The sequence below is a fragment of the Sabethes cyaneus genome, chromosome 3, assembly GCF_943734655.1.
Source record: "Sabethes cyaneus chromosome 3, idSabCyanKW18_F2, whole genome shotgun sequence".
NCBI lineage: Eukaryota > Metazoa > Arthropoda > Insecta > Diptera > Culicidae > Sabethes > Sabethes cyaneus.
The window spans coordinates 137,635,584-137,779,762 of record NC_071355.1 but is presented as its reverse complement, the minus strand read 5'-3'; the positions used below and the strand labels follow the sequence as shown (position 1 = coordinate 137,779,762).

The 144,179-nt window shown below is 37.6% G+C and overlaps 4 protein-coding genes across 10 annotated transcripts; 1 reads left to right on the top strand and 3 right to left on the bottom strand.

Annotated features, from left to right (window-relative positions):
• Nucleotides 1–7,135: 7,135 nt before the first annotated feature.
• On the bottom strand, nucleotides 7,136–8,752 carry LOC128743173 (YY1-associated factor 2). 2 transcript variants are annotated; one of them, XM_053839698.1, is made up of 2 exons: nucleotides 8,523–8,752; nucleotides 7,136–8,281 (listed from the first exon to the last, which is right to left on the bottom strand). In XM_053839698.1, exons 1-2 carry the CDS (start codon nucleotides 8,659–8,661, stop codon nucleotides 7,956–7,958), a joined length of 465 nt encoding a protein of 154 aa, XP_053695673.1. In that variant the 5' UTR covers nucleotides 8,662–8,752; the 3' UTR covers nucleotides 7,136–7,955. The 2 variants fall into 2 exon arrangements, with proteins under 2 accessions (XP_053695673.1, XP_053695674.1); XM_053839699.1 differs by having other exon boundaries at nucleotides 7,136–8,266.
• Nucleotides 8,753–22,312: 13,560 nt separating this feature from the next.
• On the top strand, nucleotides 22,313–23,728 carry LOC128740187 (uncharacterized). Its single transcript, XM_053835716.1, has one exon. The coding sequence runs from the start codon at nucleotides 22,313–22,315 to the stop codon at nucleotides 23,726–23,728; it is 1,416 nt and encodes a 471-aa protein (XP_053691691.1).
• Nucleotides 23,729–41,759: 18,031 nt separating this feature from the next.
• LOC128739206 (trichohyalin) lies at nucleotides 41,760–83,203 on the bottom strand. The gene is made up of 21 exons (XM_053834641.1): nucleotides 83,003–83,203; nucleotides 82,147–82,309; nucleotides 72,891–73,043; nucleotides 72,581–72,819; nucleotides 72,365–72,514; nucleotides 71,968–72,064; nucleotides 71,727–71,782; nucleotides 65,245–65,334; nucleotides 65,012–65,089; nucleotides 57,997–58,164; nucleotides 52,069–52,557; nucleotides 51,863–51,979; nucleotides 48,759–48,779; nucleotides 47,981–48,163; nucleotides 46,575–46,742; nucleotides 44,468–46,507; nucleotides 44,176–44,409; nucleotides 42,459–42,821; nucleotides 42,103–42,173; nucleotides 41,909–42,043; nucleotides 41,760–41,850 (listed from the first exon to the last, which is right to left on the bottom strand). The coding sequence occupies exons 1-21, from the start codon at nucleotides 83,201–83,203 to the stop codon at nucleotides 41,760–41,762; spliced, it is 5,307 nt and encodes a 1,768-aa protein (XP_053690616.1).
• A 10,987-nt stretch (nucleotides 83,204–94,190) lies between these two features.
• Nucleotides 94,191–135,468, bottom strand: LOC128741544 (protein Wnt-2). Of its 6 annotated transcripts, none has more exons than XM_053837439.1 (9): nucleotides 135,349–135,468; nucleotides 134,602–134,808; nucleotides 123,401–123,786; nucleotides 111,023–111,177; nucleotides 110,883–110,945; nucleotides 106,156–106,295; nucleotides 105,908–106,042; nucleotides 94,693–94,895; nucleotides 94,191–94,617 (listed from the first exon to the last, which is right to left on the bottom strand). In XM_053837439.1, the coding sequence occupies exons 3-9, from the start codon at nucleotides 123,451–123,453 to the stop codon at nucleotides 94,314–94,316; spliced, it is 1,053 nt and encodes a 350-aa protein (XP_053693414.1). In that variant the 5' UTR covers nucleotides 123,454–123,786; nucleotides 134,602–134,808; nucleotides 135,349–135,468; the 3' UTR covers nucleotides 94,191–94,313. The 6 variants fall into 6 exon arrangements, with proteins under 6 accessions (XP_053693414.1, XP_053693417.1, XP_053693418.1 ...); XM_053837442.1 differs by having other exon boundaries at nucleotides 123,401–123,565; XM_053837443.1 differs by having other exon boundaries at nucleotides 134,602–134,652.
• Nucleotides 135,469–144,179: the final 8,711 nt, after the last annotated feature.

Below are 144,179 nucleotides of genomic sequence, written 5' to 3'. Positions count from 1 at the left end.
GTAATTAAGTTGCCATTCCTGCATATTGAACTTTCAATATAACTTCACTTTTTCACTTTCGATATAACATATTTTAAGGTAACGTAAGTAACGCAATGTGTGACATTCACCGTTATTCTGCAAGGTGAGTGACGTGACTAATTTGTCACCGCGAATGAGGTGACAATTGTCACCTACACGCTTAAAAAATTTAACCCGCGAATGAATAAGATTAACTCAGAAATGAGTGACTTTCAACACAAAAATGAGTAAAAACCAACTCACTACGACAAAAAGTGGAACAGCCCAAAAATTTGAGTAATGGCAATTTCTAAATTCTGAGTAGTTTAGGTCGACCTCATAACTGAGTTAAATTTACTCGTAATTTGTGTAAGTACTACTCAGTTTTGGGTGAAATTGCACTCATTTTTGAGTAAATATTGCTCATTAATGAGCTTGTACGGTGGAACTCATAAAAGGAGTAAGAGTTACTCAAAATAGTGTGTAAAATATACGCATGTTTTGAGCTGTTCCACTTTTCGTGAAAGTGGGTCAAATTTTTTAAGCGTGTAGGTGACTCGCTTTGTCACCTAGGTGACAGGGGATTGTTACCTAGGTGACACGGTTGTCACCTAGGTGACAGCAGTCAATTCGACTCTCCGTGGCAATTGTCGTATTGAGTCACGTGACTCGCAGAATAAGGGTGAATGTTCTCTCAAATTGACGCAATTGACCGACATCATTGGTATCACTTCATCAGATTGGGCATCACTAGTGCATCTTTCATTTGTGAAAAGATACAGACCAGCCCTGGGACCTGGTTGCAATCAAGCAATCTTCAAGTTTATACCATGTTCAGGAAAAGCTAGCCAACAGCTTGATTTCATTTTTAAAATAGTGAATGAATTCTGAGATCCGTTCCGGTTGTGCTCAAATCGCTATACCGTGGACCCCCGTTCGTTTGACCGTTTTTAATCTGAACACTTTAATTTGAACCCCGTTGGTTTGCACGACGTGCAAATTAAAAATGGTTCAAACGTCATTCTCAATATGACAACATTTGCTTATGCAGACAATGCACATAAACACGATTTGTTTGTGCTGATCTACCGTGTTTAAACTGTTTCACATTGCGTTTTCCCAACGATTATGGTAGAAATCCGATCGGAGAATGAAATATTCGCTGCTTGCAACTGCCAACTGAATCAAACCACCAAAGCAATAACAAAGAGCAGGGCAGCCAGTTCACACAAGTTCCAGCATATTTAGGGTTACCAGTTGTTTGCATGAGGAATCGTTCAAACGAACGGGGGTCCACTGTACTATTCTTTAGTGCGACACCACAAAACCAATTCCCTAGCTTGGTGAACCTGGATTATTAGAAGGGGCCATCCAGATACCACGTGGACAGAAAAATACCAATTTTCAACCCCCCCCCCCCGTCCCTCTCCGTGGACAAGCGTGGACATTGGCTCAACCCCCACCCCCCTCCATTGTTTGTCCACGTGGACATTTTTTTTTCTTACGTCAAATTTAACAAAACAGAAATGCATTGTGATAAATTTTGTTTTCAACTCGATTTATACAGTATTTATTGGAAAAACTTGGAGGAAGCTCCAGTCTAAAAACCCCGACACAATGCTTGCGGATTTTTAGTCGTTGCGGAAATTTGCAGCGTATTAAAATCCGTATGCAAAGTTTTAGAACCTTAATTCTTGTGATCTTGTCGACTGCAAATTATTATCGACTGCAAGTCCGTTTCAGCTTGACTTTCGCTTGACGATTCATCTCTGTCCAGAGTATCTTTGTCTAACCAAAGCACCTCAGCTTGGCCGTCTACTTCAACACAACACAAGACCTTTCCGATGCGATGTGATTCATAAAATTTTCTGAAGGCGAATCCTTTTGAAAACACGTTGCCCATGGATGCCCTTGCATTTGATTTTGAGCAAAATACAGTCCACATTTGGTGCAACCGCGACCTAAATGATAAATGAGTCACGTGACTGGTGAATATTCGTGGATTCTCCCGTTATCTTTATCATTTTCAAAAGGGTGCAAGGATTGTAAAACAATTATAATATCTTTATTACTGCATTACATCAAATGTCAGGCTTGGCAATCAACAGCTATGTGCACTAACGCAGGTTTAATCTTTTCGATAAGATTTATGCCAGATATGTGCCTTCGTAATGCTCGGTTCATGTGTTTAGGTCAACATATGCCTCAGAAGATAAAACTTTAATCGATCTCAAAAACTATCACTGATCAATGGTTAATGCTAATACATATGTAGAATCAATTCAACATTGCTGTTACCAATTTCTATTTTTTGTCGGAAAAAAACTTGTTCACGTGGACATTTTCCATACCCCCTCCCCCCATTCCGTGGACAAGCGTGGACATTTTCATACCCCCCCACCTCCCTCTAAGCTGTCCACGTGGTATGTGGATGGCCCCGAATAGAATCTGTGCAATGATTTGTGCGTTTTGCTCTGAGATTCTTTCATTGGCGCGATCCCTCGCAGCTACTAAATTCTACTAATGACCGTGGACACAAAGACGATCACTTAAACATGATTTTTCCTATTTCATTCCATAATACAAAACGACCCGACTTGCTTCATATCATCCAGCTTCAACTTTTTTGCGGATCCTATCGAGTCTAATCTGAAGAGTGACTTCGGCGTAGATAGCTTTTTTAATGTAGGTACAACTACAATTAGTTTTTATTCATTAAGGCCAACAGGTTAGATGGGGTTTTTAAATAATAAACAATACCACGTACTGTTCAGGATAAACCAGAATAATAAACGAACACAAAGTAAAGTGAAATCCATCTTATGAATTTTAGGGTAAATTGACCTATAGTGGACCCTTTAGTATCTTATAAAAAGAAAATTCACTGGATTATAATGATTTTGTGAATATTTTGAAACGTTTATCATTTCATAATGAAGTTTAGGGTATACCTTACAGAATACAACAAAGATTTAATTAGTTTAGTATAAAAACTTGTCAAAAATGAGAAATTTATAAATGCTTATCATTAACCTTTAATCGACCACTATTTCATATTGCAGACCGTGGTCCATTAAATGTTTAATGAACATGGTCCACTAAGGGAATTATTGTTCTAAAACATAACAGAATACCTAAGTGAAGTTACACATTTACTCTATTTTTATTTGAATCAACCAGAGCCCAAATAACTGAAATAAATAATTTACAAAAACAGTCGCAAATTAAATCAAGAGTGGTTATGATTACGCGATATGTGATCGAGGTCGCGTCGCGACGTAGACGCTTAGATTCTTTCAGGTAACACGAAAGTTTCGTCAGGTATTTCTCGCTATAAGGTGCAATTGTATCTAATAGCTTCATGTATATTTTATGTTTCAATGTTCTGATTATCTAAGTATATTTGGGTTTTTAGAAAGTTATTCAAGTGACTGGTTCTTTTGGGAAGGTGAAAAATCAGTTCAAATTTATTTAACCGTGCGGCACTAGTGTGGATGTGAACTTTCTATATATCAAGTGATCAATACTATGAAGTTGGTGTATTTAGAAAAGTTGATAGATTTACTGTAAACACATCAGGAGGTTGTTGCGTGTGGTTTCTGTCTTCCCATCAAACCGTGCAGCTCGAGACCGCTCTTATTGAAAACGTTCTTCGAAATCGTCTCTTTCGAAGGAAAGCTGTATTTCTGCTCACCTTTTTCGTGAGAAAACTGTAATTGAAAATCACTATGTTGTCAGAAACCTGCTAAACAATATTCGTTAGATGTCATTATCTTGAAAATAGAAAGGCAATGAAAAAAGTATGATAATTATTTTATATTTATCACTGATACACAAGTTTTTACAGTTTAAGAATAACATGTGAAACTCATAAGCACTGCCCTTGACAAAAATTGTTGCGAATGCAACATACTACCTTAATAACTAGCTGTATCCTTCAAACCGTCATTTAAACGTTGTAACTTTTCAGTCGTTTTTTTGATCATCGCGAGTTGCCTTTCATGTGCCAATTTGATTCTTTGCTTGCGCTTGTTTTCTGCTTTTTGCAGTTTTTCCAATCGTATATTTTCCTTCTCTTGTTCTCTCTGCTGATGTAGCTCCATCCGTTTCTTTGAAGTGAGAACTGGTGGACTCTTCTGTGTTTTAAATTTCTTATTCTTTTTCTTAGGTGTGTTGGGTTCCGTCAAAAAGCTCAAAATATGATTTTGCTTCGCTTTGGTGTCAGATATTGTTGAATATGCAGGATGTTGATTCTCTAAATCTGAATATTTCGTGGCAGTTTCAGGTTTTTCCTGGATTACTGAATCCATATCACCAGCAACCTGATCGGTAAAATCTTGGTTTTCAATATCCACTGTGATGAGCATTTCTCCAAAATTATAATTGATGGGTTTCGACTGATTTATTTCTTCGTAAACGACTTCAGCAGTTATCGGTGGCATTTCCGCAGAAAGATTCTGGTCTGAATTATTCAGCAATACACTGCAAAACAGCAAAAAAACAAAAACAAAATATATGAGTGGAATCTAATAAATTTACCACCATCTTACGTGTCAGTAATGATTTCCTCAATCAGCTGATTAGATTGATTTTCGTAGGTGACTGGAGATTCCATCGGAATTGATGAATCAGTAAGTTGTATTTCGCTAGGTGAAATGCTAGATCAACGTTTAAATCAATTAATTAATAGCCAATATTCATACATACGAACTTACGTCGGTGCAACATTACAAACATCCCAAATATTTAGACTATTATCGATTAACTGTGTTGTCGAATCGTCAGAAACAGCTTCCACAGCGTTTACACAAGATCTACAAAAAAGGAAATAAAATATGCGTGTACCACTCGACGGCAACTAGTAATAAAGCAATTAGATTAAAAGACCAATACTTACTCTTCCGCGACTGCTGTAAAGATATCCGATATAGTATCCACATTTTTCTTACTGTTCGTTAACCCGTTTAGGCAACTATTCATATTGGACGATTCTAGTATGTAATCCTCCAAATCGAACATCCGACTGTCGTGTGCTTCAAATAGTGTTTTGTACATGTGACATAAAACTTTATCCGATTCTTGGGAAAATGATTCTGGTTGAAGCTCACGATATAGTATTGTTTTTTCTGGACTAATCAACTGAATTGATTCAATCAGAAGCTGCCGTGGAATGATTACGTTTGCATCATGACCAATAGTTGCACGGGACACCGAAGTATTTGAACCAGCAATGCGTTTGAGTAATCAACAGCATTCTCGTTGAAGGGAAACAGTCCACATACTCTAAAACCATTTACCACTGTTTTAACCTTGAAAGATGCGGTAATGGCTTTTTGTAGTATGCCACCAAATTCATTTACGCGGATCACTCGGCCTAAAATAAAGAAAATATGAATCAAATAACAGTTCTTAAAGTAATGTATGCGAACAAAAATTTACCTGGGTTATCCATTTGCCAGATTCGCACTTGAGCACCCCACGCAGCTTTGAGGGAACGAAATATAGCGACGTCCGCTGGCTGTATTATGTGTGTGCTGTTTGCGTATAACGAAATTAAAATTATTCCCAGCTTAACACATTCTTCTGCAGTCTCAAACGGGGTATGGCTTCGGTGTCCGTCAACAAAATAGATAATAGGAAGAGGAATCTTGTTCTTTATCAAGTATGGATGAAAAACGTTCCTGATATATGCCAAAAAAGTATCCTTTGTCATCCATCCAGATTCTGATTTGCCCAAGCCCCATTCGGGATGAAAGCTTCGGGCAATATCATTAGGAATACGTTGATATGGCAAGATGACGCATGGAGGCACTGTTGCACCTGAGGCACCGTAGGTATTTAAAACGGTAATATTTTTTTTTCGAACCAGTGTCAACCAAGTAAGCGTTTTTAACGCTCTTAGGAATAATAACAGCTTTCGTATCTGGATCAAGACAGAAACCAATTTCATCTCCGTTGAAGACTCGACGACTGTCTGTCAATATTCCTGCGTTTCCTTCCTCTTCAAGTAGTTCTAGAACGGATCGAAACCATTTCCTGATGTTTGACTCCGTAACAGTAGCAGCAGCTGACGTTACTTTCTCAGGTTTGCGTACCGATATTTCCGGATGCCGTTTTAAAAATCCGAGATACCACTTGTAGCCTGAAAATCGAAACTGGCGATTGTAACTCATCTATGTTTCTTGGAATTAAAAACTAACCTGCTTTCATGTTGCAGCTCTCACTGCGGGGATTGTTTTGTAGAAAGTTGGTTACTGCGAGAACTAAACGGTCCTTGGTAATGGGAAATCCTTTCCTTGCCATTCGTATAATCCATGCGACGATGTCGTTTTCTTCCGCTGGAGTCAATGCAGTTGGCTTGCCTTTCCGCGTTTTACCGGACCATTTTCCGCTGCAGCGAAACTTTACGGTGGAGCGCGGAATATTGAAACGTCTGCAAGCAGCTCTAAACAGCACACCACTTTTAATTACACTTAGACATTTGTTAATGTCGGCTTCACTGTAATTAACTCGTATTTTACCCATATTGCTGGTATTTTAGACAAGAATCACGATGCGTTCGACCTGCGCGCACGAAAATTTTTCTTTGTTTTTGTTTACTTGTAACGTCGTTGACGTTTTAAAACTAGGGATGTCCAAAAATGGAAAACCGTGTTTAATGATACCATTTATTGGACCACGAATATTTTCGATAATTTTGTGCTTTTAAAGGAAATTTAAGGTATTTATAACATTGTTGGTGTCTTTAGCGAAGGAAAGAACATCATGACTGGGATGATGTAACAAAATGAAACCACATATAACGCTATCAAACCACAGCTGTTCTTGTAAATTTCTTAGCGATTCTCATCGGAAACCAAGTCCGTTTCAACAGACGTTACGTTCACATATTAATGATATAAATATCATTATGATTATGTTACCAGTAGTTTTAGTTAAAATTGTAGAAATATTTTTTGAAACAATCTTCTTGGGTCATATTGAAAAATATCTCGAAATAAATAAAAACCTGTCAGGTGGTCCATAAAAGGAAAAGGGTCCACAATAGGCTAACTTACCCTACATCAGTTGCCGGTAAAGATAAGATTTAAAAGTCATATTCTTTACATATTTATTTATTTATTTTGATTCCATGGCTAGACTTTGCTTTAAAATCATGTAACTCATAAGTATTCTAGATCCACATAGACATGCGTTGACGGATAAATCAGACTTTGTAGTGAAAATCTGGCTCTCACAATACGAATGCGTTGTTTCTATATTCGATCAATGAGCTTGTGCTCTTCGATTATGTTGTTTATGATAAATGCAAAGATTGCATTCGACAGTTTGGAATATAAAAATAATCGTAGAACATTCGGATGTGGAAGTCTGTGTATCTATTATGCTTTGTAGCTTCCATATTGTTTTTATATAAATTACTGGTTTCGTGGTTTTGAATTATGTGGCAGTATTAATCTTTCTTACACATGCAATTGATTCATTGCAATCTTAAGCTAATAAGTCATCATAATATAGTTTAAAAATAAAATTCAACCTGATTTAACATTATTATTAAAAACTAACGTCAAGAAAGTATTCAAGAATCAAGAATCCGCAATCTAAAAAACATTTAAGTTTACATTCAAGTCAGTTCCATTATTTACCTAACTTACAATGTGATATATGTAATAAATGAAGAAAATAATATCATTTCATGAAATAAAGAAACAAAACAGATACAGTACATTTTTTAGCTTAATACTTAACGTAACATGCTAGAGATAAGAAAGCAAAAACAAAAGTACATGTACGAAATAAATTAAACGCAAATGCATTGAGCCGATAAGAGCTATTATTCACATTTTCTTTTGAAGTAGATATATCGGATTTCTTAGTTTTTATAGATGGTCCGATTGAAATACTTGAAATAAATTATGTTGGATGAAATATAAATCTACACTTTTTTAATTAATCTAACTTCTGGAGTCGTTACTTTCACTATAGCTCTCACTTGAATCATGTCTACTGACAGTTGATTTGGGTTTATATTCGGTGATCACTACCGTAACCGAATTGACTGTAACTTCTCGAGTTTGTCCGCTGGATCGATCTATATTTTTTAATCTTGCGGGATACTTAGAACGTTTGTTTTTGTTGCGTGATGTTTTGTTGCCCGGTGATTTCGAGTTTTGTGGTGGAGCACCAGAGGCACCGGGAAAGGCCTGAGTCGCCGCTTGTTGTGCCACAAGTGCCGAGTTCAGGCGAGGTTTGCGGGTGGATGTGCCTGGAACCGAGTATACTGAAATTAATTGTAGTGCATTTTCTTCCATTTAGCAGTCTCGATAAATTTATTTAAGGTTGTAATATTTTTGAAATCTGAATGTTATATCAATTTCTTTGTTTAGTCTTTAGAGAATATTTTCGCATGATTTAACAAGTATGCTGAAACAGATTTTGTTTAAAACTCGGATCAATCGCTTGATAACTAAACAAATAATTGATATTCAATCATTCAGTTCTAAAAAAATGAACTCATTTACCTTTTCTTACGTCGCACATTAAGCACTTAAACGCTTCGGCTGTATTTCGATAGGTGCAAACACTGCAGTCCCAAAAATTTTCCTCAACAACTTTAGATTGACGTTTTGCGCGGCGAATAGGCGATTTATTTTTATCCATTGCTTACATGCAACGATGATTAATATAAATGCTTATTTTTCTGATAATTTTAACATAAATTGTGATACATTTTTAAGGAAAACTGTATCCTTTTCGTCACCAAATTTTTTTCTGCTGCTATTCGAATTCGCGATGACAGCGTTGCTGATATTGTTTAGGGTTCTGCATGTGCATGAGAAAAACGGAGTAGAAATAATTTGGCACGCACACGATGACAGCTCGGAATGAGCTTTTCTTTAAGTGCGAGAAGCCTACGAAATCTCTTTTACTGCTGTCAATTATGCAGCAAACGTCACTTTTTGCATATGAACTAGAAATATTGCTGATTGCAAGGAAAATTGTACCATCCAAAGTGCGAAATCGCTCATAAAACTGCGATCCAGCATTAAATCGTTTCGGTGTCTTCGGCGCACTTTTTCGTTTCATTCCAAGCAATAAGTGCGCCGAAGAGACTGAAACGATTTAAGCCAAAATAGCACTTTTATGAACGATTGCGCACTTTGGATGATAAAATTTTCCTTGCAATTAGCAATACTCACATCAGTAAGAGATACGCGGAAACTAAAGCCAACGATTTAGCATCAGTGTACAAAAACTGCCAGCACTTGCTACGGAGCAAGATGCTGTAGCAGTGTGACTTGATTGTTTTCAACATAATCCGTTTCAGTTTTATTTACATCAATTTTACACAATAGAGCGATATATCTTTCAACTTAATCAGTGTAAAATGGATTGCAAAGCTTTATACATTGTGTCCAAGTATAATATTCAAAGTACGTGACAATAGCTTAAGTAGATTTCATAATTATTTCAATACTTGTTAATCAAACATTCAAGCAAACAGTATGCGTGTTTGATTGGCTCCCTTTTGACAACTTTCGCTACTCGATTCGCTATATGACGGCGTTGCTGATATCGTTCAGGGTTTTGCGTGAGAAAAAAAGAAAGGGAAGTATTTTTGCTTTTGTCATCACGCACACGTTTACAGTTCGGCATGAGATTTTCTGTAAGTACGAGTAGCCTACGAAATCTTTTTCAATGCCGTCATCGCGAATTGGCTTCCAAGATAGCTGCTCCCGCGTATCTCTCACCTCTGAGTATTTCGTATACAGTAATAATGAACAGGGTTGCCGATAGCTCAAGGGGCTTCTAACAGTAATGATTACTACGCATCGTTGAAAAAATTGCATTGTGCGACTCAAGGGATTGCCAACAGCAATTATTACTACGCAGCTTTCATAAAAGTGAAAATGAGGCAAATGAGGCAAACAACAACAGTAAACAAAAGAGATGCATTTCTTTGTCGCCAAGGTACAGAATGAATTTCGTCTTCCGCTGGCATAAATACCAGCAAATTTTCAAAATATGTGCTTGAATTTAGAACAGGATGAAAAATTTGAGCGAAATATGTGCTCTGCAGTGTGGCAGACGGAGAAACACAGCTAGCAATCGCTATTTTTCGGTTTGTTCCTCCAGCATCAGCTGTTCCCCAAAATGAGGTAAACATCATGTATATACACGCGTATTTCGTGTTCGCTAGTGTGGGTGCTTGAGCTGTCAGAAAGCTCTATAGGCAGCTTATTAGTGTGGATAGAGTGACTATATACAGAGTGGCGACATGTCATCCCAAATGTATGCAATGCGGTTTTTCCAAGGTTTTTCTTTCTCTTTCCTGCATACGCGTTGGATAGGTCGTCTGCTCGATTGGAATGACACTGACAGATAATTATCATTACAATTTTGACATTGTCGCCACTCTGCATATAGTCACTCTAATAGCGAAATCATAAATTAACCTGGCTCAGGTCGATTAGCACTCAGTTTTAATCGAAGTGCTGTCAAAGCGTTCATAAATTAACCAAGATTGCATTTCGGTTAAACTGACAGCATTCAGTTTGAAGCGCAGGTTAAAACTGTCTAGCATTACGGTTTACGAGTCGATCTGTCAAACTGCCCGTATCGTTCATAAATTTCGGGTTCGAGTTAGCACGAACCCAGGTTAATTTATGAATTCGCTATAAGTGTGGAAATAGCGAACAGCAGGATATCACAGTTGTTGCAACCAGGGCTTCGACCGATCCTTTTTTTCTACCGCAGTCACACCAACGCGCATTCAAGTTCACACCGTCCGTTTAGAGGTGGAATACGAACGCTATGCATAAAACAACTGGCAGTTTGCTCAGTCAAACGCCGAATGCACGCAACAGAATGAACGCTTTTTGACATTTTCGTTTCGATCAAGTCAAGAGCAACATTTCAATAGGGCCCAAGTGCAAAATGTATACAAACTGGTTTTTTGGTTATATTTAAAGCTTTTTTAAGTATCTATAATAATACTAAACGTCATAGTGATTTGAAAACTTTATGAGTCTTAAAAAGCAAATTTGAAAAAGCCTTATGTGAAAACTGGCAACAAAGTTTTCAATTTGTGCTTTGGCCCTTCTGTATGAAAAAGCCTATACGCAGATTGTGTTTTGTTTAGCATTCGGCCCTATTTTTGTTGTAAAATTTCTACGCATAGTGGCGAATAACTGGCCATACTTCCCAGCACTCTAGAATGTTTTCGGCTGCTCTCTCCGATCCAATCGTTTTCTTCGAAGGCAACTTTAGGCCAGGCAATCCTGGTACGGTAGAATCCTCACCAGTTGCTAGCGTAGTGTTTTCTAATTTTTCACGTTCCTCTTCTTGAACATCTTGAACCACTAAAGGCTCGTCTGTTCGTTCGAACAACCGTAGCGTTCGGTCGGTGCCACAGCTAACGACAAACTTTCCATTTGGATTGACGGCAAGGTCATGCGCTTCTCCAACGTGGCCAGGCAGAGTTATAATCTTGTCGAAACTATCAGCATCCCATTGCTTTATTTTACCATCCTTCCCACACGAGAAAAACGTGTGAGTTTTCGGGATAAACTGCTGAGCCATACGGAATTATCATGCCCGATCAGCGACCTGTGATAGTCGCCGAAGTCTATTCCCAAAATCTTGATGCTCCTGTCGGCAGATCCAGTTACGAACAGGTTTGAGTTGTATGAAATGTCCATGCAGACAACTGGCAGCGTCCGTACAGTGAAAGGTAGTACTTCAGCGTGTCCATGAAGAAAATTGTAACCGTTGTATCCAACAGTGCTACGGCGATGTACTTGCTGTTGCGGGAGACACGCATGCACAGAACCGTCTCTTCCAGCTTCAGTGTGTTCTTGTGAAGCAACGACAGAATCTGAAAGTAGTAAATTAGAAAAGCGACGAAACAATATTCTTAGTACTAAGAAGAACGTAACCGCTTTGAAGTTAAGTTTATTTACCTTCACTTCGCTATTGTCCTTCCGATTTGGATCCTCAACCAGTTCAACGTTCAACGGAGCTGGCAAATTTGCCGATGAAATTAAACCCTCACTTTTCTAGTAGAAATAATAAAGCTGATCGGTGTCCCAGTTAAGAATTTTAATTTTTAACGTTTTCTAGTCATTGCGCTTCAAAACAACACGATAAAGAAGGGCCAAACGCGAAACGCTGCCTGAAAACCGGCCCAACACCAAAATCATATCACCACTGACAGAAAATAAAAGCCTCATGTGAAAGGCCCCAACAACAACTGATAATCAAATCAGCCTTATGAAAAAGTCGTATTACCGAAAGATATTCGAAAACGGCCGAACGCATATTTTTGCAAATTACAAAGTTAATCAATGTTTTTTCTGCTAGTTGTTGCATTATACATTAAACTATTATGTTTTTGCATCAAAATGCTACATTCAATTCTAAGCAACACTGTTTATATCAAATGAGGAGTTAAAAAATGATGCTCAAGTTTCATCATCGATTTTCTCGAAACTGTCAGTTTTGACATCGGCCTATTTGAAATGTTGCCCTTGAAGTTACCTTTACCGTTTGGAGCAGCGAATGACTGCAAAACAGTCAAATGACTGGCAATCACCACGCTAACGAAAAGCAACCGCACAATCGTATGATTCAATACTACAAAAAAACAACCACTACATGTGCATGGAAGAAGTCGGTCGGACTCCGTCCAATACAAACGAATATTTTGCTTGCGTCGGACCGACGTCCGGGTGACAAACTATTACTGTGAGCAGCCGATTTGGAGACAAAAAGAGAAACGAAAAAACACGTCACCGTATGCTTCCAGTCAGTTTGCAGTTTATATTCTCAAAGCGCAAAGCAAAACGGGAGATTGACTGTTTGCTTTTGCTGAGATGCCGCATGAATTGTAAGACGGCAGCAGCGCAAGCAGCAGAATGACTGGATAAGAAAAACAGTCAAATGATCGTTCAAAAAGCGGAGTTTGAATGCGGAAAGTTCGCATTCACGGCAGTCACATTCAACTTGCGATCCCTTTTCAAGCCCTGGTTGCAACCACAACGAACATTGAATGGATTATTGAAGATAGCTAATTTTAGAGTAAAAACTACTTGCTTTTGGCGCTAGTGGACAATTTTATGTATATTACCGCCAGAGGCAAGGTATAGCCACTGCGAAACTGGCTTCTGCTCAGGATTGCTAATAAATTTATCAGAAAATTTAACAAATCAGGCAAAAAGTACAAATTAGGTTTCATATGTCGGTAAACCGGCCTTTTTGCTGGATTGACCGGCCGCCGGCTTTGCAAGTGAAAAACCGGTCGGGCCAGCCAAAAACCGGCCACTTGGTATTCCTAGCAGAACTGCTGTCAGAAATGAGAAATAAATCCATACAAGGAGAAACAGACTAAACATAAAGAGAAAAACTGATGCGCAAAAAAACGCGCGTTTTTTAAATGAGAGCTGTCGGTTTCGCTCTCGGTAGCTACAGAGCAGTAAGCGTGAAAATGAAACAACCGATGCGGCGCAGAGACTATAGACTCAGAGGCGTCAAGGCAATCAAAACTCGTTAAATCTTAGTCGTTGAATCCTAGCGGAGAATTGGGTTGTTTAGTGCATGAGAAATGTCTCATTTAGAAACATTTATCCACGAAGAATACTCCCAGGAACATATAACAAAATGTATTTTTGCATTTAAATTGTCTACAGCTTCGGTATTATAAAAAATACTATTTTAAATTTTTATTAAAAGACACTTGCCTTTATAGAATGACGTTCGCGAGTTACGTTAAAAAACACGCTTAAGACACGTAAGATGATTTCAATAGGGACATTATTTCATCACTGTGACAGCAAAAATGTCAAAAGCTTTCGCAAACGCGGCGGACTATAGTTGATGTTGAATGTAAGGTTGTCACAAACAATCACGCAATCAAGCAGTGAATGTCGCGAATGGTTTTTCGATAGCATGTAGTCTTAAATTTATTTAATTATTTTATTTACTATTTGATGGGGCTTTCAACCGTTGGTTGGTTCGCCCCAAAGTAGTCTTAAATATTTACCTGACATATTAAACATTAAATATTTTTTGACGTTTATACAATCCAGCTTTTTACGAGCCATAATGGCGGACGGCGTTCGTCATATTTGAGCAGCATTTTTGACATTTCTCTAGTACATCGCACGTTTTCTTTCCGTACATTCTTTTAGTTTTACCGTGAACGCGCGGAAAGCAAACGTGCGATGTATTAGGGAAATGTCAAAAATGCTGTTCAAATATTACGAACACGTCCGCCATTATGGCTCGTAAAAAGCTGGATAACATAAACCAAATGGTTTATGTTTTCTTATTTTTTATTCCAATATGCATCATATGCCATTAAAACCCATATACCGTTAAACAACCCAATTATTACCTTTGTTTATAATGGGACTTTCCTGTAGGTGCGCGTCAAGAAGCAAGTGCATAAGAATTCCAATGTTGCCATATCGAAATAACATTATTCGCACTGTTGCCGCTGTGACATGCCTAATCATATAGATGCAGTTCAGTCCACAAGCAGCCAAACTCAACTGAATACAGTGGACCCTCGTTCGTTTGAACGATTTCTCATGCAAACTAACGGGGTTCGTTTTTAATTTGAACAACTAGCAACCCTAAATATGCTGAAACTTGACTGAACTGACCGCCCTGCTCTTTGTTATTGTTTTGGTGGTTTGATTTAGTCTCGTTTAGTTGGTAGCTGCAAACAGCGAATATGTTATTCTCCGATCGGATTTCTATCCTAATCGTTGGGAAACGAAATGTGAAACTGATTTAACTAGGATTAAACACGCTAGATCAGTACAAACAAATCGTGTTTATGTGCATTGTCTGCGAAGACAAATGATGCCGTATTGAGAATGACATTTGAACCATTTTTAATTTGCACATCGTGCAAACCAGCGGGGTTCAAATTAAAAAATCAGAGGGGTTGTGTACAAGACACGACCGCATATATAGGTGACGCAGGACTACGTAAGTCTCTTTGTAGTGATAGTAGTATGTATTCATGCTGTGTGCTTGTAATCATTCGATTCTTCATGTATACATGCTATATGCAACATATATACATGCTACATGCGTTGTATGTTTTTTTTTTTTTTTTTAACGAGTAGGGAAATCTGCTATCAGACACCTAAGAAGACAACTCAGGGGTTTGGTATCCCGACCCCCCTACTGGGGCGTGAGGATCCAGACCCACTAAAACCCTACTCGAGTCTCCAGCCTCAATCCCCCCTGGAACCACCTTATCGGTATTACTTCAGGGAGGGGCTATTGTGCTTGGCGCCTGTTGACCCACCCGGATAGTTCCGGGATAAGTCTATGTGTCCACCGGCCTTTTGTGGAATCAGACCATGCCCGCTGCCATGTGATCATCGAGGCCGATCTTGTGGTACTCCGTATGCCTCCAGTTCCACGTTGGTTGAAGCACTCTACGTCCTCGCCGATGATGATACCAATAGGCATCATACCCGCTAAGACGCAGATTGCGTCATGTGAAACTGTGCGGTACGCACTCGCCACTCTTAAGCACATGAGACGATAGGTGCTTTCCAGCTTGGCTAGATAGCTTTTGGTACCTAACGCCGATGACCACACCGGCCCGCCATACCTGAGTATGGACTGGACCACGTTGGCTAAAAGCCTTCGCTTGCTGTCATATACCGCAGAGCTATTAGACATCATACGAGACAATGCCGAAATAGCTGTGGAAGCCTTCTTGCAGGCATAGTCGACGTGGCTCCCGAACTTGAGCTTGTCGTCGACCATGACTCCAAGGAGTTTTAAGGACCGCATTGACGAAATAGTGCAGTCCCCGACGCTGATATTTGCTTTTTGCACCGACTTGCGGTTGTTCACCACGATAACCTCCGTTTTATGATGCGCTAGGTCCAGTTTCCTGGATCACATCCAATCTTCAACAATGCTTATAGAGTGGGCAGCCGTCAACTCAACCTCTCTGATAGATTCACCGTAGACTTCCAAGGTGATATCGTCCGCAAAGCCGACAATCACCACCCCTACCGGGAACTTTAGCTTCAACACCTCATCATACATGACGTTCCACAACACCGGGCCCAGTATGGAACCTTGCGGAACCCCTGAGGTGATTGGAACGCATTTCTGACCCGTGTTGTAGCATAGCACACGATTCTGGAAATAATTTTCCAGAATTCTGTACAGCGACACCGGCACTTGGACGTTCCGAAGTGAGCTGGCTATGGAGTCCCAGCTAGCGCTATTAAACGCATTTCTCACGTCGAGCGTGACAACTGCGCAATAACGAATACCTGTCCTCTTGGGCTGGATTGCCACCTCGGCTGTCCTAGTGGCAGACAAGATGGCATCCACCGTAGATTTGCCTTTTCGGAAGCCGAATTGGTTCCTTGACAGACCGTTTGTACCCTCCGTGTACTGTACGAGTCTGTTAAGGATAACCCTCTCCAGCACCTTGCCGGCAGTATCGAGTAGACAGATCGGCCTATATGACGAGGGGACACCCGGAGGTTTTCCCGGCTTCGGCAATAGGACCAGGTTCTGTCGCTTCCATCTGTCCGGGAAGTTGCCAGCTTCCAGGCATCTATTCATTACTGTCCCGAATAACTCGGGAGCCTCTAAAATAGCCGCTTTAATGGCCATATTCGGGATACCGTCTGTCCCCGGTGCCTTGCTCACCTTTAGGGATTTAGCGATATCAATGAGTTCCTCGTTCGTAACCGTCACTTCCTCCCCGACCTCCAAACCGCCGTCGCCCACGTTACTTTGGATGTTCGGCTGGGAAGCCGACCATCCTACGCTATGGTCTGAGATACTGGAACGTCGGCCGTGGGACGACTCAGTGGCCTGGGGCCAGGGCCTTGGCTCGTGGCGCGGAAAGAGGCCCTCGATGATCCGCTCCAGCTTCTCTGGCGATTGCTCAGCGGGCGCCATCACACCGTTGGTCTTTGCCATTACGACTCTGTAGGCATCACCCCACGGGTTCGCATTGGCACTAGCACATAACCTTTCAAAGCAGTCTCGTTTACTAGCTTTTATCCCGCTCTTAAGCGCTGCGCGTGCAGCAACAAGTGCTACTCGACATTCAGCCCTGCCTTCATCCGAACGAGCTCTTTGCATAATTCTCCTCGCACGAAAGCACGCTCCGCGGAGTTCCGCAATTTCATCTGTCCACCAGTAAGCCGGTGATCTGCCATACCTAGGTCGACTTTTCCTAGGCATGGTAGCGTCACACGATCGCGACAGTACCTCAACCAAATGATCAGCGTTCGGATCGGGCATACCACGATCACCGCACTCTCTCTGGATCGCTTCCACAAATACTTCGGGATCGAAGTATGATGTCTTCCATCCACGGGTGGTTGGAGTGTTGGCCCTACTCGCCGCCTGCCGCCTCGTTATCTGACCGACACCATAGCGGACCGCCTGATGGTCACTGTGAGTGTAGCCATTGTCTACCCTCCAGTTTCCTATCAGACCAGGACTGCCGAATGTCACGTCGATGATAGACTCCGCACCGTTCCTACTGAAGGTACTTGTGTCGCCGACGTTGGCCAGATCTACGTTAAGCTTTGCCAGAGCTTCAAGCAGAATCCGACCCCTATGGTTCGTGCGACGACTTCCCCACTCTACCGCCCAAGCGTTAAAGTCGCCCGCCACAACCACCGGCCTTAAACCAGTCAGCACAACTGATACTCGGTCTACCATCCGCGTAAACTGGTCGATAGACCAACTCGGCGGAGCATAACAACTGCAGTAGAACACTCCACCCACTTTGGCAACCGCAAATCCCTCGTCTGCAGTTGACACAACCTCCTGAACCGGGAACCTGCTTGTCGTCCATATAGCCGCCGTCGCAGACCTATCCGAGACCTAGTTGCCGTTTCCGGCAGGGACGCGATATGGATCCGAGACTATGGCAATGTCCATTGCTGACTCAGAAACTGCTTGGTGTAACAGCTGCTGAGCCGTGCTGCAGTGGTTTAGGTTGAGTTGTGTCACTTGCACTATGAACGTGGCTTAGTCGCCGGCACACCGGCCAGGCACCTTGGACCTCCCGTTACGTGCTTTGCGTCCCGTTTACCGGTACAGATCAGGCACTTGGGAGGCTCCGCGCAGTCCTTTGCTTTATGGCCAGCACTGCCACATCTCCTGCACAATTGGCTCCTATCTGGCCCCTTGCAGTTCCAGGCTTTATGTCCGTGCTCAAAACACCGGAAGCAAGCTTCCGACTGCTTGGACACGCTCAGTGGGCATACCGACCACCCCACTTTTAGCCTAGCAGCTTTCAGGGCTTTGTTTCCGTCAGTCAGCGGAAGTCGTATGGTGGCTACCTGTGTCCCGGCCGGACCCTTGCGTAGGCGAACCGCCTTGGTTGCCACCACCACTCCACTTTGCTCTTTGAGAGCTTGTACGATCTCACGCACTTCGGTGATCTCGTCCAGGTTCTTAAGCTGGAGAGTCACTTCTGGTGTGAGAGCACGTACCTGCACTCCGTCCCCGAGCACTCCTTCCGCTATGGACTTATATGCGGAACTCTTCTTTGTGGCGTCCTTCTTTAACTCGAGGATCATATCGCCCGTGCGTGAGCGGCGGATGCTCCGTACGTCCGCGCCCAGGTCCTCCTCATGGCCTTCAGAACCTCCGAGTATTTCGACCCGTCGGTTTTCAGGATAAGAGCGTCGCCCTTCTTCGCTCGCTTTCTCGCCGGTTTAGGTGGAGCAGTTTTTTTACTGGAGCCTCCTCCGCCTTTTCTCTTGGCCCTAACCTCGGTCCACGGGCCACCTGTCTTGGAGCTTCCCGCTGGTTCATCGGTTAGCTCTGCCAACCCGCTAGCCTGAGGGCTTTTACCGATCAGGCGTTTTTTCGGTCCGCCAGGGGTGCTATCCCCCGGGGACTGTCTCGGGCGATTGGCGGATGCCTTACCGCTGCTGGTAGCGCTTTCCGTAGCCTCCTGGGCCGCGTTACGACACTCCGTCAACGGGCAAGCGTCCGTTTGTGCTGCCTTCGACGCCTTCACGGTCACCTTCTTAGCCTCTCCTGCACGCGCCGTTGTATGTAACATTTATCAAAGTAGTAGCATTGCATACGTCCAATTTGAAAAGATTGTGCTTCTGAAAAACATTCAACAAAATCAAGAACACAAACTATTGCTTTCCTGCTACCTTACTGAACTAAAGATTGTTTTTATTATCCATGGTTTCCCACGTTGAAGGGATTTTACCAATTCAATCCTATTTTATCAACATCTTTTTACTACACTTCTAATGAAACGGCAAGCATGCGTATTCATACAGAGTCGTATTATAACCGAACACTACAGCTGTAGCACATTTTTCCAACACAGATATCAAATTCGCCGAGGTTTTATCGTCTCGCAGTAAAGAATTTGCGATCTGTTGGGACAACGAACTTGTGTCATTTTTTCTGGCACACATCCCTAACACAGACATCAAATTGGACTAGGTTCAATCGCGTTCGTAAGAAATCTGTTGGCACGAGGGGGCTTTGTCACTCTCTCTGGCGTACTTCCCAAGCAAGGACATCAAAATATTCTAGGTTGAACCGCAATGTTAAGAAATCTTGTTGAAATGGGGAAGCTTTGTCACTTGTTTTGGCTTACTTCCCAAGCACAGATATCAAATTGGTATAGGTTTAGATCATCGTAAAGAAACTTCCAACCAATCACGAAGCGAGAATTCTGGTAAAACATAGTTTCATTATTTTCAATTTTTCAATAGTTTAACATCAAGAATTCACACTTTTCTTTATTTGGGTCAATTCTTAGAAGATTTTCCAATCGATTGGTGTAAGAATATTGAAAATCGATCGGAAGACCGCTGAGCTATTAGCGCTCAAAACCTTTCATTTTTCGTGACGCACGCATTTTTCGATTTTTTGGAATGACACCCTATCTCAAAACTTGCCGTAAGACGTAGTCCTACGTCAAAAGTGTTCAGATTAAAAACGGTCAAACGAACGGGGGTCCACGGTATACTAAATGTAAGAATCATGATTCAACTGCATTAAAGGATTAATATTTTTCTGATGGATTTGACCGCATTTTACAATCGTCGTTTTTTCTCAACGCTCTACCCATGTTAAAACCATCCGTAGTTGTCATACGTCAGCGCATCACATCAACGTATTGAAAGCGTATTAATATTCTGGTGCTCCTGTGGAGAAGAATAAATCGCGTTGAAGACTGAGCACAGTTTGAATTTTTCTCTTCTCTTTTTTTCTTCTGAGGAGATATCATCTCTGCATGCAACTTAATACTCCTGAATATATGATTAAGATATAACTTAATATTACAATCATCTATTCTGCCGCTACTCGCATAACAGTCCCATTTATATAGGAAACTCTATATAAAATGGGACTGTTATGCGAGTAGCAGGCAGTATACTGCTTTATAATTCACAGACATGAGTTGTGTATGAGGACACGCACGACTGCAAAACAGCTTAATGTCCAGTTTGTTTTGATATACTATTGATATACAATTCCAATGTAGAATTGACATGCATACGATTTCATGTGACCTTTCTATTACGATGTTGTGTTATCTGTGAAGATAAAGTTGGTCGCTCACTTTTTATTACTGTTCACTTTCAGGACATCAAATTGGACTAAGTTTATCGCGGTCTTAAGAAATCTGTCTGGGATGAGAAGATTTATCACTTTTTCTGGCGCACTTCCCTAACGAGAATTTTATTAACTTTTCTGGCGAACTTCCCAAGCAAAGCAAAACAAGCAAAGCCTAGGTGCTACATTTCGTTATCGAAACTTGACCTTCTGTTTTTATACGACAGACTTCGCAGCCAGCTGTTAGAGTACAGGACAAATGCAGGGCCAGTTGCTACGATCCTATTGACTCTAATAGCCTCTCCCAGCCGAGACTCGAACATACGATGACTGACCTATTGGGCCAGCATCTTACCTCGAGACCAACTGGGAGGTGAACTTCCCAAGTACACATATCAAATTAGTATAAGTCTGAATGTCGTTATGAATCTTCGACCTGTTAGGAAGAGGGTACTTTGTCACTTTTTTCAATAAAAATAAAGGAAAAATGTAACGACAACCATTAAATGCATGTGTAAAAATTAGAATGAGTGTAAATTTATGTGGTATGGAAACATCATTTTCGCTACGGTAAATCAGCACTGCTTATTCCGATCAATCACAGAGCGTGAATTTTTAGTTAGACAATGCCTAACATTTTTTAATGATTTAAAAGTTTGTTAGGGAAACATAATGAATTCTTATAAAATATTTCCAATCGATTGAGGGATGACTGAGTTATAAGCGTGCAAAATATAACCACTTTTCGTTACATGTTTCCTTGTCGTTTTTCTAAAGTGCACCTCAATATAGAAACCAAAGACGTAGTCCTACGTCAAAATGGATACATCATTTACCAGAGTTGCGGTAATAAGCACGACCTGGGTTTTTATCGTAATGGGCGACATACAAAAGCGCATGATTAGGTGGTGATCAATCGACTGTGGTTGCCTATTGTTTAAGGGGACATGAACGACTAAAAATTTTGAAAAAATCATTTTTTTTATTTCAGATTTTGATTCTGCAGTCTTTTTCGCTTATTTTGATACTAAATTTGTAATGATCCGACCACGGAAAGTGGCTGAAAAACGATCATACACATAAGCATTCCAGTGCAGCGTGGAACAACTTCGGCGGAATAAAACACCGCTCCTGGAAAACCACGATTTTCAAACTTTCCTTTTTCTCAGAAACTACACAACGTATTGGAACCAGGGCTGAAAACAGTTGACAGAAAACAATGAGTTTGAAAAAAGGAAAATATCAGTTCATTATATTCCCTATATGGTGACACCAACATCAAATCATAGCACTCGGAGATATTTGATACTTACATATCCAAAGGCTGATTTTGAATTTGCGCGCGTTTTACTTTCCCTACGCAGTCTAGTGAGCTACTTTCAGTTATCAAAAAAATCAGCATTCAACAAATGAAATGATTTTTTCAGTAACGCTAGACACACAGGCAGTTAAAATACATTGCGCCTATGTTCGCAAGAATTTAGTTTTAAAATTTTTTACTTAACACTTTAATTCTAATCACAAGAATTGTACAACATTCTGGTTTTAGCACTCGTGCGATAAACATCTCTTTTTGAAAAGCTCTCCAAATTAAATCAAAGTCTCTCTCGTAAGATACTTCTTTTTTTCTATTGTGTGATATTTCATATAGTTCATAGTTAAAAAAAAAGGTTATTGTTCACAAATATTGTATTTGTGGAGTGTTATGGGGGATGACCCTGGTGGCGGGGAGCCATCACGAGCATTTGGATCTAGATTTGGCCCGTTGGCGTATATCGAGGACCGTGAAGCAAAACAGACTGGAACGACACACAAACATAAGAAACGTGGAATTACCAGAGATCTGGTTCAGGAAAAATCTTTTGCCAAGGAAGCGCGCCTGGAGGGGAACAATGGATCACGCTACTTGATCCTTACACGTACCGATGAAGGAGAAACAATGGAAAAAGTGTCACCATTTTTTATAAAAAAGGCAATTGACACCATCACTCCTAATGTTGTAATCAGTCGTATGCGAGAAGGTAAATTGATGCTGAAATCAATCGATAGACAACAAGCTGAAAAATTGATGAAGCAGACGGTTTTGGGAGGAAAGATTAGCATCAAGGTCGAGGAACATCCAACTCTCAATCTTACCAAAGGAGTAATTAGCTGTCGGGACTTCAAGTACCTTAAGGACGAAGAGATTTTAGAAGAACTTAAGACTGAACACGTGGTTGCAATTAGACGGTTCAAAGATCGCATCCAGGACGGTAAACCGTTAATCTCATCCACTTTTGTGCTAACTTTCAACCTTGGACACTTGCCATCATCGATCAACGTCGGTTTCTATAACTGCAGAGTGAAACAATATATACCATCTCCCTTGAGATGTTTTAATTGTCTTCAATTTGGACACAGCAAGGAACGGTGCAGAGGGAATCGGATCTGTGCAAAATGTGCGAAACTCTACCACGAACAAGACTGTATATCACCAGTAGTATGTGTAAATTGCCGCCACGAACACCATGCTTTGTCGAAAACATGCCCAGTTTACGAAGATGAATGTGAGATCCAGAAGCTTAGAGTAACTGAGAAAATCTCTATCCGAGAAGCCACTCGTAAACGACGACTTCAGGCCCCGAATCCAATTCCAGCACGGCTAACGAGAAGCTTTGCTGAAGTTGCTCAACACGCTGTCAACGAGAGAACGAAACCCGAAGCTTTTAACAAGAACAATGCTGCTGCTGTTGTTGTTAGGAGTGATGCTGCTGCGGCTACTGCTCGACCGATCAACAAGGCTGGAGATGCTAATCAAACTGAAAGCTCAGTCCTTTCAAAGAAAGCAATCGCAGTTAATCAAGTGCGTAAGCCGGTAACAGAAGAAACCGAAGGTAATCTAACACCACTAACATTAGAGATAAATAATAATGTAATCAAAATGAGAGAAAAAAATGCATTACAACACAATGTTTTAACCCCTATCGAAACAGTAGAACAAGATGAAATACTAGCAACAACAGAAGATTTATTGGAAGATTCACTATATCACCCCATACTGAACAAAAACAAGGTATCTATTATATCACAAGCAATCAGTACGTCTATGTTTATTGATGAAAGTAATTTAGAAGATTTGTAAAAATCGTTTCCTGACTTACTCTATACACACACTATCCTTCTAACATGAACAGAATTATAGGGATAAGGGTAGACTTATCGAAAACGTGATCGAACAGTATAATTTGAATATTTTAAATAATGGTTCACCTACCCATTGTAGCGTTGGTAATAACTCATACTCAGCTATTGATTTGTTATTTGGCTCTGCCGGTCTCCTTTCTCACTTTTCGTGGCAAGTGCATTCAGACCTATGCTCAAGTGATCACCCTCGTAGAATTCTCACACCTCTCCAATGCAATCTCGATATTACGAGACGCCCCCGTTGGATCATGCAAGCGGCCAGAGGTGGGCACCGCTAACCGAAATTTTAGCTTCGCTAACAGCTAATCCGCTTAATCAAAACGCTAGCTTCGATAACCGCTAACCGCTAAATCAACCAACAATTTAGCGGAAGCTAACGCTAACCGCTAACAGCTAAATTTGTTAGCACTGTAGATTCAGCATTACTTTGATAAGCGCTGATTACGGCAATAAAAGAAAATTTTTGTTTCAAAGGTCTAAGAAAAAATACCTGAGTTAATTCCGTGCAAAGAATTGCAGGCATTCATGAAAAATGTTTAAAGGACACTATCGCTTACCATATTAGCACATTAAAAGGGTAAAAAACATTTCCATATTCCATGACATAGATTTCGCTGTGAAAATTTTTGTAAAAGCTTTCCAAATAATATTTTCTCTGGATTGCTTAATAAACAGTTAATAAACAGTTGGGTTTACACTTGAGCATTACCGGTAAGCGTACCAGTAGTGGCGCATCTAGTAATAAAATTTCAAGTAAAAATACAATGAAATCAGAATAAAAGGAATCAGAATCAAAAGATAGAAATTTTTTTTAATATTTTGTGCATAATAATTTTCCTTGGTTGTTGTGAAAACTTTATTGCGTTGATACTTGACCCAACAATGAATTTATAAAACGAGTGATGCCCGAGAAAATCGAAAAATCTCCCTTGATGTTTTCAGTGAATGTAGGAGGACACGATTTTTTTAAATATCGATTTATTTGAGTCCGCGTACAAAAGTCCTCTATGGACTTGAGACAGCAACTTTGTTTACGGAAGTGCACTTGCCGTATTTGAACGAAAGGCGTTGCGGACTAGCCATATCGCAAGGATACCGAACGACTGTGCAGTAAAATCCGTTCTCTTCAAGAGCCCCAACGGCACCAGGAATAGAAAGGCCAAACGAGTTAGTTGGCTTGACCACGTTGAAGCCGACTTGCATGTGCCGAGACGCGTAACGAATTGAAAACGAGTAGCCCAGGACCCAGAAGTACAATGGAGAAGAATTCTTGATACGACAAGAGCCACCCCGGCTCTTGGCTGGTAAATTACGTACAAAAGTTTGGAATTTGGAATCCTTAGGCCGAAGCCAGTGCTATATTTCTCAAAAATTTCCTGCTGCCTAAAAAAGTTAGCTGTTTATTTAGCGGTACATAAATTTAGCGGAAGCTAACAAAAACGCTAACGATTATAAAAATTAGCGAAAACGCTAACCGCTAACCAATATGTTAGCTGAGCTAATTAGCTGTTAGCGGATTAGCGGAATTGTGCCCACCTCTGCAAGCGGCTAACTGGCCGAACTATCAACATTTAGTCACGGTGTTCAATATACCGTTATTAAAAAATAAAATAGGCCATTTAAACGGAAAATGCCAGTTGGTTTGAATGGCCATCCTACACCTCTGAACCAATTTTTAAAAAAATCGATCGACGAATTTTTGAGTTATGCCCTTTTGAAGTTTTAAAGGCCAGATTGCTCATATAAAGTAAATAAAAATCTTCAAAGACATTTCCAAAATGAACGTAAATCACAGCCGGTATCGATTTTTTAGGCAACATCTACCCATTGGCGACCATTTTAAGAGTTTTACGCTGTATTGGGACTAACCGGAAATGTTCCAGATTAAGTTGTCGCTATGGGAATTGGCCAGTATCGAACATGAACAATGGCTTATCATGCGACACCTCAAAATAAGCCAGAATTTGAAAACTAGATCAATCAAAGTCAGATCAAATACCTAGCGCCACGTTGGTTATATCTGGACAAGTTTCGGGGACTTCCGGGAACACCCAGACAAGTGGCCAGTTTCATCCATGAACAAAAACTTATTGTGCGACACCTTAAATCACACTAGAATTCAATAACTAGATTAATGGAAGCCAAATCTGCTATCTAAGGTTAGGTTTGGTCATATCTGGACAAGTTTGGGGTCTCTGGGCACCCTTAGAGAAGTCAATAACACAATGCGGTACTTTTTTAATAATAAAGACATGTTCGGAATTGACCATTGTGGTTCTAGGTACTCAATTTGGCTTACTTGGATCCAATTTAAAAGTTTTAGTGTGATTTAAGGTATCGTATGATGAGTTTTTGTTCATGTTCGAAACTGGTCATTATCTAGGGGGTTCCGGAGTCCCCCAAACATGTCCAGATATGACCAAACTTGATCCTAGATAGCGGATTTGGCTTCCATTAAACTAGTTATTGAATTCAAGTGTGATTTAAGGTGTCGCATCATAAGTTTATGATCATGGACGAAACTGCATACTTGACTGGGTGTTCCCGGAAGTCCCCGGAACTTGTCCAGATATAACCAACGTGGCGCTAGTAGTTGATCTGACTTTGATTGATCTAGTTTTCAAATTCTGGCGTAATTTGAGGTGTCGCATGATAAGCCATTGTTCATGTTCGATACTGGCCAATTCCCATAGCGATAACTTAATCCGCAACATTTCCGGTTAGTCCCAATACAGCGTACAACTTTAAAAAGGTCACTAATGGGTATATGTTGCCTAAAAAATCAATACCGGCTGTGATTTACGTTCATTTTGGAAGTGTCTTTGAAGATTTTTATTTATTTTATATGAGCAATCTACCCTTTAAAACTTCAAAAGGGCGTAACTCAAAAATTCATCGATCGATTTTTTTTAAAATTGGTTCAGAGGTGTAGGATGGCAATTCAAACCAACTGGCATTTTCAGTTTAAATGGCCTATTTTATTTTTTAATAACGGTATTTTGAACACCGTGTTAGTCCCTAAATGCTGAATATGATCAGCCTGGTGATGTGTTGCACAAGATAGAATAACTGTCTTCAAATGAGTCTGATAAGATCGCACGGGCAAAGGCTAGACGAGAAATCAGGAGAGCTCAACATTAATTTCAATACGCAGCTTCGAGAAGTGTGGGCAAAAATTCAAAAAATTAGTGGAAAAATGAAGTCTCGAGTTAATAAAAGTTAAAGAAACAAAAATAGATACTAAAATTTAGAATATATGGTACTAACATTAGCTTATAAGTAAGTTAATTAATTTAAAATTGTAAAAAAATGTATTTGTATAGCTGGGTACTAAAAGCCATATCTGTGCTATGTACCATTTCTTTAAATAAATAAATAATAATTGTACAACTAAACAAAAACTCTTGCTGCATATACTTAAAAAAACGAAATTCTAATAGCGTCTGAACTAACCATTCATGATTGAACACATAATGTAAATTATATTATAAGCACTTTTGTGTACACTCTTGATACGCATAGGTGCTCCCGGAAAAAATCATTTAGGGTATTTTGCCTATCATTGGACGATTACAATGATTGGACAGCGTCCAATAAAACGCTAATTCTAGAATACATATACGCTCAAACCCTATCAAAGTGCACGAATTACTCACTTTGATCAGTTGTGGATAATTTCTTGTAACTATTGCGTTACATAAGGCAAGATTTAATAACAAAAATTCAAGTTAAACATTGGCATGTACAATATTGGCTATAACCTTGAATTTTGTTAGCATTCCAGATAAGAAACATGTCTCATTAATTAACGTTTAAGATAATTATATCACTATTTTATGCTATACATAGCTATAGCATATTCATCTATGCAGTATTTGTCAACATTTTCAAGCAAAATAAAAAATTATTTATTGTTTTTACAGTGTTTAAATTTGACTGTTTAATCATTGGACAATAAAGCAATGATTGTCCTAAGCTTGTACAAGAACTGACATAGCATGAAGAAACCGCATTACTTCTCATTATGCATGTGTATTTGATTGTTTTAATGTTTATGGCACTGTTTACAAATGGTTTTCATTTGTACGCAAAAATTGTCTGATGAAAATTTATGCAATGGTATTAATATTTTTTGTTTTATGTACATGCTTTTGATTTTTTTTTGTTTTAATACAACAGTTCCACGAAAAATAGTCCTATTGCAAATTAAAGCTACTCCAGATTTGTTTAAACTATGTATACTTGTACCTTTTCTGAGAAATTATATTATCGTGTATTTGTTTTGGTGCTAAAAGTGCCTGCTCAAATTAAGGTAATCACAAAAATCATCATTTTATTCTAAAGACTTGAAACAAATTAAGATTTTTGAATTACCGAATCGTTTCGGTAAACGTAAGATACTTCCATGAATATTGTCGAATAATATTGGGTTGAAACAATTTTTTTACAAAATATAGAAAACTAGAAGACCCGGCAAACTTCGTACTGCCACAAATTGGGCTAAATTAACGATATGTAAACTTCAGATGAACTCCTGCTGCGTTTTAGAAAAAGGGATATTTTCTAGGTATAAGTCAAGTTTTGCCATTGTCTAAGGAGTTCTGCGTTTGGTTTATTAAACGCTGGGATTTCAGAGAATGTCTAAATTTAACAACTGTATTAAGTCATTAGTAAGAAATGCATAACGGTGTAAAAGTTGGTTTGCCAATCCCCGCAATATCAACAGTCGTGTTTGTGGTAGTTGCATTGAGTCTTGTTTTATAAACTCTGCTGGTTGAAAATAGTAATACTGGATGTTAATATATTTGTTGTAAAATTAGGTACGACGGCTAATATCGTCTGCTGCAACTTTGGAATTTCTCGATAATTTAAGGGCCAATTTTATATTCTGATATGTATTCAATATCAATAGTCATCAGATTTTTTTTTTTTATTCATAAATCTATTGATAAGAATTACCCAAAGGAATTGCATCGCTGAATCTCGATAACTGTTATTCTCAATTCTCAAAACAAACTAAATTTTATTATTCCACAAAATCAATTGATCGCTGTATTGTTCCTTTGGTAATTCACGCACTAAAACAATTTAACATAAAAGCGTCATTTTATAAACCTTTTTACACTTCTAAAGAGTCTAATACGAAATGAAATCGACTGAAAGTTAAATACGATTGTTTTTTGTTTTGATTATAGTCACTTTAACCAGCTTGGGTCATTCGTGACTTCTGCGGGGTTGGGATTTGAACCCGGGTCCTCGGCGTGAAAGGCGTGAATGCTAACCACTACGCCGGGACTGATCCCTTAAATACGATGTATAATAGTTGCTTCGCTCACTATTTTTTTTAAATTCTAAATCATATGCTCTTACTGTTGATTTATTAGCTTGATTAAACCGAATATGCTCATAATCCATTAACATATGCAAAATGTATTCTTCATTTGACGATTGGGAAGTGGCAATTTAGTGAATTTAGTGCTTAAACCTTTTGTTAACCTGCATCTTCTGACTACGCATCCGATGTAAAAAGGAATAAAAATGATTCGTGTTTGTTTCATAAATTTGATATGAATGAACGAATGAATGAAATTAACGAATTTTATTGCTGACACTTTAAGCTTGAGTTTAGGTTGAATAATAAGTTGAACCTATTGATTGGTTATTTTCTGAAATTGTAAACCTCCAAAATGTTTAATAGCATTGTTAGATGTGGCGATTCCAATGAAGGTAACCACGTGTTTGTTTGAATACGACAACGGTGCTGCAAAAAATCGTACGATGATCATAGCAGCCAACGACATGGCGCATACAATGCGTTGCGGGTTTTATATGGAAAACTAATTTTTCGAGTTTTCCTACTTTCCGAGTAAATTTTTCAACTTTTCTCGCCGTAAAAACATAGCGGTGGTGGAAACGAACACAATAAAGAAAAGACGGCTCAAATCGGACGCTCCGTTCTCAAGTGATGCGCGGTCGAACTTTTTCACTTCCATTTTTATATATAAGATATTTTGTTTTCTAAATTTTGTTGGTGTGGTGAGCTAGTTTTTCTTATTTTTTGAGGGCTGAATAATTTTTTATCATTGCTTTGGAAAAATTCTAAATCTCATAATTTTATTTCTTTTATAAACAAAATTTTGATGATGAAACGAAGATGAATGGTGTATTTTTTCAACTGCAAGGAAACGGATATTCGCTTTTTTCAGATTATTATCTTGCTAACAAATTTGTTTCGAGTTACCAGGAGAGAAATAAACATAGTTTCCCTTGTAAAAAACAGATTTTATCATTAGGCCCCAGAAATAAAAGAATAGGGAAAAAATGTAGCGCTCTAATTCATTTATCAGGTAGCACGAATCATAGGTTGCTGATTTCGTAGCACACTCATTTTGGCGCATTTTAACAGTATGATTTAGAACTTTTGCAGCACTTTTTTGAGGTTTGTAAACGAAACACAGCCAGAGAAAAAAGAAAAAGAAGACAAAATTTTATTTTTTCAGCCATCTTTTCTTCTTCTTTTTCGTTTTTCTCAAGCTGTGTTTTATTTACAATACTCAAAAGTTATAAAAGCCTTTACCAAGCTACTACCAACAAAATAAAAAAAAAACTTTGTTCCAATACGTTGTGTAGTTTTTGAGAAAAAGAAGAGTAGAGTTTGAAAATCGTGGTTTTCCAGGAGCGGTGTTTTATTCCGCCGAAGTTGCTCCATGCTGTACTGGAATGCTTATGCTTATGCTTATGCTTATGTGTATGATCGTTTTTCAGTTTTTCCCGTGGTCGGATCATTACAAATTTGGTATCAAAATAAGCGGAAAAGACTGCAGAATCAAAATCTGAAATAAAAAAATAATGATTTTTTCAAAATTTTTAGTCGTTCATGTCCCCTTAAGGCCCCCATACACGTACGTACATGTTGGCCGAAAATGTTGGTGAATTCGTGTTCGTCCAACACGCTCGCTTGTGTGTGAGTGCCACGAACCAAACTGGCAGAAGGAAATGTTCGGCTCGACGCTCGGTCGGAATGAACCTCCAACATTTTGTTCATTTCCAACCCAACATATGCGTACGTGTATGGGGGCCTTTAAATTTAAAACTAACCCAGTTAGTTTGCATGAGAAATAGTTAAAATTATCGGGGGTCCACGGTACTACTTCCACTTTGGTCGAAAGAGGTGCACTAGCGCTTTTGCTAGTGTTGCTTGTCGATTGTAGAGAAAGAGATATCAGTTGTTGGTATTAAGGTGAAATTAGTCGTCATTGATTTTATGAATTTCAAAAGCAGTTTTTTTTGTTTGAAAAAAACTCTGAAATTGCTTTTGAAATTCACAAAATCAATGCTGACTAATTTCACCTTAAGGCTTAAGCATAACTCAAAGGGTTTTTTCAAAAGAGGGATATCTAGATCTAGACTCGTTAATATCTGTGATATTGATGAAAGTTACTCATTAAACGTCAATTTCATGAATTTTATTAACATTTGTATTTTCGCTTAACTATTTGCACACATACTGTAGCGTCAATCGGTTGTTGTTTGAATTTTTTTGATGTACAATGCGCAATAAGAATACCTATCGTTTTGTTTGGTTTCTTTTTTGCTGCTGGACTGAATGATCCATTTTGCTTTCTTTGAATTGTTTCATTGTGGTTAGTTTTTAGTCAAATATGTAGATCCAATTGCTGTAATGCGTTTCAGCTGTTTGGCTCTGTGAGTTTTCTTTACTACTGATCGTTCTATTCTAACAGATGTGTTTTTAATCTTTAGCGATGCAATCTCCAAATATCAATTTTGTTTATTTATATATTCTTTGATACGTTTATTAGAGTTCAATTTATTAAAGATAGTTTAACTACTTATTTTTTAATTACAGTTTATTTGTTGAAAGATTTGTTTCCTTTCTATTAAAATGAATGCGATCTTAACCCGCTGCCCTTATGTAAACGTGATTTTCGAGATATGTGAATAAAACAAACTCTATATAAATTTGAATCCTAAGAAAATAAATCGTTTTTTATTTAAACTGATGAAATTACTATTACTTCCCCTTGTGTACCGTTTTAAATTGTTATATCCGCGTGAGTTCTATATTTTGCAACTATGCACCGAATATATATCAGTAACAATTTTGTCAATAAATGATTTTACGCGAGTCTATACGTATAACACGATTATGATTTCATGTTACCGATAAACGACTATGATTGTTTCTTCAACGTATCTCTAATGACAACAATTTGTATTTTTATTATATTATTTACTTCTTAGTAATGGTCCATTGTCCGAATATTTGAACATATCTTGGGGACTGCTGTACATAAGAACGGAATTGTTGGGTAAAGTATAAGAATATGTTCGTTATCGCAGTTTCGAAACTGATAAAGTAGTCGCACTCGTGTTTTATCTAGTTTAAGCGATGGTCACTATGTTGATTTGTTGTGATGTTCCATTTGAGCAAGCGATGAAAAGTTTAGAAGATTCGACTTACAGTTTATGATATATGTGCTCTTTTACTTTTTTTTAATTGGCGATTTTCATGTCCCATTTGGCAAATAAAATTATTTAATTGAACCGAGTCTAAAGCATAATGTAGGTATTGTGTTATACAACTTTAACGCATTAACTAACACTGAATTTAAAGGCGGAAAAACACGTGTGAAGAATAAAATATGGTTTCTTAATGGGTTCTCTAAAACTGCTTTTTTGAGAGATGAGATTTGATGTGACTGTAAAACATGAATGTAAATACAAAATAATGTCTTGGCACTATATTTTGTTATATTCAAAACTTAAGTATTAGTATAGGTATTTCATAATCAATTTTTAGTAGGTATATGAGGTAAAATTATTTTAACAAGCATCTTTCGCAGATACATTAGGGACGTTATAAATCAGACTTCGAGAACATAATATAAAAGGTTTAAGACCACAAACAAATTGGTTTAAAGTATTTTTTACTCAGAAATTTCGGCAAAGTGTTTAATATTTTGCGTGCATCACCTAGTGTTGACGATATAGCAAATATTACTTCATTTTTGGGTGAGGGTGAAGAGTTGAGTTTTTAACCAGGTTTTGTTTAAAAGTTAAATGATTTACAAATTCCTCCCATTTTGTTTGATATTATTTTAAAGATGCATGCATAGCGACACCACTCGACTTCGTTCATATGTCGGTAAATGGACGTGTCCAATCGAGAAACAAGACAAGTCCAAAACAAGAAAAGTTGCGTCACATTCCTTTGTTCTTAGCAACATTATAAAGCTTGATATTTACTTTTGAGGTCTTTGGATATTTTGATATGCAAGCATCATATTTTTCAATGATTTAATATAAATTTATTTAAAGTAACATTTAGGTTTTTGTGTGCATGTTGTATAATTTTTAAGTCTATGCAAATCAAATCAGAATGAAATTTTTTAATCTGTGCAAGTTACGTTGAAAAAATTTGCACGAGTACCGTCAAACGGGGTAACTTGCAACAGTTCTCAACTATGAGTGCAAGTGAAAACTTATCTGTAGTACATTTGAGGACATTTAAGTAATACAAAGTTATTAGGTCTACCATAGAACAATTTCACATATTGAGAAAAAATATGCGATCAATATTGACTGTTGTAGAATTTTTTAACTAATTTGTTAGTAGTAACCCCGTAAACGGGGTAACTTGCAACAAGCAATATTTTTTTGAAAATTGAACGAATTTAAAGATTTGTATGAGTTTCTTTTGACTTGAATATATAAATGATAATCCGACTTGCGATTTTTAATGCTTTTGCTATGAATATACGCATAAATGTCCTATGTCCCGTTGGTGAAAATAATTTATGAGCCCCGTAACGGAAATTACAAAAATAACTTTTTATATTATTCATGCAGTTAATTTTCCTTGTGTGGATCCGATAGAGCTGCCTTCTTTAAGGACCATTCACACATTTCGTAACGCACTTAGAGAAGCGGGAGTTGTGTAACAAACCATTATACGTCGTATACGCACTATGCAAGATCGTGTCATGAAGTGGAGTGGGAGAGTTAAAAATCATCGATATCTCGGTTACGTAATATATGAATGTTCATTACGTTACGAGTACGAGTGATGGTAATTAGACACTGTCATATTGCTGGTCGATTCTCTCAGTGAGGTTATTTTTGTTTTGGCATCTTCTATGGCCATTACTGGATATACTGAAATCCAGAGAAAAACTGGCATATTTCCGACTTACCGAAAGTATCTTACACTCTTCAGGTGTGCTTTAGTATTGTTTGATGCAAAATTAAATGATAATGTGCCTCTTGAAGGTAACGGAACACAGCATTTTATATCTACCAGCTGTTGCAAGTCACCCCGTTTAAGTACTTGTTTTAGGAATAACGTGATAACAGGTAAGATAAACAAAACTAGTCATCATAAATCAATTATTTTGTTTCCTTATTGTTCATTTTACTATAAAAAATGTATGTTAGGCTTCTTTTATTTGAAGTGCCTGTGGGCGACACAAACGTTTTACTGACGAAAAATTGACGATGAATTTGACACCATCTGGTGGGATTTTTTAAAAATCACCAAAACAGCAGAAAATCAACGTAACAGTATTTAAGGCTTCTTTGAACTGTTAACAACAAGATTCCGTGACTGATATAGATTAAAAATTGAAGTAACAGATCAAAAAGTACAGTAAACTGGATCGATATAGCGTTGTTGCATGTTACCCCGCTGTTGTAAGTTACTCCGTTTGACGGTACATCACATTTTGAGCGCTACAGAACCCTGAAAACGCCAACACCTTAGGCCCTGCACAGAGCGCACGCGACAGCGACGCGACGCGACTTCGCTCACATTGTTTTAAATGCGTAGCCCCGCTTTCGGCGAAAAAGAGCTACGTATTTAAATGAATGTGAGCGAAGTCGCGTCGCGTCGCTGTCGCGTGCACTCTGTAGGCATCCTTAGACCCAGTACAGAGTAAAAGCGACTACGACGCGATACGACTTCGTTCGCATGTTGCTAAATGCACAGTCCTGCTTCGGGCGAAAAAGGGCTGCGCGTATAACTACAGCAATGAAAGTCGCGTCGCGTCTTTCGGTCGTTTGCACTCTGGCGGTAGCCTTATTGTGTACGGGCACTCACCCATTTAACAGTCATCCGTAGTTTGTTTGCTATCTGGTGTAAGTAGAATTTGGCGAACGCGATTTGCATAAACTCGATTAAAACTATTCAAACGCGAATTATCTAGTATTGTTCTGCTTCAAACTACATGGACTGCCTGTTTTTGCACTTTTTCGGCCTGCCGTTACCAACATCCACTTTTATCATTTTAACTCATATGCAAAATCCAAGTGAACAAACCACCGAGATGGATGTCAAAGGAGTAAGGCTATGTTCGCCCGTGCAAAACTCTATTGCAGGGCTAGTGCTACGATTTTATTCGACAAGAGTCGAACATACTACAACGTTTCGAAGCTTCGCATACAAATGTATTCAATGTAAAATATTTCGTAACACAGCATTTGCATATATATTCTGCAGACACGCAGATTTCATTTACTACTTTCAACCATTCCAGAAAGTAAGTCAAAATATCCGTAGTTGTGAAGCTACGGTTTTAAACTGCAACAGCAATATCTCCCCTTTACTCATATTTTGGATTCTTCTGACATGCTCGAAAAAACTGTAATGGTTAAATGACATGCTTACTATATACTTAAGAAACAAAGGTTTGATTGACCGTAAACCTTGTAAATTTTTCCGAAGAAAATTCTCAATTCTTCATGTAGGTACCTATACTAAAAATTGTCGTAAAAGGTTGCCAGTATGATATTCAATTTGCGTGCTCTAATAGTTACAAAAAATACCTATATATTTTTGTTCAGTCAAGCTTCAATAAAATGCCTTGCGGTCATAATGTAAATCCATGTGGCAGATGTGACATAATTAACATATTTTTAAATCAATTTGACTCGATTAAATTAGCTCGACATTCAAACATAGATCATCATTACAGGCGCAACAGGTCGGGTAAATGATTTTACATATGATTTCCAGTCACATATGTATAAAAGAGGGTGCTTATCTTTAACAGTGATGGACACTTTTTAATGATAAAATTTGGTCGACATAATAGTAAGATAAATACACGTGCCTCAAAATACGTTTTTCTTTTCAAACTTGTCAACTGATGCAATTGCATAATCCTGTTGATGTATTCAACATTTTCAGATTGTAGCAATCATGCATGTTACCTCATTGATACTATCCCATATCTATCGATGAACACAATTATTTTTTTCAATATGCCATCAATGTAAATTCTCAAACTCTATTGACCATGTTGACATTCTTTGAAACGACTGTGACGATTTCGTATAGGTTAAAGATTGAGCAATACGAAACTCTTTTCTACAAATAACCAAACAAGTATGAAACAGTTTTACTAGCATTGTTGAGCTTTGATTAAGTATATAAGGCACTTTCAAATACTTTAAGGTCGAACGAATTAGTTAGTATGCGAGTAGAATAGCTATTTGACGAAGAAATAGGTATATATAAAACCAAAGTTAATGCACGCATTAATATTTGTAAATTAAAAAGGCTTTTGTGACAATGAAAAGTTAAAATCAGCTTATTAATCGCAGAATGCATAAAACCCTTGGTCTTATGATATTGTACTTCACATCTGAACATGGTTAACAATAAACACAATTATCGTATATCTAGGCACAAAGGAATTAAAATGAATGCGGCATGATACTTGAATTAAATTATTGCAAAAACAACGAGTTTTATAGACAGAAATAAATCAGAAGAATGCGGAAACGGATGAGAGCGAAATTGATGGGCAAGAGTAGAACACTGCCATGAATGGAAGATGGTCGAACCAGCCGGAATGGCGAGGTAAATGTCTGATGTCACGCATTTCCAACCGATGCAAGGCAGCTTCCGGCAACACATGTATCACATGTTTGGATATAGAGGGCTTCCCCTATGTCCGAAGTGCGGTAATGTTGAGAAAACCATGGAGCTTGTTGTATTTGGTCCATGATACGAACTAGTCCGCAGAGAATATTGTGAATGATATGTGTCGAGAGGATTCGTAGAGTTAATCAGCGTTTTAGTATCACTAGCTAGCGTTATGCTTTTAATGAGGTGAACTGCCATTTGATGTGATGGGTGATAGCGAGATGGCCAATTTACAGAGACTATAGAATACAGATGTGGCAAGTCACTGAAAAAGTATCAATTTTTGAATCAAAACGGAGAGTTCCATTATAAAAAAAGGTAGCTTCCAGCTTTGTTTCAAAATTTAATCCATTTTGAGTGCCTTGACGCCTTTATAGTCTGTAGTCTTTGTAGGCTAATTGAACAAATATTATTTTGACCGCAAACGACAATGCGACTTTGGGTTGACAAACAAAATTCCCCGTAGGTGACCGTGACAGGGCGCACGTTAAGGCGATAGGCATTTCCGATCCGTACACGCCTCGATGGGTAAGAAGAAAGTTATAATCAGGGTTGCTAGTGTGTGACTATATTGGTGGTTTGTGTGCATCCTGAAACGATTTCGCTATGGAAAAAAAATCGTGAATACAAATCGCGTATACGTATATACGGCGAAGTGTGCCAATCTTTATTAGCGAGAAATGCTGTGAGGTAGGCTGTAATTAAGGTGCATAGTAATGTAAGGAAAGCATAGTAAAGGGCATTTCCCAATCTGCCAAATGCCAAATTTGAAACGTTACAGAGTTATTGAAAATTTATAGGTTTCGGTTATGTTTGGTTTAAATTTACTCTAATTACAAAACCTACGCTAGCTAGCTTAATTCCGTTACCTTCATTTGAAAGCTGAGAAAATTTAGTACTGAAAATTGGTGTTAAACCTTCTGCTTCATGAAACTTAGTTAACTTTTCAAATGCGAAAATCTTGAAAAAAGATGCTTCTCTAGGCGTTGTTTTTCGTTGTTGTTTTTCATACGCGTCAGATCATGTTCGTCGCATGCGGTGATCTAGTGTGCTATGCGTGATTTATGAGTTCGTGCATTTTTCAGATACTAATGGATCATTATCCCGCATTTTGCACCTTACTGGACACCGCAGTCTAAAAGTGCGACTGGCACAAAAGGTGCGATAATGCGAATGCTGCGAGTGAGAAAGAGAAAGAGTGACAACTGCAATGTTGCTGTTTTCTTTTGTCATATACATTGGCATTAAAGAAAATAATCTGGATTAATCCAGGTACAGCTGCAAAGCACAATAAAAAGCCGAAAAATCTTACAGATGGCTCCAGCATAGACATGTTCTGTCAAACATACTCGCCGAACGTCTGTAAACGATTGTCAAACTGCATTTCAATCTGATTGGGCCACCCATAAGGTCGATTCAGGTTAACCGTCAGCAGCCGTCAGCAACCGTCAACAACAACGAAACGGAAAAAGATTATGAATTATGAAATTACACTAAATATGGCATGTGGCGCTTTAGTGTCCATCTAGCGGTAAGCATGAGCAAAAGCTACCATGATCCATTCAACACCCAAAACCACTATTTTTTTGTTTTTATCATAGACCCTTTAAATACTTATTTGGGTCAACGCTGAAAAACAAATTGCTACGAAACTAAAAGAGATAGGCGTTTCACGTCAAAGAACGATTTGTAGAACGGAACCAGAGCTTTAAATTGGTAGGTAACAGCAATCAACTTTATCACACTTTTTTGGGAGTAATTTGACGAAAACTTTTTGAGGAACATTCATTTCAAATCAACCTCGTGTTTTAGTCTTGACCTTGAAATGATATCAAGCATATAGTTAATATTATTTCTTGAAACGGTAGTTTTTTACAATTGACGAAGGGACGGTAGAAGAAAGTCACGAGATGTTAGAGTGAAGGAGAAAGAGCGGAAAGGTGAGTGGGGGGGGGGGGGGGGGGGCAAGTTTTTCCAAAGAGAAAGATTTGTTCTACCATCATTGCTTTTCCTGTAGTGGTAGTATGGTTCCTTTAGTGGAGGCATCGCTCACTCATTATTGGAGGTAATTTATTGAACTTTCAATTACTGCAATAAAAATTAATACAAATTAGCTCTTTACGTTTGTGTGAGAGCAAGTATACTTTATATTCTCGAGAGATTTACATTTCATAAATAAATAATATCAAACATGTGCTTTTTTCGTGATCAATGGTTAAGTTTTTCGCACAAATTCTATCAAGATTTGAAGCTACGACCACCAAGTCGCCAAGTGGACCATAACTAAATTTAAGCATTTGTGATAGTAAATCTCATGATAGAATGATAATACCTAAAGATATCAAAATTTGTTAACATAAAAGTTACATAATAGTTGTATAAAACAAAACAGTAATTGTAAATGTGACATGCACAAAGTTATTGATAGACGAAAAAAATGAAATCAGTGTGGGAAAAATTATTTCTTCTGGAAATATTCCTGATAAATAAGCCATGATAAATAATTCAAAAAAATTGGGTGCCGTTTTTCTTTTATTAAACCTTTGTAGTGTTATTAACGAGGTTTTGTTATATCGTGTCATTAAGCGGTTAGCGTTCAGTAAATTGTGAAAAAGGTGTAGGTTGAATTTAGTTACAATTTTATCGACCTATCTCGCTAGCAAAACCGTTTCATCTTTACTTCAAGCATGAATTGGTGAGTTGAAACAATATACTAAATGATTTTGGAATGGCGAAAAAATACAGTACTATTTGTTAATCATAAGCTTTATCAATTTATCAACAAAAAAATTGATCGATTTATAATGATTCTAAAATTTTAATAATGCACAAACTTTTTCAACACAATTACAGCAACTAGGCTGTTACATTACTGAATCATACTTTTTCAGATCTCATTTAAATAACTTATCACCTCCCTTTGCAATCATAAATAGAATTTTAGCTAAGAATGCTAATCCTATTTGCATGATACGATAAAGTTGGGATTTTACTGTGGTGTCCTTATATATGAATGGTATGGATTTACAAAGTATCATGAATACGCCATTATAGTGCTACTAATATACGAAAACATACTAAACTGAAAACGAGTTAACAATTGTGAAGTGTTACCTTTTCTATTCTACTTTTTGTGCTCCGCTTCGATAATCTTAACAGTTTTAACTTTCTTTGACTATTAGCGAGTGTACCGTTGAAAGTATCTTGTCAATAACTAGTGATATTGGAATAATTTCCAACTAAAACATAAAATACGGTAGGTATCTGTTGTTCTTTGACGGCTGATGCTCCAACAAAATTGCTTCAACAGTGCAATACAATATTAACCTCGTAGTTGTTCTTCTGGGGCTATGTATTGTTGTATATAGGTATATATGTACTTTTTTTTTTAGGTATGCCTTGCATTCAAAATATTGCGTTAACAATATCAATATCATATCTGTATATCAATTTATGGATATAATTTCTCCATCCTAGTAAAAACTATATTTGTTAGACATAAATAATACACGTACATACATGCTGAGTTTTTGTATCGTTTTCATTATTTTTAATTGTTGATTGATAATTTAAAACGATAGACGGAATAGTATTAATGATTGGGAGAGAGATTGCGCACAGAGATCAGGTGAAGGTATTTAAGCTTTTTCGTTCAGTTTTATTTTCCAATCTAACAATTTGGTGCAGATTTTAGCATATTGTGAGCGACATTAGTATAAAGCATAGAAAATATCTAACGTTGGACTAGCAAGTGGCGATAGTTATTCTCAGAAAAAGGGAAAAAATAAACAAAAACACTAACAAACTTCGGAGTTTCGAGTTTAATATGTTTTTAAAGTGATCGTGATTTTACGGAAAAATGCAATACTGTTGGTTTACTGTTTGGTACTCACAAAAGCTTCCATATGCTCTTAGATTAAATCTCGTTCAATGGAACAGAGTGTCTGCTTATTTTCTGCCACCAAATGACGTGTGTGTTCTTATACAATATGTTCCTCTAAATTATTGTCTATTTTTCTTCTTGCTTTCCTTTGAATTACTTTACAATTTGTTCATGTCGCAAAGAATGATCAATTTTCTAGGACTTTCGCCTATTTATCTTCGTAAATTGTAGTCATGCGGTGTGATTCTGACTAAGAAGGCTCAAATAGTACCCCGAAGCAGGCACAAGCCGTTACTCATCAAAGAAAGCGCGAGAGAGAAAAAATAGGACTTCTTAATACTTTTCGATACTACAATCAATTATCTGCGTCATGGTGGAAATGATGATGTTTTTATTTAGCCTATTACTTTTTTAGCGGAAATCGATACTCAGGTCAATTTTGATTCTAAGTGAAAATTGGGATGGGATTGTGAGTGGTTATTATGGTACTTATCCTTCACATTGAAAAGTCGGACGAGATGTATTAATTTCACGTTGTGTCAAGTCGGTGATTCGAATATTCGAAGCTCATAAACCAACACTAAAAAGACAACAATTAGTAGCATGCAAAGGTTGGAAAATTTGCACGTTACCTGCGCGTGTACTTTTCATAATTAATATCTACTATTTCAGCAGAATAATGACTATCTCGAATTCTCATGCTCATTATCAGAATATCGTGTTGAACGACTTTGACTAGATGAATATCACGTTTCCGTAGTTTATCTAATATTTTACTTAAGTTATTCAATATGGCAGCATTGTTTGTTTTATATTGTAGTTGTAACAATTATCTCGCTAAATCGATACACGCACGCGATTTTTTTTACAAATGATTTATTGCTTATGAACAAGTGGTAATATTTTGCATTAACTGTAGAAGAGTGATTGAAAATTTGATTCCACTGCGACAATTGTTAATCATTTTGCATACTTTATACCAAGAATTCAAGATAATCATACAAATCTGAGAGTGTTGTTCAGAGAAGTGCTACTACTGTCATTTTTTATTAAATAATTCAGGGATACGAACGTGTTTGCGATCTAGGGTCTTGCGTTACAAACAGAATGTTGTGGATTGTGGTATTATAGACATACCGTTTAGAAGAAGCTTTTCAGGAAACCAGCTGGTCCAGCGTCTTGTGGTTGTGATTGTGCTGTCTTCAGTTTCGCTTGAGCGTTCTTTAAAGCTCTGAAATTGCAAAGATATGTTAAAAGACACCCGTTTATAAATACGCGAATAATTTTACTGTTGCAGGTCCATGATAGTCTTTTCTTTCTGATTTTGCTCCTCTTGCGTCATTTGCACTAATTGCAGTAGTCTCTCCGTTTCTGCTGCTGAACGTTGAGCTTCGTCTTTGGCATTTTCCAACTCTTTGGTAACTCTGTAAGAAAATCGACAACATGATGATTGTTGCTTTCAACATCAAGATCGTCAACTTACTTGTCCAATTGTGTTTGTGTTTCTGTTAACTGTTTGTTCAGTTCACCTGCCGCTGCTGCCGTTCCACCGGCCTGAAAATGAAAGAAAACCTGGTTATACTACTACCAGACAGATATTAAGAACGACTTTAGCTTTGTTAGTTTCGACAAGGGAATTTTCACTTTTTATGTAGATTTAGAGTGCGGTCGTCCCAATTTATAAAATAAACTAAAATTTGAATAAAAACTAAATTATTAATGTAGAGTACTACATGTTCAGTGGTTCATAGTGATTTCTTGTTTAATTCATTAATTTTTTTTTTCAAACTGCATTCGAAACTAATCAGTACAGTTAAAGTCCTCTCTGATATGATTTACCTTCTGTAATGATTTCTCCAATTGATCCATTTGTTCTTTTCGTTTTTTCAGCTGTTTGTCAAACTCTACAAGATTCTTTTCTTTCTCTTCCAAATCCTTACGCTTGTTCTCAATGACTTTGCGTTGGTCCTCGAAGGTTTTGCGTTCGCTTTCTAACAGTCGAGTGGCGTCTTCTATCTGTTTCATTTGCGCCTCTAACTGCTTTCGATCCTGTTCCGATATACCGGCATTCTGAGCTGCTTTTTGATTAGCTGCCTGCGTGGCTTGTTGCAACTGCTGCTGCAGTTGTTGGATCTGCTGCTGCATCTGTTGAAGTTGTTGTTGCTGTTGCTGTGCTTTCTTAGCTGCATCTTGAGCTTCCAACTAAGAAAATTATTATCAAAAATAAACCAAAAGACGCTGCGTTTAGAAATCGTTTAAAACTATTTTAAATGCGATGTAAGTAAAATAGTAAATATTTTCACAAATTATTACAGATTATGTTATTAAGTTTTTGAATGTTAGAATCTTTGCTTTCACTTTAACATGTATGGTTGATAAATTTGACAATTAGCATCGACTCTTTATTTCTATTAATTGTCAAGAAAACTGATATATTTTTATGTACATCGTTTGTTTCAAACATCAAAAGCAATAAAGCAAAATTACTAGGTTACTTCATCGTTCAATTTGAAAGTTGTCTAAAATTCAGGTAGGAAGATAAATTAATAGTTATAACTGACCGAGTATTAAATCAATGCCTGACTTCGATAAATGTCAGAACCAATTTCCACGTTACTGGTCTTGTTTGATAGACTTTACAATCTCTTCTTATTGAAAGTTGTCTGTTTTTTGATCAAACGTTTGCAAGTTATGAGTACAAATGTGAAAATATTGTGATCCAACTTCCTTGTAATGAATGGTTCGTATGATTCCAACAATGGTTGTTTAAAAATCCAAAATCTCTATAATTTAGTTTTAATTTAAACTTTTGCTTCAAAATAGTGTATTGAAATTGACGAACATATTATTTGGGTCAAGAAATAAATCTGACAGGGAACTGCATGACTGAAGATTGCTGCAAAAATACTGGCACATTCCAGTGTTACGGGACACAATTATCAACCATTTTTACTGTGTTAATCGGTTCTTGTTTCGCCAAACTTTTGGCAAATAGCTTATAAAATTGGCGACTAAAGGGAATTTTACTTTCCAGTTGTATGTCAGGGACCTAGTTAAATGTAAAATGATTTGCATGATGTTGCGTAACGCTGGGATATGTCTATTAACTAAACTTTTGTCACGTAGTATGAAAATGTCATTCCATGGGAAATTTTAAATTCAAATTTCCCGGGAAATGACCCATATGCATGTTTTGGATTGAATATTTTGAAATATAAACTACATTTTAACCTAAAACTCAATTATTTGCATCGTTAAAATTTAATGTAAATAATCTTCAACATAAAACATTGCAGCTTTATCAGAGCTAACACACGAGACCTATTTGTGTTTTAACGGGAAATTAGCAGTCATTGACTTTTCGTCGAAAAGCCCAATTTCGGAAGCAGTTTTTGGACCCTAAAGCGGGGTTCTGTTTATAAAAATGTAAATACTGCATTATTCTTGGCAATCTGAATACAGCGAATACATTTTCATGAACAGAATTTTTGTTTCAAACAAAAAACTGCTTTTGAAATTGGCAGAATTGATGACGACTAATTTCATCTTAAATTACCTGGCTTTTCTCCAGTTCCTGCACCAGCAGCTCTAGTTGATTTTGGAATTGATCACGCTGAGTGACAGCATTTTTGAGTTCTTCTTGCACTTTTTCCATTTCTTTCGCATTGACTTGTGGTTGTTGTGGTGCAGGGGGCTGTTGTTGTTGTTGTTGCTGCTGTTGTTGTTGCGTCATCTGTTTTTGCATGTTAGTCATCTGTAGTAGCTGTTGTTTAAGTTGTTGTTCCATAACCTGTAAAAATGAATACTACTTTAGAAGGCTCCAAATTGCACTCAAGATAATGACGTACCTGCATCCTCTTTTGAAGTTCAATGGCAGCCTTTTCAGCTTGGTCTGCTCTATTTTTCTCCTGCTCTACAACTTTACGCCACTGCTCAAGTTCACTATCACCGCGCGCTCCGGTCTCCTGTAACATTTGTTTTAGCCGTGCCACTTCTTTCTTGTAATTTTGAATTTCTTGAGAGTTGGCTTGAGTTTGAGCATGACCACCTTGTGGTGAATTTTTCAACCGTCGATTTTCTTCGCACTGTCGCTGAAGCTCAAGTTCGGCAGCATTAAGCTCCTGTTGGAAGCTCATTAACATATCTTGACTCTTTTCCAGTTGCATTACTAGTTGATCCCGTTCTGCCATTAGCTGTTTGTTGTCTGCTTCTATTTTCAGCACATTTTGCTCTATATGATTACTGGCATGCTGCTGATGATGTTTTTCGTAGATCTTGGTCGATTGCCTGAGAGTTTCCTTTTCAGCCTCCGATTTCTCCAATCTCTCCAGAACTCTCGTTAGTTCTGCTGACATCCTTTCGAACTCGATTCTAGTTGCTTCATAAGCTTCTTGTTGTTTGGCCAGATGCAATTGTGCTTTTTCCAACTCTTTAGCAAGACGACCAGCTTCCATTTCAGTAGCATCTCTGCTTTGTAATGCCTTTTCTAAACGATCACGTAGTCTGTCCAGTTCTGCCTTATCGCCCATACCCACAGAAGCAGCGGCCAATGCACTCGGGCTTACGGCCGAGCCAGGATTCTGTCGCAGTCTTTCAACTTCCTTCAGTAGTTTCTCGTGTTTATCACGAATCTTTTCATATTCAATATGTGCGCGTTCGGCGTCAGTCCGCTGTTTGTCCTGATTGGAAATGAGTTTTTGAACTTCCTGACGTGCCAGTTCCAGCTGCAAAGTAGTTTCATGTAGTTTAAGCTCAATGGTCTGAAATTCGTTTTCGCGAGCTTCGAATTTCTGTTTGTACTTTTCAAGCGATTCTTCTTCATACTGTGACTTGCTACGGAAGTTTTCCAATTCCATCATCATTTTCTCGTACTTGTCGCGAAGTCTGTCATTTTCTTCCTTCAGACGTCGTGATTCTCTCGAGAATGCTTCATTTTCTTGTAGACGACGCATCTCGGCTGTGGTTTTCTCGTAACGATCCCGCATTTTTTCAATTTCTAGACTGTATCTTGCTGCTTCCTCTTGAGCAGATTCAAGTGCAGCGGTTTGCTTATTGTAGCTATTATGAGAACGATCTAATTCATATGTAAGCCTTTCGATTTCAGCTTGCAGATTATCCTTCTCAGATTGTGCTCTTCGAAAATCGGCTTGTGTCTTATCCAGGCGTTCGCGTATTAGATCAACATCCTCTTTCGCCTTATCTTCCAGTTCTTTGGCTCGACCAAGTTGCATGGCTGCACGATCGCATGCTTCTTGCAGTCGGGTAGTTTCTTCTTGTAATTTTCTGAGATCTTCTTTTGCTTTCGCTGCACCCAGAGCAGATCTTTCGGCTTCCACTTCAATACGATTACGATCTGCTTCAGCTGTATCACATCGTGACTGTAATCGATAGATTTCGTTTTGTGCTCGATCGTATTTTTCCAACATCTTTTCAAATTCCTTATTCGAGTTATCTTTTTCATCGATTAATTTTTGACTGGCGTACAAAGCCTTATCCAGTTTTTCCTTTAGGATATCAATTTCAGTAACTGCGTCGTCTCGTTCCATCTGTAGCTTCTGGTGAATTTGATGTGCCTTTTCCCAACGTTCCTTTACAACCTCCAGCTCTGTTTGAATAGCATCACGTTCACGTTGGTATTTGAGAGCTGCGCTCTGGGAAGATTCTCCCTTTTCCTTTAGTTTTTCTAATTCGTCACATAATACATCTCGCTCTTTCTGCAATCGACCCATGGCCGTTTGTAGTTTTTCGGCTTTATCCCGATAGCGTTCCAAATCCATCTGGATAGCCTCCTTTTCTTTTTGAATTCGAGAGGACTGACCGAGTTGTTTGTCCAATTGCGATTGAGTGTTTTCAAATTCATAGTTAATTTTTTCTTTTTCAAGTTGTAGCTGGAAAAAATATAAATTATGATCACCTAACTATTAGCAATTGTGCTTCAGGTCAGTTCATACGTACCCTTCTAACTTCTCCAAGGCTTTTGTCTAACTTCTCTTGGAGATGATCCACTTCATTCTGAGCTTTATCCAGGGAGTTTTGAATTTTTTCCTGCTGTAATTGAGACTTTCCAAGCGTTGCTTGACTTCGTTCTAGTTCTTCGCGAATCTTATCCAATTCACCGTACGCCTAGAAGGTGGGGAAAATGATAGTACTAGCGTGTCATTACTGGACGGCATGTGTGTTTATATCGTTGTAGTGAATACTGTTGTATGAAGTGTCTGGTTGCAGTTTGGTGCAGTGAGACAATAGGAGAATGGGGATCTTGCTCATGATCGTTGAAGAACCTTATGTAAATGGTTAGATTTTTTTTTTATTTTTGTATGAAATTGATTGTTGATGTCAATATTTGAACATTTTGGATGATAATTACAGGTATTGAAACCATTCGGAGACTACAGATATAGAGAAGAGTAGGTCTTATTCAACCACTGATGGAATAGTAGGAAGGCTTGAAGCGGATGCTGTATATTAAGAATATACTATTTTTTGCTTGCTTGTTAGAACTGGATAATGTAGGCAGGAAATAGACAGAACTTGTTTTACTTTATGTTCTAAAGCGTGAATCAAATTTAATTGAGTATCATCGAATATTTATAATACGATATACAGGCGTTATATGTACACATTGATTTTCCACAGACAGTGTTGTTTACCACTCTATATACTAGGTAAATGAGCAGACAAAGTATATATCACAACACAAAGTTACAATACATGATGATGATAATTAGACAGTACAAGATCATTTGGTTCATTCCTACCGTACATCACGCTGTGCAATATCAATGTACTCTGGACATTCACCTACCTTAATTGCTAGCATCGTATGCCTAACATATTTATCTTTATATTCGAAGATAACAGATTAGTTATTATTTAACGAGCACGAAAATAAAAACCCTGTCAGTTTTAAACATCACTTGTCCAGTTTTACTGATTGAACAAAAAGAAAGAAGCAATAGCGTAGCCATAAGTAGAGATTAACGCACTTCATAGTAATCAAAAGCCAGAAAAATGCAGTTCAGTGTTTACATTATTATTTGAGGCATCAGTTCTGCATAAGATTCTTTTTGTCAAGATCCCCATACTAAGCATTATGAATCATTGGCGCCGTCGAAACTCTTGTGATAAGCATCCCTTTTTGTAACGCTTCTATGTAAGTGCGATGCCAAAAGCAAACACATGTCGATAGAAACATGGACAAACATCTCAAGTGAGAGTTTGAAATTAATTTTTGCGTTGGAAACGTTCTTTCCAGTAATAGGGATGTTAAAACAGAGCATTCATTTTCGTCGAGCATGAAAACTCCATACGATTGTGTTTGGTGTATTTTTGGTTTCTGTCATGTGGAAGTTAGCATTTACCTTATCTCTTTCGCTAACAATTCGTTGTATTCCGGTTTGACTTCTTTCCATTTCCTGTTTTAAGCTTTCCTGTTCGCCTTGTGCGTTTTCTAGTTTTGCTTTGAGTCTGTAAACCTCTCCTTGGCTTTTTTCTAATTTCTCTTGCAAAGCTGCAGCTTCGGCTCTTGCCCGTTCGGCATCAGACTAAATAATAAGCAAACAAAACAAATAAATATTGAATGAAATAAATTTCTAGATTTGCAATAGTTGCCATTGAAAATCTAGCAAAGTATCGGAAGGAAATTGTAACAGTGTTAATTATTTACTAGGAAAACGTGTAGGAGATACTAAAAATGAACGAACGAAATCAATCGAAACAAATTAAGTAGAGTGAAAAGGCAATAACAAATTCTTCAGCGTATTTGAGGGAGTTTTCTTCTGTACATTAATAATTATGGCGGTACCTTTCTATATTAAATTTGTTTGCGAACAAATAACGCAAAAGCCGTTACTGTGTGAGAGGCTTACGATTTTCAATGATGATATAACGTATCGTGTGTGTTGTGTTTTTGATTTTTCTCTTTTGACTGAGAAGAAAGCGATTTTAGATTGATGCATACACTAGCGTACAAATTTTCTAACACTAAACGCCAACTAAAGGAACGTGAAAGTTGTATTGATAAAGTTGCTGGTTTGACATAACGAGAAAAACGGTAACAATGGAAAAATATTCTTTGCATGAAAGGAGCCGCTAAAAAAAGTTCGAAATAGCATTTGTATAATTAGATTGTCTACTCACAAAATTGTCTACTGTTTGTTCCTATAAAATGTTTGTGAATGTGTTATCAGTATTTTTTCATTGGAAATAGTTTGGTTCTAAGCAAAAGGTTCTAATGATAATCGTTATTTTGCGCAAGTATGTGTGTATGTGTGCGATCTGTAGAGCGAAACAGGAAAATTTTGAGTGACAAGATCTACAACTACTCTAATAGAGGTGATTCCTCAAGAATGAAAAAAGTAGCTGACTTGTTGGATATGTTTTCCTGTTAAGTGCCTTTTAACAGTAGCGGTGTTAAAAAAATTCTCTTGAAATAAGGACTTAATAATCCCAGAAACTATAACGACATGTAAAAATATCGCGATCATCCCAATTCTTCGCTGGCCCAATCAGATCATATCCAAAATAAAGCTGGTTTAAGATAAGTTCAACGAATTTGAAGCTGAACATATATAAGTACGTTAGTTTAGGTGGTCACGATTGTTCCCACGGCGGTATTGATGAATGATGGTCATGCTCAATGCCAGTAAATTTGGTTAAATCAATGAAAATAAGATCAAATTTTTGATTACACATGAAGCACAGAAGGGATGAAACAAAAATCAGTGGACTTTTATAGCTGTTCCACGTTTATCTAATTGAACCCAACAAATAGGAAACAAAATAATCATTATATTACACCCGTAAAATTGTGATGAGATTATTTTGTGTCTGTTTACATTTTATTCCCCACAAGTTGCTGTCAAAAAAGTATATTACACTATACTGTAGCATACCATAACATTCCCATTGCCAGAAAATCAAAATCGTAATTTGGTTATTTCTAGCCATTTAAATTTTTTAAATCTTTTTTTACACTTTCAGGATTATTGTGGAAACATTTTCTTCTACACTTGTGGCATTTTATTACACCCGTTGGAAAAAATGGACACTTGTAAACCGATCACTTCAGGCATTTTTTCTAAGCAATCAACTATTTTTGATCGCCATAATTTTGACAAAAACTGTGGGAAAGTATTTCAAAGAATTAGATGCAAAGTTTTGGTGTAAAATAACAATTTGGTTATTGAAATTGTATTCAGATTCAGTTTTAGAAAGTAGTACAGCAGTCTTCTGATTCGAATATTAATAACAATAAAATGATTAGTAAACAATATTACTTCTACGTTTAACGAATTATCACAAAAGTAGATTAAATAATCATCTTCATCGTTTAAATCTGCAAAACGAACCAAATGAATAGATTCTTCGGTAATGATAAAATACGTTACTATAATTTATATATAAAAAGCTTTCAAGCATCGAGCAAGACTTTTTCGTATCTCGATGAATTGCTAGAATAGCTTTATAATTCAAGCTACCAAGAATGTAACTTCCGTTTTTCGTTACAAGTAATTTGAATTCAGCAACAAGTTCACATATTTGGAGATAGATTAGTGATTTACAAATTTAGTTCCATTGCTAGTAGGTAGGAAAATTAGTTTCTCTATTAATAAACCCCCCGAAAGAAATAAGGTTTACGTTTTGAATAAGTTACCCTTCTATCTCGCGAATGTCAGTCGATAAAAATTTGAACTACTAGAAGCTAAACTAATTCATTAACTGATATATTGGCTTTTGCGTATGTAAAATTATATACGTTAAAGGAAATTTTTCCATTACAATGCCTCTTTAATTTTGTGCTGTGATAGTATGCACAATGCTCACCAGTAGCGCTACACAATTAACTATTAATCAAGTTACGGTTGAGTACTATTTTCTCGTGTTAGTATAATTGGAATTTCATAAAATTTAAGATTTTCAATTTATTGAGCAACAAACAAACACCTACACATATGCTAACATTAAAAGCTGGACTCATTGCAAAATGCAGCACACAGATTTACAAACAATCCATGAAATGTATATTTTCCAGGTATAATTTAGAAACACACAAATGCATAAAATTGATCTCGTTTTTCACCTCCCAGATTCATTACAGCAGACAACAGTGAACAGACATCCAGGTAAGAACAAATCTATCTCAATATACTATGTAAGTTTTTATGTGGAAACCGTTGGAAGTTCAGTAACTAAATTAGCATCGCTCAGACTATACATATATCACCACACTAAAATTCAGAGATAGCATAATAGCAGTTACCGAAGTTGGACGTCTGATCTCAGTGATTAAATTAATTAAATAATTTATATTACTAATCACCAAAAAAGTATAATGAATTTTTAATATGTTATTGCATTTCTTTTCAAGAGTAGAACAACTCCAACATTAGTCAGACACAATATAATGAGAAAAATATTAAATTAAACATTTTTCAGTATTGACTATGAATGATGAATTCGCACCTGGCACTTAAAGAATATCTGGGAGGTGTAATGTAAACAAAAATTGCAATCAAGAACGTAGCTAGCCATAGACGCCAAATCATTTGGATCGCTTCAAAATGTATTTAAATTGGTTAGTTGAACTTTTGCTACGTCTTTGGTTGCAAAATATTTTGGCTAACTATTAGTGTTAATAAATTGATTCTATGTATATGACTTTCAGAAATATAAGTTCCATGGTTATACAATAGCCTAAACATCAACTAGTTTTACAGGGGCTTGCAGTATTCGAGAGCTAGTAAGTTACTAATGCACTAATGTCACACCGATTAAGTTTTCAAGAATATCTAAATTTGCACACTTTAGCCAATTTTATGAACAGAAACAGTTATTGATAGTAAGGATGTGTAAGTTGGAGTGAAAACGTAGAAGCATTTGCCATTTTCCTCTAAGAAGTACTGAGTCATGCCAAATGGCAGGATCGGAGAATGCAACAGATAAACGAAACACTGGATTCATTAAGATTCCGTTGAATGGCTAACAAAAAAAAACAATTCTATGAAAATGTATTGCTAATGAATATGTCTTAAAGTGAAGGCCAGAATAAGGATAATATTACTATTTTTGCCCATTATAATCATTTTCTCGTAACTCGAAAGCTTCTACAGGAAAATCAAAGTATGGGTAAACTTATGGGCATATTTTAGTAACTTCACCCTTGGAGGAGTAAAGAAATCGATAGCAGAACAAAAACTTAACACAAATGATTTTATATTGAACATGCTTATAAAAATACGTACCTGTGTTACTCTTAGTTCTGCTTGAGTTCGTCGCAATTCAGCTGAAGTTTTGTCAGCTCGTTCTTGAGCTCGATCTAATTCCTGTGATGTGCTCAAAGTCGATCTACCGAACGTTGTCTGCTTTGAATTTAGACAAAGAGAAGTATAGGAATCTCATGAAATGTAATAATTGTTTATTTATGTTTTTACAAATTGCAGTAACGTACCTGGGAACGTTCAAGATCTGCTCTAAGCCGTTCATTTTCAAGCTCCAGCCTTGAAATCCTTTGTTTGGCATTTTCCCAATCTGCTCCACTGCGCCCAACATCGGTGGCTGCCTTATCTAGCTCAGCTTTAGATTTTCCAAGTTCACTTTGGGAGCATTCAAGTTTTGACTCGAGGCGATCCTTCTCATTCAACGCCCGATGAAGACGAGTTGTGAGTTTTTCTACTTCGCTATCTAGAGAATGTAGCTTCATTTTGTATTCAGCTAGCTCTCGTTCATGAAGTTCACGTTCTTCTTTCTTTTCTGATTCAGCGCGGTCACGTTGATCGCGAAGCTGCTGCATCTGTTTTTCCTTATCGCCAATGGCTTCTTCCAAGCTAGAAAGTGCTCCTTCTGAACTGCAGTGATGGGCTTGCATTGCGCTTAATCGTGCTCTAGCCATGTCCACCTGATTGTCCTTCTCCTTTAATAAATCCTCCAGATTCTCGATCTACGGAGAAAATAACCAAAAATTAATTTTTTCCTGTATATGATAGATATATTTATAAATGTATATTTGTGGATTTAAATTTTCAATTATTTAATATCAATATCAGTTACCAGCTAAAATTTTGGCTGATAGTAAATAATAGTGGAATATTTACATTCGCAAGTTTCATCAAAATTTGGATAGTGGTTAAGGGAGACTGCCTCCTAAAGCAGCTTTTGCTCTTTTCGAATTTTCGAAGACGTGCAGCACTTTTTAAAAACGGTTTTGGCAACCTGCTGCTAAGCCTGGCCTGACTTAAAGGGGTACAAAACCAATTAATCAATAAACCTTTTTTCTGTTTAACTTGTCTCTGTTTTACTGCCATGGTCCACGTAATTTTTATTTGTAAAGTGAAGGGGTTTTGACCAAAAAAACAGATACGTCGCTACATTAATCGCTAAAGGGGGGTTGCGCAGTCTCCTTTTGTCCAGCGCCTCTATGGTTCAAAGGTACACGGGTACCAGCGAGGCACACGCCCTGGTGGGAGTTGTGGGTTCAAATCCGGTTATAATATCTGATTATAGTTTGGTTCGACCCATGCACCTTCCAGCATTGGACAAATGGTAGGAGTCACAACGACAACTTGTTAAGCGTAGCTACCTATTACCCCCCCCCCCCTTTCGTTTTCACTCTTTCCATTCTTTCCCCTTCATTCCCAAAAAAATTTCATTACTTTCCCCTACCTCCCTCCATCTATTGTAGGACCATCGTTTCAAAAATATTAATGAAGAAGGAGCTTTGTTGTTTAATGCAAAGAACGATAAACCAACTGAAACTGGAAAAATTTCGATAGGAGGTTCAAAATACACTGGGTCGTTCAAACCACTCTCGCCGCACCCTTATATTAGATTAGAGTTCTGAATTGAGAAACTGGCCATGGCAACTCAGTAGCTCGTGGGAACTTGTCATCATTAAACCAGCGACACACGTTTCACGTAATCAGTGAGTGTCATTGATTTAATGATGCGAGTTTTTGAGTGACACGGCCAGTCTGTCAATTCAGAACCAAAAGGATTCGGACCTTGTGACCGAATATTAAAACTATCGATATCCAATATCGCCGCCACCTTTGAAATCTACAAATTTCAAATTCAGAACTACTACTAACTTAAGCCTATCATCATGCCTATTTGATAATTCTTTTATGAATTGCTGAGTACAAAAAGCTAAGCAGGCTGAATGCCTCTGGATGTGCAACTGCATGTGGAAGACGTCCGAAAATATCTTGTTAATGTAATTTGTACTTCTGGAAGATTGCCGACCTGTTGACGTATTGGCGCGGGATTTGCTCGGGTGAATTTAATCCGGCGCCGTTTTACTGTCCAGTTCTCCCTTTCACCAAAATTGCTCCATATTCTGTTCGAGAGAATTCGATAAAACGGTTATCATTTTGCAGCACACAATGTCAGCAGATGATGGTATAAGGGAGGATCCACCAGCAACTATCCAGCCAATCACGCTATCGAATAGCCCTGGAAGGTGTTGAGGCAGTTCTAGACGAGCTGCAGAAGGGAAGCATTCAAAGAAATACTGCGAGCCCAATATCATGTCGATTTGACCAGAGATGTCAAAGCTGGGATCAGCCATAAAAATATCATTTGGAATATTCCAGCCGTCTACTGAGATGTTTCTTGCTAGAAGGTTTGTTGTCATCCTTTTAAGGATTAGGAAACTTACATCGCGTAAGAAATTTCCTTTTCGAGAGCGAATTTTTCTTTTCGAGAGCGAATTATTGTAGACACTGGTTCAGTAGAGTGCTCAGGATTTTTTCCAATTCCTTGCATTAGAATGTTGGTACGATGGCGCAATAATTGAACTAATCGGTCGGATATTAAATTGGGTTGGGATCCGCTATCTAACAAAGCGCGAGAGTGGTGCTCCCTCCCACAGGCATCTGTAACGCACAGAACAAGAGTTGGCATAAAAACAGTAGGCGATGAGTCTTGCACGACGGTAATTTGTTGCTTATCAATGCTGGGTTACAGCTGGAACACTATTTACTTTGCGTTGATCATTGGACTGGGTAACATTTGGTGGCGTAGTAGAATTATAGATAGCAACATTTAGTGCTGTTGCTTGGGAATATTGTCCATAACTATTAGAAAACCCGTTGTGTAGTAAGGAATGGTGTCGCTTGCTGCACACTTCGAACGGAACCATTGTACGATGTTGGAGTGGATTGAGGAACATGGTTATTAACAGAAATCGATTCAAGTACTCGAAATCATTTTTTTCCGAAAAATCAACTAAACAAGTGTAACTTTGGTCCTCAACGGTAGCCGCATGATTTTCCCAAGCCTTGATTGTGTCATCACGCAACCGTTGGTTCAGCAAGCTGCTGCAGTATTCATGACGTTGAAATTCTTCATCTTCTATCTTCATACGCGGGATATCCATTAGGTCCTGAAGACGTCGTTTTTTCAGTAGGTATTCGTTTGAGTAGCGACTAATTAGTGACTCCCACGCAAGATGATAATTCAATGCACTAATTGCAATGGCTTCAATCAGCTGCACTGCCTCACCTCTGAGAGCAGCACGGAGATAGTGGAATATTTGGATCAGAGGCAATTGATCATTGTCGTGGATAAGCGCTAAGAATGTATCGTGGAACGTTAACTATTGCTTGTGGTCACCGTCAAATTTGGGAAGTGAAATAGCGGGCACCTTGAGATTAGACAATACGGACGACGTGCGAGTAGAACATCTAGAGGGCAGCTGATTGTAAGAAGACTTGAAGCTTGAATATCAGACTTGCTTTTATTCTATAAAGCTTTGGCTCAAACGAAGCACGAGATTCCAAATTGGCAATTTTACCCTCGGTTGATGTTTCCAAATCTTCAAGCGCGGGTTGAGTTTTCTGGAGTCATACGTCATCGGCGGTGATGATAACGATCGAACTGACACTAGTGAGCGGCTAGGATTGGGAGCGAGCAGCGGGGTGCTATCCTTATCTTAACGAACGGTGTTTGACAGTCGACTTAACGAAGGGCGCTATTTGCAGGAAATGCAGGAAATAGCGCCCGTCTGACAGATAAATTTGCTGCCAACCTTGTCGAGATGTGCTGAGGATGTTGGCAACAAAAACATGGCATCCATCGCAAGCCCCTGGGAGCGAGAGCGCTAAATTCAGTGACCAAAAGGATTCGGACCTTCTGGCCGAATAATAAAACTATCGATATCAAACAGTCCCAGATCTACTGTTATACCTTAAATCACTGTTAACAGTATAATCAATATATATAGAATGCCAGTGTCGCTGCAGTGCGCGTGGTAAACATCACACATGTTCAGATAATGTATTTACATTATATATGCAAATGTGTGTGTGCCTGAGATTCATCAAAAGGGGAATCTCATTGTCAAACTTTGACAACCACTTTAAAATTTCAAATATGGCTGCCAAGTAATGTGATTGGAAACTTCGCTTGCTTCAAATTTCTGAAAAAATCGGTGCAAAAGGGAGCAGTTGTGGGATTCTATAGATCATTACACGGGAGCTCCTAACCACACTTTTTTGACAGCACTTGGTGGTTTGTTTACGTGGTGTTAAATTTTAAATTGAGTTTTCTATCTTTGTCCGGCAGATAATGAAATTTATAGTTTTTATTGAAGAGAAAGTGCCTTATATGCATTTTACAGAAATTGATGCAGTAATCCTTCACGAAATTTCAAATCGAAACTGCTGGATGTGACAAAAACATGTAAACAAACCACCAAGTGGTGTCATTTGACGGCAAAATGACGTCATCGCAAAATGATCTATTCATCCGGACGAAAAGAAAAAGAACGTTTAAAACCATTTCACTGGCATAAAAACACAACGGAGAACGGACTGATGACAGCACCAACCAGCGCACAGATAAAGAACAGATAAATAGCAATGAGCAACTATGACAATGAAGTTCCCGATTCACAGACTTGATACAGATTGTTAGCATCATGTTTACCACAATGAGTCCTATAGAAAAACAGCGACACTGGCATTTTATATATTTTATATATTTATATATTGATTCTACTCTGTTAACCTATAAACAGTGGTTTTATAGCATCCAAATAAAGTGTGACAAAATGTGAAGGGGAAAAAGCGGATAGTTAGGTAAAGGAGGATCATTGAAGCAACGCTTATTAAAGAACCTGCATCCACACTCCATAGGGCTTGGGAGCAAAAGTTTTGAGTTCGAATCCGGCTGTAATTGGCTCCCATGACAGCGTGGTTCGATCAGTGGATTCCCCAGCTTAGATAAACAGGGACGGTTTACATACATTAATAAGCGTGGTGAGCCCCTCTTAACTAATTTTCCGATTCACGTCTTGTCACACTTTGTTTGGATACTATAAACACCATAGCTTTCTTTTACCGTTCCCTCTGTGGATTGTGAAAACTACCGTTATAAAAAAATAGCTAATATGCTTGACCTCATTCAAGGTCAACACAAAACACGGGTTAAATCTATGGTTCTTTTAAAACCAATGACCTTTTTGGAATTGAGGCTCCAGAACTGGCATGAATTAAGAAAGAAACTTCCGAAGAATTTATGTCTAGATAAAGCAAGAGCCTGACACTAGCAGTGCTGATGCGCTGAATTCTCCGGGTAAGAGTTCAAATTAGTGAGGTGGGGTGGGGTGGGGGAGGGTATTTTCAGCCCATTAAGCGATGGTATCTATTTTTTCGGCCTATGGCCTAGTTCTAGTGGAAGAACAGGTGGTTTTGAAGTTCTTTGAATAAAAAATAGTAGATTACTTCCAGTCTTGAGAAAATAGTTATAACATATTAAAATTGTGTGTCGGCAAAGTACTTTTATTGCCGAAAGAAAAGGCAAATAAGCTGAATTTCTAAACCTGCTGAAAATACTCTCCCTACTTCAATCATCAATCGCACGTTCTGCTTCCTTTTGTCTCTTCGCTCATCACATTATACTCAAATCGGCACCAACTTTTCAAAAGGGCAAAATGTAAACAAACCGAGAGAGGGTTATTTTCTGCTGGACTAGCATAGGGAAAGAAACCCTCACTCGGTTTGTCTACATTATGCAGATTGGCCCTTTTGAAAAGTTGGTGTCGAAATTGTCTTTTTCGTTACGCTTGTATGAGCATATTGCAGATAAACTAAGCTCTCTAGACTTGTGCTACAAGAACTGCTATATCAAGTATAACCCCTATGTGCATTTTTGGTTTTTTTCGCTGCAAGGCTTTTATTTTCTTAACTCTAACTACTGGAATTAAATGACACATTTTTCTCATTTACTAGTAAATTAAAAATAAATTAATGAAAAAATTGACCTGTTTTCCACATACAATTAAATATTATGCTATAAGACTAGTATGTTGTATCATAAAACGAAATATTTAACACATTTTTCAAATTATTCGGATAACATCTCATTTAAGTATTCTTACCTTTCGTTGCAGCACATTGATCTTTCGGTCTTTGATGTCCATATGCTCCTTGAGCTCTGTCAACTCAGTATGAGCGCGATTTTTTTCTTGCACGGATTGCATTGCATTCTGAGTTTTCTTTTCAATCATCCGGTTTTTCTCTTCGAGGCGATTTCTTAGCTCTTCGACCTAAAATAAAAAAGGTCGAGATGAAATTCTATATAACATTGAACATTTCTTATTATACAAATCAAGCATATTAATACATTACAAATGACTAACTGAGTGCACCTAAAAAATGATAAAATGATTTGAAAATGTTTTTATCACACCCACACGTGCAAGCAATGATACTGAGAGTTTACTGAGTAGAACTTTTTCAGTTGGTGATGTGATTTCATGCATTGATTATATCTTGTTCTGTTATTACATGCACCAGATTTGATCGATTATTTTTATGCTCTATGCTAAATAGTAAATTAAATGATGTGCATTTGGTAATTATCTGTGGATATTAAAAGCATTGTAAATGATAAATTATCAAATTATCAGTATTACATGTACAGCTATTGTTCTCACAGTGTTTCTACTGTATTGTATTGGACAAGGCACACAGAAACTTTAAAAAATCAAAATAAAGAACACAAAACAGTTAAATTTGACGAGATCACATGATGTATTTGAATAAATACTACCACATACCATCTTACGCTCCATCAACTAACCAACAATATTGTTTGTTTGGAAAGATGTATCACGAACATGAAATTACGTTTGTCGGTCCATGTAGAAAGGGATAAATTTTAATTTATGTTTTAATTGCCATTGCAATGCAAGAACTAAGTTGTGTGCACTATTGGCTTGTGTGGTATTTACAGGCAATGATTACTTGTGGTGTAATTTGTTGGGTTTACGTGAAGTATATTGATTAGTCGAATCTGATGACATCCTATTAGCCATAAATACGTTTCATATACGGACGATTGGCATACGTACGAATAATGTAACACGACTCCATTATGTCTGCCATAATGGAGTAAACCGATAATTTTAATACTCACTCAAACAAATTTTTGAGTTGTTTTATTTCCATAAAAATACACGTTTTTTGGGTGGCTCAATTCCGACTACGGAAAAGTCGATGTGACTCCCAGTCTAAATGATCAGGAAAAACTAACGAAAGGATAATAGATATAGCACAACGAACAAACTTAAACACAGGTAATATCTGCGAGGGGTACGGCGAAAACTGACATCGCAAACCGTAGTTTATGATGACATTACCCTAATATAATACACTCAAAACTGGCAGCTGATTAGAGTTCTTGACGATTATAATATTTTTTTATTTTATCATTTCCGATGTAGCAGAAACTCTAGATGCATCGAAGTTCTCTTTAATTAGGAATGTCATTTTATGATATCAGTTATCCATGCATTTTATCCATAAGTATACAACATTTTACATTGGAAATATGGTAAAAGACGATAAAATTGCATTTCTAAAAAACAAAGTGTATGTTATATTATTTTCTTTAAAAAAAAACGATTTAATTCAACTGGTGCCATTTTATACCATTCGTCATTTGAAATAGAAATCAACACATCTTCGGAATATTACTTAACTGTTTGTTGAAGTTGCGTGAATATGTACTATACATACTATGCATTGGATGAGAAGAACGCAGCGCGGGTACAAATGATACAAACAGAAGCGTACATACCATTCCCAATTCTTCCAGGAAAAGAAGTGCCACCAGGAGGAGATGGAGTGCGAAGAACTCGAGCAACTGTACCACTTTCACGACACACGGAAGTTCTATCAGAGACTCAACCGATCTCGCAAAGGCTTCGTGCCACAGGCCGAAATGTGCAGAGATAAAGATGGAGGTATCTTGACTGACGACCGTGCGGTGATCGAAAGGTGGAAGCAGCACTACGATGAACACCTGAATGGCGTGCAGGCGGAAGACCATGATAGTAGAGGAAGTATTGACCTCATTGGTGCAGGAAGCAACGGAGATATGCCACCCCCATCGATAAGGGAAGTTAAGGAAGCCATCAAGCGGCTGAAGAACAACAAAGCAGCGGGAAAGGATGGCATTTTTTTCTTGTATGGATATCATCACTACGACCAGCATTTTGATCTATTGTCATATTACGCAGGTGTTGTTCCGAACTTCGTTATTTTCAGTATCGCTGTGGAGTTAGCAAACTACTTATTATCCGTGCTTAAAGTGTCGGTGTTTTTCACCCCTTTTTTTCTTCTATGAGTCGTCCTACTTTTCAACCAATCTAGCTCTAGAACCAGAAAGTGCGGAGACTAGTCATAATTTGTCCTTTGACAAGAGGCTTTATTCGCATCTAAAGCAAGCACCACTCTTATCACTTGCCCTGGCAAGAGCTTTCATTGTTAGTAAAATGCAGAATGCAGTAGGAAGGATATGGAGTGGCCTGAGAACAAACCCGTGCTAAAGTCACTTATCATCGAATGACCTGATTCTATTAAGATTCGAACGCACGACCACTCGCTTTTCAAGGCAGAATCGGTAACCTTGCTGCTACAGGGCCTCCCTAAGGATGGCATTAGAGCGGAAGTTATTGAAATGTGTTGAGAAAGAATCAATGCTTAATGCGAAAAATGTAGATTCAGGCAAACTGAAAAGTTCTTGATATTATAAATATAAACTTAATGAAGGTGAGATTTATTAAAATGGTCCTGGACAAGTTGGGCAGCTGTTTGCATCAATTAATTGCTAAGATTTGGGATACGGAACGACTACTTGAGGAGTGGAAAGGCGGGGTTATTTGTCCTATCTACAAGAAAGGTGCTAAGCTGGGTTGTGAGAACTACCGAGCAATCATTATCCTGAATGCCGCCTACAAAGTTCTCTCCCAAGTAATCTTCATCGACTATCGTCAATAAACAATATATGCGTGGGAAGCTATCAGGCCGGCTTTATCCGCGATCAATCTACAACGCACCAAATCTTCACCCTGCAACAGATCCTCCAGAAATGCCGCCAATTTCGAGTCCACAGGCATCATCTGTACGTTGATTTTAAACAGCATGTAAACCGACAAGAGATATGGAAAATGCTAGACGAAACTGGCTTTCCAAGTAAGTTTACTAGACCAGTGGGGATCCAGTGCTGTGTGAGAATTTCTGGTGGATTGTCGGACCTATTTGAATCTTGCAGGAGACTTCGACAAGGAGATGGTCTTTCCTGCCTGCTATTCAACGCTGCACTTAAAGGCATTATAAGACGAGCGGCGATCGAAATACGGGGCACGATTTTCAATAAATCCTGTCAATTTATCTGTTATACTGACGACGTCGGCGGGATGCAGCCGGCAGAACATTTGAAGCGGTGGAGGATCAGTAAACCAGACTAAAACGCGTCCCCGACGGGGACGAGTTTGAGGTAGTCGACGAGTTCGTATATCTTGGCTCACTGGCAACGGAGGACAACAATACCCTTCGTGAGATTGAAAGGTGTATTATCAGCGGAAGTCGGGTCTACTACGGACTCTATAAACACTTGCGGTCGAACAATCTGAGCCCTCGTATAAAGTGCACATTGTACATTACGCTAATTACACCGGTTGTCCTCTATGAGCAAGAGCATGGCACGTGGACATTGCTAGAAGAAGACCTACGAACACTAGAAGTTTTCGAACGGTGTGTCCTAAGAACCATCTTTGGCGGCGTGCAAGAGAACGGTGCATGGAGGCGAAGAATGAACCAACAACTCGCGCGTCTCTACGGCGGATCCAGTATTCAGAAAGTGATTAAAGCTGAACATGTTGCTAGAACGCCGGACAACTATCCTGCAAAAATTTTCGTATCGCTTCCGGTAGACAAAACAAGGCGAAGAAGGACACATCGAACGAGGTGGCAAGACCAGGTGGAGCGAGATCTGGCGAGCTCTGGGTGCCCGCGGAACTGGAAACCAGCTACCATTGACCGAATTAGCCAACTGAGTAAGTAAATAAGTAAGTACTATGCATATGCATTTAATATTCTGAATATTTTTATGAAAAATGTAGCTTTCAAATGAAAGCAAGAAAAAAATCGATTGCAAAGTTTTTAAGCAGAATTGATATTCAAGGGGGACCTTACTCCGGAGAGTCAATAAAATCGAAGCCTGCAAGTCGTAGGCGAAATGCATATCTGTCGCGAGTAAAATTAATAGTGGAATTAAATCGGAAAAAGTTTTCATTTATTTAATGGCGTATTCCACTAAGACGCTCATAAAAAGCGTTAGTGATATAAATCAACTAGCAAAGCGTTAACTAACATGGTATACACACTTAAATGATTCCGTAAAATTTACCGAAATCTAAACAGCTGAAAGTTCGGTAAAATTTTTTATTGCACCAAACATTACTAATAATCTGTAAACGTCGATTGGCACCATCGAAATTTTTACCGAACGTTCAGCTGTTTAGATTTCGGTAAAAATTTACCGAATTCGGTGCTTTTTGTTAAGTGTGTACCATGGTATAACAAAGGTTCCTTTCGCCACCAGGAGGATTAAATCGGGTTTTAACAAAATCTGAAATCAGATATTTATCAGGTGCCAATTTACTTCAGCAAGTAGCTAAGCAACAACATGAGATTCTCTTTATTTCTCACTTCTTTTTTGCACTACAGACGGAATATATAAAGTACAGACGCGCAGAGAGAAAAACTACCTTATTCGGCAACACTTTTTTTGTTTATTTTATTCAAAAAGTTTTGGCAACCAGTCAGAATTGGTAAATCGCGAAGTAAGTTCGGTGGAATTACGATGCATATTTTGCATCGCAAATAAGCCAATTGAAATTTTTAAAGCATGATAACTGATCCATATGCTGATAGTAAATCAATAGTTTAAGTTTTAACATTTCAGGTAGATTTAGTCTTCCCTGTCTACACGAAACACAACGACAAACCAGTTTGTTTACTTTGCTCGTTTGGAGCCTCGATTTGACGCATCAATTGGTGTTTTGTGCCACGCTCTTTATGCGCCTGTACTTTGCACTAGAGAAAACTGAAATGAGGGAATGGCCAAACTAACTCAGTAGCTCGCGTATAAAGGTTGTCCTACATCAAATAGCATTACGGAAAAACGCCGTAGAAAATTATCTAGTAAACCTATCCTTTTCAAACTTACAGGTAATAAAATATAACCCATAAGTAAGCTTTCGGCATATTTATTTCATTTGCCTACAATACCGCAACCATATGCTCGCACTTTACGCTTAACTCCACTCATAAGGTTCTGTACAACATTTGGCTGCAAAATCTTCTTCTGGACGGAAACCCACTTATTCTTCATGTTTTCTTCGGATTTGACCTTCTTGGGACGCTTCCGTAGTGCCTGCTTCATAATAGCCCAGTATTTTTCGATAGGCTGTAGTTTTGGTGCGTTGGGGGGGTTCATGTCCTTGGGTACGAAAGTGACCCCGTTGGCTGCGTACCACTCCTGAACATCCTTTAAATAGTGGCACGAAGCTAGATCCGGCCAGAAGGTCGTAGGGCCCTCATGTTGCTTCAACAGAAGAAACAGACGCTTCTGTCGGCATTCCTGGACTACCTCCATCTGCTCATTTACAGTGCCGGTAGTCACGAACGGCACACTCCGTTCGCCACATGGGCAGATCGCTTGCCAAATCATATATTTCTTGGCCTACTTTGAAAGTTTTCGCTTTCTTACTTCCTCCGGAACATTAATTTTGTGCTAGACGGTGAAAAATAGTAGCCTCGGAAGCTGCCGGAAGTTCGTGACGTCTATGATGAGACAACGAGACTTCGTCAGCATTTGGGTGTACAGTTTCCGGGCCCGTGATTTTCCCACCGTCTTAGCTGTTCGTCACGATTTGGAGCCTTCTGCACTTTGCACGTCGTTGTCCCTCTCGGACCTTGGCTCTCTAAACGAAAGACTTCGACCGATTCAACTTTTTGGCCACATCCCTTTGCGCCACATCCATTGGGATTCCGCTTAAATGCTTTCATGACACGCTTGTGATCCTGACACTAATAGAACATCTATTCTGAACGCATTTCTCCTTCCGTTCGATGGTCAGAGTTTCGTAGTAACGTTTAATCACACGACTCACCGTTGACTGCACGATTCCGAGTTGTTTTCCGATGTCTCAATGAGAGAGTTGAGAATTTTCCATGTGCTTGCGCAAAATTAATTCGCGACGTTGCTTTTCGGGTGACGCCATTTTTCCAATTTTCGAAAAACCTGACAGCGATAAAAATACAAAGGAAACAGTACAACTACTTCTACACAAATTTTTAATGGGTAATTTTCTACAGCGTTTTTCCGTGATGTAATTTGATGTGGAAAGCCTTTTATTTGCCATTATTGAACCAGCGACACAAGATTTGCTGGAATTTACATCATCAATCAGTGTCGTTGGTTTAATCATGCGAGTTATTGAGTGTTTTGGCCGTTCTCTTATTAAGTTTTAGGAGAGATGTATTTGCAAATATCAAAAGTTCTAGTTGAAAACGATACTGGATAGGCCGTTAAACTTTCTAAATGATCGTTGTTAAGTTGTCTTGCAGAATTAAATAATTGAATTGAATTGAAGAGTCTATAACGCAACAAAGTAGCACCCCGATGAAAAATATTTTTGAGATGCTGTTGAATAGTGAAGTCTGCATATCAAACAAGCTTTTTAAAATCGAGAAAGAGAAATAATAGTCAGAGAAACACCATGCTTCTCGTTTTATAATTATGACACGCAAAGTGTATTGAATGTTACACACCACTTGTTCCGCATGTTGAGATGCAACTTTTCGAAAATTAATACCTTTTAAATGGAATAGGTGATTTGTTACTTCCTGAATTATAATTGGTATTTAAAAACAAAGTTATGAACAATATCAACAGAAACTAACGGCAACAAATACAATGCCAACAACGATTCGCGAACGTCCGGTGTGGGTGTGCAACGTGTATGGTAACAAAGTAGTACATTGAATTTTGGTGCTGCGTTAACTACTTGTGAACGTGAAAAGGACTGGTTGATTACTTACATCTGCTTGTAGCATATTGTAGTGCTCTTCTTTGGCGCAAAGTGACTCTTTTAGCACCGAAATATGACGTTGGTAGTCCTGTAAAATTCAAACAAGGGTAAGATTAGTTATCATTGAAATTGCTTCTAATTCGAATTAATTATCTTTCGCTGGACCGGTACGCATAGATGCGGGCAAATTTGGCCACAGTACCAGCGAGCTAAATCAAATTATTGGCGTAGATTGGCAATCACCTGGTGTTGTTCCTCTAGCGTTTTCATTTTAGCAGCCATCGCCATTATCTCCTGGTCACGGCGCTGTATCTCGAGTCTAAATTCATCCAGCTTGAAATAGCAGATAAGGATATTATGAGTAAAATATAAATACGACCCAATGCTTAGTTGGTTGTGATTGAATTGAAATAAAGAAAACATTTTATTGAAGCTGACTTGCAACGGGATCTACTTTACCGCATTTTTAGTGTAATAAGATACAATGTTTGAAGCGATTTACGATTATTCTCAATGAATAAAAGCATTATTACATAATAAATTAAGCATAACTCTATGAATAACAACTTCGATGCTGTACAATACATAGGATTGAGCATTATTCGTTTGTGTTTTTGGATTTGCTTCTTTTTTATATCTCTCGGCAGAGATGTGCATGTGTGTACGTGTATTCGTTTGACTTTTATCAGCAATGTATCGCCTTATTGAGCTTTTCGATTTTGTCGCCTTAATTACAATTTCTATTTACAATCACACTTTTGATGATTAAATGTTTTGGTTTAGAACAACTGAAACGTAGCGTCCGATCATATATACTGTTAATATTTCTATCACTAGATTTGGCTTCACTTTCAATTGCTATTTATTACCATTGCATGTTAATGACTTTCTTTTGTATACGCAGTAGGACTCATACTCCTACAAAAATCCAACAATTATTCAACAACTATCAAAAGTTTCTTATAACTGATTAAATTATCCCACTTAACAACTGAACACTTTAAGGTATCATGGATCGTGCAGCTTTTCTACGTTACAACTAAAAATGGAAGCCAAACCTACGCAAAACTATACTAAATTAATTGGTGTTTTGTTCGATGATTGACAACATTTAATTTCTACAGAGCAAGTAAAAACTCAAATTAATCATATAACAATATTCGTTTATCAGCTATTAATCAACCTTCACTTGCGAAAGACTTCGTTCAACGTTGTGTACGTGCGTGTGTTTGTTCGTTTTTTATTCGAAAATGCGTTTGTCTTTTAGTCTTAGGAGAGCTATCTATGTATAAAATAAAGTGCTATTGTTTTCCCTATGTTTCGGATTCCGTGCTATGCGCCGAGTAAAAGGCTTTACAACAAATATCACTTTTTTTTGGAAACGGGCACTCGCTGTTTTTTTTTGTTATTTTTTGTCTGTAAAAGTACACTACCAAAAGATATATTATGCTAATATCTAAACATTTTGTTGCAATACATATAAATATATCTAATTCTTCACTCTATCGTTAATTGTATATGTAAATACAAACAGTGTTGTTCTATCTATGGGGTCAAATGTTAAGATTAAGTTTGATCAAAGCAATATCTGTTGTAAGTCATCATAGATATTATTGTTAAGTGATAGGTGTATGTCTTGGATCATAAATATTTTCAAAATAAAGTTAAAATATACTTCATTGTTCGCTTCAAATACCCTATGTTTATTACCAGCTACTCGATAGGCAATAATTGACGTTTGTGATTGACTTATATTGATTATTCAGTAATCTACTATAAACTTTATAAAATATCTATGAGTATCTGACAGTAACAGTTGCAGTATAGGTAAAATTTGGTACACATTCAGTAAATGCATAGATTCGCTATGTATGTACAGGAATATCAACACTTTGATATTAAACATCAAAGTTACTAAAGCGTGACAGTCGATGGTTTCGTTTAGTCAATTCGATAGTCAATTCGTTATGATGGGAGAAAACTCGTGACACGAGTAGATTGTGGTGGAGTGATGGTTGAAAACAGGTAAGGTAAAAACTATCACTAATAGACCCATGCCAGATTTTCGTAAATACCAATTTTTAATTCTAAGCAGGTCATTAAAGTTTGATTCAGTGAAGACAAAGTAATTAAGTATTTTGTTAATATAAGGAGCTGCACTGCTGCGAATTAAATTTTTGCAAAATTTGACGATATGCTATGAAGGTATCGTTTTTTCTGGCACAGCACAGCTGCCAGTCTGCCACATGAAAGAATTCTTGGTCGTTCAATGTAATATTTCTGTAGTTATTTAGGTGCATCTCTAATAAGCCACGAACTGAAACAAGTGGAAGTCGAATGGAACGATGTCTGCTGAATATGGCGGGTGATACCGAGCTTCCAATTTTATCACTTTATTATAAGTTGCCTCGATTTGCCCAAAATGGTGTCCACTACTTTTGCTTGATTTAAACTTATTAATTAACTTCTGCAATCGTGATCAGTGGTGGGTATGCTGATTAGAGGATCTCACGATAGATTATGCCCAACTGTTAGCATACCCACAGCATCATGCGCCATCGGGAGTGTTACGAAGCATATTTACTCTTGTGATAAGGATATTAGAGGCATAGTGGACACCTTAACTTGTTGGCTGGTTGGCTTGTATTATCCAAAATGACTGAATTTTTAAAGTATCGTCATTGTCAAATATAAATTTAGTATCGATAATTAAAGGCATACTGTTTGCAAATTAAAAAATATTTGTTATGATGATTAAAACTTCAATTTAAATTCATGCTCCTAAAACTAAAAATCAGTCAATGTGTGGGTTACAATGAGCACCCATGATATATGATAATTAACTAACATCATCTATTCCATCCTTAGCTAATAACATCTATACGGATAGCTAGTCAAGGAGTTTGAGAGATGATCACATGAGCTTGTGTAGCGGAAATTTCGAAGAGTGGGGCTGCCAAGTTGTTTTTGCGTTGTATTGCGAATGATCCCACATTACTATTCTTGTAATAGCTGCTAATGTTATATTTTTCCATTATTCGTAAATTTTGTTTATATTGAACCTGTGAAAATAAACATAGTCATACAATGGCTGATAGGCCATAGTACAGTAACCACTGTACATGATGATATTTTAAAGAATTGACGTCGAATTTTATGTTGTTTGTATTCAAGACATTAGAATAAAATGGATATTATTATGCTACTCTGTTAAGAGGAGCTCGGGTAAAATGTTCAGTTACCACGTTTTGAATGCATGTCGTGAACAATTCCAGAACGTAGTAAAACGAAATGTCCGGTTTTCCCACGCATTGATCGTTCCCATTTTGAATATAATTTCAATCGTTTTATTGCACACATCAAATGAGTTATCTTACTTGTGATTATAGTTCCGATTCCTCGACAAATATGCATGAAATTCATACATTCTCGAACAAGATTTTGATTTTTAATTGATTATTACAGCAAATCATATCGCTGATCGAAAAATGAGATCGTCGTGCATTTGTCCGACATACTTTACTGCCGGAAGTTTAAATTGAGGTCTTGGTTTAAAAGCGTTGACTTTTCCTGATATGCCTATCACTTTTTACTGCTTCAAAATTAATATAAAACTTAAACCCAGTAGGTAGATGGCATATAACATTGCTGCCACTAGCGTGGGAAATAAGACGCGTGGTAACACGTGATTTGTCCTTTCATAGATCTGGTTAAATTTGAGGTAGTAATTAATCAATTGAACAGTTCCGGAAATGTGTAAGCATTAAATCATAGAGAAAAAATTGACTGCATTAATTGCAAAACTACTGTCAAGTTAACACAATACAACGATTACTTCTTCTTTTTTCTGTAATCATTGTAACAACGTAATCATTTGTTTCTTTTTTGTTTCCCCAAGATTCCGTAAAATATAATTCTATTTCAAAAAGTACAACTTGACGACTTCTAATAAGGAATAAGGATGATAAATATAGACATCTTGAAATACAGCTTTCAACCTATGATGATTACGATAGATTTCTTCATGATTGCAAACTTCTATAGGTTATGGTCCCCGTGGTTTTCAATTAGGGTGATTGATCGGCAAACTGTCGAGGTAGTCACAATCGGTTTGATTGCCGTCGAGATCGAGGCTGGCAATTCTCGAGCTGCGGCCTTGAAAATTTTTGTCGATTAGCACTGGGACATGCAGTATCGTAGCGCTTATCACACACATACAAAACCACCCTAAAAACATGTGTAGTTGATCGAGATCATGATAGGTCCCGGCCTGTTACGCGCCCGCCGTATTGCATTTTTAGTAATTTCTAACTGTTATAACAACAAATTTCAATGCTCGGCATGGGTCAATCAGCAACGTAGCTACAATTAAATACTGTATCTAATCCTGACGCAACATTACATGCTTTAATCTTTTTTCTAACTAATGTCGTCAACTATGTAAGGACAGTTAGGAATAGAATAGATACATGAGATTTGATCGAAATATCCTACAAAGTTATGAATGTCTGTCGTGATGGAAGCAGTAGTGAGCAGTGATTGGCACCATACTAAGTTAAGACATGTTTTATTTTTCCTACAATGAGTATATTATATACACTGAGCGGCGCATAAAACGGAACAAAGAGAATACGAACAAAACCAAAAGAAAACTGCCTTACGAATCAATAGACAATGTATCAACATCGAACTTAAAACTTACTTGTCTCTTCATATCGTTGGCTCTACTATAGTCTAGGTCTAATTTGGAGAATGGTGACTGATAGTATGGATTGCTTTTGTATGACAAATTACCGTAATCGTCCGTTAGTGGTGGATAGTCGGCTGGGAATTGGCGCCTATTGTAAAAATGATAGGATGAAGATGATGATGGCAGGTTCGTAAGTGATCGCGACATTATTGGATTGGACGCATAATGTTGCGACAAAATGTTTTTCGTCTGAGACAAGATGCTGTGTGGCTGAGATAGTAGATTGCTCGCCGGGTTTATGTACGTATTGCTGTAGATCGGTTTCGACAGTAGATAGTCGGACGAGGGTCGGTAGCTGCCGATGTAGTTGGTCATATTGGGAGTGTTATAATTTGGCATTTGGGTACTAACGTTCGGGTAGGAGCAAAAATTGCCGGACATTGCTAGTAGCTTTTCATGTGGCAACGGTGGAGGTGGTGGTGGTGGTGGTGGTAATGGTGGTTGTGGTGCTTGTGTCGGAGGTTGTTGTGACATTTGGTACAATGACGGATGGCTCACTAGAGAATCAATGGAACCGATTTGCTGGTGTGCCAACGTTGGCGTCTGCGCATAACGCATATTCAATATATTTGATGATCTAGATAATGATTTGGTTGTTTCGTTCAATAAGTTCGTGAGGTTAGCTGACTGTGAATACAGATTAGCTGCATTCTCAGATAGATTACAATAATCGACTAAAGAGCATGATGGTAAACCACTTATACTATATCGTCTTGCTGGTAATCGTCCGCAACGATCCAACATTGTGGTCGATGTGTAGTTAGGATTATAGTTTGGCGGTTGTCCTTGGTATAAGTTTCGCATTAAATCTGGTGTTGTTGAGCAGGTCTCGTAATCATACATCTGAAATTTGCGTTAAAAGGAGAAGAACATAGTTGTTGTTCACCGCGGCATTTTGGCTTCATATGTAACTTTCGGTATAAATAAATGGGAAAGCGATAATCAAATATAATCCGAATTATTTAAAATCGTCTTAATTGAATATTGAATTGCAATTTCTCGTACACTTACGGGTGCAGAACCCCTGTGGTTTGAAATAATTACTACTATATTGATATATAGTTACTAGTGACAAGCAACAACGAGAATTTCTCGAATTAAATAGTTCATTTTTCAAAGTCAGCGAAATTAATGTTTTTAATATGATTAACTACCAATCACTAATTTTGATGCACATATTTAAAATCCGTCATTACCGATAAATTTCGTCAAAATTCTCGATTTTTTGACGAAAGAATTATTGATCATCAAAATATATTTAAATGCATTATTTCGCAGAACATTCGTCTTAGCTCTAAATTACAAAAAAGAAAAAAGGAAAATAAAACAAAACCTTGACGTAGAATTGTAAACAGAAACTGTTCTCATTCGGACGGTATATAAACGGTAACTATGTACTGATGAACACTCTCATTGTCTCAAGATTCTGCATCACAATCCTAGACCAGATTCTTCGCATATGTTTAGATTTCGCTTGCTTGCGATATATTCGATTCAAAATAGTTAGAATCGATTAGGATCTTTGCTCAATAAGGTGACTTATGCCGTATTCCGATTCGTTTGCTAGAATAATTTATTAATAATTCTTTCGCCAAAGTAATAAACATAGTAAATGAACAAGCAATCGTAAAGAATATAATCTTTCGAAACTAATATAAGCAATGCAGGTGAGTAAGAAAAACAAATGTTTTCGCTTAGAAAAAAAAAAGATTAAGAAATCGTATCGAAAGTGCGCTTCATGCTGTTCAAACACAAATAAAGTTTAGAATGGTTTCGTTCAATACAAATAAAGTCATTTTCACAACTCTTCAATGCGGGGCCTTAATATGCTTGTAAAGCGTATATCTAATGTTCTAGTTGGAGAAGCAATTAGCAATTGTTTATAAATTAATTATAATAAGGCAAAGTTTTAGCGCGGATTTTTTGGCTCTCTCTGAAAATTAATCGAAATGAATTAAGCCAAATACATGCTCACCTGCTTTTGTGCCAGGGCTTGCATTTGCTGGAACATTTGACGCTCTTCTTCTTTGCCTTTGGCATTAATTAGTTTACAAATAAAAAGAGGAGAATAAATTCGACGGGTTAGTTTTTCAAATATGAAGTTTCGTTTAAAAATTTAAATGCTTCTGTTTGGATATTTACTGACGCTTGAAATATTGTATATAGTAATCAATGCTTGGTCATCGAGAAAGTCTTATATGTATTGTGTCACTTACCCATTCCTTTACTTTGCAACATTTCCAGCAGTTTTTTAATGCTCTCATCGCGGGCTTGCAGAGTTTGCTTCTGCGTTTCTATCCGAAGCTCTAGTTCCTGTGTCGATGTAAAAATGGAAGGGTAATGGAAAGGAAATAAGAGTTAATTATTATTGAAAAGTGTACAGCATATGAACCATTTCGCAAATAGTTCACCAGCTGCGATAGTACATGAATTGTTGGATACATAACACAACAGGTAACGCAAAAATGCACATGTAAAATCGAGAAAATGCTTGTAAATTGCAACTGTTGCCTTTAATTTAAACTTTAATGTTGTATCAATTTGAATTCGCTTTCCCATTTTATTTATTGAAGAAATGCTATTCTGACGCAAAATAAAATTTTGGTTACTTACCTTAATTGTGTCACGTAGTATTGAAATTTCTCGCTGTAGATGCTCGTTTTCCGCATACAAGGCCTCCATTTGTTGCTGCATTTCGATATTTGGTGCCCGCATTCTAAGCCGCAGCTCTTCTTCTAGCTGCCGCACTAACATAGCTTGTTTCTATGACATTTTTATACGATTGTTAATCAATGTTAACTTTTTTAGCGCAACAATGTTTGCAATTACCTGATTTTCATTATTCAGTAACTTCAACTGATCGTTGATGAGGCTATATTTGGCGCTTTCTTCTTTGCGTAGTGCCCGTTCCTTTTTCAGCTCCGGGGACCAAAACGTTTTGATACTGTGCATGGAACTACCTAGTTTTTGATTTGTAAGCTCTAACTCCTTTTTCAAGTTACCGAGTTCGCGCTGCAGATCATTATTTTGCACCTGAAGGTCACCCAGGTACCCTCGATCTGGCATACCTGTAATATACAAGCATTCAATAAATAGACTTTACGTCTGCCTGCTTAAAGCGTACTCATATGACTCGGACTTTGTCTTGCTGGGCGACCGTAAAGCTCCTCTTCCAAATATAGTCCTCGCTCGAGAGAACGATCACGAGATCGGTCGCGTGGTTCTCGGATAGGGATGAATTCACGATCATGAGGATCAACTAATCCTCTGTCCAATGATTGGTAGCGTGTTCCTGCGAATAGAACATTTATCTTTAAGAATGATCACTACTATTAGCCAATAGAGTCACAATGATTGTACTAACGAATCATAAAATATTAGAACATTTCAAAACTGAGCAACTAAAAACTCTGCTTTGCATTTCTTTGTAATTGTCTTTTCAACCTTGATTTAACCATAAGGGTGTGAATTAGTGATCGTATCTTAAAAAAAATCATAACCTTAAGAGTAACCGCCAGATCACAACAAAAACCATACTGCGTGCCGGATTTGAAACCTCGTACGAAGTGTATTCGAATCAGTACGCTGCTGCCGTGCCTGATGAAATGCACTGCACGCTCGAAACACAGTAACCGCAGCTAGTTTTGGTGTTGTAATTTAGGCACCGGATTTTAATACTTCGGAAACACTCGGAATCGCGCTCGCTAAGGGATAAGGGTTGGTAAGGGTGTTCCTCGAAGAAGTGGAAATGTTGGCATTAAACGCCATAAGCTTAATAAAGGGATTGATGGATGGCGTCAATCTACGATTAGCACAACATAAGACAGAGGCTGTAATGATTAGCAACCGCAAGCCGGCCCTAGGGACTAAAATTACGGTAGAGGGACAAGTGATTGTGTCCAAACGTAATGCGAAATGTAGACGATCGGCTAAATTTCACCAGTCACGTTAATTATGCTTGTGGCAGGGGCGTTAACGGTTATAGTCATGCACCTAGCAGCAGTAAGAGACGTCTGATGGCAAGTGTAGCCAAGGAGTACCGGCTTGGGTTTCAGCGCTGGGTAGGCATGTCCAAACCATATCTTTAGACTGACAGTGCTGCGGGTATCGCACCATATAGATGCGATAGGTTTTATTACGGATATGCCCCGTATATGTATTCACTTAAGCGAGGATGTTGAGTGTCATAGGCAGATAACTCGGAATAGAGTTAGGCCGGACTCTTTAAGTAGGTGGCAGAGGAAATGGGACAATGACGAGTACGACAGATGGACCAATTGGCTGATCCAAAATATCTCGTCTTGGATCGGCAGAAAACATGGTTAGGTATACTTTTATCCCACGCAATTTTTGTCAGGTCATGGGTGTTTCAAGAAATACTTACACAGGTGTGAGAGAGTATCTTCACCCTTCTGCCTTATTTATACTGTAGTCGAGGAAATTCCGCACCACGTGATGTTTCACTGCCCGCGTTTCGATATTGTCGATATTGCTCAAAAATCAATCAATGTCAAAGACAAACAAACACCAATCAGGAATGTGTGTTACTCAATAAATCTGTTGAAGTTTGTTTAACGTAACCTTCTGATTATATGGTCCTCTCCTCTGTAATAACGGTTCTTTAGTCTATTTCTTGGGAAGAAGCAAAGATGATGTCTTTGGATACGATCTACATCCGGTAATCTGTAAAGCCTTATTTATACTGTTCACATTTTTTTAATTGGATAAAGGGGTATCGAGGGCAAAAATAAGGATCACTATACTGATACCCCAATGGACAAACCCTAAGAGGGTAGTCACGGAATGGAAGTGAGCAGGGCTGTCATTCGCTCACACTATGCGCCCAATGTTCCAATATTATTCCTTGTCGCACAGAGCGATTCGGCAACACACAGCTTATATGCACACAGCGTACGAGCGAAACCGGAGTGGGAGCGAACGACAGCACTCGGTGAAAATCGCCCAGTGAGTGATCATCCAAACAGCACTTGGTACTGCCGTTTGCCACACTCCGTGCGGAAATAACCCAAAAATTTTTTTTTGTTTTTAAAATTTTCTGCCCTTTTAAAAGAGAAAATACACGCTGCACTAAACAACTAATATAGTCTATGTTAAGTTAGTACGGATCAGGTGACGCAACAGTAAAAATGTTTTTTTTAATCGCACCGCTTCAATTGATCCAGCGCAGGGTGTACAATCCATCCGCGCAGAGTGCGGCTCTTGGTGTGGTAAAGCACGTAGCAAATTTATCACACTGTGTTTGCGACTGCCTTTTTTTCGTGCGCGTAAAACACGAAAGAGCGTGTTTAGCAAAAGAGACACTGAAGGGAATTCTTGTGCGAACACACACCGCATGGCGAGTGTTGTGTTGTTTAAGAATGTGTGTCTTTTGGTCTGCTCTGCGGTTTATGTTATCTCTGATCACTGGTGTGCCCGGGACAAACACTGGGGCACTGCCATACCTTTTCTATAAAATTTAACGCAAATTTTATGTGTAATTTCAAATCTGATTCCAACCCAAATTTTGCATGCAATACCAGCCTAACTTCAAGTAAAATTTCAAGTTCAATTTTAAGTCCTATTTCAAGTCAAATTTCATGTTTATTTTGAATTCAATTTGAATTCTAAATTTAAGTCGAATTTAATGTCCAATTTCAAGTTTAAATTTTGGTCCAATATCAAATCCAATGCCATGTCCATTTGACATCCAATTTCAAATGAAATTCAAAGTGAAATTTCGTGTCTAATTTCAAGTACAACTGCAAATTGCAAACTAAGTCCTATTTTATGTTCAGTTTCAGTGCATCAGAACGAAATAAGGATTACGTGAACGTCTACGTCGTTCAATCAATTTTGCATTAAGAAAATTTTGTCGTCTAGACTTTTTTGTTTGCTTGGATAACAATTTTGTAAGGATCCGACAACAGCAAGTGTATAAAATTAAAGCATAAACTATTGCAGTTAGAAATATACTTGATGCAAAATGCCGCTCCTGTTAAGCCATCTTTTATGTATTTTCTGCACTTTACTAGGTTCTAACAACGAATTGAAAGAAACTTTCGTTTTAATAAACGAAACAGTTATTTTTGAATTTTTGTGGAATCTTAAATATGAGCAAACTAGATTTTTTTTTCATTTAAAACTACGACCATAGTATTGTATTAGGATTAAAAAGAAAATCTCTCAAACTTTTATTTTGTTGGTAGACGCTTGAAACAAAACGTAATCGAGCAAACACATTATGAAAAAAAATTAACGATAAAATAAAATGTTTTAGTTTTTTTTCTCGGTTTACGTCTTGTTTACAAAATCTAATGCAACAAGTGTTTTCTCCATTCCTTTACTAACAAAACCTCGTATAATTGTGAAATATTTTCTTCCACGCATCTCTAAAATAATTAGGTTCATAATTGTTTTTAATCTTTCCTGTGGTTGGTTCCTACCAAAATCAGTAATAACATATATAGAATCAAAACCACAAATATAAAACTCACTTAAAAAAAGTTTGAACAGCCAGGTTCACTTCAATTTATTTTCTGGTATATTTGAAAGCACATCGTTCAACACTGTCAAATGGTTCTTCTTGAGCACGGGCTCGTACCAAAAGAGATCTATTTATATACGCCTGTACAGCAAAAACTGACAACCCAAAATAACCTATCGGTCAAATCATATGAGCATTTAAACTACCTTCATTCAAGAGTAGTTCTGGAACAGTGGTTATGACGATGGCATCATGTGCATGTCGTGAGTTCAATTCCGACTGAAAGGGTGCGGTTTTTGAAAATGAAAAAAATGTGTGAAAATTTTTTTCTGTTGCTATTTGTAAAAGAAACGAAAAATAGTTGTACTATTTTTGACAATAGGCCGGGAAAATGTCGATATAGCAGACAGAGGTAAAGAAGTTTTTGGTTTTGCTATATTTTAATAAAATTATAACCAAATATGTTAGAAATATCGTAACAAATTTTGATATAATTTTGTTCAAAGCATAACAAACTTTGTTATATTTTTGCTGTAACTGCTAAGCAGTTTTGTTAGAATTTGAGTTATTTTAACCACTTACAGTGGCTAAATTATAACAGCCGTTGTTAGCAAAGAATCGGTCAAAAATTAAAGGATCAGTTATAATTTTGTTATGCCCTCCTGATCGGGTCGGCTTCGGGTATTTTTTTTCTAAAAACCGCAAGTACGTAGTGGTAGTAGACGCCATTATTGGTCTATTATCCTAAAAAGATATCTTAGAGGTACTGTATTCAAATTCATTAGCTCAGACCAAATACGGAAGAGTAAATGTGTTGCTGAAGATGCTCATACTACAAGTTCTTCACCCTCACTTCCGGAGATGGCATAAACCGCAGCGCAGACCAAAAGACACACATTCTTAAACAACACAACACTCGCCATGCGGCGTGTGTTCGCACAAGAATTCCCTTCAGTGTCTCTTTTGCTAAACACGCTCTTTCGTGTTTTACGCGCACGAAAAAAGGCAGTCGCAAACGCAGTGTGATAAATTTGCTGCGTGCTTTACCTTTACACCAAGAGCCGCACTCTGCGCGGATGGATTGTACACCCTGCGCTGGGTCAATTGAAGTGGTGTGATTAAAAAAAAAACATTTTTACTGTTGCGTCACCTGATCCGTACTAACTTAACATAGACTATATTAGTAGTTTAGTGCAGCGTGTATTGTCTATTTTAAAAGGGCAGAAAATTTTAAAAACAAAAAAAGTGTGGCAACCGGCAGCGCCAAGTGCTGTTTGGATGATCACTCACTGGGCGATTTTCATCGAGTGCTGTCGTTCGCTCCCACACCGGTTTCGCTCGTACGCTGTGTGCATATAAGCTGTGTGTTGCCGAATCGCTCTGTGCGACAAGGCATAATATTGGAACATTGGGCGCATAGTGTGAGCGAATGACAGCCCTGCCAGTGATGATATGTAACATTTTTAGTAGTGGCCAAAGCTATATTACTCCTATATAACTCAATGTGTTGTAACTATCAGAAACTGTTACAAATTTAAAATATTTGTTTTCACTTCCTGATCAGTTTATTTCCGATTTGTAACACAATGTGTTATAAATATCAGAATGTGTTATAAATTTGATGTTATCTTGTTATGCCCTCCTGATCGGGGAGTTATTCGGAAGGGGTCTTTATGCAGCCTAAACGAGGAATAATCAAGGCTGGTTTTGTTGTACTAGTCGATGGAATCAGTTCATCTTTACAGAAAACACAAATATGTAATTATTCGTTCTGAACCTTAGGGCATCCGGCCACTCGGGTGTAACATACCACGTAATTCAGCAATTTCCTAAAAAGTACTGCTATGGAAATTAAAGAGTGCTTCGACTTTAATTAAATTGTGGATTTCCTTGTAGGAAAATTTTAAACCATATTTTTTAGTTTATAGGGTGCCCTTTTTGTAAGTTAGGGTCGTGGCCTCAGTTCAATATTTTTCCTGGAATACTCAAAAAATAACTTTTATTTGATAATCAGTAAAATCAGTAAAATTGGTTAAGTTAGTTATATTGAATTGATTTAGTTATAGAAATACTAGACCAGTAAAAGATTCAAGTAGATGTGATTACGTCGGTGTGACATTGTTCGTCCGTAAGCGTGTTAGTCCGCGCTTCTCAGCGCAGGCCTTCGGAGAAAGGCTCCGTTCCTATGAAATTGACCAAACTCGTGATTTTAGTCATGACCTTGAAATGCGGTCAGGCATATATTAATATTTTTTTGAAACGATGATTCTACAATTGATGACCTAGCAATTTCATGAAAAAGGATCTATCAAAATTTATAAGTGCTCCTATTTTGTTAAAAATTTTTAAAATTATTCAATTTTCAAAAAATTTTTGTAAACCAACACACTACGCAACGTTAACCAATAGATGAATTTTGTTCCGAAGACATGTCGATTTCTTTCTCAAATAGCAAGTAAGACCGTATAATAAAGGTTCCTTTCACCACTAGGTGGATCAAATCGGGTTTTTTTCTTCTGTTGGGTACTCTTACCACTGCGTCCATTATTTTGAACTATTATGGTATACCCCATTATTTCTTTTGCTGTATGCTTCAGACTTACCTATCACTTATTGAGGAAGTGGTAGGCTCAAGGATGACTTGGTTTATAAACCTTGTAATCATGATCGGCGACGCAAACCAGATCTCCCTAGGCTCTAGTAGGCCCTTTTTGAGATACTGCAGTCTGCGTCCTATTAGTGCTCCACAATTGCAGAGTAAGTGTTCCGAGATTTCGCACTCGGTATTACACAGGTAACTAATATCACCTTGCACGAAACCGAGATTCCGAAGACGATATTTACTCGGGCAATGTCCTGTCACCAGACCGGTAAATGTGCTGAGATCACTCTTATTGAGACTCAGCAGCTTTTGAGTAACATTATATTTTGTTTGATTGTGTGAGCGATTGTACGGCCATCCAATTGGCCATAATCGTCCGGCTCTCCCATTGTTTCAGCCCACTCTTCATCACACAGTCCGAGATACTACAGAATGGATCCGGACCTGTGAATGGAGAGTTAGAACCACATCTGGCTAGTTCGTCTGCAAGTTCATTTCCGTCTATTCCGATCGTTTTTCGGCCACTTCCCGTGGTAGGATCATTACAAATTTAGTATCAAAATAAGCGGAAAAGACTGCAGAATTTTAGATAAAAAATAATGATTTTTTCAAAATTTTTAGTCGTTCATGTCACCTTAAAGTTTAAACGTGAAAACCAAACCTGTTCTTGCTTTTAATATATACTTAATATATGATACATTAATATATTTAATATATAATATATTATTTTCCATGCAAAAATCTACGAAAAAAAGACAAAAATGAAAGAAAAATTTTTTGGATGATTTTCGGAAATTTCATTGTTCGACTATCCATTTCTGTTTCGTGCTAGAAGCGTTAAGGGGGCATAGTACCTTTTCAATTTTTAAAAACCGAAATTTTTTTGTTGATTATTTCGAAAGACTAACATTTTGACTCTATGTGTTTGAAGTCATTTGGATGAATTCCAAAAATTGACAAAATGACATCTATTTGTACCGCGCAGGTCTGGAGCGATTACACAGCGAATAAAAACTTCAACGCCGTTTTTCTCGAAACTTGGTTTTGAAAGTCGGTACAGGGATACCTCGATATAAGACAGCCTCGTTATAAAACAACCTCGATATAAGACAATTCGATATAAGACAATTTTGTCTTACATCGAATCAATTCCTTTGACACAGCTGGTAACGATACCAGGGCTAATTTTCCATGCCAATATCGGCGCCATGAAGATGTTCATTATTTAAAAGTAACCCTAAAAATTGTAAAAAGCTAATAGTTCAAACAATAATAAATAGTTCAAAAAATGTAAACACACAACATAGAGCAAAATTTGGCGACTGCTAATGACATTTTTTTTTTTTGAAAAAATCCTGCTTCGATATAAGACAATTTCGATATAAGACAACTTTTTGAAATCATAAATTGTCTTATATCGAGGTATCCCTGTACATAGATAACTCAAGAACGGCTCAAGCAATTCTCAGGATTTTTTTTTGTTTTAAAACCAACAAAATTACCTAGTGTTTGACCCACCCTTTTTTTCGATATTGCAATTTTTCTATTTTTCAGAAATGTTTAAAATCAATTTTTTCGGCTAAAAACCTTACTTTTATGTTTGAATGTCCGCCATTGACAAAAACTTGAAAAAATAATTTGCAATGGCCTAACTTTTGCCGAGTAATAAGAATGTTCCAGTGGAAAACTCTCAAACGCCGTACCGTTATTTTACCGTACTCGGTGATAAAATTTAAGTGTGTAGGAGTAACCATGGAAGATAGTAATGTTTTGGCACCTGATCGATCTCCAAAATGTTAAACGAAAACTCGGCTTGCTGAAAACCAACAAACCCGTTGGTAAAAACCGCCTACCGGCAGATCTCTATAAACATGCTCGAGAAATGCTACACGGAAAGAAATCCGAATCCGATACCATGAATAAAATCATAAAACCATAAAGTTTGAATTGCTGTGAAATCATTACTGAACTGCCATATAAGGCAGCTCGAAATCATGAATAATAATTCATGATCTTGTGTTGTGTTGTACCGCAAGAAGTTCGTGATATCATGACTATTATTCATGTTGTATTTTCATAAAACATACGCTAAACTACGGAAATCACGCGTCATTTTGCTCATTTTTGAGCTTGAATTTCTATCCGTGTAGCAACGGCTCCGGTTACCGATAGCACTTATAGACAGATTTTGCAGAAACGTTGGGAGTGCAACATGCCCACTCCTCCTATTTTTATTTGTTTCAAGGCAGCATACGATACAGTCCATCGATACAAGCTAAGGCAGATAATGCACGAACACCTTTTTGCCGGATAAACTGACCCGACTGATCAGAGCTATATTGGATCGAGTGATGTGCTTCGTGCTGGTGACTGCAGACAACACTAGTAAGGAAATCCACGGGCGCATTCAAGCGGGAAATCAGGCCTACTTTGCTCTTCACGAAATGATACGATCAACCCCGCCGTACGAAGCTGACGATGTAAAAAACCCTTATTAGACCAGTAGTTCTTTATGGACTTAAGCTCTTGACACTACTCAAGGAGGGCATACGTGCTCTAGCCATATTTAAGCAGTAGGTACTGCGGACGATATTTGGCGAAGTACAAACTGAAAGCGGCGGTCGGTCGAGGCATATGAATCACGAGTTACTTGCACTGCTTGGAGAGATTCCCGTCGTACATCTGGCAAAAGTCAGTAGGCTGCGGTGGGCCGGATACGTCGTAAGGATGCCGGACGATAGTGCGACGAAAACAGTTCTTTTTAACAACCGCATTGGCACTAGGAACAGGGAGATTCAACGTGCAAGCAGGCTTGTCCTGCATTCAGTGAACTTATTTTGCTTTTTTAACTGTAACACCTCAGCCAAGCAAAATTCGAAAATATTATATATGGGGCATTTATAGAGTAAATTATTATCCATAAGATTGCTGAACTAAGTATTGCTATATCTTTAGTATTTACGGCGCACTCCCAGTTCACACTGGTGCACCTTGCACCTTGGTGCACCAGCCAGCTTAGCGGTAAGGATCGCTGTGCTAATAAGCATTTCCAAAGAAATTTGTTTATCGAGTAAAACATTTTTCATGAAACTCTCCAATTCGAACGGATCTTACAACGGGCCTTCAGTGGTAGAGATCACGTTTTTCCAATAGGCTACTTAATTTTTACGAGTCAAGACATATTTCTTCAAAGGGAGTATGTCACATTGTGAATGTATGTTTTAATATGTTTTATGATTTAGAAAGTGTGTATTACTAGCATCATTGGACTCTGTTTTTGATAAAACTAAGCAATCTGCCAATACTTACTAAGTTGATCTCGTGGATACTCCATTGTGTGAGTAGGTGCTCGTGTAGCACTTCTGCTGCGATGGTGGCCTCCCCCAGCAGGGCTTATTGGCTCATCCATATCCCTGTAATATGGGCTACCCATCGCTGTAAAGGAATTGTGATGAGAATAAAATGACAGACCGTGAATTGGAAAGTGGGAGAGGGAGAAGAGTTTTTCAAATGATTCTTTATTTGACATTTAAAAGTGCTTGAAAAAAATTTAGAACTTTTAGCTGAATAAAGCAGATAATAAAGGTGTATTAAAATGACAAAATAACACGATGGAAGGTTCATATAAAGGAGCAAAACGGAGGAAAAACTAAACAAAAAATGACCGTGCTTTGAAAAATTAGTGCGTAATTGATTTAATTATGATTCTATACAAATACAATCAATATTGATAGTGGATGACAATAAAAAATAAACAGGGCTTATGTATCTACAAGCTCAAAATTACATTGTATGACTGTATGCAATGTTACTAGCTGGCATGAGTGGAAGACTGTAACATAACAGGTACACAGAAATCTGTAGATAAACTGTTTCAAAATAGAAACAGTGTAGATAAAAATGCTTTGGAATAACAGCCATCCGAATGGTGGTAGAAAATAAAAAGTAGCTGAAAATAGCTTCATCGCGAATGCAGGTCATTTTTTATTTCTATACTGTCGCAAAGTTAGTCGTTTTACACGTTGTTAAAACCAAAGAGATTACATATTAGATAATTTGAAAAAGGATATCGTGCCAAATCAGATTTTTAACATATATCGCAAGAAAATTATGTCGATACTAGCTACTTTATTCGAGAGAGAAATAAAAGAGAATGTAACTGAATTGTATTCGAGTTGAACGGATAAAAGCTATATTTGACGTTAGCTAGTAATTGGGTATCACCTAAAGGACTTCCTCGGGCTCCGTAGTCTCTCGAAGGCGACCTATCGACGGTTGGCAGTTCTGTTAAGCGTCTGTTTGGGCGACCGGGACTTCTAGTGCCTGTATTTATTGCTTGACCTGAACTGTAAACTTCACGAGACATAATATGCCGCGAATAATCCGCGGTCTATGATGATGCCATTAGTGTGTGCAGGACGTTGAACAAATAGGACGTTGGAATGATTGGTATTCCGAAGTTGGTCAGTATAGATTTTTATTTGGAAAGTAATATTGCGGCAACGATAAACGTGCATTGGTTAGCCATAAGCAAGAATATATATTATTTGTCGTAATTTTTTCCGGAATTTATTTGGAGGCGGTAAGTGATGTGGAAGGTTGTGTCAATTAGATAGACGTAAATCCAAAGAAGAAAGAAAGTGTGAAAATGATCATTAATTTAGACAAATTGTTAATGACTGTGTGAATATATTAAGAATCCTATGCATTCATGATGTTCAATGGCTGTGATTATGGTAGTTTATTTATAATGTTCCTTTCAAAATCTGCGTTATGAAATATCTTTTTAAATAGTCAGAAAACTATAGAACATTTTTTATATTGTACAGGGAATTCAAAGAAAACTGGTTTGTTTCGACTTTGAAAAATATTCAATAATTATAAATACGTCATATCGTAATGTTATGTAATTTAAGTGCCCATGATTTTCGTTATTTATCAGTGAACTTGGCAAGCGTTAATGACGATAATAATAAAAGAAATGTTTTCATAGTTTTACCTGTATTACCGTTAACGTGGTAGGAATTTTAGACCATACGTACGTCATTTAAATATCTATCGCCGAAAGTTTCGCCTGCAATCATACGGATCTATCTATACCATTTCTCAGTTAAAACGTAACTATATTAAAGGAAAAAAATAAGCGCAAGAAAATACGGCTGCAAATTGTGGTTGCTCATGCAAGTGCTAAATGCTTAATGTTTAATGTTTAATGTTTAATGTTTAATGTTTAATGTTTAATGTTTAATGTTTAATGTTTAATGTTTAATGTTTAATGTTTAATGTTTAATGTTTAATGTTTAATGTTTAATGTTTAATGTTTAATGTTTAATGTTTAATGTTTAATGTTTAATGTTTAATGTTTAATGTTTAATGTTTAATGTTTAATGTTTAATGTTTAATGTTTAATGTTTAATGTTTAATGTTTAATGTTTAATGTTTAATGTTTAATGTTTAATGTTTAATGTTTAATGTTTAATGTTTAATGTTTAATGTTTAATGTTTAATGTTTAATGTTTAATGTTTAATGTTTAATGTTTAATGTTTAATGTTTAATGTTTAATGTTTAATGTTTAATGTTTAATGTTTAATGTTTAATGTTTAATGTTTAATGTTTAATGTTTAATGTTTAATGTTTAATGTTTAATGTTTAATGTTTAATGTTTAATGTTTAATGTTTAATGTTTAATGTTTAATGTTTAATGTTTAATGTTTAATGTTTAATGTTTAATGTTTAATGTTTAATGTTTAATGTTTAATGTTTAATGTTTAATGTTTAATGTTTAATGTTTAATGTTTAATGTTTAATGTTTAATGTTTAATGTTTAATGTTTAATGTTTAATGTTTAATGTTTAATGTTTAATGTTTAATGTTTAATGTTTAATGTTTAATGTTTAATGTTTAATGTTTAATGTTTAATGTTTAATGTTTAATGTTTAATGTTTAATGTTTAATGTTTAATGTTTAATGTTTAATGTTTAATGTTTAATGTTTAATGTTTAATGTTTAATGTTTAATGTTTAATGTTTAATGTTTAATGTTTAATGTTTAATGTTTAATGTTTAATGTTTAATGTTTAATGTTTAATGTTTAATGTTTAATGTTTAATGTTTAATGTTTAATGTTTAATGTTTAATGTTTAATGTTTAATGTTTTAAACTCTTGAAAATCAAGTTATTGGTTCTTGATATCATTACCAAGATTTTTTTCTGTAGTCTGTTGTTCGTTATATATTATTTATTCAGATTTATTTTGTGCTTTATGAGTTGTATAAACATTCAGCTTATTTTACAAATATTTTTAATGTTATGGGTTGGTCCATCCTGGTTACACCGTAGTAAAATTTACTTCAATTGTAATAAATTAAAATGAAACTAGACTTGTGCAAGAAATAAAGGAGCAAAAACATAAACACAATACTAAATAAATACAAAAAATATGATTGGAGTTCAATTTGTATTAATGCAGATATTCATATCTTTGTATTATGTCATTGCATTGTTCACATATAGCAGACATCTTGTTATATCATTTTTTTAAATTATGATTTTTCTTTCTTCTGACAGAAAGCAAGTTTATATATTCTCGTCAAAAGTTTTCTAAGACCAGTTTGCGATGTTTTCTATGCAAGTAATATAATTTAGCAGTAAGCATTTTGTCACCCCAAAATTCACAACAGTGCTGATCAAATCTGAACAATGCTAATGTCATTCCCCTATTCCCTTTGATATTTTTGATAGTAAATGTCCCACAATTGTAGTGACTCTAAAGGTCTTCGCAGAGTTAAGAGGTTTACGTTTGCGTTGTGCAAATTTGAAAGTTTTTCTACACAATTCGATATATTATTGCTTTTCTAATTTTATTTCACATAGGAATCAAAGATGCAGCAATTCTAGACTAAGTAAGTACATTTCACTGTTTACTTTATTGTCCGATCATAGAGGAAAAGCTGGTGTCCGGCCGTAGAGGAGACGACACAGTTTCAAAAAAAATAAGTTTTTTCTTCTAAACTGAGGGGGTCAAAAAACCATATTTTTTGCGTAACGTAATTTGTGTATACGCCTTGCAGAAGTGATGAATTCGTAAAACAGAAAGGAAGATGGATTTATGCATACCTACCTACGCTGTCAATACCTGCTGCTATGTTCATTGCGAGCGTTACTAAATGCGGTAAACAAAGTACTACTATCATAAGAACATTTTTCACCATTATAGGAACAATACCACAACTATGGGAACACAGACTAATCCCAGGAAAAGTAATATTTTATATATGTTATCCAATAGAATGCTATAATTTTGGTATGTATTTAAAACCAACGTAATAGCACACCATGTCTTTAAATACTATCCGCCTGCATAATCCCACCAATCCTGGAGTATCTACCCTATAAGTAAATTCAATGCTGTTTAAAGTAATAAATTAAAAATGACTGCCTTTTTCCCCATCACATATACTCTGCGCAAAACATGGAATGATTTACATAAATAAACACACTTGTGATGAAACACTCAATACAGGTATACCTCAATAGTACGTACTCTCGTTGGTACGTACTCTCTATAGTACGTGCCCTTCATAATACGTACATTTTGCCGATAGTACGTATCCTCGATAATACGTACATTTTGCCTCGATAGTACGTACATTTTCCAGCAACACTATTTGTTTCATTCTAAGCCTCACAAAGGACAAAATCATTGATTTAAAAAAAAATTAAAAATTAACTGCTATATTAAATCAATACCCTTAAAATATATATTTATTCAATACTGTATGCAAATTGGCAACTTTCATGCTATGTTAAGTATAACACAACAATAGCAACAACGTAAGCAGACATCATTTTAAAACTAGCATAAGATACTTAGCATAGCTCAGTCTGTACAGTATTTTATTGAAGACGTAGTAAATAAATAAATGAATAAATAAAATGCTTCAAAGCCTAAAATTGTGATTCGATAGTACGTACATTTCGGTAATACGTACGCTAAACGAAGCAAAGGTGTACGTACTAACGAGGTATACCTGTATTTTATTTTCAATAACTTTCGTTATGCTACCAAATTTTAAACATTTCCAACTCAGAAAAATGATTTTGCAAGAAAATGTGATTTTTTGAATCCGACACCATACGAACCGTTGTTTTTCAAGAGATGGCGCTTTTCTAGTGGTAGTAAAATCTCTCACTTATCTATGTTTACCTACCTGAAAAACAATCACTAATCATACTTTATTTATGGTACAGTAACTTTTTTTTGTTAGATTACCGTCACTTTAACACTTTTAGGTCATTCGTGACTTCTGCGGGGTTGGCGTGAATGCTAGCCACTACGCCGGGATTGACCCCGTACAGTTACTTTGTTATCCTTAATTTTCATGGCTTCTGCCTAATTTTGATAAAAACAATAATCTTTTCCCATACCTCTCCATAGCATCTTACTACCATTCGTCCAAGAGCCCAGAAAAGTGATTTGATACCGTGCGAGAGCCAGGGGCTGAATATGTTTGCGATATTTCAATTCGAAAAAATTAAACTTCGCAACATGAACGCGATAAATAAAAACAATGTTTACCAACATTATTTATTGGTTTAGGCGTCAAACGTTATATTGCGATTAGCGATAAACACAAACGAAACTGAGATGCATGAGAGAGTAATGTTGCTGCTTTGAGTAAATTTAATGTAGCGCAAAATTGAGCTGTTTCCGAATCACACAATATGCGTTACAAAGTAACGACATGTGTTGTATTCAACAGGGAAACATTGATAGTTTTAACCATACTGTCATACATGGCGCATGATGAAACACTAGCGCCAACGTCTGTTATTTATTATCAGAAACTAGAGGAGGTGACCTATTCAGTATCTATCAAATCTATCTATCAGAATCAGTAGGAAAAATGTATGCAGTCAATCAATCAATCATTATTAATTGGAACAGCTGTATTATAAACTATTCAAATTCAATTACTTCAATTAAATTTATTCATAATGCATGTACGCATTAATTCAATCATCATGCTGGACAAAATAGGAATATTAATTTCGAACGTAGACAAACTTTAACATAAAATCTGTTACTTTAATCAGCAAGTAAAATATTGGAGTACCTATGACTTTATTCAAAAATCGTGAGTTTTTAAAATTACATACTAAATTAGAATTTTTAATTAGCCTCTTCTGGCTATTCACAACAATTGACTGCATGCTAACTATCACTAGAATAATATAAAGTTGTAGCATGTTGAATAAAATAAAAGTATAAAATTGTTAGCAGTTAGAATGAAATAAATATTGAAAAAATATTTTTGGGTATTGTGCAATTATGTAAAATAAATTCATAACTCAAATTTGAAATCTCAACCAATTGAGTAAACAAAAATCATATGCATCAACAATGGATAGGCAAATAATTAAAGCACGAAGAAACATGACAATTTGCTTGTTACAGTTGTTTTCGGTCTTTTTTCACCACCGTACAAATTTCTTATCAAATTTAAATTATTGATACCTATCGATGAAGTTGTTTTTAACAAAAAAATGATGTATCACAGATTTTGAAAGGAACTAATATTGGGCACGTTTTCAAGGCACTCACTATGAGCGCATGTCCCAAATTCCACGTGTTTAGTAGGTACATTTAAATGGGGAAAAAAGATTTACTTTTGAAACGTAAATTGCATTTGCGTGAAAATAGGTTCCGTGTGCTCATTTAAAAATGGACCACCATTTCAACACGCAAGATAGTTGTAAACTAGCAAAGCTTTGTAATTTTCAAGTGACGTGTCAATCATATTGCTGTTATGTCCTTGATGACAATAGTTGAAGCACATATATGAAATAGACGCTAGATGAAGAGTTATAATGGAACTAGGGGGAACAAATTTCAGTAATAGAACATCAACGAATAAATATAGTGTAAAGCAATAGGAAATTAGTTTTCGAGGAATACATTCGAGTCACTTACCGTATTATTCAGAAAGCTTCAATATTTGCGACGTATGTGATCCGATATTTACACAAAAATTTTCATTCATTAGACCTGGTGATAAATCGCAGAATCAGAAAAGTTTGTTGCACTACTTATTTCCATAACTCCAATGATTAGAAGACGACTTGAGAATGAATCTCAAAGAAAGGTTTCTTATGATTAGAACGGCATGTTTTTGTTTTTAATTATAGTATATATTGTCACTTGTTAAAAATAATAGTTGGTGCCAGATTTGCTATCCGAGTATAAAGCACTCTGCATTATTTTTTCTTCGCACTTATTTTCTATAGCACTTGAATCACAAAATTCTTTCGTTTTGGCTAATAGATTTCGTTTATTACACTGATACATTCGGTGGTACGTGGATTGTAACTGTAACACGGATTGGAATCTGTGAAGACAATGGATGTTTCTGCAGTGATGATATGTGACACATTTCTATTTTCGGCATGTACAAATGCGTTTCACACCGCCGTTGTGACCATATGTTAATGTTAATTGCAATAGAATATCTCTGTTTTTTGTATTGAAAATAATAGCAATAAAAATGAATAAAAATAAAGCATTCTGCTGGATGTATATCTCAAACACTAAATGTTTTCTGTCCTGGATATGGTTATAAATCTGAATTCATTTGTCCCTTCCATATGAGAAAAAAGTTTCCTGAATGATAGAGTTTCTGAATCAAAATTCAAAAACAAAAAATGTTATATTTCTTCGAGAACGTTCTAGTTAGAATCCTACAAATTTCGATTTTTCTTCTGTCAATTGCTTATATTTCTGGCTGCAAAACCAGTCAAGTTCGTCTTTTCGTTACATTTAAAACACTTATCGATTGGGACGAATGACTATTTGAATACAAATATAATTCAAGGCACGTCCTTATGGATGCGTCATTTCGGACCGTCGAAACGACAAGTTTGTACTAGATTTTCCACTGAGTAGAGTATATTACTAATAAGAAAATGCCGCAACGAACAGAACCATAGGAAGTGCCAAATATGTTTCAAATATGTTCCTTCTTTCAAATATACCCTCTAGGATGAAACTCTTATTGATGAATGCTTTTATCTATGTGACAATCCATTTTAAAGTAATGCACAATAGAAAATTATTTATGTGATACGTTTTTGCAAAATGCTTCTTCAAAACGCAAAATTGGATTTGTTTGATCAAATGCCAGATTAATTTGTCATTTATTGAAAACTTGATCTACAATAATGTTGTAAAGAATACTGCATATGGCTATGGGTTATGGGAAAAGCTGCCATGAGATACACAAATGGATGTTTGCGGGCCGACACAAAACAGCTTTTCGTCAAAGATGACTCAGTAAGTATGTATTTTAAAATTAAAATGTGAAACAGAAGAAGGTGAGACAACAGATGCTTTATATTTTACAAACTATTATTTAGAGCAGTTTATTCGATTCGTGGTATATATTTTGTCATTAGAGGATTATGATGGCACGAAAAAATACGGTACATGCAACAACGATGTAAACGGCGTGAAAATGTCGTCTGAGTATTCTGTTGAATAATCCAGGGAACAATTTTTCGCCCAAAGCAATCTTCCTTCTCTATTCACTTCTCTGTGCTATATGAACATCCGATTGCTGTCTCTGCTGATGGTTTGTCAAGAAAATAACCTGGTAACTCATTCAACTCTAGTATGAAAAAGAGTAGATGCCGATATGTTGGCCAAGGTAAACTCAAAGATACTAACATAGAGTATAAATAAAAAATATATAGCACACAAAGGAATGAATTGGAGAAGTCCCTTTTTGTTTTGAAAGTGCCTCATGTTAATTACGCGATGCATAATCGAAATACTTATTCATATACAGTCGTTCCACAATCATGTATCATTTCCCAAGCAACACAGCTTGTTATCGAATAGTATAATATTACATATATCAGAACTTCTATATTACCTGAAAAGCGCAAAAAACTTAAGTCTAATGAAACAAGAATTGAAAGAAGTATGTATCAGGTTATTTCATACCAATTTAAAACGTTATTATAGCATAAGCTACAACTTGTTCTTCCAGTAGTTTAAATTTAGTAATGGTGACGTAATAAAAACTTCATGTTGACATGTTGACAAAACAAACATTATACATTAGATATGAGCTGTCAAATAAATTCATGTTATCCCAAAACATCTCAAAACCTTAATAATAACGACATATGTTTTCAAAGTACGTTTATAGTACGCTTAAGCGACTAATTTCCACGAATATTATTTTCTAACTTGTTTTGTGTGTTACTTGGGTTATCGAATCGTTGTACTACAAAATAAATTTTCAGTTTTAAAACAAACCATTTATCAAAACAATCATGTATTCTGATTGTCAGATATTTGATTTATTACATATTTTAGCTAGTATTTCATCTTTAACTTAAATAAAATATGAAAATAGTGCAGCATATTTAGCTAAAACCATAATCATAGGTCAAAATTCGCATTGTAACAATTGAACAAATTAATAAATATTTGATTTTCTTTTACAATATCACCATCTTGTTAGAGCTTTGTAGTACCTACTTTTCTTCCTGAAATCCAAAAGAATCTCCAGGAAACCAGGATTTGCCATTTTATCATTCGGAGCAAACTTGCTTGAACATTTTTGCAGACCTCGTGCAAGTAAATAAAAAACCTTCTTCTGATGTCTGTTAAAGTCGGCCTAAGACTGAGTTTCGTGCTTTTTTCGCAGAAATGCGCATGTATCGTTCGATCGTTGAAAATGCTACTCAGTTTTTCTCTGCTGTTTTGCGAATTTTTCCACACGCGAACTAAATGTGCTGAATTTATTGCTTTCTAAGAAAGCAGTTACATTAGCTAGTATCATAAACAGTGGAAATTTCGAAATTGCAACTAATGCTTAATAAAGTGTGCATCAGTTGATTTTCAGTCGTATATAACGATAATAACTGACACACATACGATTTTCAGCACAAAATTGTATGACAATATGGAATGAGTCGCGCTTAAACGGATCAATACTTATATAGATGGAATTATAATTATTCCTCATCACCTATATCGCGTCCAAAATAGTGCGGATATACTAATTTTGCGCATCCAATACGGCCTATTAGCATGCATATTTGTACCTACGTAGTGCTGATTTTTTACTTTTATATACGTACAAAAATGCTAGCGGGGGTGTGTGAACTTGTGGGAGGACTATATTTGCATATAGATCTTTAAAATAGGCATTTATGTTGGACATGAGTTACTGATTTAAAATGAATTTATTTATTTACTATTTCAATGGAGCTTTCAACCGGTAATTTAAAATGAAATGAATCTTATACAAAAACCATAAATTATTTGGAGATATACCTGCGCTATTCGCAAGTTAATGAAATTTACCGATAGTCTACTTTATTTCACGAAATCGAAACAGAATTTAAATTAACATTTAAATCTATGTAATTGTTCAAAAAATCAATACATATATCAAGGCTAAAATCGAAGAAAGCATTTTATGCCAAGTTCAAGATTTTTAATTGTAACTCCTTTAAATTCCTTCATCCAAAAAGCTTTAGTACTGCATATTCCAGAAATAAAATAGATAACAGGTAAATTATTCGAATGCAAATCAAACGATTTAGCAGTTAGTAGTTCTTTGTATGTTTAACCTTTGTCTGTAAACTTTAGATTCTGTTGAAAGTTTTGTTTCAATTAATCATCTACCTTAATTATCTCTTCCAGGTGGCCTGGAGGTTAGACAGTGCTGGTCTAATAAGCCATTCGTTGTATGTTCGAATCTCAGCTGGGGCAGTCAGGCTGTTAGAGTCAATAGGATCGTAGCGCTTGCCCTGCAATAGTCCTGTACCCCTACAGCTGACTGTGAAGTCAGTCGAATAAAAAGGGAAGGTCACGTCTCGTAAAAGGAAGGTTGTACCTAGGCTTTGCTTTGCTTTTGTAATCAATTTTTAATCGCCTCATGTTAGCCAAAATTAGAAAAAAAACATGAAGAAAAGATAAATAAATAAGTAGCTGTTGAATTAGTCGTAGCCATTAGTAACCTGTGATGAGTACTTTGTCAATCGATTTTCATTATCCTTGTCTAGATAAGTGTTCCTTACTAGGTTATAGAATATACAATGCAATATCATTCAGTAGATAATTTTATCTATCAATGGTTGCAATAAAAATGAGCATTCAATCCATCTGCTACAGCCGAGGATATGCTTAGTGAATACCAAAATATCAAAAAAGAACTTTACCAATACTAAGATGTACGTAGTTTCAATACAGCATATTGTAAACTGAATGCTGATTGTTGTGTCATTTCTGGTAGCACAGAAGTTGGTAGCACCCTTGATGTCATTTCCACGAGTTTCACCCAACAAGAACTCGTATGTATTGGTATCATTCTGCCTTTTTCAACGTAGCATTCATTTGGCTCATTGAAAAGGATGGAATAAATTTTCCAGCGATAGTGATCCTACTAGATAAATATTTAATGGGATATATGTAACCATACTATTTTCTTAGAAACTGTCTGGGTAGAAATGTTGAACCGATTGAACAATTATACATTCTATTGTATAATAATCTCAGATTTCAAAAGAAACTCTCATTATTACCGTCACCCTGATTTGCACACTTTCACTAGTCAGCAAACATTTGTGCTACTGTTAGCCCCATTCGACAATCAAAAGTGTGGGCTTAATCAATTGTTCGCTTTTCCTTTTACCTTGGCCTCTGCCACCAGGATTGCTGTTTTCACCTCACGGTTGTTCACTAAGACCACCAAATGTTCTACTGAATGAAAAAGGGAATTACACGAATTAAATAGAACTGAACAGTACCCCAGGACGACGAATTTTTCACTACCATTTTTTCCTTCTCATACTGAACTGCTTTGCAAGCAAGCCTGGTGGTAGATTTTTTCCACTACGATTATCACGGTGTGAAATTTTCCAGCCTTGTGAAGGTTTTTACACTCCCTCAAATTTTCATTACCACTTTTCGCTAACGGAAACGGACTCTCGCTATAAACGGGCCTTTGTATCCAGACCCGGGTTTGCTATTCATCATCGTTTCACAAATTGTAGCCAGATAATGGCCCTTTTGCACTAGATTTCAACCGAATTTCGCACCACTCGAAATTTTCACATCTACACTCCGCTACGATGATAAAAAGAATCAATGAAAAGCTCTTCGTTCTTCGCGCAAGTCCCCATACCATGCTACCACAGACCTGAAAGCTTTCCACACAATTTGGTCAAAACGATTTCTTTGGATTTTTTAAGATGGGTTGCTGTCTTGGATAAATAGTCCCTTGTTTATCATCTTTGCAATGCTTTTTATTTGAAAACTAGAAATTAACGTATATCCAAATAATACTGTTTCTTGGTGAAAAAAATACAATCGTCTGACTGAGAATGATGCAATTAAGTCTAATGGAATATTTATTTACAATTCATGAAACTAAATCGAATGAAGGTAATACCTTTATGCACTATTTACACGTATATTCTTCGGTGTGCTCGGTGCAGATGTCGCAATTGACTGTGCAACACCATTTGAACTTACAGTTACACTGCCAGCTTCGAATAATTTGATGAGTATTGTAGCCTCGTCCACAGCAGAGCAGGTCACATTTGTCTAATGCAAGCGAAGTTCGATTGCACTGGCGCCCGCTGGTGCCCAGAATTCCGGACACAATATCTCGGTCGCAGTAATTTGGCGATGGTTGCAAGTATACCAATTCCATCCTCTTTGGTTTCAGACTGTTAACACTAGTGTGTTGCAATTTGCCTCTCCTTAAAAAAATATGAAACAAATAATTTATTACAAATAGTCACTTCTAGATTTGTTTTGGTAACGATACAAGAAACCTTTTAAGCACTAACTGTAGCAGCTGACCGTTGTTTTTCCCCACCTCAGATATCGCTTGCACCAGTTTTGCCTTCCGGTACTTTTTCATCATGATATCCCCAATAGCGTGGAACGAGGGTAAACTTTTCCAACATGTTTTCATTGCGCATGAACCACTAACACCGTGGCACTTGCAATCCGTACGCAACATCAATTTGACAATCTGAAGGTAGAAATACAATGCTTGGTGACATACAGCGTGGAATGGGGGTATTACACAGTAAATGAGACTGAATCAAAAAAATTCACAAGAGCGGCAGATGATATGAAGCGAAGTTGATCTATGACACTATGACGGCACTACACAATTAGTATACCGTCATCCGGGGATACTTGCAACACCGGGATTACTTGCTACACTTCTGCGCATCGCGCTTTTGAAAGCTCTAACGCATTTGTTTGTTAACATAACCATTTGTAGCCAATGTCTTTTTAAAGAAGGGACGATGGCCGATTGTTCAGTTAAGTTTAATCTATTATATCAATGTTTTGCTGGTTTTTATACGATTGGAAAGGAATTTCACTTTCAGAGTAGAAAAAATGGATGTACAAAGTAACGTCAGTTCATTGACATGAAATTATTTTTTATCGTTTAGTTCCTGTACACAATCAGTGCGTCTTATAAGCTAACAAATATATAACAACTTTGAGCTTTGTTTATATTTTGAACTTGGAGAAAAAACAATGAATTCGCGTTGTTACTTCCAATATGGCGCAGCTTGCAGTACTTGTAAAATAGATCATTATCGTAATAGACAGTATGTACAAAGTAAATTTGCATCTGTACAATGTTATTTTGTCTACTGCCATCTCCAGCAAAATTAAAATTGTGAAAAATTGCACGTGCCTTGAAACGGAAATTTGGGGTTCACCTACATGCTGCATTTTCAACGAATTTCCTTAAAACGGGATAGACTAAATTAGAAAGCAAAACATGCCTCCAGTATCTCTTGTTTTACTGCAAACATACTCAAAATATCTAAAAATAGTCATACGCGGTTTGAAATCAAATTTAAAATCATAAGAAATGCAAAATCAGAAAAGTGTTGCAAGTAACTTCGTTTGCTGGGTAACTTGCAACACCCCTATTTTCGGTTCATTCTACAAATTAATTTAGTTGATATTTTTTTCTCATAATCATAAATCAAAAGTATTAACTACTATACAAGTTTTGGCTACTTACACTTAGACCGAAACGATATATTTCGAAAGTTTAACCAAGTCAAAGTTCAAAAGTGTTGCTGGTATCCCCGGACGAGGGTACACAATTTCAGCAAACCACATCACATGGTGCCATACCTTATTATGTTTGAATTGACTACTCTGTCACAAGTCATACCTATAGGAGAACATGTAGAATGCAAGTAATACCTCGATATAAAGAAATTATTTTCATTCAAAGATTACGTTAGAAGCAAATTCAACTTTGCTTATAAAATGATTATTTAGCAAGTTCATCACAAATACAAAAACCTCACCTATTAGTGAAAGGAACCAAGGGTAAATCGCTTAGAACACTCACTCTATTCACATTTCATCGTGCCAATTTTGTTCAGTGTGCAACCGAAGCGCCGATCAGGCCAAACTTATGCTCATTTGACAGCTGAACATATTTTATTGTTGATTACGGTTGGTTGCAACTCAAGCACGTTATGGGTTATGACACAATGCCTTTCCGTTGAGGACCCTAAAGGCCCACGCAGAATTAGTACTTTATGGTAGCGTCCCGTTTCCGACCGCCACGTTTTTTTTTTGAATTTTGCGGACAATTGTTACTGCGAAACAACTGCTACTCCTAGCACGTATTTAACTATTGTGATAGGAAATGTAACTATTCAGCTAACATTGCTCAACTTTTACACATTGTAGGTTGCATGAATTCTAGGTAGAATTTTTAGCAAAAGCTTTCACCCACACAATTGTGTAGATTGGGGCTTATCCACCTTTTCGCGTGCTTAATGGCGGTTGGTGGGTACAACTTTCGGAAAATATTAGCAAGCCTTTGGCAATTTTGTGCACGTCAAGTTAACATTTCCACCCTTGATTGTTGTTGTAGAATTATCAAGCGTACGTGAGCGGAGTTGCCAAAAGCAAATAAACATTTTCGAAAAGTGTACCCACTAGCCGCCATTAAGCGCGCGAAAAGGTCGATAGGGATAAGTGTCATGGATGAGATTTTTTCCAGTTGCTAATTCACCATGCGAACTATCCGTAATTCTATGTGTTTAATTTTCTGGACAATTCCACCTCAAGTTTGTCCAAAACGTAAAACTTAAATTTAGGAGGAAATATTTTTTTCTGGCACGTGTTCCGTTTATTCCGTTTTATTAGCTGCTTCGAACACTTTCTGTGCCGTTATGTAGAGAATAAGTCATATTCAAGTTTTCTACACTTACCCTTATCATTCTCAGTCAATATAGCGTATATTCGCTATAGCGAATCAGAGAAAATTAATGTTTGACAATAACAAAAATTGGCAGGGCGGAGAGATAGTAATATATTAAAGTTTAAAATGTGCAAGTCGATTGTGTGGCACAACGTTCTAAGCGACTGAAAGCAACTTTTGTTACCTATAACATCTTATTTATCACTTAAGATAGAAAGTGACACGCCTTCGGAAAATAATTCAATTGACTGTTCGTATTACTTCTGTTGGCAGAAACTTAACAGTTAATAAATAAATTGAATAAATTGCTAGGAAATCTTATTCCATACCATGACTTAGTATAGCTATCATTCAAGCGGTACCATGGATTGGCGCGTGGGGACTTATCCGAAACAAACAAACAGATACACGTACAAACATACATACTTAAACTCCCCCCCTCACACATGCGCACATATAGCTTTTCTTATCTACTGCAATAATTATCATTTTCTTCGTATTACCACGTATTAACTTCGTATTGCCACAAATTAAACTGTGCTTTACATACAGGGTGTTCAATAAGTTCGAATACAACTTTTCATCGTTGTGTAAGTGCGTGCATTCTGTGCATTGGTATTGGTGACTGCTTTAGCCTTATATATAGGCTAACCGACGCGTAAGGTGCCGACTTGATGACATTTGTTATTTGTTTACCGCGCGCGGTGAAGGAGTACCGCAACGTCGTAGTAAAGTTGTTTGTGAGAGGTGAGCGACCCGGCAACATACTTCGGCGGTTGAAATACCACGGGGTTAAGCGGAATTTCATCTATAATACCATCCGTCGGTATTATAGACACATCGACTTATCCCGGAACTATCCGGGTGGGTCAACAGGCGCCACGGCGAAGTCAACTTCCACCTGACACAAATTCTGTCAGAGCATGGTTGTTTTAGACAGTATCTGCACAAGTTTGGGCATGCGGAGTACCCCACGTGTCCCGAATGCGTGAACGTTGAGGATACTGCAGAACATGCTTTCTTCATATGCCCTCGTTTCGCGGGCGTGAGTAGCAACATGTGGACACTACTCCGGATAACTAAGTCCAAAGGATGTGTTCTAGCTCGGACGTCTGGAGAGCGGGCAATGCGGCTGCTACCCAGATCGTACTTGAGCTACAAAACCGCTGGAAAGCCGATCAACAGCGAATAAACAGCCTAGCTACCATAGTCCAGTAGTTATCTAATAGCCCCTCCCTGAAGTAATACCGATAAGGTGGTGCCAGGGGGGGATTGAGGCTGGAGACTCGAGTAGGGTTTTAGTGGGTCTGGATCCTCACGCCCCAGTAGGGGGGTCGGGATACCAAACCCCACTCTCTGTGTTGTCTTCTCAGGTGTCTAATAGCAGATTTCCCTACTCGTTAAAAACACACACACACACACCCACACCCACCCACCCACACACACACACACACCCACACCCACCCACCCACACACACACCCACACCCACCCACCCACACACACACACACACACACACACACACACACACACACACACACACACACACACACACACACACACACACACACACACACACACACACACACACACACACACACACACACACACACACACACACACACACACACACACACACACACACACACACACACACACACACACACACACACACACACACACACACACACACACACACACACACACACACACACACACACACACACACACACACACACACACACACACACACACACACACACACACACACACACACACACACACACACACACACACACACACACACACACATATATATATATATATATATATATATATATATATATATATATATATATATATATATATATATATATATATATATATATTTTCACTATGGTGTATCCATTTGGGATCTAATGAATGCCCATAAAATTATTAAAACTTTGCTATATCGCATGACCAGTTTTTGTTGAAATTATGAAATTAGAGATTAGTCGTGTCGTCGCCTTTTTATGCAGGGAAGCATCGTCGAGCACTAAATTGTTAAGTATGTCAAATGTCTAAGGTTATTTGTTCGTTTGTTTTTGAAACTGAACGGAACGCACATGAGGGTGATTTCTCGCGTAACATGGGAAAAGGCTTATGAGCAAATGAGAGATTCTCTTGGTGTCTCTTCTCTTTTGCTTCTTACAGCGATATAAATGCATTCCAATGCCATTTTTCTTAATCAGTAACTGGTTAATAACACAAGCAACCCTTCCACGTAAAATTAATCCGTTCAAGTTGCATCGCTATGATAAGCAGAAGAGAGGAGACACGAAAAGAATCTCTCATTTGCACATGAGCCCTTTTACATGCAGGCTTGGCACGCTCTTTTCGCTTCGATCAAATCGTAATCAAAAGAGCAAGATTACTACACCTAAAGCAAACGGAACTTGAAAAGTAATGTATGGTGCATTTGTTGAGCTAGTAATTATCTTTCATACTGCTGAAGGAAGTAAACTTTTATGCGTCGTATTTACGGCGTTATATGGCTGCAATTCCGTTAGCAGCAAAAAGAGCGCTCTTTTTACTATCAACGGCGTAGCAGCCTTATAGCGCCATACATGTAAAAGACATGCTTGCTTCAACAATATTGTAGATAATAATATTTTCTACAAAGGCCCCATACACTCATTTAGGCCCCATACAGGCCATTTTTTAAATTCTGCTTCGCTGAGGTGCAGTAATCAAGCGAGCAAAATCGAAGCGAAAACAGCGTGCTGTTACTTACTTACTTAAGTGGCTTGCCATCCTAAGACAAAGCCTATTGAACAAGGTTTCTCCAGTTAACTCGGTTGTGGACAAACGCTCTCCAATTCCTCGGACACGGAGTACTCTCCGCCAGATCTCGTTCAACGTGGTCTGGCCATCTTACTCGCTGCGCTCCTGGTCGTCTTGTTCCTACCGGATTTGAGGCAAACACCATCTTTGCAGGGTAGTTGTCCGACATTCTTCTAACATGGCCCGCCCATCGTATCCGTCCAGCTTTAGCCACTTTTTAGATACTGGATTCGCTTTAGAGCTGTCCGAGTTCATGATTCATCCTCCGCTTCCATACTCCGTTCACCTGTACGCCACCGTAGATCATTCTTAGCACTCGTCTTTCAAAAACTCCGAGCACTCGCAGGTCCTCCTCGAGCGTTGTCTATGCTTCATGCCCGTAGAGAACAACCGGTCCAATACGCGTCTTGTACAGAAGCTTCGTCTGCTTGACCGCAATTACTTGTGAAACCCATAGTAAGCACAACTTCCGCTGATAATACGCCTCCGAATCTCACGGCTGGTATTATTGTCCGCCGTTACCAGTGAGCCAAGATAGACAAATTCGTAGACTACCTCAAACTCATCGCCGTCGATCATTATACTACTGTCCAAGCGGTGTAGGTCGACTTCGCTTCCGCTGGCCAGCGTGTACTTTGCTTTAGACGTATTTACCTTGAATCCAATCTTCTGCTTCGCGCTTTAGTCTGGTGTACTGTTCAGCCACCCCTACAGATGGTCTACCGATAATGTCCATGTCATCGGCAAAGCAGATGAATTGACTAGATTTGTTGAAGATCGTTCCCCGCGTGTTGATATCTGCCCGGTTGTAGCCCTATGTTAAAGAGCAGGCATTAGAGACCATCACTTAGACGAAGCCCTCTGTGTGATTCGAATGAACTTGACAATGCACCCAAGATCCGAACACAGCTTTGTGTACCATTCATCGTAGATTGAACCTGTTTGACGTACGTCCTGAGGAAGCTGTTGTCGTCCATGTTTTCCGGTCGAGGTTATTATATGCGGCTTTGACGTCAGCGAACAAATGGTGCGTGGGAAATCTGTATTCACGGCCCTATTGGAGGATCTGCCGTAGTGTAAATAGTTGATCCGTTGTAGACCTACCTTCGACGAAGCCCCGGCTTGATAAGTTTCCCACAAATCTGTTCGTAATTGGTGATAGGCGACGGAAAATGATTGGGAACGCACTGTGTAAGCGGCATTGAGAACTGTGATCCCTCGATAGTTCTCCCAGTCTAACTTGTCGCCCTTTTTGTAGGTCGGGAAGAAAACTCCTCCGATAGCTGTTCCGTATCCCAAATTCTTAAGCCAAGTGTCCACTACAGAGTTTTTCAGGTAGAGCTAGAGAAAAATCTCACGTAGAGATAGGTAGAGTAGTGTATTCACCCTGTAGAGCTCAACTCTATGGGAGAGTTCTCTACTACAAAAACTCTACAGTGTATACACGTTCGTTTTGTGGTTGGTAGAGCTTTATCTAACCTGCTAGATAGAGCTGTAGAGAACTCGATAGAGAACGATTTCGTTTTTGAAATTTTTTCGCAATATGACGCCATATTTTGCTGACGCAAACAAATCGCGTATACGCATACGCGTGTATATGAAGTGTGTATAGGTTGAATGTCAGAAATTTCTTTATTTTGCATAGTACAATGTTACAGAATGGACTTTAATTGAAAATTACATTCTTATATAAAATAAAAAGAAAACGGCTTTTCAGTATCCGGAAAAGAAATTTTTCATTCAGAAAGGCCTTTCTTTTGATGTAATTCTAATCTAATTTTCGCAATAATTGTAAAAATAATTTTTAATAAATAACTAAGTTTTTCTTTCATTTTGTTATGCTTAGTGGGGTGGTTCTCATTTTTACAAAAACCGTGATACACTGAAATCTATTTTGCGTGAGTACGACTGTTTGTACGCGACAAATCTATATCAAATGAAATTTGGCTTAAACAATATTATGAATCATACTTTTATGTTTTCTATTCAAAAAACTGTAGATACAATTTTTTGACTAATATACAACTGGTTCGTGTTTTACTTATTTTCAATCGAAAAATGGTCACACGTTCTTTCCTAGAGAACCTCTAGACAACGTTTATGGAAAATTTATGTTGCAAACCTGTTGTTTCAGGAAACATCCTAATTTACACATTTGAACGTATTTTATCTCAAGGAGTATATAAGATAGAGTTCGGCACCAAGTTTTCAAAAGGTCCCAACTACAAAATGTAAACAAACCGAGTGAGAGTTATTTTCTGCTGGACTAGCCTAGCATCGGTTTGTTTACATTTTTCACTTAAGCCTTTTTGAAAAATTGGTGCCGAGTTTTTCTGTCTTCTACGCAGGTGTTTGTTATAAGCTTTTCAATTATTTGAATGAAGTTAGTGAAGCATCATCATAATAAAAATACAGTACACTCAAGTCGCTTTGTACGCAACTACTTTCATTTGCCAGTGTTTGCGAAGATGTTTAATCTTTGTATTAGTTCTTTAAGCTTTACATCAAATTTATTTGCATTACGGCATGTGAAGATGTTGTGCATAAGAGAGTCAAAGCCTGACATTGAAAAAATAGTCTTTATGCTCACATTGAGTTTTATTTAACTGAATAAAAACGTTATCTTCCCTGTGCTGATTCTATAGATGGGCAAATTGGTTCTTTTGTGTGAGTGGCTCTGAACCGTCCATTTTCTGTCGCGAACCGAGTCAAATGAGCCGATTTGATATCGCGTTGAGCAATCCAGTCGAGCAGTCGAATCAAGCAGTTGAGTCGAGCAGTATAGTCGAGCAGTTGAATCAAGTTGTTCAGTCAAGCAGTCCAGTCGAGTCGAGGCAGTTGAATCGAGTAATTGAATCGAATAGTTGAATCGAACAGTTGAGTCGAGTAGCCCAGTCGAGCAGTTTAATTGAGTGGACTAGTCGATAAGTTAAATCGAGCAGTCCTATTGAACAGTCAAGTAGTTCAATCGACCAGTTTAGTCGAGCCGTCAAATCGATTTGTCCAATCGAGCAGTCGAATCGAACAGTCCAGTTGAGCAGTTCAGTCGAGCAATCAAATCGACCAATCCAGCCGAGCAGTCTAGTCGATGAGTTGAGCAATCGAGCAGTCCAGCAGTCGACCAGTGAGGTGACTGAGAATAGAGCCCATTTCTAAGAAAGCATGACGTCCTGTCATGTTTGCGTAGTTTTGCGATCATTGTATAAATTAGAATCATCTTACTGGCAATTATTACCAAAAATCGGCTTATCATAATGCAAAATTAGTTTCCTGGATAATAAAAAGTTATCTCATATAATTTCAATTAAAAATAAAATATTCACTTAAATTTCCATTTGGGCTTTTGGCATTTGGCGCAATTTGTTCGCAACAGTTACATCAGAAAAATGTGGCGTCATGTTGTGAAATCGTTTCCAAAGCTAAATTATTCTCTACCGAGTTCTCTATAGCTCTATCTAGTAGGTTAGATAGAGCGTAGAGCTTTACCAAACGCTATATTGACATAGTGTTTAGTTGAGCTCTACGCTGTACAGTTTCTCCAGTAGACACACCCCGTAGAATGCGTGGTAGAACCCTACGTAAAATTTCTCTACGGCTTCTCTTGGTAGAGCGGCAAAGTGGTAGAGATGCCTTATAGTGTACACACAGCTGGTACAGTCTCTACGCTCTACGCTTTTTACTCTACCAAAATAACTCTATACTGGACACTTGGCTTAACAATAAGCCGGTGCATACAAACAGCCAGCTTTTATGATCCCCTTTTATGAAGCTCCGTTTCGATGCCATCTTTACCAACTAATTTATTATTCTTTAGCTGCATGATGGTCTCCTTAACTTCGCCTATCGTTGGGACTAGCACATCTTCCCCGCTTGTTGCACCGTCAAAATTGCTTTCCCCGTTGCCATGGTTCTCCGCCTGGGCGCCATTCAGGTGTTCATCAAAGTGTTGCTTCCACCTGTCGGACACCTCACGATCGTCCCTAAGAATACTGCCATTTTCATCCCGATACATTTCGGCTCGCGGCTCAAAGGCCTTTGAGGGATCCGCTCAGTTTCTGGTAGAACTTTCGCGATTCCTGAGAATGATGTAGCCGCTCCAATTCTGCACATTCTTGCTCTTCCAGGTAGCGCTTTATCCCTCGGAAGATTTGGTTACGCTGCATCTTCTTCTGTTTGTGTCTTTCCACGTTGTGACGTGTGGCACTGCGCATTGTGGACGCTCGCGCAGCGTTCTCCTTATCCATCACCCTCTTATGTCGAATTTGTTTATTCAATCCGGGTTGAAACTGGATGAATTTCTTCTGTCAGATAGGAGCAAATGAACACAAATAGTTCATCCAGTTCCAATCCGGATTGAATAAACCAATTCGACATTACATTCTTCGCCGGAAGCGGCGGCGCAGCTTCGAGTGAATGCGCGTTGTGAATGCGAGTTGTGGCGGCGTCTGGTTGCTACAGCCGCGCGAGATCTAACCGAGACTGGCGTCAGTACCGAATGTTGTTCACAACGGAAAGTTTTGAGTGCATCTTAACCATCAATAGGCAGTGGTCCGAGTCAACGTTAGCGCTGTTAGATTTATCTATTTTGGACAGGCGATACGCACATTCTATTTTGGACATTTACGGCAAAATCAAACGAAAAGGTCCCAAATAGAGTACGCGTAACATCTGTCCAATACAGACAAATATAAATGGGAGGAAGGTACGGCATTGGTCTAAATCTAGGACAGGACGTGCCACGTGGTAACCGTGACGTTGATCTAAAATTGGTCCAATTTCTGATTGATTGCAACTGTCATGCAACCGGTTGTTGGAAAATATAACGCGGTATTGCTTTAAGTGTTGCTGAAACTCATTATTGCGAATACGAAACTGAGTAATTATTTCCGAATTTTGATTTCTTTTGTATTGTGTAGTTCTATGTTAGCGCTGTTAATAAGCGAATTTTAATTTGCAAAATGAAATACGAAACATGATTCTGCTCGCATAAGCTGCGGCATATTCCGGAGCTGTTGTTCGGCAAACGAAGTGATTCTGAGAATAATACATATGTGCAGGTAACAGCGATGCAGAGTGTAAAAAGTATTTTCAACCGGGTTGGCTACCATAATGAAAAGAAGAGTAAAAAACCAGGTGGCGTGCCTTGTCCTAGATCTAAATGGCCAATCTTTATATGTTCGATTCTGGACTGGGATACACTGCTATAGTCAATAGGATCCGTAACATTAACCCTGCTATTGTTTTGTATACACTAGAATCTCTTTTTACGTCCATTCATATTACGTGATTTAATTTTACGTCCACTTTTTTTACGTCCGAAATTTGAATTAACTTCCTCTCGTTTTACATCATTTGAATTACCGTCCTCTCTAAAGAAGCTGACCTTAGTCCTCTCAAATACCATGAGGCAATCTCAGGAAATTCGAAAAACGTCATTACTTTTTACATCTTTTAAGACGTAAGACGCAATTTGGCGCGGAAATCTTTTGAACAAGTATATCAAAAGACTAATTCCGAAAACGCAAAGTAACGCCAGGACCTCCCAACGAGAGCCATTCGAATTATGTTCGCACGAATACCTTATGAATCAAATGAGATAATGAAGATTGATAACGACTGAAAGTATGATAGTACAGTCTTCAGCAGCTGAAGTTCAGCTCATGACCGAACACCTCTTGCCTAGTCGCGCCAATTCCACAAACATGTAGGGGAGGCTGCTGCAAGTTGAGACTAGTTTGTTTCTGAATCACGCAATTTAATCACAATATTTTAATCAAGAGTGTTAAATACTTTTAGAAATATACAAAATAGCAATAAAACCATAAAACAGAAAATGTTTATAATTCATAATATTATTTACAATTTATGTATTTATTTCCTAAGACAACGTTTGGAAAACTCAAAAATGATCGCTATATTTCATAACCTCTTCAATTCTGGAATCATACCACCGCCCAACCTTACCTTTCGTCCTACTCGGTTATTGTGCAGATTCATTAGACTTCGATCGTCGTTCTCAATCTCCCGTGCGTCCAGAAACTTCATGGTAAAGCGCATTCCGAACCCGATATCGGCTGAACAACCGCCCCATTTCCAGCTCTGCAAGCGATAAAGGCAACTTTAAAGCATTTAGACGGGCGTGAAAACATAATATTGGGGCGGGAGAGATACTTTTTTTTAAATAAGTGAAGCCGCGTATCGATGATACCTACGTCACTTTCGGAAGAAAATTGCATCTTCTGCTTTAAGTCGCAACCGCACGTTGTAATATTTCCCTTGGCGCATGCTGCGGTTATGGCATGTACTGCCCCGGCGCTTGTTATTCCGTACGTAAAGGATGCTTCTCGTGACCCTGAAATTGTACCATGTACACACGAAAATTATTCAGTTTATGCCATACTCCGAAAAGTATTAGTGTCAAATTTATTACATTTTATGCAGTTGATTGTTTTGGCATTGTTATTATAGATTTTGAAAAGTAGCATAGTTAAGCCAATATTACATCACTGAACCATAAAATATCAATATTTACATGGAGTGCAGTTGTGACCTAAAAATAATATTATTCAGTATCATATATAAAATTAATATGTTTAAAGTTGCAACAATGAGATCAATCCGTTAAACAAATAAATCATGTTCAAGCAGCAGTTATTGAATGCGCATGAGCAATAAATCAGAACCCAATCGATAGAAGATATTATTGTACGATGAAAACTTGCGAACGAGAATGGCAGACGGCAAGTGTGACCAAAAGGTGAGGAAACAATTCACCCCAGATGCGTTTCAAACCAAGGAAGAAAGGCCACGATAATTTATTTCTGATCATTTATTACAGAATTATAGGATGCTGCGTCTGCGCAGATGAATAGAATGATGGAGCAAGCTTAAACGAGCGGATATTATCTCCGCTGTGAATCCTCTTGAGTGGATGTCGGTAGGATTGTTATTCTTACAATTACTGATATTTGACTCATGGCTACCTAAAACATATCAAATCCAAACATTTTCCCGTTCCAATGATAAATCATGCGCTTAAATGTTTAACAACAAAATAGGTAACTTGTGAGAAAATACAAATAGACCTGGTCGGAAAAGAGAAAGCCGCACTTATCATTATTTCATCTGTAAAGTAATCTCTTTTCGAACGGTACCTACATAATATTTTTTTCCAATTATCCGTATAAATAAACTTCAATTACTCAGTAAAGTAAAGCAGGTTTACCACACATGAGGAGGCCGTTGAGCACCATCCTGGTGGTCTTCACGATTCGTTGTTGGTCTTCCTCGTCTTTTACTTCATTGCGTCCCAATCCTGATTGTTTCTTGCAGTCGGACAGAACCAATTATTATATTTTTTCCCATGTCGGTATGTTGATAGGCGACCTTTGTCACCGAGTGATTTCGGGCTTATTATGTGCAGAAGATGTTTCAAGAATCCTGCATCGAAGTGAAACATTGTTCGTTAAGATGATAGTTCATTGCAAATCATAATAACATTTAGGCATTAAACTGATGATAGTTCATAGCAAATCATAATAACATTTAGGCATTAAACTTTAATAACAAGCCATTCGAAAAATTTCATCAATAATAATAATAATTTATCCTATTTGTTCAATTGAAAATAACTTAAACTCTATGACATTTTGATAAGACTATGACTTACGAAAACAATAATAATTGCCCGAAGATCTCGACAACGTTTGCTATTTCTCACTGTAAGACATAGAACTGTATTTGGACAAAACCATCCACTTGAGAAATGTTTCAGTTTGTTAAACAATCTGAGTGTAGTTTTCGACGTGAACGTAACCAGAGACCGTTTCAAAGTTAGCATAAGACAACTAACATAGGCAATAAGCATCCAGTCTGTACATTTTTAACTGAAGACGTAGTAAATAAATAAAAAAAAATGAAAATTTAATAGCCTAAAGGAAACTATCAACATGTCTTCGCTGAAGGAGTTAATATTTTTCCGTAGCTCAATGGTCAGCCCAAGAATATTTTATGAAAAGAGTTTACCCGTTATCACATATTTATATAAAAGAGACATAACTAGCAAACTATTAATCGCAGCAAAATGTGTGACTAAGGTATTAAATTTATCTAGCTAGTTATTATCTACAATGTTGCATAATATCGCATTGCTCTATCTTTTGTATTTATGATGTTTTAATGTTGTAATTCCATAATAAGCGCTCATTGGACAAAAGATGACAGTGTGTTCGCTTCCGATCTCGAAGAGATCCGGTGAGAAATCGGTCAGCTGAAGAATAATAGAGCCGTCGGAAGGACCAACTCCCGTTATAACTCCACAAAAATGGCACAAACCGTTAGCAAAGGGCACTTTACTGGATAATTATAAGGATTTGGGAGTAGGAGAAACAAAAGAGCGGATGTAAACTGTGGTTTGTCCATACTACAGAAAAATGATAGTCAGCTAGATTGCTGTAATTATCGCGGCATTACGCGAACGCCGCCTACAAGGTGCTCTCACAGATTTTGTTACGTCGTCTATCCCCTATACCTGGAGAATATGTAGGACAGTACCAAGTGGGTTTTATGGAGACCCGTGCTACTACGGATCAAATTTTTAATCTCAATCCTCCAGAAATCTCGGGAGCACAACGTGCCCACCCATCATATTTTTGTAGATTTCAGGGCAGCGTACAATATAGTTGAGCGCAAACAGCTTTGGCAGATAATGTATGAGAACGGGTTTTCGGACAAACTGATGCAGCTGATCAAAATTATCCAGGGACGAGTGACGTGTTACGTGCGTGTTGCGGGGGCACTCTCGAGTCTTTCCGAATCGCGCAGAGGGTTGCGGCAAATTGTATGTTATTTAATACACCCAAATCTTTTTTTGCACGGATTTTGTTTTACACGGATTTTTTTGCACGGTTTCTCGAAATAACACGGTTTTTTACACGGCACGGCACGCATCCCTAGTGTAAAAAAAGAATTTGGTGTATTGCTATTGAAGGTGTGATCCGGTGAGCGGGCAGCGGGTAAATTTGGTTACGGAAGACATTCGTGCATATTTGTCGTATTTGAATGAAAGGTGTGGCGGACTATTTTTGGCTGAGTACAAACGGATAGCGAAAAGTGGCGTATTAATATGAACCACGAGTTGCAGGTACTCCTTGAAGAGATTCCTATCGTACAGCTGACGAAAGTTTGGAGACTACGGTGGGCCGACCACGTCGCAACGATGCCGGACGGCTGTGCAGTGAAATCCGTTCTCTTCAAAAACCCCAACCACACTAGGAATAGAGAGGCCCATTGCTGCTAGATGGCTCGACCAGGTTGAAACCGACTTGCGTGTGTCGAGACGCTCAACGAATTGGCGACGAGTATCCCAGGACTAAGTGCAGTAGAGAGGAATGCTTGATACGGCAAGAGCTACTTCTGCTCTCTACTAGTAGAAGTGAAGTGTAAAAGTGACATTTGAATGGTTATTAGCTTTGTAAATACCTAAATGGAATAGATATTTTTTGGCAAAGACGAATCAATTTTCAAAAAACTTAAAAAAGTGAGGATCTATTTTTTTTACGCAAGTGTTTGTTTTAATGTTTTTGCAATTCTAAAATGATTTTTTAAGGAAAGAAAGGTAGGAAAAATATGATTTTTTCGACCAGCCCACGCCAAATAAAAAATATGGTTTCAAAAAGACACAATTAAAATTTGAACAAACCCGAGAACATCATTAAAAACAATCATTGCCCTTTACTTTATTCTATTACACAATACTTTGATGGTCATAAACGTCATACAATTAACAATGTAAATGATAAAGACAAAACTGTGAAAACCCACTCTGAGTAAAAGGCAAAATCTCAATAAAAGCGGCAGGAAATTTCAAATTCTTTTTACACACCACAGTGTTAGGATTGTTGGATCTTACACTTTTCGGGTCTCAATTTTAATCTGGCGTTTTATTGTGCAGCTTAAAGTTCTTTGAATAAATATAATTTTAAGCGCAGGTGCGTAGCGATACAACTAGGACCGGGAGATTACGGCGATCAAGCAAAGCATATATTAGGCCCCAACTCTCAAAACACGAGTACTTTGTACAAATTGTTGGTGAACATTTTAAATCAAGTTTCAAGAGGTTTTTCAACCAGTTTGTCTTTTATTATAAAATATGTTGCTAGTTGAGTCAATTGTTATATCGCTAATTCCACGCTAAGAACTGCCAAGTATTCAAATTTTGACTTTTAAACGCGACGCAAGTTTAATGTGCAACCCGCAGCCGACGGCTACCGTCATGGTATTGGAAAACGTGACCGGTCGAGTAGCTACCAGGACGATAGTTATCGTATGCAACAGAAAAACAAAGCTGCTGCATATAGCTATATGGAACGGAAAATTAACACTTCACATACTGTTCGTCGAGTGTTAATTCAATTAAAACAGCAAGCTTTCTGCCCAATCGGCATTAATCCACGAGACAGAGCACTGCTTGTTATGGCTATCTTTTCAGCCCACAAATAACTTGATTGTGCATTCGAGAATAGCTGGTGCTTACTTTTCGCTTTTGCTCAGGTTTCGAGATCAACACTTATTCAAGCGCTGCTTATCCTGTAGAATGCCAATTGAAATTTGTTTTTACTTATCTGCTCATGAGTGTTTTAAATTGCGCGAAGAGCCTTGTCAATATGCATCGAGATAACTTCCGATTCAACCAATTGCGTTCACTTTTCGTTACTTTGTACGTTCATAAAAATGCTTTTAAATAAAACCTATTGAGAATCGAGCTTACTTGAACATTGTCAACCGACTTTTTCTCTTACTTAAAATAGTTTAAAACTATATAGATATATCTAGATTGAATCACAAAAGGACGTATGCACAAACGTAAACAATAAATATTTCAAGTGAGCACCAGCGCATATTTTAAAACTTTAAGTGTAAATAAGGATGTTATACTCACCAATAATGACAATATGACCGAACATGTCTCTCTTCCAGACTTGTGTGCAGTTCCAGCGGTGGCCTAATGAAATAACGCTTTTAGTAAAAAACCTTGTCAATATGCAACTTGATAACATTTAACCAGTTGCATTCACTTGCCTTTGAATTGACGTTGACACTCTTGAGCACCAAGAATCTGACCTGCACTTAACGATACAACAGCATCTGGGGCATCAATACACAATTGCTTTTGATACGGAGAAAGGCCTGGAATCCTTGAACAAAGAACCAAAGACGTGAAACTTTCCGAAAGTCTGGAAGACAGAAACGTGTTTAAAAATTATTATTTCTGCTAGTATTTGGATGCATCAGAAAATAATTATGAGATACTGTAATCTATACCTATAAAGAAGGATTTCTGTCTGTCTGTCTGTCTGTCCGTATGTTCCTTATAGAATCGAAAACTACTGAACCAATCGGCATGAAAATATTTATGTAGAGGTTTTTTGGGGCCAGGAAAGGTTTTAGTGATGGTTAGAAACCTCTCCCCCCACTAAGAGGGGGCGCTTCCATACAAATGAAACACAAATTTCTGCATAACTCGACAACTAATCAAGCAAATAGAACAAAATTTGGCATGTGGGTGTTTTCGGTGACAAGAATTTATTCTATGGTAAATTGAGACCCCTCTCCTCTTTATAAGGGGAATTATAACCCCTCTCCTCTTTAAAAGGGGGGGCTTCCATACAAATTTCCTCATAACTCGAGAACTAATCAAGCAAATGTAACCAAATTTGGCATGTGAAGTTTTTCGAGGGCAAGAATATTTTCTATAGTAAATTAGGACCCCTCCCCACTTTAAGAGGGGGGGCTCCTGTACCAAAGAAACACAATTTTCCTCATAACTCGAGAAGTAATTAAGCAAATGGAACCAAATTTGGCATGTGGGTGTTTTTGGAGACAAAATTTTTTTCTATGATAAATTGGGACCCCTCCCCGTTTTAGGAGGGGGGGGATCCTATACACATGAAATACAAATTTCCTCATAACTGAAGAACTAATCAAGCAAATGGAACAAAATTTGGCATGTGAAAGTTTTCGAGGGCAAGAATATTTTCTATGGTAAATAAGGACCCCTCCCCACTTTAAGAGGGGGGGGGGGCTCCTATACAAACGAAATACAAATTTCCTCATAACTCGAGAACTAATCAAGCAAATGGAACAAAATTTGGCACGTGAGTGTTTTTGGAGACAAATTTTTTTTCTATGATGAATTGGGACCCCTCCCCACTTTAAGAAGGGGGGCTCTTATACAAATGAAATGCAAATTTCCTCATAACTCGAGAATTAATCAAGCAAAAGGAACCAAATTTGGCATGTGAAAGTTTTCTAGGGAATGAATATTTTCCATTGTTGTATTAGAACCCCTCCCCACTTTAAGACGGTGGGCTCCTATACAAACGAAATACAAATTTCCTCATAACTCGAGAACTAATCAAGCAAATGGAACCAAATTTGACACGTGGGTGTTTTTGGAGACAAAAATTTTTTCTATGATGAATTGGGACCCCTACCCACTTTAGGAGGGGGGGGCTCCTATACAAATGAAATTCAAATTTCCTCATAACTCGAGAACTAATCAAGCAAATAGAACCAAAACTGGCATGTGGAGGTTTCTGGAGGCAAAAATATTTTCTATGGTGAATTAGGACCCCTTAACTTTAAGAGGGGGTGCTTCTACACAAATGAAAAACAAATTTCCTCATAACTCGAGAACTAATCAAGCAAATGGAACCATATTTGGCATGTGGGTGTTTTTGGAGGCAACCATTTTTTCTATGATGAATTAGGACCCCTTACCTTTTTAAGAGGGGGGGGGGCTCTCATACAAACGAATTACAAATTTCCTCATAACTCTAGAACTAATCAAGCAAATGGAACCAAATTTATCATGTGGGTGTTTTTGTAGTCAAGAATATTTTCTATGGTATATTTTCTATGTATTTCCCCACTTTAAGAGGGGGGGGCTCCTATACAAATGAAATTCAAATTTCCTTATAACTTGAGAACTAATCAAGCAAATGGAACCAAATTTGACATGTGGGAGATTTTGGAGTCTTGAATTTATTTTACGATAGTTAGAGACCTCTCACCCCTGTGGTAGGGGGATATGGACTCTCATACAAATAAAACAGAAATTTTTGCGAAACTCAAAAACTAATCGAATTCGAGAAATTCGAGACTCTTCCATAAAACATTAGTCAATACAAGACCACAAAAACTATCTATAGTAACACTAGATCATTCAGGACGAGACGGTCGCGAGTGTTGCCGGTGACCCGCCGTCGGAAGCGCCGCCCACTGGGGGGCTTGCAAAACTCGAGATTGTGACAAAGATCATCCGAGATTCATGATGTATGTACAACACAGGTTAATTTGTGGCAATACGAAGTTTGTCGGGTCAGCTAGTTTATAATAAATGATTTAATACTGTGCATGCATTAATACAACTTTAAGGGGAAGGTACTGCATATTATCGACAAACAACCAACAGAACGATCAACAGTACACTCCGAAGCAACCGCGGAAAAAATCAATTGAAAAGTGTAATAGTTTTTAATAGAGTATTTAAATATCATTAAATACAATCAGAAAAATAAATTGTGATTGCAAAAGGATTCTGTATGAATTCAACAAAAAATATTGCAGACTGAGGGCTAACCCAGATATTTTTTTGATTCTAACCGTTTGACCTTTTAGTTCAACAATAAGCTTTATTATTTCTAAAAATAGCTAGTTACTATCAAAAAAATATTGTAGAATCAAAAATAAATATTTTTGGGTTTATAAACAATCTAGTAGAAACAAAAAAAGTATGAATTCAGTTTAAACAATTTTTTTTTATTCAAAAGTATGATACAAGTTGCACTTAGCAACAGGTATTGTTGTTTCTAACTATCATCATGTATTTTAACATACCAATTAAGCTGGTTTAACATTTGAAAGCACGAAAAAATTGTTCGCAAATTTAATAATAAAATTATATTTCGCCAACAGTAAGAAATCTATCAGTATATAATACTGTATTGAACAAAGTTGCTCATTTTAGTGTGTTCTACAACTTTTTTGAAGAAACTTTATGTTTTAAGACACATTTCAAAAAACGATTATTTGTGTCGCTCATACAGGTGGATATAAGGTCATCGTAATGATGTGAAAAATGGGCTATTTTTTTATTAAAGTACTCAATCCTTGAAAAACTACACATTTGTACACTATGACAAACTATTTAGAATTGATGGTTTCGTTCCACTTATTTACTGTGGTTTAAAATGCAATGCTCAGCATTTTAAGAGCCAAGTTATTGTATGTCTTTATAGGCAACTTTGAAAGGATTTTTTACTAATAGTCAAAAATTATTTTGACGTAGAGCTACGTTTTACCGCAGATGTCATTCTAAAATTTAGATTCTAGCACTGACGAACTGATATGACACACAGAGAAAAATTCTTTAAAAACATCGTCCTACACATTTTGCTCATATACGAACACTCTCTGTTGCGGAGTGATTTACATTTGTTAGTTGTTACATAAATACTATTGGGTTTCCACATTTGTAGGATTTTGTCGTGGTTTTTTAATTGAATACTCGACCGGTGTCGTGTTTTTTTGATAAATAGGTGGTTTTTAATGGACGATAGAATGAATACAAGTCTGCATATCTGTGATTATAGTTACCGTCACGAAAACATGAAAGATTTTAAACGGTAATAGCTTTACTAATTCTAAGTATTGATGCCAGTGATATACGGATTTAGAATCTGCGGACCTGCGAATCAAATGCTCATATCTACAGATTTTCACAAACTTTGCGGAAAAAGTTTAAAAGTTCCATTTGATTACAAAATGCGCTAGTACGCAACATGCAATGAATAATATATCAAAGAACTTTGACTCAATATGATAACGTATTCCTAATATGATTAATGTAGTGCGAACTTCAAAATCGTTCTTGTTCTTTATAACTACAGCGCAGCACGTTTTCATACCTGGTACTTACTTACTTACTTAATTGGCCTAACGTCTTACGACAAGGCCTGCGCAGTATAATTTCTCTATCTGTTTCGGTCCATGGCAACTGATCTCCAGTTCCGCGGGCACCCAGTGCTCGCCAGATCTCGCTCCACCTGGTCTTGCCACCTCGCTTGCTGTGCCCCTCTTCGTCTTATTCCTACCGGATTTGATGCGAAAACCATTTTTGCAGGATAGTTGTCCGGCATTCTAGCAACATGTCCTGCCCAACGTATCCGTCCAGCTTTAACCACTTTCTGAATACTTGGTTCGCCGTAGAGACGCGCGAGCTCGTGGTTCATTCTTCGCCTCCATGCACCGTTCTCTTGCACTCCGCCAAAGATGTTTCTTTGCACCCGCCGTTCGAAAACTCCGAGTGCTCGTAGGTTCTCTGCTGGCAGTGTCCACGTTTCGTGCCCGTAGAGGACAACCGGTCTAATTAGCGTTTTGTACAGTGTGCACTTTGTACGGGGGCTCAAATTGTTCGACCGCAAGTGTTTGTGGAGTCCGTAGTAGGCCCGACTTCCGCTGATAATACGTCTTTTAATCTCACGGCTGGTATTGTTGTCCTCTGTTGCCTCGTCGACTACCTCGAACTCATCCCCGTTGATTACCACGGCACTGCCCACGCGGGCCCTGTCGTGTTCGGACCCGCCCGCCAGCATATACTTCGTTTTAGACGTATTTATCTTCAATCCAATCTTCTCTGCTTCGCGTTTTAGTCTGGTGTACTGATCTTCCACCACCTCAAATATTCTACCGACAGCATCCACGTCGTCAGCAAAGCAGATAAATTGACTGGATTTATTGAAAATGGTGCCCCGCATTTCGATCGCCGCTCGGCTTATAACACCTTCAAGCGCAATGATGAATAGCAGGCAGGAAAGACCATCTCCTTGTCGAAGTCCCCTGCGAGATTCGAATGGGTCTGACAATCCACCCGAGATTCTCACACACCACTGGATCCCATCCATCGTAGCCATGATAAGTCTAGTAAGCTTATCCGGAAAGCCGTTTTCGTCCAAAATTTTCCATAGCTCTTGTCGGTTTACGCTATCATAGGCATTCAATTTGGACGTTTCAAATGCGCGATATTCAATTAATTTTGCCTACTACGACTTATAACTTAGCAAAAGAGAAACGAGAATGTTTTATACATATGTATTGTCGCTCGTGAACGCTGGCTATCCATATTTTCCTTTATCCCTAGAAACACGCGATCATGATTTGTTTATTTTTAATTTTTCGTAACACGAGTATACACAGGTTACTATTGAATTTACCAAGCAACCAGCCAACAAGAGAGAGACATATAAAACAACCGAATTTATGTTTTGGGTATAACCATGGGTTTCATTATATACCTAGTATTGCATTAGAGTTTCGCGCCAATTCCACCTGCGATTTATATTTTTCATGGTTTACTGAGAGAGGATAAATGTTTTTCAGGGAAAAATGCAATGAGATATTATCAATTCTCATTCTGCAGCGGAAAAATATTTTTCTTTCGCTTTGAACAAACAGATAACCACAGGATCTAGTTGTCATATGAGAATAATGGGTGAGCGAAAAACGTTTATCCTACATGTGAGTGAAAATTTTAATCATATGCGGCTTTGAAATCGATGAACAGGTGGTGCGTGGGGACTCGGAATTCGCGGCACTTCTGGAGGATCTGCCGCAGGGTGAAGATTTGGTCCGTTGTAGACCGACCCTCCATGAAGCCGGCCTGGTAACTTCCCACAAATCTATTGGCTATTGGCGATAGTCGATGAAAGAGGACTTGGGACTTGGGACTTTGTAGGCGGCATTCAGGATAGTGATTGCTCGGTAGTTCTCACAATCCAGCTTATCACCTTTCTTGTAGATAGGGCAGATAACCCCGTCTTTCGACTCCTCCGGTAGTCGTTCCGTATCCCAAATCTCCGGCCAAATTGTCCGGGTCCATTTTAATAAGTTCCGCTCCAATGCCATCCTTTCCCGCTGCTTTGTTGTCCTTCAGCCGCTGGATGGCTTCTCAAACTTCCCTTATCGATGGGAGTGGCACATCTTCGTTGCTTGCTACACCAATGTGGTCACTTCCTCCGCTATCGTGGTCTTCCGCCTGCACGCCATTCGGGTGTTCGTCGCAGTGCTGCTTCCACCTTTCGATCACCGCACGGTCGTCAGTCAAGATACCTCCATCTTTATCTCTGCACATTTCGGCCCGCGGCACGAAGCCTTTGCGAGATCGGTTGAGTCTCTGATAGAACTTCCGTGTGTCGTGAAAGCGGTACAGCTGTTCGAGTTCTTCGCATTCCTTCTCCTCTTGGTGGCGCTTCTTCTCCTTGAAAAGTCGGGTTTGCTGCCTCCGCTTCTGTTTGTATTGCTCCACATTCTGACGGGTGGCTCTACGCAGCATTTGTACCCGCGCTGCGTTCTTCTCAGCCAATATCTGCTGGCATTCCTCGTCAAACCACTCGTTCCAACAGTCCTCAAGAGGGGCTTCATCCAGCTCACCCTCTTCCGGCAGCGCGATTTCGAGAGATAACGCGTAGTTTTCGGCGACCTCCGGTTGCTTCAGTCGCGCTAGATTATACCGTGGCGGGCGCCGGTATCGTATGTTGTTTACAACAGATAGTTTTTGACGTATCCTTATCATCACTAGGTAGTGATCCGAATCAATGTTAGCGCCCGGATAGGTTCTGACGTCGATAATGTCTGAAAAGTGCCGACCACCTATCAGAACGTGGTCGATTTGTGATTCTGTCTGATTGGGTGATCTCCAGGTGTACCGATGATAGAGGTTATGCTGGAAGAAGGTACTACGTATGGCCATGTTCTTGGAGGCGGCGAAGTCGACAAGTCTTAGGCCGTTTTCGTTCGTTTGCGGGTGAACGCTGAACCGTCCAATCACCGGTTTGAATTCCTCCTCCTGACCAACCTGAGCATTACAGTCCCCGATGATAATTTTGACATCATGTCTTGGGCAGCGGTCGTATTCACGCTCCAACTGCGCGTAAAATTCGTCTTTGTCATCATCGGTACTTCCGAGGTGAGGGCTGTGCACGTTAATTATGCTTATATTGAAGAATCGGCCCTTGATTCTTAATCTGCACATTCGGTCACCACCCGATCAAATGCTTCTGCATCTCGCCCATCGCTATAAAACTGTGCCCAGCTCGTGTGTATTGCCGCAGCTCTGGTAGATGGTATGACCATCTCTATACGTACGTACCATCGTTCCTTTCCAGCATACCTTCTGCAACGCTACGATGTCGAACTTGCGGCTCCTCACTTCTTTAGAAAACACGTGGGTACTTCCAAGGAAATTTAGAGACTGACAGATCCATGTTCCTAATTTCCAATCGTTAGTCCGTTTTCGTCGCCTGGGTCTTTGCCGATTGTTCCGATTAGAGTTATTATTATTACTTACGGAGTCCATTGCTTTGATTTTTTAGTGGTTCAGGCTTGCAAAGCCCGCAACCAACCCCACAGTATCGCCGGAGGGCCAACGTAGCTCGAAGGAGCCCTCCTCCCCTGTCAGCATACGACCTTGGTTTCCACCGGTTTCCACCGGGCTGGAGTTTACATCGTTGTATATCTCGCATATGGAAGACAAGAGGCAAGTTGATGCTATCTATACTGACTTTTTTTTTGTTTGATTATAGTCACTTTAACCAGTTTGGGTAATTCGTGACTTCTACGGGGTTGGGATTTGAACCCGGGTCCTCGGTGTGAGAGGCGTGAATGCTAACCACTACGACGGGACTGACCCCATCTAAACTGACTTGAAAACATTGTTTGAGTTAGTCACCGTTCACTTTATAATTTGAGTTTCTTGATTTTTTCGGTGAAATATAGTAGTGCGTAATGCGTAGTCAATGACCGAAGAATACTATGTCGAAACATCCGCGGAAAACATAATATTGGTCTATATTTCACCGAAAAAATCAAGAAACTCAAATTATGACTTGAAAACAGTTTTCGATCGAATCGACCATGCAGTACTATTACGGAAACTTTCTCTACATATTGTTGAATGGTTGAACTCTTACCTCAGTGAAACTGGATAGCAGTGTGTCATCGGTGTTTACCAATAAGTCTGGAGTTTCTTAAGGAAGCAACATGGGACTTTTGCTTTTCTTGCTATTCTTTAACGATAAGATGCTTCGATAGGAAATATAGACGGCTGCCGCCACTTGCATGTTTACTTGATTTATTCATTGATTGGTGCAAACGGAACTGGCTCATTGTAAGCATCTGTGAAGTTACTAGTTTTCACCGCATCAAAAACCCGATCAACTATCAAAAACTCAATGCTCTATCGATGATATTGCGTTACGTAGAGTGGACCGAGTTAGTGACCTTGGCGTCTTGCTGGACACCAAACTGACGTTTAATCTACAGTGTTACACATACATATTCGAACAAAAATCATTTTATGTTTGCAATGGCAATGGTATTAATTGTAATACAATCAAACTAACACCATGTGTGTATGCCATCATGACTTACGTCTTGCTATTTTCCGTGACCGCAAACATCTCGGCATAAAAAGACGATTTGTAACAAAATTTGTCGTGACGGGATCTGCCGAAAACCGTAAAATAAACCAAAAGAAAACGAAGCGTTAGAACTGCAGATGTCAAAAAGGTTGTTCGAGAGCGAATTCGTCGAGAGCGAAATTGGCAGTTGAGCTGCATATCCACAGGGAATCTCTTCGTCGAATTTTGAAAATGGATCTGGATATGAAAGCATTCAAAAACGTAAAATCCATGGATAAACGGAAACAACAAAATAAAAACGGCAGAAAAGAAGCAAACTGCTACTCCGTCGGCACGGTGATTCCGAGGTGTTGATCGGTTGTGGTCGGTTTCGATCATGAACGTTCCAAAGCACAAACGTAATGTACTACGAGACCAAAATACATCAGCATTCTTGCACATGGAAAGGGAAACTTCTTCTTGTACAAGGGTGCAAAAGTTAATGCAAAATACTATCTAGAAATGGTTTTAGAACAAAATTTGATGCCTTACGTTCGGGGAATATATGGTAAAGAATATTACTGCTTTCAACATGTTGGAGCTTCAGTTTTCAACATGATGGAGCTTTGAACTCACTGGATTTTTGTAAATGGGGTACATGCAGCAGAAGCTCAAGGCTTATAAATATCATAATTTGGAAGCATTCGAGTTAGTTATCAACAAGATATGGGATGATATTCCGATGGAAGCAGTGCGTGCCGCATTTAACGACTTCAAAAAGCGTTTGAAGCGTCTTATTCGGGCAAAAGGCGATGCAATAGCGCAATGATTGTTTATTGCGTTCTGTATCTATGGGTAAACAACTTCTAATACTAAAATTCGAAATAAAGCCTTTATTTACAAAAATATATGACTTTGTTTTTGTTCGAATATCTATGTGTCACACTGTACATCGTGAGTTGATTATCTCCAAAGCATCTCTACAGCTTGATTTCACATTTAAAATTGGTCGGAACTTTAAGGATCCACACTGTCTTAAACCATTGTACTGCGCCCAAGCTCGTCCACTACTGAAGAATTGTAGTCTTGTTTGGTTTTTAAACAGCTAAAATGGAACCTACGGATTGAACGTGTGCAATAGAGATTTATCCGACTAGCTTAACAACGCTTGTCCTGGGAACATCCTGCTAGCTTTCCTGCTTACGTAGATAGGTGCGGTTTACTTGAACACCGACGCAAGATGCAACGAGCAATATTCGTGACTAAAGCTATCAATGCACTGTGCAATGGCGTAATGGACTTTCTAAACTTGCTTTTTTTCAAATGTGGAGGAATTATTTGGGACTTTGGTGTACCGTCACACTTGTTCGCTTAGAGATTGCGTAGAGTTAATTTGGGATAAGATTTTATTCATGTAGACAAATTTTAAGGTGAAATGAATTATTTTCAATAAATAATAAATAACTAAGAAACTGGAATCTTTGCTTTATTTGTATTAATGTTCTATATGCTCTTTTTATGCGATAACCAAAAACTATTGGACATTTAAGTCCTCAGAAAATCATAAAAAGATTACTAAAATACACAAAACGGACTACGAAGGGAAGGCGATAAGACAGTAGAAAGATGAAAATGTGATGAAAAGATGACGGAACAATGATAACAAGATGACGAACGTCAGAAAAACAAATAAAGAACGATAAAAATACAAAAAATGACAACATTTTTGGGGTATTAACAAAAAACAGAACGAAAGATGATGAAAAGATGACAAAAAAGCGGCAAAATTAAGATAAAATATACTATAACAAAGGTAAAAACGCCAAAACCTCAACAAAAAACGACAAGATACCGCTGAAAACAAGCGACAAAAACAGATGTTAAAATACGATGGAAAGATATTAAAGATCACGGATATCAGTCACTCGACGTGCTGTGACCCATACACTAACGAAACCAGGGCATATTTTATTTGTATTCATTTGTCAATTCAAAAATTATATAATTTTGATCATAGTTTTAAGATAAAAACCAAAAGGTGTTAGAGTAGGGCTAACAGGCCTAACAAGAAATAAGAGCTGCAATGGCGCACTGTTGGTTGAAATCTGAAACACTGATTTGTGAGCCTCAATTAAAACCTCACTTTCGAGTCTTTCAACCGGAAAATATTGAGCTTATTGCCGCCAAGGTTAATGTTAATTTAATTACTTTTATGTTTGTCAGTATTTCTCTTTTTTATCGACGTTGTTTCTCCTTAATTGTAGTAGTATTCACCTTTTAATTTATTTGTTATACCTCATTCATCAAGCTATCATATATAAACCATGCAAATAATTATTTGATAAACTATGTCGCAAATGACAACTTCAATTCATAATTCAGCTGAAAGTGGATACACTTGAACTCACAGTGGATGTTATGGCGCTTCTATACGATGTACGGGGCATCCTTTCTACACTCGAAACCCACTCAGCTTCATGCCCACTGTCTGCAATAAATCAAAATATGAGCTTACAAATAAAGACCAACCAACAGCGCGCAGAAGCATCAGATTTGAGCCTGTGTAGTGCCACCGTAATATGAAACAGTTTGCGTTGGTACGTGGAGTGAAGAAAAGTAGAAGCGAATAATACAAGTAGTAATAAATGTAAATATTTATGTTTAATAATACGGCGAACAAGATACGATCACAAATTTGCAAAAAAATATGCATGTAATCTGGGTTGCTGAAAGATAAATTTATGCTAGCATCTGGTAATGGTACAATAGATTTAACGAAAGTTCTCATTGTCTAGCGAAGCACGTTTTGAACTCATAGCACGTGAGTGTGGATGTTGATAGCCTGTCTTTTGGCAAATATGGCTATCTAACATAAAGGGAAAACCTTCAACATGTTTTTCAAAAAAAAAAAAAAAGTGCAGGGTACAAAGCATTTTCGGCAGGTACACAAACATTGTCGCTTTTCCATTATCGAAATTAGAAGCTTACCGTAAAACTTCAATTGTTTTGTGGCATGAACGAGATCAACAAGCGTTCAGCTTCAGTTCAACTTAATATCCTTTTTTCGATAAATCAGAAAAAATCACGTGGTAAACTAATTTTTATGAAACCATTTTGATATTAATAAAATACTAACCTTTGCAGATTTCTGTTTTGATGCTCGGATGTTATTCAGCATAAAAACTTCATGACAGGATCTAACTAAACCTGTGATGCAACCGCCAAATAAATAGATTATAAATAATAAATATGTAAATAATGAATCTAAAACTCTAGCCAAAATCTCATTAAAATTTTACCAGATAACTTGGCAAAATTTATTTTTCCGTACTCGGTAATCAAATGTAAGTGAGCAAGTAGCTCGGGATATACAAGAAGCCCCTTTTTTCTGTCAACTAAAAGTAGTCACATTAGCTCATTTGTTTCTTCTTACTATGAACGTGTTATTCTGAAAACAAGAACAGAAGATTTCAGATCAAGATTAGTAGAGTTGCGTAGCTCTTGTTACTTATCCGAGATTTTCCCTATACGACGTATCAGAATTAAAATAAAGTAATATAAGTAAATGAGCATTTTATTTCCAGCTCAAACTAAAGTGGTTTCAAAATCATTTAAAGTATTGCATCAAATTTTTTTTGATCAATGCTGATATATCGTATCGTTATGCATATTCTCCTCTCAGGTTGACATCTAATGATTATTATTTGCTCTCGTATCGGATATTCTTGCGGACTGTTCAATTTGAATGAATTCGAAAATAGGATTTCACAATTCCAGTCAATCGAAGGAAGGCATCTATGAACGTTCTATTATTTGAGTCTACATTTTTTCCAATGTCTGATTTACTTTTCGATCTCAGGCTTATTTACAAAACACGATAAGAAAAAGTAATATCTGCTTAAAAACAATAAAATAACAAGAATTTTGCATTGTAAGCCTCACAAGGGATGTCAACGTTTGTTTGTTTTATTACGTGTGACATGGGTGTTATGATTCTTACCTTACTCTGACGAACATGAAAATCATACAGACGATCAATGGAATGTTTCTCATTTTACATCATAGCCCGATCGTTCATCGTTCCGTTAAAGTCAGATCCAGATCACGATTCTCCGTTGATTACGCGCAAATGTTTATTATTATTGTCATCAATCATCCTCGTACACTGTTGAGAAAACTGTTGATAGGAACTACGGCCCATGCCTAACCATCGCTTTGTCGGATGGGTAACGCTTGCAAATATTGCTCTTCAATCCACTCTCCTTCAGTCAGGTTTCGTAGGTTTCACAAACCAAGAGATGAAAGATAGCAGTTGTCAGCTCATGCAAATTTATGTAATCTCTTAGCAGCTTGCAATTGCTATTCACTGGCACTTCTTTCGTTGCACTCAATTAGTAAACAATTATATGCTCATAAAACAACATGGATATCGTAGCGTACTATTCCTATTAACATCAGCAACTGGCCACCCGACACCGCGCTCAAGGATCAATTTAAACACTTTGATAATTATCGATTCCTTGTACAATTAATTCCTAATAATGACGTTTCCACACTTAGCTTATCCACCGTTCAGTTATAATTTTAATATTTAAATGCACTGTGGTTTATTCCTATGAGAAACTATAAGATATCAGTTACGCGTGATCCACGTTCCTCACTTTTATAGAAAGATTTGAGAACGTTGCCCATCTTGCTTGAATCCCCTTATTTGTGTCACATCACCAGTACTTAGATCTACTGCGGTATCGTCCAGTTGTAATGCACTGTAATTATGTTTGTTATAACGCTACTGAACGAGTGATATGCTTAGTGAACTTTTATGTGTGCTTGTGTGTATTTTGGGGTACTCTTCATTACTGACTTTATTTTTTCGGCATGGACAGCCAATCGGCAAAGCAAAACGACACTTTCTTTTCTATGCCCGACGTTTCAATATATTTGGCCTCTTTTGCAAGAGCTTCTTCAACATGAAAACATGATTAGTATATAATTTTTATATAAAACAATGAACATCATACAGAACCTCGTGAAAAATAGTTAAATTCTGATTACAAAAAATATGCCCTATGGCATTAACTCTATAGAAATGTAGTGATCCAAAGAGTTATTTTTGAGCATCTTAGGTTGTGAGTTATTTCGCGATTTTTTTAAACTTTTAACAGATCAATAGTTATTCCCCCTGCAATTCATAATAACGCAGCTTGCAGCATAGTTATTTTTGACAGTTCGATGGTTATAAATCTAAACAATAACTATACACGGGTGAGGAGAAAAGCTTCGATTTGAGCAACTGAAGCAACTCATTCACTAAGTGAACGAGTGCCTGGAAAAACGTTGCTATTTTTCTTGAAGCAACGTTCCGTGCTGTTTTGGCCAGATTTGGAATTTTGCCATTACAGAGCAAAGGCCATGACGTGGTATGCCTCCAACAACAAGGCCAAAAATGCTTTCAAAACGCCAGAATTTTGTCCAATCTAGAGATATTGGGCCATCGTCAAGCGGAACCTTAAGTGGGTCCCAAAAACATGAAGCAAACTAAGGTAAACTGGTGTTTTGTGGCGAACAAGGTGGACATAATGATTTGTCCATGTCCGCCGGTCCGGCAGAATAAAGCGATGAAATCAGAGTTCTCCACTGCTTATACGATTACTCGCTATGGCTTTTACCTGTCGCCAGGACAGGTTTTCATCTAGAGCCGTTGGCTACGCTGCGTCGCCAGGAGCCTCTGGTTCTGCCTCTTCTACGGTGTCCTTGCGGATTGCAGTCGAGTGATTCTCTGCAGATCTCGGGGTTGTAATGTGTATGAGTAATGTGGTTTGTGAGCCAAATGTTTCGCTGACTTGCAAAGGCACTCTGGCCTTTCTGATTCATGTGGCTATATCAGTTTTGGTACCATCATCGGGCGTTGTCTGGCTACCAGGATATTGGAAGGTATCTATCTGCTCAACTTGTTATTTATTATTTATTCATTTCCTAGCTGTAGCCCGCGTGCCTCGCCTCGCGTCTAATTGAGAGCAAATCGGAGGTTAGCTTTGTAACGCTAACGTTATGTAACTCAATAAAATGCAACTACGTTACTTTTGCTCGTCTTGAATGCAATCTGGTATGATTGGTTTGAGTTTTTGCTTAATGTGGGCGATTGTTGCCACGAATTTTTTTGTTTGATCCAGCTTGGGTCATTCGTGACTTCTGCGGGGTTGGGACTTGAACCCGGGTCCTCCGTGGGAGAGGCGTGAATGCTAACCACTACTCCGGGACTGACCCCGACCACGAAAATATATTGTGCCCTTCGCTTTGTCTACAGACAAAGCTGCAAAGTATTCGACGTGGCAGATGAAAATCGAATAACGATAACTCTTGATTAAAAACCCGCTGCAGGCCACCGATAGCGCCATTTATAGAGTAATTAGTGCGACGAGGCTTCTCAGCATTGCACTATTGCGCAGTGCTCGAGGTTACACATTTATGTTAATCTGCTCCATAAGCGCAAGGCTGTCTATTCTACCCTGCAGGCAGTCCGCAATAAACAAAGCTCTAGAGGCAGTTCTACGAACAAAGAGAGATTCTAAATCAATCAGTTGACAGCGGCATAACTAGGTAGACGGAACGGGTCTTTCCATAGCAACCTGCGGAAAGCGAAGCGAATTGTTGTCTCGCTACTGTGAAGTTTATGGGATTGTCAGTGTTCACTACTGTGAGATCTGCTAGCTGCGAGCTCTCGGAGAGGTCACCTAACTTGCTCTGCATATCGTTTAGGCGTTATGCGAGCAAGACAATGTTGTCGGCTAGGTCGAGGTCATTTAGCTGCTTTATCGTTAAAGGATTCCAAGATAATCCTCGATTTGGTTTACTGTCAATTACTCTCCAACTAATATCACATCCATAACGAGCGGTGATAAAATGCAGCTCAACTCACGCCAGCAGTAACACCTATAGGGTTGGACAAGACGGCGATGTGCAAAACCTTGCACGAGAACACCTCGTTCTGTGCCTCGATGAAATGGGCTAGCCTACACCAGCAGTAGAGAGTCCTGGAACTAGTTGAACTGCTCCAATATAATTCGGCGTGTTGTGATACGGTCTACACATGATCGGCTAGCACGGAATCCAGCGAGAGTTGCGTCGATCTTCTCCTGAATCCGGTTGAGGATTACCTTACCGATTACTTTTCAAGTAATATAGAGGAAAGTGATGCTACGCCGGTTATGCTATCGCATTCAGTTATGTCATCTTTTTTAGGGACTTTGACCAATATACCCTGAATCCAGTCCACCAGAAAAGTTGCGGTTTCCCATATATTGCTGAAATACTGATGCATCGTCCGTCAGCCCGGGTCAACTTTGAGCATTTTCGACTGAAATACACTTTTTTGGCCTTTTCAGTCTTTTACGGAAATTAGAACTGCCACCACCACCGAACACACCATGTAAATCCAGCAATACAACGACATCCAACCAACAGCCAGCCATGCATAGACCATCGCCTACCCAGACAGCATCATCACCAGAAGATCGAGAAAGCCAAATACCATCTAACCAGCAACCATTTCTAGTAACGCAACCCACACAACTTTACAGATCAATCCCACACATAGCACCTTCACATCACCTCGAATTGCCAAAATTCTCAAAAGAGAACTTGGTGATATCAAAATTGCATACTCAAACACCAATAATCTAAGCGCTCTCCTCCCACCAATTAAAGACACTCTCCCAACACTAATGCAACACAACGTCATTTATAGTACCAAATGTAGAGAATGCGAGTCAATATACATTGGGATGACAACCAACCATCTCAAAACAAGACTCTCTGGCCACCAAACCACTATCAATCAGCTGGACAAGTTTATAAAAAACGGACTCACAACCAGCGATGGTTCGATCACTTTGACTCAATTTAGATTCATTTGACAGTAGCGTCCTCACCGAGCAGAATTTGACAAATTGATGTATGGGACATTTGTAGATAATAACTAGATCTACAATTTTGCTGAATAAAGTGTTGCAGTATCTTTTGTAGTTACGGTGCTACAATGCTAGTATCTCATTAGTAACTAAATGAACGTTCATTTAGTTACTAAAGAGGTACTAGCATTGTAGCGCCGTAACTTCAAAAATTATAGCAACACTTTATTCTGCAAAATTGTAAATAATAACGAGTTCTACAAATGTCTCATACATGACTTTGTCAAATTTTACTCGGCTGAGACGGTAGTGTCAAATGAATCAAAATTGAGTCAAAGTGATCGAACCATCCCTGCTCACAACAGCTGATAACCAGATAAGAGCTCTCAGAGAAAAAACCGCTCTCGTAGAACACTGCATAGATAACAACCACAGATTTGATCTACCCAACACCAAAATAGTCGATCGCAGTTACAAGAAAAAAGCTCTCCCAATATTAGAAATGTGCCATATCTACAATACACCCAATACAATCAACAGACGGAGCGACGTAGATGGATTAAACCATACATATGCAGGGATACTAGCCTCCATAAAACCCACTCAGAAGCACAATTTCCCTACCACCCCTTCCCAATTAGATAGCAACGGTGAAAACAGTTAGTGTGCGAAGTTTGAAAAGTAGGTTCAACTATGATAGTAGCGAAGTTTTTGGAAAGGTTTTTTCACCAACAAACTGTACTAAACTGAGACAGACTACAAATATTAATCTTTTGCAGACGACAGATATGCACAGAAAAACTAAAGAAGACATTTACATTCTTAAAATTAAAGATTTTTAACGACGAACTGAGACAACTGTAGGTACAATCAAAACAAAAGACATTTATAACTAAAACAAACATGACAAAATATTATAGCTATCCTTGAAAAAGACTAAAATAAATAGTCGAAACGTCGGAGTGAATTGAAAAAGCCAGTTCTAATTTCCGTAAATAAATAAATATTTTACAGTGTTGGCAGAAATAAGCCCGGGAGCGGTGAAGTTGGTTACTTTGATTTTTTTTATTGTTTGTTGTCAAAATCAAAACAGATCAAGAAATAAAGAAAACATAAACAAATAAATCTATTTTTATTGGGATGTTGGTGTCCTCAAAAACCAATTTCGATGAGATTTTGATTTTCATTTCTATTCGGGTTTGCTTTGTTATTACTTTTTTTCAAAGCCCAACAGAGAAATGAAGATTATTCCAAGTTACGCCATACGAATGCATCTTGCTCGTACGGCTCCTGGACATTGAAATTGAAGCGTGACATCAATCACTCGTTAAGTTGATTCAAGACTGAACGTCTCGTATTGAATACCTTTTCACACTCTGGTCGTACAGCTTTGCCAATTTAACGAGCAGCTCAAACAAGATCAATGAGTTGTTGCCTTGGCAGTTAGTTAGGTTTTTGTTTGAAATGATAAATATCAAATAATAAATTGACGCCACCGACCGTTGAACGGTAATTATCGGGTCACAGCTGAGCGTTTTCCAGTCATATTGATTTTGTGAGGTTATACATAGCACTCATATTAGTTTTTAGTAGAAATATTTTGAACATGCAAGAACATGCAAGAAGTGAAGTGATCAACTGTTATCTATTACAATGATCAAATTTGGATTGCCGATGCATTTGACGTAGGATTTTACACTGATTTTCTGTCATCAAGACAATTAATTATACTTATTTATTTACCTGCAAGCCGATGGAAGTTCGATTAGCATTTTATTGGATTGGATACGTGATTAAATTTGACAAAAAGCAAAACGAACTAATCAACCCATCGTGTCGGTTGAAAGTTCCACTAAAAAGTAAATGTAAAATAAATTACTATTGTCATGTCGTAGAAACATTTACATAACATATTTTGCAATGCTTGGCTTCAAAATTCATGATTCAATGAATGCCAAGTTATATGAAATTCATAACATTTTAGCGGTTTGGATTCTCTCTGTAGGTGATCTTGTTAATTTACTTATTATACGTAATCAAAATTCTCCATTCGTTTGTTTATTAGGGTTGCATGCACAGTAATGAAGGAACACAGATGATGCTTATGTGATAGCACAGTCTACGATCCGCAAAAAACAGTAATCATGTCGTGAACGTACTACTTGTATACTCATAGGATAATGTACATGGACAAGAGGTCGCAAATGTACATCTGTGAGCGGTATACCTTCGGATTGTCGAGGCACGAATATCGATTCAGGGATGTTGTTGTACACTGTACTACAATTTGCGATGGTAATTTATAGCATCTGTACTTTATTTTTGCAATGCATAATCATATTTGCTATCACTGTATGTCAACAGATGTGTACGGCTTTAGCTGAACACTCAAATAAGTACGGTATGATCTTTTAATGAACACATAAACTGAGGCAATTATTCATTCTTTTTTCACGTTTATATTAGATAACTGTCTTTGTAATGGCAATAATATATTTTCTCAGCAAAGCGAAGAGCAATTAGTAAAGCTTTAGCAGATTTTGAATATAAACTTTAATATGTTCTATTACATTCCACATAAAGATACAAGTACCTTGAAGCTTCATAATCTTCGGCTTCCAGGCTTCGTGGAATAAAATATGAATATTCAATAATGAATATTCGCATAAAATATGAATGCCGGCTGCTAACATTGACTAACCGTTTTGCTACACTTTTATTTTTCTGTTTGATAGTTAAAACAGCGTGAAAATGCTCGTTCAAGGTATTACTTCACTAAAAACTGTACAAGCCAAATCATGCTTGTAAAGTTAAGAGTCATATCGTTTGCTTCTAATACAACTATATACATACCTCAATTCAACAAGGCAGGGAATCGTACAAGACTCTCGAAAAATAAAGTAGTTGATTTTGTTCACATATAATTTTGGAGGAAAAAACGTGTTTCATGTTTATAAATTAGTATAATTTATCGCTGATCTGATTCATTTGCTCTACATGGTGCCAATGGTTTTTAGAGCGTCAAAATATTTATAGCCCTCGTATTAACGATCCATTAACCAATCGTCAGCAAATGGTTTGATTTTGTATGACAATAAGCTTGCTCCGAGATCAACCAATCTCATTCGAAACACCTGCTTGGGGCAAACCGGTAGTGATATTCGAACAACTTGTCCTTTCGCATCTCAAGCGACGAACCTGGAAATGTTCTCAACAACGAGCGTCACTCAACATGCAACCAAAACTACCCATGACATGGATGCGGGAAACGAAGAAATCGTAGCTTTGCCGCAGCAATTATATCTGTCAGAACCCCATTTGTACCAAATTAACAATCATCGTCAAAATTATCGTCATCATTTAGATTACGACTGTTTTGCGAGATGAAACTTGAGCTGGCAATTTGGTTGTTTTATTTTCAGGTTTCTGCATTTTGAGGTTTAAGGCAGGTACGTATGAGTAGGGGCACAACTTTTCGTTCTTCCATTAGGTGTTCCACTGCAAATGAAACTAGGAGATTTCTCTAATGTTTAGCTTAGTTTGGTTTACGAAGCATGTGATTATAAATCTTGGAAACTAATGATTTATTGTTTAATTTTAGCGGCGCGAGTATTTCTTGTTTTTGCCGCCGGGCATCGGCAGACATGAAGAGTTGTAAAAATTTTTGCTTGTAAATTGTTTGCTTTTATGTTTGTTATTAGATATTGCACAGTAACAGTGCAAACAATCTCTCAAATATTTCAAGAGCAATAGTTTCTACCTTTTACTTTTATTTGTTTATAAATACTATAGTTAAGGACCAACATATTGTCGATCATCTGCTATAACTCTTTCACTCTAGGCGCAGCTTTACACAAACCTTCTGAGACAGATTTTTGACAACAGTATTCGATATTTTTCTTTTGGCGGTTTTCCACTTTCTGTGGAAATCTACAACATTTTGACACTTGCGGCCAGACTTGCTAAAGTTTCCATTAATTAATTTACATTATACTCTACGTCGTTTTCTTGTATTGATTTATTACTGTAGTCAGACATTTAAATTATTTCTATACTAGCAGTAATTTTTACAATAAATGAAGGATATGGTATAGGTAGGAAGCTAATAAAATTGCAGTTGTATCCTCGGATTAGAAATGCCTTGAGATCCGAGGTGATTAATTGCAAATTTGAATCCAAGCTTTCTACTTAGCCCTATACGTTTCACCGATATTGCGTAATCCTTGAACCATGTGAGGACTCTTCAGTGGTGTCACTTCGAAAGTTTAAATACAAAAAAAGACTATCGATTTACGTGAAATGAATCTAAGGAGAATTTTCAAAATTATGGCGATAGGTCCCACTGGCCCTATTCACCAGGGTATAAAAAAGCATAAAATAACAGATAATTGTGTATAATATTGATATACAGCATCGTTAAAGCATTGGAAAAAGCAACCAAAGACAATGTTTTTCCGAATGGTTCATCCTAAAACGCTACGACACAATCTGATTTCCTTTAAAGCACAACCGGCGACTTTATAATGAATATCAAACACAACTCGTGAGTAATTACAGTAAAGTCAAGTAAAGTAAGCAGTAAAGTAACGCAATCCACTTGAACATGTAGCTTTTTGCAATTCTTGCAAGACGTAATTTATAATTAACCATGCTTTAAAAGTTCGTAGATACGATTATAATCTGTTTGTTCTACCATGCCCAATACGTTAGTGCTACTAGTGAAATTATCATAAGAAATTGTTACGCTATAACAACCATAACGCTTTTTTCTTTCACTGTCAGACACAATTAACATCGTTTATGCGTCGCCAGAATATGACCAAACTGTTTTCTCCCTCATAAGCCATATAAATGGACTTCTTTTTTAGGTCCTCTTGGTTTAGTCCTTTTCGGTTTTATTTTAAAGCTTTACCGATACAAATATTATGTAATTGAACTAAAAACGTTCGGTAGTAGATCAAAAAAATGTATTAAGATAGGAAGTTTTGTTCTGAAACACTTTATTTTTAATTGGCCCTACTTGCCCCAGGCGCTCTGAAGAGCCGTCTTCATTTCGTCCCATATATTTAACGCCGTTTGACATGTTATACAACTAGTCTTCGTGTGTAACTTAATAATATACTAAGTATGCTTACACACTGTCGAAAAAACATGTACTTTTATGAAAGCATGCGACAAAAATATCATTTATAGAAAGGTGCATTCAACTTGTAACACAAATTAAAAATGACGCTTAAATTTATAATTCAATTTTGTTGCTTTGAATGCCAATTATAAATAATCTATGATTTAAAGGTATGCGTAGGAGTTGTACCTTTCTAGAAAGGTTCAGTTGGAGAAAATGAGGTTGGCGCGAGTTATGAGCTCCGTTCCCACTTACCCCGTATTCGCTCTTGCCCCGGGGTACCTTATATGATTTGGGTAGCCAGTCTATAGGTTCGAAACGAAAGTTTCATTGCCTACCAAACTTGCCTCTCAGTAGGTTCATCATGTCGAGATCTTGTTGAAGCCACATATAGTCCAGAGCCAATGCTTGCTTTCATGGCAAAACGTCCGTAGTCATTGTCCGGGATCTTTCCAGTTATATATTGGTTTTGCGAGGTTTTACATAGCATTCATATTACTTTTTAGTAGAAACATTTCAAACATGCAAGACCGGAATCCAATTTCAAATCCGACAATGAAAATTTTTAGTGAAGTGATCAACTGTTTTCTACTACAATGATCAAATCAGCTAGATTGACAGGAACAAGGTGGCCATCTCCATTTAAAAAAAATGGACTGCCGCCGGCTCATAAATCACACAAAACAATGCCTTTTTCTGCATGCATTGACAATCTTGGTCTTACCTATGGCTGTCCATCACACCAAATGTGACAATTTTGTTTGTTGACGTATCCGTTCTAGTAAAAATGAGCTCCGTCGCTGAGCACAATATTTCGGTAAAAGAGCAAAGTTGCTTCAAGTGGATCTAACGCCCACTCATTAAAAATTCGACGACAAGGTAAGGTGAATTGTTTCGTTTAAATAAAAAACCACATGAAGAATATTAAAATAGAAAATCAACTGCAGCATCTATCCAGCCTTTCACGAGCCATCCATGTTCGTAATATTTGAACCCCATTTTTGACATTTCTGTTTATATCGATCTTTTTCTTTCAGCACACTTTCACGCAAACTTATAGGAACGTGTGGAGAGAAAACAATCAATGTAAACAGAAATGTCAATGTTATGTTCAAATAATATGAACTCGGATTATGATGTCCGCCATTGTGGTTCGTGAAAAAGCTAGATTAGATATAGCCATTCCACAAAAATTGCTATCGGAAAAAAATGCTCCGATTTAACCGCTAAATTTTTTCCATTTTACAAATAATTAGACCGGCAATTTTTTTTCTCAGCTCGTAGGGTGCCATTTCTGAGTAAGAGTAAGAGTTGTCCTAGCAATTTTCACCTAGCTTTCTGACTTTGAAAAATTATAGTTTTTGATCCACTGGGCCATGGATATTATTGGCAAAGAAATGAATATTTCTAGTTCGTCTATACCAAAAATATCCATTTCATTGCAGGCAAAAGTCTATTGCGTTCTAGCAACTTTGATTCTTAAAAAAAACTCCAGTTATTTAAATATCATGAAAAAGCCTCCGATTTTCAAAAACCAATGATTTTTCGCTCCGCCTCGGTATTTTTCTAGAAGGCCCATTAAAATATCTTTCATTCTTCAAATCAATGCTTAAAATCGGTCTAATAGTTCAAAAGTTATTGCAAAATTAAGAGGGTAACATCGGTGTAAACAGGATGCAACAGTTATAGTTCTTACAAGAAAATATAACTGTCTTGTTCATTTCGAAGTTTAGTGTTAAGCACAAGAAATAATATTGGGAAGATTAGTAAAAATCTTATTTATTGGAACCATCCTAACGCAAAAAAGGCCGCCAAATGAAGAGCCAAATGGAAAATTATGGGTCTAGTTACTTTCAAAACGCAAAAAGTACAGCGAGTTTTAACAAAATTGGCTCAATTTTATCCGACATCACTTTTTTCTGTGGAATTGCTGTATATACTAGTAATAAAATTCCAAATACATATGTTCATTTTACGATCTTCTCCATCAAGTGATGTCCTTTTCACTTAAGCTAACCACGCAATGAACCTTAATATTAGATCCAGCAAATCATTAAGTTTCAGAGCTTTGTTCCACTGTGCAGATTGAAATTTGAAATTATTCAGAAACGAAAATCATTACGCCCAGTCGGGATGCCAGTTGCCAAAGATATTTTAGCTCCATACATATAATTATCCTCCGCCGCTAACCCCCTGCTTAATCTTGTTTATTTAATTCTAGAGAAATCAAAGAGCTGTCATGTTATCATTTCAACTGAATGTAGAACGAATCACTATGAGCTTCACAGAATTATAGATCAACTGATGCTACACCATAATTAATTGATCAAACTTCACGTTTCACTTTAGTCGGCTGCACTCGTGGTTGTTTTGCTGTAGAACGATTTTATCATTAATAAAACATCAACTAAACACCTCCCGAAATAAACGATTTATGCCCAACACATAAACTTTATGCTCTTCTCGAATTCGCTGTGAGTCACCGGTTACCATTCAAATTTAGGTTGATTTGTCCGCTAATTCGCCTCATCTTTCTTTGCTGACTGTTCTTCCAAGATATTTATGCTAGTGATAATATCGAGAATTACAATAAAACATAAACGCGGGTTAAATTTCGAAATAAGTCGTTAGAACAGTTTTCACATTATCTCGTGGGTTAGAAAGCGAATAGAAACTAATTTTGAATGTTAAAATGCTCTAAATTCAGTGGAAAAGGGAAGAAAAATTCACTATACTGCTGTCGTCCCCGAATCTTTTACAAACGATAATCTTCGGGGATAAAGATTTATTGGATGCGCGCACTACCTGACTCTTTGGGTATTCTGTGATGATAGAAGTCAATGATGCCTGACGGCGTGATGATAGCGAACAGCCGCGCAGCACACCATCATCAAATAAACACAAACGATTCACCTTCCGACCATTCGCGCATAGCTTCTGAACGAAGAACCGAGCAAGAACGGAAAGATCACCACGAGGTCCGCTAGAGATGCGCGCTCCGTAAGAATCGCGAACACATTCGAGTCTGTAACGCGCTTCTACCCTGCCGGCTTGATTGACGAAGGTAAACTGAGACCTGGAAAACAGCTGGAACTAAACATAAGATCCGAGCTGAAAATGTCTCTATCTTTAACAAAAATATATACGATACACTCTTGCGACGCAACATCCTCATCCACTATGGGATCAATGAATCTAGCAGCGGTAAAAATTCAGCAAGTCTGAGTATTTAAATGTTCGGAATTTGTTATAATTTTTTTTCACAAATCGCATATACTAAGTAGATCGATTGCATAACAATATTTGGTATGATTATTGCAAAAATATCATAAACAAAATTAGGGAAGCTTGAGCAATCGTATCTTCTTTGATTCTATTAAAATTCAGGTTATCGTATGAAAGAATCCGAAGATATACAACAATTGATGAGAATATTACAGTTGGATGTTCATCTCTCACGAATAAAAATATGGTTTCTCCAATTGTTTTCGACTACATTTTGAAAATAAATTTAAATCGTGTGCCATGGTTTTACTTTGGTAAACAGAACCTACAAAAACAACACTTGACCAAACCTCGTGGTTTTAGTCATGACCTTGAAATGCGGTCAGGCATATATTATTATTTTTGAAACGATGGTTCTACAATTGATGAATGGACGGTAAGGGAAAGTAATGAAGAAGGATTTTTTGGGAATGGAGGGGAAAGTGTGGAAAGGCAAGGAGGGGGGGTTTAGGTAGCTACGCTTAACAACTTGTCGTTGTGACTCCTACCTTTTGTCCAAGGTAGGGCCCTGGCTGGTGTTGTGGGTTCGAATCCGGTTATAATCTCATATGATAGCTTGGTTCGACCCATGCACCTTCCAGCATTGGACAAAAGGTAGGAGTCACAACGACAACTTGTTAAGTGTAGCTACCTATTACCCCCTCCCTCTTTTCTTTCCACTCTTTCTCCTCCATTCCCAAAAAATCCTTCTTCATTACCTTCCCTTACCGTCCCTTCATCAAATGTAGAACCATCGTTTCAAAAACATTAAAAACAACACTGCACAAAAAATATTCGACAAAATTCAGGCTTTTAATCGATTCCTTTCGGGTAATCAAAAGAAACAAGAAGACTAAGTTACGCAGTTGGTGTAGGGTAATTTGCCAATTATGGCAACCACCCAATTAATGCACAGTTCGTAGTGTTTGCACCTTTTCTCGACGGTTTAGTATGTTAAATGTAATTTGTCAACAACATCGGCTATACAATTTCAATATCCATCGAATGTTACGATTTTTTTCTGTAAATCAACGTAATTTTTAAGCGTAATAATAAATTTCGCCTCCACCAAACGATTTTCTTATCAAAATTGCTAAGAAAGTTGATTTGCAGATAGCTTTCACCGAACATTAGATGCCAGTAAACATGTCCTATGGGTTTCGTAGCATTGACAGAAACTTGCTATACTCAATAAGTGAATAAAATTGGGTCTTTATAATTTCCGATAAATTCGTAGGTTGAGTAATTAGAACAGCGAACGATACTTCTTCCAAATCAATTGCACACCTGTTTTTCTTGTCGTAACCCCTGTTTTTCTGCAACGCGCATTTAACAGCTCACTTTTCTGCGGTGTTGCTTTTTGTTCATCAACGCAAGCGGTGGGAGCCGTAGTTTTCCATAACGTGATTTTTCCCGTTTTCACCGTTTATTGCGAGGTTTTTAGGTATATAAGTGGCTTTGTCCACAAGTAAAACAACTGCCAATGCAATAATGCCTATGTAATAATCTAGTCTAATCTAATCTTGGGATCATGATGGGGCCTAGGGCCGAAAATCTCTCCAGTTTCCATCGTATTTGGGACGCGTAATGAACGAACTAAGTGTTCTGACTCAAGTGAACGTCATGGGATAGGGAATGGAGGATTGGGGAAGTGTAATGAAATTGTGTAGTGTAGGGTGTAGTGTAGTGCATTGAAAAATAAAATAAATTGCAATAAAACGTCCAATTGATACATTCCAAAATCCGTGATACATTCCGAACGATCCGTGAATGAGCTGAAAGGCAGAGTAGTTAAGAGCATGGGCGACTTATATGATGTGCAAAAATCTGAACCACCAAAACCTACAGTGAAATTGCTGGGCATGAGTGTGAAAATGGAAGAACAAAAGTTAAGAGAAAGATTATTGCAAGACAACCACTTTTTATATGATTTGAGCCATTTTAAATTGCGTAAGTGTTATGCTGCAACTAGAGAAACAGATTGCAAGTATAATGCAATTTTTGAGGAGGACGCAGTGACACACCATAAAATAATGGAGAAGGGGAAACTATTGTGCAACTGGGAGAGCTGTCGAGCGCTCGATGGTCTGGATGTTTTAAGGTGTTTCAAATGTTGCGGTTTTAACCATAAGGCCTCGGAATGCAAAGAAAGCACTGAAACTTGTCCACGGTGTGCTGGTGGCTACTCGGTAAAACAGTGCGTCTCAACGTCTCTCAAATGCGCAAATTGCCATAAGCATAAAACTGATGATTCTGCTTGCGCTGACCACGCAGTATGGAGTGAAAAATGTTCCGTGTATCAACGTCTGAAAACAAGAAGAAAGCCACTATTGATTATAGTGTATAGCAACTAACAGTGGAACAGGAAATAAATCCAACTTTTAACTCAGACGACATCGAATCGAGACGCACCGTAGAAAACATTTTGGAAGCCTCCATGAACCTCAACCCAGTCGCGCCTTTTCCAGCCAGCGCTCATCATAGTCGTCTCGGTCCTGTGGTTGTTGGTGGAATGGAGGTCTTCCATCATGCTTGCACAGGCAAGTATAATTATAGTAACAATTTGTCTCTGTGTGACCCTTTACGCTGCACTCAGGTTGCTACGCGTTCTACTCTCCAATGTCAACATGACTGTTCAACTTCCAGCGGCACAAACAGATAGCTACAACCAGCGAAATATCACAACTGGTTCTACTTCACCAGACTCGAGTGAGAACATTGAAGCTCCATCGACATGCGCAGAATCCCTCAGTATTTACTATCAAAATGTGAGAGGATTAAGAACGAAGATCATCGATTTCTCGTCGATCGTCGATAATAGACAACGAGTATGACGTCATCATCTTAACAGAAACCTGGCTTGACGATGAAATTACTTCGATGCAACTATTCGGTCACAGCTACAATGTATACAGGAAAGACCGCAACCCAGAACCGACTGGTAGAATACGAGGAGGCGGTGTTCTCATTGCGATCAAGAACTGATTCCATTCGTCACCGTGCCCGGTTCAGATTGACAATGAACTTGAGCATCTGTGGGTTTACATTCACTGCATAGAGCGGGTCGTATGCTTAGGTGTAGCTTATATTCCTCCTGATATGTCGAGAAACCATTCCGTCGTCGAGAAGCTTAGTAGTTCTATCTCCTCTGTATCTTTATCACTTAATGTGCATGACATACATCTGATTTTTGGTGACTTTAATCTTCCGGACCTCCGCTGGCGTGCTACTTCTTCCGGTTTTGCCGATCTAGAGCCTACATATTCAACATCTGTTAGTCATACTCTTATCGACAATATGTCAGTGCTCAACATGAAACAGCTTAACCTTAAGAGGAATTGCATGAATCGAATACTTGGTTTGTGCTTTGTAGACGAAGATGCGGTAACATTGTGTAAACTTGAAGAACCTCCTGAAGCGCTTATTTCGGTTGATCCTCTGCATCCACCGCTTTTAGCGCGTCTACACTACTTGACTCCCACACGCTTTATCGAACCACTTGACAACCAAACATTGGACTTCGCACGTGCTGACATAGATAGTTTGAAAATGGCTCTTTCATGTGTTGACTGGTCACCTGTGCTCTGTGCGGTAAATGTTGATGATACTTTGTGATTTTTTAATGATACCCTCACACAACTCTTCTCGAGATTTGTTCCGAACCGTCGACCACGAGTGTCACCACCTTGGTCTAATAGTCGTCTTCGATATTTGAAGCAAAACCGTGCCAGAGCCCTAAGGCAATATTCCAATAATCGCAACTCGTTCACCAAACAAAGGTTCAAAATCGCAAGCTCCAGCTATAAATCGTATCTTCTAACGCTCTACGGTCGGTATATACTGCGTACAGAAAATGCGTTAAAAAACCATCCCAAACGTTTTTGGTCGTTTGTCAATGATAAACGGAAACAAAGTGGTCTGCCGCCAACCATGTTTTTGGACACTGACTCTTGGAGTTCTACCCAAGAAATCTGCAACCTTTGCCAAACGCTTCAGCAGTGTATTTGACGATGTAATGCCTAGCCAACAACAAATTGAAGACGCGCTAAGAGATGTCTCCAGTGGAACGGCCAATGAGAAGCTGTGTATTTGATGATGCCGATATTATTGCTCGTTTTAGAAAAATGAAGCCTTCAACCTCGCCCGGACCTGACGGAATTCCTGCGATTATTTTAATAAAGTGCGCCGATGTTCTCTGCGCGCCTTTAAGAACAATTTCTAATCTATCCCTTACAAAAGCAGTTTTCCCATAATGCTGGAAGAAATCAGTGATGTTCCCGGTGCTGAAAACGGGTGATAAATGCAATATCTCTAACTACCGTGGAGTAACCTCTTTATGTGCCGCATCTAAACATTTTGAAATATTGGTAAACAAAGAACTTTTTAAAGCTGCGAAGTCTTACATTTCCCCGGAGCAACACGGATCCTTTCCTGGTAGATCTACCGTTACCAACCTAGTTCAGTTCTCATCACTGTGCCTCACTGTGCCTTCAAGTCGACGCGATATACACCGACCTTAAAGCAGTCTTTAATAGAGTCAACCACCATATTCTGCTTGCCAAATTCAATCGTCTGGGTGTGTCATCAAATCTAGTTCGCTTGTTCGAGTCGCATCTGACTAATCGCCGACTGTACGTCAAATTGAGATCAACGGAATCAGATGAATTTCATAATCCCTCTGGTGTCCCACAAGGCAGCAATTTAGGACCATTGTTGTTTATCATATTCTTTAATGACGTCTGCCAAGTGTTACCGAACTTACTGCAAACTTTTATATGCTGACGATCTTAAAATTTTCTGGACAATCAGTGCTCTCGCAGACTGTCAATTGTTGCAAAAAAGGGTTGACAAGTTTTACGACTGCTGCCAACGCAATTTTATGACTATCAGTGTGACGAAATGTTCTGTAATCACGTTGACGAGGAAAAAGAACCCTATTCTAGGTAGTTATAGAATAGGAAACGAAGAAATACAAAGGTCAAATGTTGTACGTCACCTCGGGGTTTTGATAGACTCAGAACTAAGTTTCCGGGAGCATTATAGTCATATCGTTGCTAAATCTCGACGGAACCTCGGGTTCATCTTCCGTATCTCAGCTGAAGCAGCCCCCCCTCTTACGCCGTCAATAAAATTGCGCTCTCTCCCCCTCTGTAAAATTGCTGATCATTTTATCTTTCCAACGACATATAAATTGTTCAGTTTCGTTCCGTAGTTTAGTAGTTACAGCAAAGATTCGTTAATTGAGCGGTTCGTTGATTGGCTAATTGGGCTGTGTGACAACTTGAATGTCAAAATTGTATGGAATTTTCGAGTTTAGAAATTTCTAACAACTGTCAGTCGGCCCAATTAGCGAATCAGCTGGAGTGCAGTCGTGGCCCAATTAACGAATTCAGGCTGTATTAGCATTTGAAATCTTTCATTTCAACGTTACACTTCTATTTTCGTTTTCACAAAGTGCTATCCAGTGCCAGATAGTAAATAAAGACGTAGTCCTACGTCAAAAAAAACCACATATAATACACTAGTATTAGAACTAGTATTAGAACTATTTCTAACTATCGAATGCTAATGCTAATGCTGATAGTTCAAAGATGAGTAGGTTTGCTTCAATTTTCCGGTGACAGCAATGTCCACCAGAAAATTTACTAGGTGCCTTCATCTTGACCAGATCTGACATAAAGTCATATCAGCTCAACTTTGCTCTACTTAACATATTTTACACCTAACTACATGAAAAATTTAAAAATCCTAATCTAATCTAATCAAATTTTAACTACATTCTATTCTACTGAAAGTTAGGCGGTTGATGAAGTACGCGACAAACCACCTTCCCATGGGAGGGTAATGTCAATGTAATAATGATCAAAAGTCAAAACAAAAGCTGTGCAACAAGAGTTTCACACAACAATTCTATTACATGGGCTATAGGAAAAATAATCTAGGCTCAGCTAAGGTACAATAATATGATGGGATTTGAAATGTAAGAAATGTTAGCAGGACTAGAATTCAGCTTTATTTCTTTATTTTTCTTCAGAAGGGAAAAGCCTGCGAAAGTGGAGCAGTGTTCGACACTCCTTCTTCCGTAAGCACAAAACCTTCATTTTTGCAACTTATGGATTTATGCATAAAAACAATACACAGATATCTCGATATGAGACATCCTCGACATAAAACAACTTCGATATAAAACAGCTCGATACAAGATAATTGTTACCCCGATAAAAGACAAATAACACATCCCAGCGATATGGGACATAATTATCAACCATTTTTACTGTGTAAATTGATTCTTGTTTCGTCCAATTTTTGACAAAGGGCTTATAAAATTGGTTACTAAAGGGGACTTTACTTTCTAGTTGTATGTCAACCATTTAGTTAAATAAGAAATGATTTAAAAATATGAAGATACAATATTATTTTACATTAAAAACACCAAAAAGTTGCAGATCGATATTGATTTAAACTTCCAATACTTTTATAGCCCTTTCAAACCTTGAATATTTCTGTCTCAGACATCGCACACTCATATATTTTGATAAATATTGATGTTTTTAGTGCCACTGAACTTAATTAAGTGAAATTGTATTGTTTTACTGGACAATGCCGTTTTAAATCCAATTAAAAGTGTGATGTGGATTTTTCACACAAAAATTAGTTTGAATTTATACTAATGATGATAGTAAATTGCTAATATTTTCAAACTGCACATATTACATCTAAAACAGGTTGAATTTGTACAGCTTTATAACCAAAACAATTAATTTTACTGAGGGAAGAACCCGAAAAATCTAATTTTATTCGTAGCTGTTCGTAGTATCCGCTCCACAGCGGGGATTTTTTCGAAAAAAAAGGGCTTTACATCTATATCTCAGAATGCCGCTGAGCTAGGATCAAAACAAAGATATTTTTATATTTTACCCTACGATTCTCGCTATGAAGAGATGTAAAAGTCCATATCTCCAGATTCCGCTGAGATAAAATTGATCTTTTTTCGCCAAAAATAAGCTATCTTCAAGAGAAACATGGTATTCGTTTACGGCACATGGTTGTCTCTTGAAGTTTTGGTCAAATATATGGCATTTTACCCTAGTTCAATGATTAACAATAAAAGTGAATATCTCTGGATTCCGCTGAAATAAATTAAATCTTTTTTCCCCAAGGAAAGTTATTTTTATATGCATTTGAAAAGTTTAGTGTTTGTTTACAGCATCTATTTGTTTGTGGTAGTTTTGGTCAAATAAAAATCATGCTACCTTAAGTTGGCGACGTCAACTGAGAAAGTTAGGGTAAAATGACTGATGTTGCCGCAAACAAGTACCCTGCCATCAGAATCAACATGAAGTTAGCTTTCTTTTGGCAAAAAAAGATCCCAGCGGATTCCAGAGTTATTGATCAATATAGCTCTGTATTCGTAGAAAAGTAGGGTAAAATCCCTTTTATTAGGCCAAAGCTGCTAGGACAGACCCGTGCCCTAAATGAAGATCACACCATTGAAATCCTCATGAAAATATCTTTCTTTTGGCGGCATTTAGAAATATAGACTTTTTTACTAACAAATCTCCACTGTGCACTTCTTCAAAACGTAAACTTCGAACACTTAGTTTATCTAATATCTTTGATCTTTGAATGTGCATTACCATTTGACTATTTAGTAAATTTAGTAAATATATGCCTTACACTTCTAACCACGAAAAAGGAAGGTAAACATTCTAAAATTGTTAAAATAATGCAAAAGAAGAAACAGCAACTTGTCATGTCATGCCATTCCAGAGACTATAGATTACAGAGGCGACAAGGCACTCAAAAACCGCTAAATTTTGAACCAAACTCTCAGTTATACTCAGCCATACTGGATAGATGACATTCTAACTAACATGGTGGTGTACAATAAGCATAGTACGTTATCTTACTAGTGGTACTAACGCGCATTCTATTCTAAAGTGTTCGATGTTTAAATCAAAACGGTAGTTTTCAACAACGCTAGAGCTAAACCTTATTCCACATGCTGCGGCAGAACGATGTTCCTAAATCCAATAATTCTAAAAGTTGTGAAAAGCTAATTGCTCAAATAATAATAAATAGTTTAAAAAACGTAAACATACGAAATTGGCGACCGTTAAAGCAAAAAAAAATTCGAAAGAATATAATTCGGTATAATTCGATATAAGACAACTGTAATCATAAATTGTCTTATGTCGAGGTATCCCGGTACTCGGTAGTATATGTCTTTAAATTTGCACCAAAATTATGATCTAAATAATCTCTGTGTGGTTCAACTAAATACTAAATGGTCGGATCGAAGAAGAAAATATACTAATAACCTAGATACCATTGACAATAAAATAATAAATATTTAAATAAAGTTCTTGTAAACTGATATAATAATGGAAAACATTGGAATGTTCATATTGCAGTTTTTACACGAATAGAGCATCTATTTTCTTAGTATAAGGCATAAAAAAGTATAAAACATATTGTAA

Excerpts from the sequence above, each read along its gene's own strand:
- LOC128741544 (XM_053837439.1), bottom strand. The coding sequence starts at position 123,453 with ATGAGAAACATTCCATTGATCGTCTGTATGATTTTCATGTTCGTCAGA. Across the intron at positions 106,043-106,155 it reads AATTTTCTTCCGAAAGTGAC|AGCTGGAAATGGGGCGGTTG; the intron begins GTAGGTATCATC and ends TATCGCTTGCAG. Across the intron at positions 94,618-94,692 it reads CTACAGTTAGTGCTTAAAAG|GAGAGGCAAATTGCAACACA; the intron begins GTTTCTTGTATC and ends TATTTTTTTAAG.
- LOC128743173 (XM_053839698.1), bottom strand. The coding sequence starts at position 8,661 with ATGGATAAAAATAAATCGCCTATTCGCCGCGCAAAACGTCAATCTAAA. Across the intron at positions 8,282-8,522 it reads AATGTGCGACGTAAGAAAAG|TATACTCGGTTCCAGGCACA; the intron begins GTAAATGAGTTC and ends AATTAATTTCAG.
- LOC128739206 (XM_053834641.1), bottom strand. The coding sequence starts at position 83,203 with ATGTCTCGTGAAGTTTACAGTTCAGGTCAAGCAATAAATACAGGCACT. Across the intron at positions 72,065-72,364 it reads TACTACGTGACACAATTAAG|GAACTAGAGCTTCGGATAGA; the intron begins GTAAGTAACCAA and ends ACATCGACACAG. Across the intron at positions 71,783-71,967 it reads GTTGCAAAGTAAAGGAATGG|GCAAAGAAGAAGAGCGTCAA; the intron begins GTAAGTGACACA and ends TTAATGCCAAAG.
- LOC128740187 (XM_053835716.1), top strand. The coding sequence starts at position 22,313 with ATGGGGGATGACCCTGGTGGCGGGGAGCCATCACGAGCATTTGGATCT.